This window comes from Cupressus sempervirens, chromosome 5 (genome assembly GCF_028749045.1).
Source record: "Cupressus sempervirens isolate cs-2001-9-10 chromosome 5, ASM2874904v1, whole genome shotgun sequence".
Classification (NCBI taxonomy): domain Eukaryota; kingdom Viridiplantae; phylum Streptophyta; class Pinopsida; order Cupressales; family Cupressaceae; genus Cupressus; species Cupressus sempervirens.
In genome coordinates, this window is record NC_143122.1 from 437,571,163 (window position 1) to 437,715,341 (window position 144,179).

General features: G+C 34.9%; 2 long non-coding RNA genes and 1 pseudogene across 2 annotated transcripts; 1 reads left to right on the forward strand and 2 right to left on the reverse strand.

Moving 5' to 3' along the window:
• Positions 1–11,096: 11,096 nt before the first annotated feature.
• Positions 11,097–11,615, reverse strand: LOC149556657 (uncharacterized). The gene is made up of 3 exons (XR_016352366.1): positions 11,554–11,615; positions 11,289–11,370; positions 11,097–11,183 (listed from the first exon to the last, which is right to left on the reverse strand). It is a non-coding gene; the product is annotated as an uncharacterized LOC149556657 (long non-coding RNA).
• An 8,579-nt stretch (positions 11,616–20,194) lies between these two features.
• Positions 20,195–93,489, forward strand: LOC149556658 (magnesium transporter MRS2-4-like; annotated as a pseudogene).
• A 39,839-nt stretch (positions 93,490–133,328) lies between these two features.
• On the reverse strand, positions 133,329–133,657 carry LOC149556659 (uncharacterized). Its single transcript, XR_016352367.1, has 2 exons — positions 133,600–133,657; positions 133,329–133,447 (listed from the first exon to the last, which is right to left on the reverse strand). It is a non-coding gene; the product is annotated as an uncharacterized LOC149556659 (long non-coding RNA).
• Between the last annotated feature and the right edge of the window lie 10,522 nt (positions 133,658–144,179).

Consider the following 144,179-nt stretch of genomic DNA (forward strand, 5'->3'; position numbering starts at 1 on the left):
TGGATCCATTCACTGCTGTGATTGGTGGGGAGGAGCAGAATATTGCTGTATGTGTCGAGAGGGCTTCCATTGGTAAAACCTTATTCCGCCTTAGGCATATAGTACACACATTTGTTAGAAGAGTCTCATCCCTTTCGGCGGGGTGGTCTTCTTGGGAAGTTTAGTTGGGCAGACTTTAGAAAATTGCATCCTAAATTGAGCTTGCAGATTGATTAAGGTATGGATAGAGACAATGCGATGAGCCTAGGGCTTGCCATAACACAATTTTTGTAATAATTTGAAGCTTGATTAAAAGGGCAGACCATCCAAGTAACATGTCAAACTGTGAGAAAGTGGAGGTTCAAGCTAGAAGGAATCACCAAATGTTTTGAATGGCCTGCAGGGGAAGTATAAGTGTGCCGCTTATAAACTTGAGGACTTGTTTGATCGCCTATATGTCATAATGCTCCAATTGAAGGCTTGGATGAAGATTGAATGGACAATTTTATTTGGCTTTTTTAAGGAAATGGTATTTGAACTCATAAGAAATTAGAGTGGTGATCTCTTATGAAGCGTTGGAGTTTATGAGTGTATCACAACCTATATGGAGAATTAACACACATTCGTGTGTTTTGGGGTAGGGTGGTTATTTGAGTATATATCTTATGTTTTTTTCTCCTCTTGTTTTCTCTTATGTCAACACTCTTCTTAATTTTTATAGATTTGGTTTTGTTGCATTATTATCTTCAACGGTCTAAGGAGGAGTTCATTATATTTTCTTCTAGTATCAATAAAGTAAATATCAAATGTCTTACATGAGGAAGTACAAAAAAATTAGATAAGTATTACTTTCAACTAGCCAAAAACTATTGTTATTGACACAAAATTTTCTTGTGCATTAACAAGTTATAAGTTTTTTTAATGTTGTGATGTTGCTATCAGGATTCAATTGTGTAGTTTTCGGTCAAACTCATTGGTCTATGTTTATGAGTAGTGTTTCACAATAACTTCTTTCTCATTAGAATGAATAGAACACTAAATACTCATTGCATCTAGGTTTGCTCACGGAGGTGAAGCATTGGGCTTTCTCGAGATGTTACCCACCCAAGCACCACTCCAACCCAAATGTTCTTAACCATGGAGTTTTTTAAAGGTTAATGTCATGCTCAAAAATCAAGGCTAAAGCACACAATTTTTTTTTTAAAAGGTAATAACAAGTATCTTATTGAGCTTCACTTTGTTTCAAGAATAGTTTAATATTCTCTACTAAACAGGGCCAACCACGTGAAGGTGGAAGCTCATTTGGCCCCACCCCCCTCCCCCTAACATCACTCTACATTCCCCGTTAACATCTAACATTCATTCATTCTTTCAACCATTAATAAAATGTAACATTCAATCAATATCACATGATAACGTTCATTAACACATTAGATTCGTTAACATGCAACATTCATCAATATTTTGCATTAACACATAATTCATGAACATTCATTAGCACATAATTAAATTCATTGAGACATAAAATACAGTCATTATCAATTAAGGTATGTAGTGACAATCATTTCTTTTTTTTCTTTCTATTTCTTTTTTCTATGTAAGCTCTAAGAGGAGCATCCGTGTCATCATCAATTCCCCCCTCATCAGTTGTTCTGTTCTCTATTCTTGATGATCTCAAATTCCTATGCTGTTGCAAAGGGGGGTCCTCTGCAATAACAAATAAAAGAGTTAAATTAAAAATAATTTATTATAATTGTTACAAGTATTTAATTTTTTTAAAATAACATAACTGTGTTTCTTTACCTGATCTGACCACATCATTTTGTCTGGACTCAACTTCAACACGGTCATGAACATTGACCCCTCGATCCTCTACAACTGCTATACAAAATGTTACATTAATCCAAACACCAATTGCAATTACATATAAAAAATTTAATAGGAAATGTATACCTCCACCACTGGGATGCACATCATGCGAACCTTCGACATCCACAGATTGTGTAGAAGGATTGTCAGGCTGCATTCCAACATCCTACGCATTGTTATCATTGCTTGCTTAAAACAGATATACTCACTTTATATTGGAACTTAACATCAAATAGACTAATTGGTAAAGTATTCAATTTGAAATAAATTTCATTTAGCTTATTTACCTATGGCTCAGATGCATCAGTATTAGAACCTTCCACACTAATTTCAGCTTGTAGCCATTCAGCCACGACTCTATAGCCTTGTTGGAAGCCAATTCTCTTATCGTCTTCTATGAGGCATCTCTTGAACTCTGAGCCCTGCATTTTTGTGTGGTATGGTGAATTTTACTTGCATTGTTTCATCAACCAATGGAGGGTAGTTAAAATATCAACAGCAAATCATCTATATCCATCAAAATATAATAGGAGAAAAATCAAGCAGTTTTGATGGAGCAATCTACTATATAAATGTTGTGTGTTTGTATGCTTTGCTTGTACCAACATATTTTCTCCAGATTCTTAAGTTGGGTAAGAGTTAGTTCAGCTCTTTGGAAATAAAAATGGCTGCAAGTGTTGCTGCATTCCCTCATTCTTTCAATCACTGCCTTTATTCTCAACTATTGGAGGAAAATTCAGTCAAGGGTGAGATTTTAAATAATGTCATATTAGTGAATCACAAGTTTTCTTCACTAATCTAGATTGCAGAGTCTTGACTTCAATTGTTGAATTGTTTATATTGAATATGAAAATCCACTACTGTTATTATATTCTATTGACCTTTTTATAATTGATGAGCTAAATAAGGGAGTCCTAGCATTTCCCTTCACATTATATAAAAAATTTGATACAATTTTTTATTTACTAATACTTACAACTCTTGCTTGAAGTTTTGAAAAACCACCAGAGCTGAGCTTGTGTGTCTCGTGCTTTTCTAGTCTTTCCTTTGTTTCCTTTGATGTGTCAGGCAATCTATGAAAATTTTGAAATATGTTAGATAGTATAAATATGGAGGTTAATTAGTACATAATTAGATTCTCAATAGTATCACATACCTTGTTGTACTCTCCATTGGTGTAATATTATTTTTTTTGTCAGCTTTATACTTTCCATCCAAAATCAGAGCCTGCCACTCAGCCTCAGGAACATAGGGTGGACGCTCGTACCTGGGGTTATCCCATAAATTTTTTCTGTACTGGTCCCTAATATACTTCAAACATAAACCAGCTTTTTCAAGGAGCTTGTTTCTCTCGAATGCACAAGGTCCAAAGAGTTGGGTCATGCTCTCTATAAGATCATCCTTCAATGGTTTGCATTGGTGATTCCACCTTTTAAGTAAAAAAAACATGTTAGACTCATAAATGAAGTGAAGCTACCTTTAATATAGTTCAAGAAATGGACGAAAAGGAAAACTATTATAGCAATGATATGAAATCAAAATATTTTGCAAACACTCATCACCAAGTTTTCTCCAAAAAAGATCATTCCCTACAAAACAATCATGGGATCATTAGTCAATGAAGAGTGATCAAAAACTAAATTACTATTATATCACTATAGAATAATAATAACTTTAAAGTACCTGGAACTTTGGCTACTTTTAATGGAATGCCTTCATCGTCGCTGATGATCAATGTGACATCCTTCACCGTTCCCATACTAGGAACATAGAAACATCCAGGAAATGATGTTGCAGGTCCTATTGCAAAAAGTTTCATAAGTTTCATAAGTCTTTGTCACGATCGAAGTATAAAAAAACAAATGATAATTGATGTTATAAAGTTGTAAAAAAGAAACTGTTTGTTGCTGTCATAAGAGAGAAAAAGAGGGATTTGTGTACCAGCAGATGGTGCAGAAGTCGATGCATGTAAGCTACGTGTTGTTGACTCAGCAGTCGGAAAGAGATTTGTGGTTGTCCTAGATGGAGGCGGTGTCATCGTAGGATTCAATTGATGTGAAGCTGAAGAATAAAATTGTTACAACATGCATAAATATAGAACACGTGGACTAGCATGGACAAGATTGTTAGAGCATTAAAAAAAAGGATTGTTCGAGCATGTATTGTCAATGATTATGATCATTCCTATATATATTTAGTGGAAAACAGAAGTGGGGAATGGAACATGCGATCTACCTAAACCACCTGAAACACCCTCATGATGGGAACGGAGCTCGAAATCAAGCAAAAAACTCTGTAAAGACAATGCATCCATATTTTAATTAATGCCATAAAAGAGCATAACATAAAAACCATTATTGAACTCTTGTTATAATTAAAAATTTCATTAATACTTACTTTTAAGGACTCAGAGGTGTGCAACAATTCAGATGCCCTATCTTTTATTTGTTGAGTCATAGGCTTTATGGTTGCCAAACGTAGAATTTCTTTGCTAATTTTATTTAAATTAATTTTAATCAAACTGATCGGGTCATCGATCTCTGCTAAATCGATATAGAAAGGGTCCTCCTTAGGGGGGGCCTACTGAGGGACTGCAGGTTCCTTTCCCTCCCTCCGACCACTAGCCCTCTGTGACAACAATAGTATTAGTATTATCAAAATTACTCCAAAACAATAAAGAAAACAACATTAAAAAAATAACATTTTGCTTCTATCTAGTTTGCACAATTACAAATGAGTTTTACCTGCTCATGTGTAGATGAGGTGGGAGCATCGTCAGCATCCCCTCCGGGCGGTTGCTCCATATTGTGCCCCTATGTCAAAGATGAAGTATAAAAATGTTAGCCAAAAATTTATTGACTAAATGGTATGTTGGAGTCATTGATTAGAAGTTGTTTTAATAGTATGTACCACCCCCATGATAGTAGCCTCGTTTGTATCTATGCGGTTCAAATTGTAATCAATAAGAAGCTCTTCCCCTGCACGTATTGATTTTATCACACATATGAATACACGATTTCCCTCGCGCGCCTCAAATATGCAATTGGGTTGCTTTATAGTTGACCCAGGTCGTGTACTATTTATAAAACCTGCAATATTCCCTGTTGCTTTTGGCCTTCCATCAATGTATATAGCCACACTTTTACTTTGATTATTGTCTTGTTGTTGTATATAATTTGCCGAGAGGGCATACCTACGCATACTTTTTTTATATTTAACAATATGCATCCAACTTTTGTAATCGTAACATGGTCCAACATACTCCATCAATTCAGAAACTTTTTTGTAAGACACCTTTATGCCGTCCATAGAAAATAGGCCCAAACCATGTAGTGATGATGGTGCTATGCGATATATCCTCTTGTTAACACAAAAATCAGTGTTTATTGGAGGAAGTTCCTTGGGTACCCAATGTTTCTGTAGATGTTGGTACCTCAAGGGCACCTTGATGTCGCCTTCCGTCTCATCATCATAAGAACATGACCCCCCCTTGAGCAAGGAAAAATTTCATGCGTTTATTGAATTTCCTTCTAGTCCTTTGACCTCTAGTTAATCTCCCTGTTCTAGATAAACTGGATGTCTCACTTTCCTCTTCTATTCCTATATTTCCCTCACTCAAGGAAGACACTTATGAAAAATACCTATTCGCTGGTACCTGCAAATGGGAGAGATCTTAGAAGACATCAATCTTACTATTGATAAGTGTATTAAATAGACTATCTATAAGGAGTATTGACTTATACCTGTCGATCCATGAGACTGTGCGGGATGCTCCTGAAAGGGGTTCAATTTTCTGCAAATGTAATTCAATTATTGTGAGCATAATCACATCCATCATTAGCATCACATAAAAATTAAAAACATTAAAAGGTACGCAGTAAAACACTTAAATCAGGCTCACATTATAAGCCTACTAGGGAAGTAGGCCTAGTGAAGGGCTAAAACTGGGTTTTTGTATCAGCTGATGAGTTGAGGGCTTAGTCACCTTGGGGACATGCTATTTGAAGTTGTTTGATGTGTGTGGAGGTGGAGGAAACACCTAGACTAAAGCCACTTGCATAACATTTTGAAATTCAGTTAGATATTTTATATTAATTAAGATAACTGTAATTTCTTCCAAAACCCATTATAATAATTTTAAAATGGATTACTGGTTTCTTTTTACTTACTGTGTAAATCCCATAGATCCAAATACATGTACTAAAATAAGTTTTCTAGTTTTAGTCTGTAAATCAACATACTGATACAATGTTATTCCTATTCTAAAATGAAATTTTAGAGATACTTGAATTATTAACCAACAAATTGGGTAAGCACTTATATTATGTTTTCCCTATGAATTTTATTCTAGGTACAACTCCCTTTTATAGATAATATTTAATGAATTCCCTTTTCTAAACTAAACACTTACAAATGCTTTTGACCTGAAAGAAAATAAGGCTTAGTACATTCACGCATCAATATGTGTTTTAAATAGTTTTATTTAATTAAGTTAGATTAATAGTTAATTTAGATTAGCAGTATTCTATTTGTAGTTGAAACTTGTAGCTATTAAATAGATAATGAATAAACTATGTAACCATATATATAAGACAAATATATTTCTATCAAGAAATGAATATTAAATAGATTAAGGATTGATGGCATACCTCTAAATTCCATCATCATCATCCTCGTCGTCGTCATCATCATCATCATCATCATTGTCGTTGTCGTCATCATCATCCTCCTCGCCATCATCGTCGTCGTCATCATCATCAACATCATCATCAACATCAACATCATCTACATCATCATCATCAATAGCAACATCATCGTCATCATCATCTTCTTCTTCTTCATGAAAATTTGTGTCAGGAACATCATCCCATAACTGTCGATCGTGATCACCATCTACATCATCTTCTACTTCTTCGGTATCTTCTTCTTCCATCGCATTATACTTTATTGGCCTTCCTCTCGGTTCATGTCTAACAACAAATGACCAACCCGGTTTATGTGGAACCTCTGAGTAAAATACCTGCTCACATTGGCTTGGAAGAACATAAGGCTCATCCCCAACTGGCTCAAACGACATTGTATTAACCATTGTAAATCCATTATCATGTTCAATAACAGTTCTATTAGGATCATTTGGATTAAGTCGTAGCCTGTACCATTTGACAATGAAGAGTACTAATTTGAAGGAACTAAAGTCACACTCAATTATCTCATCCAAAATGCCATACTATCGATTTTCAGACTCTTGAGGATGTAAGTCGTTTCTAGATGAAATATTAGTCACTTGAAAGACTGCAGTTATTCCTGAATCACAAGTTTTCTTCGTGTCATCCAACACTTTGATGCGAAATTTCTGACCATTACAGAACATAACCTTGTGGTGTTTAACCTACAATAATATGTGAAACATATCAAAATTATTGTATCGTGAGTTGATAAATATACGGGTGATTAATAAATTTGTACGTACCTAGAAATCTCTTGAACCACGTGCTAAATCTATTTCCCTTTGCGTAACATTGGAATCTCCATTACGATGAGCTTCTTTAACCAATGAAGATACACCTTCCCATGTTAATGTGTGACCAGAATGTTGACATCGTTCAATCCATACCATCATCCAATCAAGATTGTTTGCAATATACAAATGTAGTGCATCCCACTCTCAAGCACCTATACAAAAAAAAAATAGACAACTTACAACCGATTTATTTTGAAGATTAAGAAATAATTTATTACAATAACATCTTATAATTTATTACCTCTCACTTTCCTCAATGTACCTTTCCCCATCAAGTACTCCCCTTCTAATTTTTTAAAAGGCTCGAGATCCCAAATGCGATCTACATGGATATTTGATGCAAACTTCGGAAGATATTCAGTAATGTACACCATAGTCTAGTATACCATATACCCCTCTACCATATAACCCTTAGGATGTGCTCTTTGTCGAACCAAAGCTTTCAAAGATTTCAAATGCCTCTCAACCATCCACATTGACCTAGTGTGTACAAGTCCACACAATTCAATCTCCTCAACTAGGTGTATGAGGTAGTGTTCCTGTGCATTGAAAAAAGTTGGAGGTAGAGACTTTTGCATTTCACACAGTAAATGAGGAATTCTTCTCTTCCAATAGTTTATATCTTCTTTATGGATTTCTTTAGATGACAACCACCTACATTAAGAGATTCAAGTCACAAAAAATATATAGATATGAGACTTTAGAAAATAATATACAATAGATTACATAGCAAGAAAAACAAATCACGAATATAATAAATATATACAACAAATTGAATAGATATTACTACTTACCTCATATATTTTCCAAGATCGTATATCACTTGTTTGATGTTATTGTTGAAGTGCTTTGGGAGAGATAGAGGAAGCACGTACTGCAGTAATTATAAACCAATCATTTCATTGTTTTCTAACATAACATAACGAACAATTCACGTAGTTTATGAATATATTGTAAATACAGAAGAACATAACTTACCTTGACGAAAGTATGCCAATCATGCATTTTGAGCCCTTGCCCAAATTCACTTTTTTTTGATATGAGATTGTTTATGTTTGCAGAAAATCCTGTGGGAAATCAAATTTTTCGTATGACTTCTTTTATGGCATCACTTTGCTGCTCTGTTAATAACCATGGAAGGGCACTTATATTAATCTGATCTCTATTGCTATTTGAGTGAATGAAATTTTTCAATGCATGATTGGATTCATGTATGTCATTACAAATTTTGACAATTTTTTCTTTGTCACGCCTTCCATCCAATATTTTCCACAATGTCTCTGTTATATTCTTTCCAATATGCATAGTATCAAAAAAATGCACAATTTGTAAGTGCTCGTAGTAGGGCAACCTACTAAATTGTCTGGGATAGCTGTTTAGTCCCTTTGGAAGGTTGTCAGTATTGCCTTGATGACCTTCATGATCATCAATTACACAATTAGTCAACAAAAATCACAATAGAAATATATAAATTACAAACATAAACCATTAGGTGGAACGGTATTACCTCGACGATTAATTCTATTATATTCCAACTTCCATAGGCGAGGTGTCATTCTTCGTGGCTTTGATGTAGTCTCTTCTTTCCCATTGAAAAGATGTTTTTTCGTACTTCGATACTTATGATTCCTGTGGAGGAAGTGTCTACACTCATCAAACACCTACTTTCCTAAACTTTTTGAATGATGAGATTTCATTTTTGGACCACAAACTGGACATGCAAATTTTCCCTTTGTTTGAAGACCTACAAGATAATGATGTAATTGGATTATTAAATATGTTGATTTTTATAATTAGAATTATTGTGCGCAACTTGAATTCACTATAACATACCACAAAAATGTGTTAGCCCTGGGGCATCATGTATTGTCCATGCAAGTATTACATGGAATTGAAATTGTCTTTGTCGTATTGGTCTAGACACGTCATACATAGTGACACTGTTCCATAACTCCACCAACTCATCGATAAGAGGCTCAATATATACATTCATATCTTTTACTTGATATTTACCTACTTGAATGAACAGTAACATTACATAGTTATTGTGACCGTTTTATTGCAAGATTTGTAAGTACGTGTAAATTAATAACTATCAAATGATAAGATACCTAGAACAATCATTGCCAACATAATGTGCTCCCTCTTTATTGACATCCACGGAGGAATGTTATTGTTGATAACAAAAATAGACCACACCGAGTAAACAGATCTCATGTCTCCAAATGGATTGACACCGTCCGCTACCAATGAAAGCCTGAGATTACGAGGTTCTTCTTTGAAGTGTTGCCACTTTTCCTCTATGTGCATAAATGCTGAACCATCCACAGGGATTCGAATAATGTCATCTCGATTTCTATTGCATGCATGATAATCCATAAATTGAGCCAAGCTACTACACCTGAATAATTATCGCATCCATGGAATAATGGGGATGTAACAAAGAACCTTTTGAGGCACCTTTTTTGTTAGTCAATCTGTTCAATATCTACTCGTATGACATATAGGGCATTGTGTTACAAATTCATGTTCTTTATAATATATAATATGATCATTGGGACAAGCATGTATTGCTTCATACTCCATTCCAATATCTTTCATAACAGCAGTTAATTCTCGATATGAGCGAGGTAGAATATTTGATGATGGTAACAGAAACTCGCTTATCAATCTACAACAAAAAATATAAGTTGTTAATATAAACAATATTAGTGGTACATTATTCACCCTTTGCTAACTATAAAGACATATATGACATACCTTAACATACATGACATTGTTATGTTGGATAAACCATTCATAACCTTCAAGTTCAACAACAACAATACATCAGAGAGAAGAGTTGTTTGGGAGTCTTTGTATAGGGGCTCGTATGCCTTCTGAAGTAGAGGTACATCGAGGCTATCATCATCATCATGATTAGATACGCTTGGACTAGATGTGTCATGGATCAATGTATTTATACCATCCTCTTCAATTGTGTTTTTTGGCGCATGATCATCATCTTCCATGGGATCATTATCTTCACCTTGGATATTTGCACCTCCATGTTCCTCCACTTCGAAAACCATATTCTTCGGATTGTTGTGGTTCATATCATGTACTTCCCTGGGAAGATCAACCTATATAAAATTGATTAACATAAATAAACCATGATCATCAACTCATCATCAAGTGATTTCATATGTATATAAATTGTTAAAATGATATAATGAACGACTTACCAGTGGATGATAGTCATGCCCCCCTTCAATGTGACCATTCTCCCTACAATGTCTCTTAACTGTTTTGATTAGTAGTCTTCTATGGTTTAAGCCCTTACAAATATTGCAAGGACAATAACATTTTCCATCACCTTTTCTTTTCAAGTTAGACCACAATCTAGCGATTGTCTCCCTGTTTTGTTCTTCACTTATATTATTTGACATGATCGTTCTTTGCAGGAAGCAAAAATCGGGCTATGAAAACTTCGGTCTACAACTTTCAAAAACTAAGCAAAATTGTCAAAAGTACACAAATCTTCTTAGACCTAGCTAAATACTTTAATATTTTAAAAATACTTTCTTTGACTTTATTCCTAAGATTATTAGTAAAACTTTGACCAACCGCCTGAAGGTCTTATTTCAAGAGACCTTACAACATTAAGCCACTAAAAGAAATTTCAAAACATATAAGCTAAAAGTATAGTTAAAATATACATTAGAATTAAAAAAAAACAATTTTCATACCCGAGCGCGCGGCTATAACTCGTGCAACGGCCTTCTTGCTTAGCTGTAGAAGCTCTCCAGCAATCAAATTATACAAACTACAAGGCCTAACAAAAATTTCAAAACATATAAGCTACAAGTCTAGTTAAAATATAGATTAGATTAGATTCAACAATAGAAAGCAATATTATTCAGAATTAGATTCAACAAACCTTAGCAGTGTAAATAGCCATCTCCTCTAAACTGGACTCCAAACACGAGGGGGCATTCACATACTCTTCCCCTAAAGGTATCCTAAAGAACAAAAGCCACTATTCTTGAGTTTGTGAATTGCACCTCGAGATGAATGAAGCTTAAAAGGAATGAAAATTGTTTTCATACATTTAAATTAGGATGTCATATTTATTCATAAGTATATACCTTGCAAGCACTTAAAATTGTTGTTATATGTGTTGTGGGAAAAGAAGAATTTTATACTTATGTGTATAGACGCACTTCCTGTATGCGATCCAAAGCTTGAATGTTATCAAGTGTGTCCAATGATGGGGAGAGACCTCTGTGCAAGCAGAAGATCTACAATGAAACAAAAGAAAAGAAAATTGTCTTATAGTAAGAATAAGTTTGTTGTGCTGCATAGGGTACCAACAAAATAGTGTATAATATCTTTTTCTTTACCTAGCTTTCAATTCAGCATGAGAGCCTTTAATAGAAAAGTCAAGTTGATAACATATTTAACAAGAGCTACAGGGCAGCATAGTTCCTGCGTAAGTCCAAGAAAATGTGTCAGGATTGACATAGATTTGCGTAAGTCCAAGAAGATGTGTGAGCATTGACATAGATTTTGTGAACATTTTCTATGTAATGAAGATTTTACTGCAAATGGAATGAACCTAGGGGTGGATTGGTAAACTGATTATTTGTATCAAATGGTGTAAAATTGAAACTAAAACCATTTCAATTGGCCACGCCACTCATGGACTGTTCCTCCATATGTTATAATACTTTCATCATACATCACAAATATGAAATACAATATGTAGCACACTGAAATAAAGCATTAAAAGATAGTGTCTAAATGTAATTAAATATATGGAACTGGTTATAAGAATCTGTACAAATCAATCAGAATGGGTTGAAATCAATGCCCAACTTAAGAAGATCAACACTAATAATAGGTCAAATATTTATTGTTAATTTTTTCTCGTAGCTGTAGGGAAATTAGGTAAGCGAGCAACAAAAGAGCTAATAGTTTGTAAGAGTATACCATTTAAACTGTGTATGCTCATTTAACAAGAGAGCCCATAATTTGGCATGAAATACTCAAGACAATATATTTGATATGCATCTTACTTTAGCATTTCATGTAAACGTGCATATCAACTCCAAGTGTCAAATGTCAGCTGTAAGTGCAACAATGCAAGTTTCCATCTATGTAACTTGTTTTTCTACTACAGTCAATGCTGATACATCCTGCTTTAACATAAATAGATTCAAAAGGAAGCATTGTCAACTTAAGAAAAATAGTAAAAATATACAGATGGATAAATGATGCATTTATTTGGTATATTGTTAACTAGTTGAGCAATAACAGAAGCTACGCTGACTGCTTGAAACTTTTTGTATGGCTTTTCCTGCCCCTGTGAAGAAGATGAAAAAATGCCATAGATAGTAATCAAAAGGAATTAAGCCTACTAAAAACAGCATGATTTGCATTGACAGAAAAAACCACAAATCCATACATTTAAAGAATGACTTGAGTGATCTTTCAAACAATTTGAAAATGAGCTCTGAACAAATACTTTTAACCATATTTCCTTTTATTATGCTATGTCTCCCTGCAAGAAAAATAAATAGATCTACAAGAAAAATATTACACATGCTCATTTGCATGCCAAACTAAACATGCAATTAAACAAGTGTTACACCATTTGTAGAAATGGGAAGCTCAGGAGCACCCTCTGCAAGAATGATAGGCCCAACACTTTGGTACTTGCTCCCTCATGCCAAAACATGCCAGCAAGCACAGTAACCTTCTGCTCTCTAACATCTAGATGATAGATCATAGAGTGAGATCTGAAACATTGTGATTCAAAAAACATATACAATCTCTTCTAGAAACAACATCAAGTAAAATATTGGATAGAAGAAAAATTGTTATGTATAACAGAAAGTTGTTTTTAAATAAACTTAAGCAATTTTTAATTTACCAAAGTTTTTGCTAAGCCCACATTTGCCAATTGTGTAAGGAACTTCATATGATGCTACGAGGAATATGTTGATGAAGCCAAAAAATGTGATTTTTTGATTAATCACTAATTGCCAACGTTCATGATTATGTAATTCTAAAGGACATGTCTGAATTGTATCTCCTCTGATTTACAATCAATTTTCATCCTATCACTGTGAAAAATGGTTGAGAAATGTCAGGATAGAAAAAAAGTGAAAGCCCGACTTGGAAGGGAGACATAGTGGTGCATGTGAGGCTGAGCCCAATAACGATGGAGTGAGAGGTTGTTCTTAAAATTGGTTGATACTCTACCAGTTTTGGAGGCCGGTAAGAGTATTTTTGGGAGATTTAATATGCAGAAGCTGATGTGTAATGAGGGGAGAAACCCGATAGAGGGAGCTCGAGAATGGAAGAATGGAGAGTGGGTATGAAACCCGATAGTGGTAATTAGATAGTAGAAGGTAGTAGAAAAATTCAATAGCAGAGTGGGAGATTGTGGGAGCCCGCAAGCAAGGAGGAACCGAGACTTAGACTGAGGTAAAGAAAAACAAAGGAATATGTGTGATGAAAAATTTCCTTACTAGAATTTTGACATTTAAACTAGCATTTCCCATTTTCCCTCCAAAGGAAGAACAAAAAAAAGTAAAATGAACTTAAATTAGTCAATTTACAAGATCAAACTTGGGAAAGGAAAAAAAATTTAAAATTGCCATAAGGTGAATGTCTATTTGTTTGTTTTGCACCTTGTCGATGCGGTTCTATGCCCGGCCCTTTCAATGCGTCGAGTTCGCCTTGCTCAATGCCCCTCTTTTCCTTTCTGCTGAAGTGATCTCCCGCCTTTCCTTTCCGGAAGAACCTTGTGATCTCTTGGGCGATTTCTTTCAAATGAGGGTTTTCAGTTTTTTTTTTCTCTTATATCCCACGGCCATCGCAATTGCGATGCCTGATGTCGCAATTGCGATGACATCAGGCTAAAATTGAAAAAAAAAAAGCCAAAAACACATTACCTTTTCCAACCGTCGCAAATTGATGTCGCAAATTGACCTCTAATGTATTAGTGTTTTCCACAATTTTCTCCACAGATAAAGGACCAATAGATGCCGCATACTATTTTTCTAGGAATTCTAGGCCTATGTCTCCAATGGTTTCCAAATACAGCTTCATGAGTTCCTTCCATGCTTTGAAGTTATGTCGGTTCAACTTAGGAATTTCCCTTCTATAAGACATCTTAATCTTTAGCTTAGGTCCTTGAAACCTTATATGGAAGCACCAATATCTCTGATACCAATTGTTTGAAATGTAAAGGAGTAACCAAGAGGGGAGGGGTGAATCAATTACCATGAAAACAAATCCTAGTCCCTTAAGATGTCAACAAAAATTTAAACCAAATCTTTCTTGAAACTTGATTAATATTGGATTTATTACTATCACTTGGTTAACATAGAGATAATTAGATCTTAAGATATTTATTGTGTTTATCCTTTATTAACTTATTTGTAGAACTATAAAGGAAATAAAACAAACACATGGGACACCAAGATTTAACATAGAAACCCAATTTGGAAAAGCCACCGATTGCAACTAGTTACTCTTTTTCACTCTTCTAAAGTGAGCCCTGTTAGGAGCCAACTTTGTTAGAGGTTACAAAACACACTATTAGGTTTGACCCTATTAGAGGATTTAATTCACCCTATTAGGAATGACCTTGTTAGAGGTCTTCAGACACTTCAATCTAGAAATGCCACCCTATTAGAGGATTTGTTGAATAGTTGTTAGGCTATCTTTTATGAGATTTGATTCACTGCTACGAGTGTTAGAAAGTAACAATGACTTGAATTTATTGCTAATGCAACTAAGTTTATGGATTCAAATATCTATTCTTTCTTGATTACTTGATCCTCCTTGATCAGAATATTCTTTGTAGCTCAGTCAACTTGGATACTCTGCCTTTTACCAGATATCCTTCCAAATTTACTTCCTTAATTCATCTTCATAGTTCCACATTTCAATCCTCAATTTGACCTTTCATATATATGATTCACCTTGTCAAGCCAACTTGAATACTCTTTTAATAAACAATTATCATACCTTAATTTGGCTTATAGTAACCAATTAATTTATCAGACTTAGTATGCCAACAGTCAAGTTATATAGAATTGAGTACTTAGTTAACATAGAGGATCCCTTTGTTTGCCAACCAACTCGGGTAGAACTAGAGTTCTATGGTTAACCAAACCAAGTTAGTTAGTATAGACTTCATGCTGACTTTCTTTTGATAAACAACTTCAGTCAATACAATCTTACCTTCATTAACCAACTGAGCTCAATTAATATAGTCTCTAAACTTGGTTATAAATGAACACTTGGCACATATAGAAAATTATCTTCGATGACCAAGTGAGCTTCACTATCACTAATTGCTTGGTAAAGGCTTTACATTTTGTGTAAAATGAATCACAATATACAATTGAATAATTATTTTCAATAGGCTAATTATGTAATTAATGATCAACAAGGTCGTCAAGGCATCACTGACCACCTTCCAAAGGGACTAAAATGTTATCCTAGAGAATTTAGTAGGTTTCCCTACTACAACTAGATAAAAATTGTGCATTTGTTTGATACTAAGCATATTGGATAGAATGTAACATAGACACTGTAGAAAATATTGGAAGGAAGGTGTAACAAAGAAAAACTTGCAAAAAATTTTAGTGACATTCATAATTCCAATCATGCAATGGAAAATATCATTAAATCAAATAGAAATAGAGACCCAATTAATGCAAGTGCCTTTCCTTGGTTATTAATGGAGTAGAAAAGTAATGCCATAAAATAATTCATACAAAAAATTCAATATCCTACAAGATTTGATGAACATATAAGCAATCTCATATCAAAGAAAAGTGGATTTGGGCCAAAGCTAAAAATTCATGATTCACATACCTTCATCAAGGTAAGTCATGATCTTTTGTATTTAAAATATATTTGTGAAACTGCATTCAATTTTTATTGTATTACATTAGAAAAGAATGTAATGATCAGTTGACAATTATTGCAGCATGTGCTTACCCTATCGCTCCCAAACAACTTTGACAATAATATCAAACACGTGATATATGATCTTGGAAAATACATGAGGTAAACAATGTTATTTGTTTGATATATCAAACAAGTAATATATTGTAAAGTCTTGTATTTATATATTTATGTGCCTTGAAGTTGGTTTTCATCCAAAGAAATCCATAAAGGAGATATTAAATATTGGAAGAAAATAATTCATTGACTAATGTGTGAAATGCAAAAGTGTTTACCTTCAATTTTTTTCAATGTACAAGAACACTACCTCATACACCAAGTTGAGGAGATTGAATTGTGTGGACCTATACAACCTAGGTCAATGTGGATGTTTTAGAGACACTTAAATTTTTTGAAGGGTTTGGTTTGACAAAGAGCACATCCCAAGGATTCTATGGTTGAGGGATATATGGTATACCAGATGATGGTATACATTACTCAATATCTTTCTAATCTTACATCAAAGACACATATAGATTGCATTTGGGATTTGACTCCATTAAAAAATTTGAAGGGGAGTTATTGGTGGGGAATGGTAGATTTATGAAAGTGAAAGGTAATAAATTATGAGATGTTATTGTAGTTAATTAATTCTTAATCTTCAAAATAAATCTATTGTAAATCATCTATTTACTTTTGTGCAGTTGCTAAAGAGTGGGATGCAATACATTTGTTTATTGCAAATAATCAAGAATGGATGACAGTATGGATTGAATAATGTCAACATTTAGGTCATAGATTAAAATAGGAATTTTTGTCTTCATTCATTATAAAATCTCATTGTAATGGAGATCCCAATGTTACACAAAAGGAAATAGATTTAGCATATGGTTTAAGAGATCTCCATGTACTTATAAGTTTGTTAATCAATCATATGTTTTTGAATTCGTGATGCAATAATTTATACATGTTTGACATTATTGTAGGTGAAACACCACAAGGATATGTTATGCAAAGGTTATAAATTTTGCATCAAAATATTGGATGAAACAAAGAAAACTTTGATTTTGGGATAAGTGCAATCTTCCAGGTGACCAATATTTCATCTAGAAATGACCTACATCCTCGAGAGTCTCAAAATTGAAAAGGATTCATGATGAAAAAATTTATACATTGACATCAAACAAGTCTATTTACTTTAGTAGCTTCTTTAACTACTCACTCCTATGTTTTTCAAATCATTCTTGTCAAATTTGATGCCTTAGGTTACACTTATGGACATTAAAAAATTCAAAAAGATCAGTCAGAGAGGAAATATCCCTCTAATTTATAGAGAAGAGGTAACCCTTTTCCTTCTTCTGGTGATCACCATTGCATTTAGTCGATCAGCCGAACATTTCTATTAGAAGTGGAATATTGCAAATGGAGGTGCAACTTTTGTAAATTAATGTTTTTTACACTTGAAGAAGCTCCCTCAAAAAAGAGGGAAAATATGTACTTCTGAAGTTCATCAAAATTTCATTTCTGTAGTGATTGTTACCTAGGGATTGGAAACCCTAAATATTTCCCTCCCATTCAACTATGTGAAAAAATATAAAAGGTAAGCTTTTAAAGATAATTTATAGATTATTTTGCATTATATAGTATTTAATTCTTTAAAGAATTAAATATTCAAATATTCAAATGCAAAATAATCAAATACCAAATGAATTTAAATAAGTCTCTCAAATAATTAATTCTATAAGGATTAATTATTATTGTAATGCGAAAAGAGATAAGGGAGGTAAGATAAAAGTGAAAAAATAATTTAAAAGAATTAATTATTATTGTAACATGATGCAATTACGGAAAACCTGTATGAGGAGAGACTTTTGGGAGATGAGCTAGGTTGGAAAAGCAATAATTAATTCTTAATAGAATTAATTATTGTTGTAATGTGCCTAAGAGATAAAATATTTGTGATAGGAAGTTATAGGTAGTTGGGAAACTACTCGGGTAGGATATCTTTAAAAGTAGGAAATTCTATTGTAAAGGGGTTCTTCTCCCATTTCATAGGTCTGCACTTTTGAAGGAAAGGGAAGACAATTTTAGGTTTTCAATTTTGTAACGAGAAAGGGTTTGACCCTCTATAGATACAAAATTAGAACTACTTTTGTTTAAGTATTTATGCTTTAAACTTTGAACATATTTTTCAAAAGCTATGACAAAGTAATATAAAATTATGTAGTTTTATATGTTGAACTTTCTAGAGTAGACACTATTGTTTACTTTGTAGTGGTTCATGTTCTTGTGGATATCAATCACTTGTGAAAGTTTTGGCTTTTCTTTTGTTGCATATTGGAAACTTGTTTTTTGGAGTTTAAAGGTTTTGAGGGAGGAAGTTAAATTGTTCATTTACTCCTCATTTTAATATTCAGTCATGTTGATAAATGGATGTTAGTGTTCCTTCATTGCCTTTTGGGTTAAAGGCATATCGAAAAATTATTTATTTTGAATGAAAACGAGGGAGCTATACCTTTATTTCAAAATTTAGAGAGCACTTGAGAAGATAATTGCAAGTGACTCTATTGTTGGTTTCAGAGTTTGTCTTTCTTTTTTGGGTATTTGAGTCATTCATGAAGGTGTTTTTGAGAGGACAAACCTGCTCACTAACAAATTTTGGCGACTGCTGGGAAAATCAGAGTGCCTTGTGCAGTTGATTTCATAAATTTGAGGTACCTCCCCAAAGGATGGAGGTTGGTGGCTCTATTGAAGATAAATACTAGAAGTTATTTTAGAGATATCCAATAATCTTGAAGAATTGGATCCCTACCAAAAATGAAGATGATGTTGATATGTTTATTTTTATTCCTCCATTTAGAGAAAATCCAATCCAAGAAATCACAGAGGATTTGGCAAAGTGATTAGCTTTTTAAAAATATTTTTATGGTGCTATCCTCATCCAAAGAAAATCTCCTGTGAAAGAGCCAAAAAAAGAAGAGAAAATTTTTGAAGTAAAAGAAATTGGTGAAGTGATACATGAACAAGAAAATGCTCTTGAAAAGGAATCAAGGGACAATCAAGAAGAAGAAAAGAATTCATGTGTCTTTCAGCCCACTACAAATCTTTTCCATTATCTTCCTTTGGAGGAATCAATATAGCAGTTTATGGTGAAAAAATAACAAGAGCAATCAAAAGTTCAAGAAACTCAAGGTATGGAAATTTTTATTGGCATTTCATAAACCTTTGTGAAAGATGTTGATTTGAAAAATGTAGAAGGAAATTACAATTATGTTTTTATTTTCCCTCCCATGTGTATATCTTTCATAGATGAGATGAATTTTACTTTGGTCGTGTTACTTTCCCTTCAACCAAATATGCATTAATCTTTCCAAAAATTGATTTGAAAAGACTCATACTTTTCCTAGCCTATAAATGGTCACAATTAGTTTTTAGGTTTTTCCCCTCTCCATTGTAAATAACTACCTTTATTTTGCAATTTTCAGCTTGGTTTTTTTTTTTTTTTTGGTTTGTTGTTTCAATAAAGGCTTTGTCAGCTTTGAGCTTTCCCCCTTTCCTTGGGGTAATCCATACTCTGAGAAGTTTTAAAAAATAAAGGCCCTCCCATTAATTGGTCGTATCCCATGCTCATCCAGTTTCATTATCAAAGTTGTAAGCTTCATACCTTGTTTGAAATTCATTTTTATTTGTTGTGGGCCATATATGGAAACATAATGATAACATAGTGAAGGACACCTGACAATGTGAAAGTGCAAAGGTTCTGGATATTTTTGTACTTTTATTTCAAGAAGTTAGGGTTTTCAAAAAAAATTCATGGTGGATGGTCTTTAAAATGGAGATACATTTATCAACAACATTCAATGTTATGACATATGAATGGGGATTACACCCACAGTTCCATCTTCTACAACTGTGGCAAATAGTGGGTGGACATTTGTCAAATGTGTAGCAATTTGAATCTATTTTTTTTAGGGTATAAATTGACATAAAGAGCATTATGTGCATTTAAAGGTTTGGTCAAATTATCAATATTGGTACATATGCAAACTATTGGATACTAAGAAATATGAATGAGATCTCTTGTGAGGGTTGAATCATAGGTCTGTGTAAGAAAGGTCTGATGTTCAAGGAGAATCGAGATCTTCTCACTTGATCCATTGAACCAAGTTGTTCTTCAATTTGTGGATCAACTTAGGAAACAATTTTCTTGCAAAAAATCATCTAAAATTCAGAGAAGTAATCCCACCGGCATCAAAAAATCTCTGGTAGTCATGCTAAAGTAGTAGATGGGTTATAGTGTGAACTCCCATTTGAGTTCCATGTATTGGAAATAGCTTTGGATGTGGTTTGTACAAACATGGATACAAATGTTGCACTTCTTGAGCGCGAGGCTTACTCTGTATTGAAGGAACTACTTATGAAAGTCAGAAAGAATCTTGAGAGTGTAAGATTCCTAAAAAGCGATCTTACCCATCTCCTTGGATAGGTGCAGAAGGTAAGGGATGAGCTTGAACAAATTCTAGATGATGATGAAGATATAGCTAATTCATATTTAAAATAAAAGTATAATCAAACTCTACAACTAGAAGCTTCAGTACCAGCTGGTCATCCAAGTGGTTTAGCTATTACCAACAAAGTTTGTATGTGAATACATTAATGACACAGAAGATTTTGTGAACATTTAGTTGGATAACCATCACAATGAACTCATTCAATTTCAACTTAGTCTTGAAAATGGAAGCTTTGTGATAGTCATTGCTACTATGTTAGCAGGAATATTTGGGATGAATGTACATGTTTTGCTCTATGATATTCATGGCTTATTTTTCCCTTTGTGGGGATCTATTCCATTAGGGTGTGTCACACTATTTTTATAATTACAAAATTGGTTGCTCAAGCAGGCCCATAAACATGCAATAAAAGCATACAATCAAAGGGTCCATGTAGTAAGTATGATACCTACTCAAGCATGAAAACACTTCAGATGTAAAATAACTATTATCACATGTGGAACACAAAGAGTTCTGTTCCAAAACATGACATACATGCATGGAAAATATGGAAACTAGGTAAACCATCAAGATTGGTTGGTGAATAAATGAGATCATAACTGCAGGCCATTACAATGCATATAAATAGATTTGTGAGATCACTGGAAAAGGGATGTAGTTTGGTGCATTTTGAGATTGATGGTTTTGATACTCAATTACCAAAATCATGGGAATGAGCTATGTTGTCAGGTTAATGAAAGAGGAGAAATTATGCTTTGTGTGGTTGTGACATTGGAGCACCTGGAAGTAGTAAAATTGTTAGTGAAAATGAAGCCAGTTTAATGGAAATGATGATTTTCCTTGAGCAAAGATATGATTATGGGAGTTCTAAATTTTGGTTTGTGTTGCAACTAGTCATTCCATGCACAAACAATAATTTTGAAGAAAAGTCTTGTTGTTGAAGTGCATAGGATTATGTGCATGGTATGATCAATAATATGATCATTAACCGAGCACAAAGAGGTTCAATGCAGAATGGTAGTGCACCACAATTGATGGGTGAGTTTAAGGCAATTCATTTCAACCAAGCTACAAAAGGGAATGATATCTAGTTCGAGTGTTACATAGTTGGACATTTTGGTGGCATGATAGTGTTCATGATTGAAATTGTAGGACTGTGTATATTATCTATTGATAGTTACTCTAGAAGAAGATCATCACCTTCATGCTATTGATACTCTACATTTTTTCTCGATAGTTGCATAGTTGAGTCAACAAAAAATATGCAACTTTAGTAACATAGAGTAATCTGAAAAGGAAGATGCACTATTTTTATACAAAGTCTTGTGTCATGAGATGGAAGGATTCTTATTCTTGCATTGGGTCTAGCTTCAAGAGCTTCTATTAACCTTTGAAAAACATTGGGAAATGCATTAGGAGCTCCATAATATTCCCATTGTTACACACTACTTTGTTTAAAAGGCCATATAGATGATAGATAAATGATGAAGAATTGTCCAGAGAAGATCTTATCAGAAACACAAGGATTTGTTAAGTATCGACCCCATGGCCCAAAGGACAGACACTGGATTGTAGCAGATAGAGATTTTGGAGTTCTTTGCATCCTAACACAGAATGCAACCCTTAATTAGAGCCATTGTTACCTAGGGATTGGAAACCCTATAGATTTCCCTCCCATTCAACTATGTGGAAAAATATAAAAGGTAAGCTTTTAAAGATAATTTATAACTTATTCTGCATTATATAGTATTTAATTTTTTTAAAGAATTAAATATTCAAATATTCAAATGCAAAATAATCAAATACCAAATGAATTTAAATAAGTCTCTCAAATAATTAATTCTATAAGGATTAATTATTATTGTAATGGGAAAAGAGATAAGGGAGGTAAGATAAAAGTAAAAAAAGAATTTAAAAGAATTAATTATTATTGTAACACGATGCATTTGTGGAAAACCTATACAGGGAGAGACTTTTGGGAGATGGGCTAGGTTGGACAAGCAATAATTAATTCTTAATAGAATTAATTATTGTTGTAATGTGCCTAAGAGATAAAAGATTTGTGATAGGAAGTTATAGGTAGTTGGGAAACTACTCGAGTAGGATTTCTTTAAAAGTAGGAAATTCTATTGTAAAAAGGCTCTTCTCTCATTTCATAGGTCTACACTTCTAAAGGAAAGGGAAGGAAATTTTAAGTTTTCAATTTTCTAACGAGAAAGGGTTTGTCCCTCCATAAATACGAAATCATAATTACTTTTGTTTAAGTATTTATGCTTTAAACTTTGAACATGTTTTTTGAAAACTGTGACAAAGTAATATAAAATGTAGTTTTATATGTTGAACTTTCTGGAGTAGATACTATTGTTTACTCTGTAGTGGTTCACGTTCTTGTGGATATCAATCACTTGTGAAAGTTTTGGCTTTTCTTTTGTTGCATATTGGAAAATTGTTTTTTGGAGTTTAAAGGTTCCGAGGGAGGAAGTTAAGCTATTCATTTACTCCTCATTTTAATATTCAGTCATGTTGATAAATGGATTTTAGTGTTCCTTCATTTCCTTTTGGGTTAAAGGCATATCAAAAAAATTATTTATTTTGAATGAAAAGGAGGGATTTGTACCTTTATTTCAAAATTCATAGAGCACTTGACAAGATAATTGCAAGTGACTCTATTTTTGGTTTCAAAGTTTGTCTTTCTTTTTTGGGCATTCGAGAGTCATTCGTGAAGGTGTTTTTGAGAGGACAAACCTATTCACTAATAGTGATTTTAGGGATAAAATCTAGTGTTGAAACTCTTTGTTGAGTCATATTTCCTCCTCTAAACAGTTATAAGTCAATAATCTAACTAAAAATTTTACAGCCAGAATAAAACTACAAACTACATTAAGGGTTGTAATTCCAATTAAAAATTTAGCAAAGTCTATAAACAATATTGTAATGCCAATTAAAAATTTAGCAAAAGTCTACAAGCAATAGCAAAGATAGAAAGACATATTTCTTGTAGTCATTGATTTTATAGACCTTGTGGTATACAAATTGGCCATGGAGTTACACATCCACATATTATCTTTGATGAGTTCCAATTGCAAAGACCACATCAAAAGTTGAAGTACATGCATCAAACATTAATCCTTCAATAACTTTGAAGATGGAAATAAAATAACTAAGATGAAGGAAATCTAAATTTATAAAATATATTATCATGCTCGTGTAATTAGCATTTATTTTCTCATCACTGTCATTGTAGTGCATGTGATACTTTTTATACCTTCAAATCTATAGCAAATCATTTTAATATATCTTCAACAAATTTCACATAACATGATAGATTAAAGTTGGTAGAAAAATAATAACATTATAAAATTTCATCATAACTGAAAATATTTAAGGATACTGAGTCTTAGTCCTGCAATAACTATCCCATATTTTATATACAATAAGCTATCAATAGCCATGGCTATTGAAAAAGAAATAGAATATGAGAGCAAGAGTAACAAGGATGACATATATTACAATAGTAGAAGCAACATCTAGTATCAATAGAGATAGGGAACATCAATCTATTGTAACCCAAGAAATATTCTTGAGAAAAATCTTGAAGTTTCTTGTCAAAAATCAAACCTTTGAAAGGTCCGTAAAGCTCAATAGGACAATTATTTTATTCCAATATTAACACAAATAATGTAACCTTATTGTGAGTCTTGAGAAGCAATTAGTATAAATTATAATAGTCGATTAAAAGCATTTGTATAGTGAAGTTTACAATATAGTTATCATCATCTCCTCTTGTTGTGTTGGGCTTGCAGGTAAGGTTAGAAGTCCTTCTAATTCTCCTTCCTTCTTCTAATATCTAATATGTGTACTATTGAAAGTAGATCTAATGCACAACCTACTTGTTCATGGATTTTGACCTTATCCTGTGCTTTTTTGTCATGACACAAACGATTGAATTATGTAGTGGTGGTAATTTTATAGGTCATTACAATTTGAAAATAAGAAAAAATAAGATAAAAATAAAAGCTAATGGAATTATAAAAAAAGAATAAATGAGACTCCATGACATCTAATAGACCATCGATCTGTAAAACTAAGAATACAATTATTTTAAAAGTAGATGTTTTTTCACCATCTATGTAGTCCTTCTCATTATGTCCTCTACCATTCTCATGCATAGTGCAACATTGTAACCCACCTAGGTAATTTTAGGATGAGTGTTCAGAGCCTCTTTCATATTACTCTAGTTGAAAAAGAGGTTGAGATAGTCAGTACCATTGTCAAAACTGTAATAGGGAACAATTTTTCCAGTTATAGTTGGAAACTGGCAGTGACCAAAGAAAATTTAAAAATACTAACAAAAATTATCAAGCAACTTCCAAAAAATGTACAAAATTAGATGCTAATTTAATCTAACTATTCTAGTAAGAATTTGGTAGTCTCAATCCATTAACATGCAAAATGACCCTTTTACAACTTATCTGCAGTCACAAATTATGACTTTGCTCATTCACTTTTAAGAATTCCAACCTATGACCATACACAATCTTCTGAGAGGACTTAAATATGTCCACATGAATAGCCTCAACCATTACCATGTCAGTCATAAAATTGTTTACCCTTCATGGTGTACATGCCACTTTTTTCCAAAAGTTGCTCAAGTTGCAACATTGCAATGTTGACAGTATTTGAAAATTTTGACAACTCCATTACAAATTTTGACTTACTTGCCATGAATTGATGAAAAGTGATTCCAAAAGTTGTTTTTAGTCTCAATAGACCCAAATCAACCTATTTTGTTCCTTTGACCCATGCTTTGATTTTTTGACCAAGTTTTTCCCATTTGACCATTTCTTGCACTTCCTTGACAACAATTGGGCAATAATGTACCAAATGACTAAGAAATACATAAGGAATTCAATGTCACACACTCGGGTTATCATTGAACCCTTATTACACTCTTGACTCACTCTTGAATGTCCAAGCCAAAATGTGTAGTAGGATTTGAGTGCATCTTAGGGGTGCTCCTTCACCATTCTCCCCCAAAAGCAAAACAAATTGTCAAGGAACTCAGGGGTTGACAAACTAGGATGAATTCCTCTTTTCTTTAATTCTACTTTTGGTACCCATGTTGCTTCACTGGTAGGTTGACCCTTCAATTTGAGCTGATAATCCATGTAGGTCTTAGACCTAATCACCTTCCCTACCTTGGAGCTAAAAATATTCTCTTCTATAGAAGGAAAACTATTTGGTGGAGGCAATTTGTTAATGATTGCAGCAATGTCTATATCTATCTAAAGTTTGGGTATGGTAGGCTCTTTAGATAGTATCAAATATGCAACATTAAACACCAATGATAGTTCCACATGAGATGGTAAATCATAATTGTAGGCATTAGCTCCATATTTGGCCAATATGTTGCAAGGGCCAATAATTTTTATCTATAGTTTTTGTGGTTCAACTTTTTACAACCTATCTTTGTTTAGATGGACCATAGCCATATCTTCCACTCCACAAAATATAGGTATTGTATTACACATGAACAAAATATATAAGTATTGTATTGTAGACTTCTATGTCAGAATTGTTGGTCTCATATTGGTTTTGACAATTGAGTGTCAACACACTTAAGAAATTTCTAAGTTGATGCTAAGTATAATATAGATGCCAAGCTACAGTATGTATCGAGCTAGAAATGCAATGAGTGTTGAGTCACAATAGATGCCGAGTAGATAGACAATGCCGAGAAAGTTTCAAGTGCCGAGTGACAACTGATGCCAAGCCAGTATATGTGCCGAGAAAAGTATAGGTGTTAAGTGAGACAGAGTTACTATAAGAGCCTAGCAATATAGAAATCCTATATATGTCAAGCATCAGCAATTAGTAAGTGTTGAGTAACATAGAATTAGCATTTTGTGCCTTCACAAACTTAGATGTAAACTATTTTTGAGTTGACTCAAGATGAATCTCAAAGGATCTAAAAGATAAGATTGAACCTATTACACTCCCTATGTAATCAACATGCAACCAATCAGAAAAATGGAGAGAGCATGCAACCAATCAGGAAATATGGAAAGAATTGAGTAGGAAAAGATGGATGAATCTTCGATCGTAGATTCATACCTAACCCTAAGTCTCAAAATATTTTTAAGGACGTCGAAACCCCATAATTCTAATGTGTGTAAGAGGTCATGTGGATAGTATGGAATGCATGAGAGAATGCAAGCGAAGTTTTGAAGGAAGTTTTAAGGGGTGTAAAGACTTAAAAGAAGAATAACATTGCAGAATCAAGTTGTTCAAGACAGAGTATCAACACTACAAATAGAGTTATATCAGGTCAAGAAGGATTAGATTAGATTGGACAAAAGAAGGATATGAATTCAACAATTGAGGATTGTAAGTTATTAGGTCATCACATTCTACTATAATTTCTATCCATTGTATTAAGATAATGAAAATCCTATGAAGATAGGTTGGTTTAATAGCCATATTGTAAATCCTTTAATAGGGTGACATTCCAAGTGAATTTTTGTATATCCTTTAGATAGGTCACTTTTAACAGAGTGTTGAGCCTTTAATAGGGTAGGCCTTTCACAGGGTAGATCATTGATGATGGTCAAACTTTGTAACCTTGACAAGTTACATATTGTTGTAGTGATAAGTTGTGGGTGTCATCCCCACCCCAGTTTTACCTTCTCATTTTGGAGAGTTTTTGGGTGATCAAATCTTGTGTTATCTATTTTCATGCATGTCTTTACTTTCATATTTATTGGAAGATGTTTGATCCATGTGATTGATTTCAGTTAAATAGTTTAAGAGGATAAATTTTTTTACTTCTGATTCACCCCCCCCCCCCCCCCCCCCCCCCCCCCCTCTTAGAAGTAAATCTTCCCACTTCTGAATTCCAACAATTGGTATCAAAGCCTAGTTCTTACAAGGTGAAGCCTTATATCTTGAAGCAAAGATCTAGTAATGGAGGTCTAAAAGCTTGGGAAGATTATAGAGAATTAGGAGATCAAGATACATCTCATTTTACATTCTCTGGAAGTAGCTAGGGAAGAATTGAGGAAATCCCTAAAGAAAAGAAAAGAAATGACCATAGCTGAAAATGATACACAGTACAAGGAGACTGACACCTCAAAATTATTTTCCAATGGAGATTCTAAGGAATTTGATGCAGCAATTTCAGACCTGATGGAGAAAAATAGAGCTCAAGAAGAAGAGATTAGTACTCTCAAGATTGAACTAGAATCACAACCCATGATGCTTTGTGAAGTGACTAAATAGAAGAAGAGAGTTATTGAGGATAAAGCTATGATAGAAGATGACAAGAGAAACCTTGCCAATAGACTAGAGGAAAAGTTAACTGAGCTTGCAAGAATTTCCAACATGCAGCTAGACACCCTAAACCAAATGATGAATGCTCATCATGAGATGAATATCAAGGACATTGAGATCTCTACACTAAAGATGCAAAATGAACAACTACAAAATGACTTGAGAAGAGAGAAGGAAAATTTAGAGAGATTCAAAAAACCTAATGAAGCTATCAAGTACTCTGAATAGCTACTGAAATCATCAAGATCTAGCAATAACACTTTAGGACTAGGATACACTAGTACTGAAGGAGAGTCATCCAAGACTGCAAAAGAAAGAAATAAAAAACTTAAGAACACAAAACCCACTTGTCATTTTTGTGGTAAAAAGGGACATACCTCTAATGTGTAAAGGAGCAAGAATGCCAATTAGCATGACAAACCTAAAAACATGGGTCACTGCCACAAGTGCAATAAGAAAGGTCATCAAGCACATGAGTGTAGGACTAGAACTATGAGGACACCAAGATTTGAAGGTCACTACTACAATTGCAAAAAGTATGGACATAGAGCCTTTGAATTTAGATCAAAGTCTATGTGGACACCAAATCAACCAAAGACAAATAGTCATGGACATCACTACAATTGGGACTACAATACTAGGCATGGTTGTCACTACTGTCAAGAGTATGGACACATTCCAAAAAACTACATAAGAACACATTTTAATGGAAGCTACAATAGATGGTTGAGCAAAACCACTTGCTTTAGTTGTCTAAAGAATGGACACATCAAAAAAAATTGCCCAACTAGGTCAAAGGCACCAAATTCAGAGTTCAACAAAAGAAAATGTAAAGTTGATGCTAAACAAATCAGAGGAGAAATGAATAAAACATGGAAGAAGAAAGATGGAAGCAATACATCCAATGGAGAGATCACTTCACCTAAAAGGTCAAGTGGTCACTCTTCATCCAACTAAGAAAAAAAAGGTATGTGGAACTACTATACAATGCTTTATTATACATTAGTTCCTAGACAAGTAAGTACTAAAAATGATAGATCAACATGAATAGAGATGTAAAGTTAAAACTTCAAGTTTTCACAAGTGTTTTCAAGTAAGGAAAGTTGGGTTTAAATGCCGAGTAAAATCCTAGTACATGCCGAGTTGTCTGCCAAAGTTAGTAGAGGCTGAGTGATTAGTTGCATTTGAGTTAGTAGTGAATGTCAAACAAAGAGAAATTTGTATTGAAGCCAAGTAAGGGAAACTCCAGTGTATGTCAAGTGTTGGAAAGACAATGGAAGCCGAGTAAAGCAAAATTGCTTAAAGAGCCGAGTGGATAGCTGTAAATGCACTAAGCATTAAATGCTATGAAACAAGGGTATATGATCATATTTTGAATCATTTTTCACCATTGTGAGCAAAGAGAAAAAGATGAGAAGAGCGCAAAATGACTTCCAAGAAAAGTTTGAAGCATTTGAGCTGATTTCAACAAAGATTCAGCACAAATTCTTCGAATTCAAGGTATTTATACTTGTGTCAAGCTATGCAGTTTCAAAATTAATTTGTTGAAACCCTAGATTGCACAAATGGCCTCCAATTTTAGAAAACCTCAGGAAAAAGAGCCATTTGAAGTTTAGTTGGTATCAAATGAAGTTAAACAACCTAAATTTTGGCCTATCCCTAAAGTTGCGTATAAAAATGACCCTGTCAGAGTCTTATCCATAATTCCTCCTAAGGTTGTAATGGTTTAGGATGTTAGGAGATGCTATAATTGTAAGATTGGTGCTATAGGAGACATGGAAATCAAGGAAGCATATGAAAATTTGTGTGAGAATGGAGTCTTGAAAGAAGAGTTTTAAATCATTGAGAAGAAGGGATTAACTTGTGCCCTAGATTTCCCTACTATTTTAAAGAGTGAATGGATTAGAATTGTACTCAGTAGGATACATGATGGCAACTTGTGATTAGAAGATTGGCCAATTAAAATATCAAAAAGGATTATCCATAGGGTAACAGGGTATCCAACCCTAGATTGGCCTAAAACCCTCAGGAGTGACTCCAAAGAAGATATTGAGAAGAATATTGGAGCTAAGTAGAACAAGAAAGGCATGACAATTGACACCATCAAGGAACTTCTTGTGGAATTTGTTGTGAGAGTCATATCTCATAAATTTTACCAATCAAGCTAACTCAATAGTGTACCTTATATTGCAGTGGATGTTGGTTACAAAATTGTTAAGAAGGATCATTCTTATGATCTAGCTGAACTGCAACTATAACATATCAATGAAAATTTGGGAGCTATAAGAAGAACAAAGGGAGCTCAATGTAAGTTTGGAGCAATTTTGATATGCACATTCTTTTATGTACAAAATGAATTTCCTTCTTTTGGAAAGGTTAGCTGGAAGACAAATAGGTCCATAGTAGCCCAAGTGAATGAATACATTGAATAAATGGGAGCAAATTTTGAGACACTCATGACTAGTTACTTTGAAGATTTCAAGAAATCAATGAAATAGAGACTTAGAATTCAAGTCTCACTTGTGGAGAAGCATATAAATGGCACTTCTTTTCTTGTTGAAATTGACTATACCTACATCCATGTAGCCATACCAAGGGTAAGATGGCTTAGACCACTTGGGTATGAGATAAATATTGATGAAGCCTATGTAGTAATAACAACTCTACTTGTAGAAGAGGTAGACAAAAGTGCCCAAAACTTTGGCACATATGATGTTGACAGGTCCAAAGTGGATATGGAATTAAAGACTGCTTCAACACTTCAGAAAAAGGAAAAATTAGTGAAGAAGCTTAAGGCAAAATTTGGTGAAGGCTCAACAGAGTTAGAAGAAGAAGAAGAAGAAGAAGAAGAAGAAGAAGAAGAGGAATAGGGGCAAGGACCAGCAGTACTAACCCAAGGCATGGGTGAAGATGCTAAAGAAGAAGAAGGTGCCAAGGAAGTAGAGGAAGCACCTAAAGCAGAGCCTAAGAAGAGGAAAGCACAAAAACAACCTATTGCTCAGCCTAAAGGCAAAAAGAAAGCTAAGCCAAGCCCAACAAAACCTACCACTAGGGCAGATACAAGGGCTACAACAAAGGTGGCCAAAGAACAAGAAAAGACGAAAGCCAAAAAATAAGGAGGACCAGCAGAGAAAAATAGGAGAAACTATGTGGCACCTCTAGAATCAGATGAGGAGAGGATAGAGTCAGACGACAATGGATAATTTAGAGTGGTAAGTCACACCACTAAGTTTGATCTAGAGAGTATATGTGCAATATAAGAGATAATGCAGACTTGTCTAGATTGAAAAGTATTGACTTTAATAAGTTAAGTAGAGAAGAACAAAACATATTGGAAGAATCAGTATACACTATGATGGAAAAGTTCAAGAACACTCCACTTGAACTTGACAATACAATGTCTAAGGAGTTATATTCAATTATAGAAAATAAATGGCATTATTGCCTCAATATGGAAAAATAAATAAGAGAGTCAACATTGGATCATGTGATGCCTAACCTCACAAAAGGCCAAATAAGTAAGTCTCATAACAAGCATGAGAGAAAATTTGCACCCAAGTATAGAGCCTTCAACATTTTGCAAAATAAAATAGAGGATGTTGTGAAGAAGTCCACACAATTGTGGAAATTGATTTATGGGTTGAGTATGGTGAAAGAAGGAGAAGAATACCCCTTTGAGGGAAGGAATGATGAAGATAATGAAGAGGAAAATGATAAGGAAGAAGAAACAAAGAAAGAAAAGGAAGACGTTATAGTGGAAAAAGATACACAAGAGAGTGTAAAGGCAATTGTTGACGAGTAGCAATAGGAACAGAGTGTGCAAGACACACAAATGCCACCACCTAGTCCTCCACCTGTTACACCCACATCTATAGAGACAATAATTGTGAAGGATGTTCCTAACACCTTTGGTTAGAACATCAACCCATTGACTGTAGAGGATCTTAGAAATATCCTTCACCAAACTACTTTGCAATCATAGCTATGTACAAATCTAGTTTTGGTGAGTATGGAGGAACTATAAAAGGTAGTAGCTAAGATTACAAAGGAGAAGGTGCATCCATAAAAACCACTTTCATAAACTTCAACAGCTACAAGTAGACAACCACAAGAGCAAGCAGCTCAAGATGCATCTGGTAGGGTTGACACCACAGTCACAGTGACTTCAACTGCTAAGGAGCAAGAAAAGGAGAAAATAGGACAGAAGGATACCTCTACCATCACAGAACAAGGAAAAGGTGAACCTCCTCATATTTCAATCATTGATCAAGGTAGAGTTGAAGAGAACAAGGAAGAGATCCCTAAGGAGAAAGAACAAGAGGCAATTCAAACATTAATAAATTTTCCTAATACAGGGACTCCCACTGGAACACCATAGTAGCTAAGCACTGATATAGTACCACTAAAAATATCAGCACCAAGCTCAAGCTCTACTAAGGTAGCAAGGGTACTTCACTATGGAGACCCTGCACTTGATGAGGAGATAGTCATTCCAAGATATGACTATAAAATTATGAGTATCGATCAATTTAATGAAGTGCAAGAGGCACTAGAAAAAAAGAAGAAACAAGAGATACTCAAGAATGAGTATAGACAAAGGAAAGTTCTAATTGAAATCAAAGACATCTTTCTTGATGCATTCAACTTGCAAGTACCTTATGAGACAAAGCCCATAATGGAGCAATTATCCAACATAGTGGACTAGATACAAAATGAAGACCTAGACACCAATGCCAAATTGCTTGAATGATCTGAAAAGAAATTCCAGATGAAGGTAAATGAGAAAATATCTAGTGAGATAGCATTGTTATAGGTAGAGTTGGCAAAGAAGATAGAGAAGGTAAAAGTAGTACTCGAGAATATATTTTCATTGTACTCCAAATTGTGTGATTCCTCATACTTCACACAAGAGACCAACCAGAGGATATTGAGCTTGGAGAGGAATCTTAAAGTATCTAGCATGCAGCTACCTAAGGATCCAGCTCAAAGTGAGAAGTATTTTGTTACAACGCTTCACACAAAAAAACAAATTAGTTGTACTCATAGCAGATAAGGAAAACACCAAGGCCAAGCTAATACAGATCTAGTCTGCCATAACCCCTCACATGGAAGTTTTGCACAAAGAAATGGCCTATGTAGAGAGTGCCTTGAAGAAAGATCATAATCTTTCTACATTTGAAGGGCCTGGTACACCTTGCAGCAGAGACAACCATCCAGCTTAAAGCACTAGAAATTGCATTAGACAATTGGGATGCTACTCTGAAGATCATAACGAAGGTAAACAAATCCTTTTTGAATAAGTATTCAATTAATGCACGGAACCCTTTGACATAAGTGTCAAAAAGGGGGAGATAATACATTATTGAGATATAAGATACCCAAAGGGGGATATACCCAAAAGGGGGAGATATAATAATTTGGGGGAGAAAATCAAAATCAAATTTTGACTTTTGAGGAGATAATGAGATAAAGCCAAAAGGATACAAAAACTACAAGGGAAGATGTGTGAAAGAGGGAGTAGAAAATAGAGAAGAGTAGAATGATAAGGCAAAGCATAGAAACAACATGAGTCAAATCTAGAATATGGAGTTTTGAATACAAAAATGTCACATCAGCTCAAGGGGGAGTTGCAAGTTTTGAGTTAAGTGTTTTTGACACTCATGTCAAAGGGGGAGATTGTTAGTCTCAGATTGCTTTTGATAATTGAGTGTCAACATACTTAAGAAATTTCTAAGTTGATGTTGAGTATAAGCTATAGTATGTGCCAAGCCAGAAATGCAACAAGTCTTGAGTCACAACAGATGCTGAGTAGATAGACAGTGTCGAGCAAGTTTCAAGTGTCGAGTGATAATTGATGCTGAGCTAGTATATGTGCTAAGAAAAGTATAGGTGCCAAGAAAGAAAAAGTTACTATAGGAGCCAAGCAAGATAGAAATCCTATATCTGTTGTACATTAGCAATCAGCAAGTGTCAAGTAACATAGAATCAACATAAGAGTTTGTGCCTTCACAAACTCAGATGTAAACCATTTTAGAGTTGACTCAAGATGAATCTCAAAGGATCTAAAACATAAGATCAAATCTATTACACTCCCTATGTAATCAACATGCAACCAATCATAAAAATGGAAGAGCATGCAACCAATCAAAAAATATGGAAAGAATTGAGCAGAAAAAGATGGATGAATCTCGATCGTAGATTCATACCTAACCCTAAGTCTTGAATTTTTTTATAAGGAGGTTGAAACCCCATAATTCTAGTGTATGTTAGATTGTATAGAATGCATGAGAGAATGCTAGCAAATTTTTGAAGGAAGTTTTAAAGGGTGTAAAGACTTAGAGGAAGAACAACATTGTAGAATCAATTTGTTCAGGATAGAGTATCAGCACTACAAACAAAGTTATATCAGATCAAGAAGGATCAGATCAAATTGGACAGAAGAAGAGTCTAAAATTATTAATTTAAGATTGTAATTTATGAGGTCATCACGTTCTACTATACTTTATAGCCATTGTATTAGGAGAATGAAAATCCTATGAAGATGGGTTGGTTTAACACCTATATTGTAAATCCTTTAACAGGGTGACATTCCAAGTGAATTTTTGTAAATCCTTTAGATAGGTCACTTTTAATAGAGTGTTGAGCCTTTAACAAGGTAGGTCTTTCATAGGGTAGATCATTGATGATGGTCAAACTTTGTAACCTTGACAAGTTACATATTGTTGCAGTGGTAAGTTGTGGGTGTCATCCTCACCCCAGTTTTACCTTCTCATTTTGGAGGGTTTCTGGGTGATCAAATCTTGTGCTATCTATTTTCATGCATATTTTTACTTTCATATTTATTGGAAGATTTTTGATGCATGTGATTGATTTCAGTTAAATAGTTTAAGAAGATAAAGTTTGTTACTTCTGATTCACGCCCCCGCACGCCCCCCCCCCCAGAAGTAAATCTAAGCATAAAACTAAGGTGTTCTCTGCGTCTACATTTCTCATTATTTTAGGCTATGGAGTGACTATTGAAGAAAATTAAATTTAGTTTACATTTGATTATATTCATAGGATCTATCAATATGTATCTATATTATTTTTTCTTGGTTCTCTTTTAGCAATCTCCAATAGTTGACCAATTGATTTTGACCTAGCTTTCTATAGATTTGGGCTCAAAATAGTTCTTTTAAAATGCAATTCTCATGGTTTACAATAAATTTGACTAGTAATGTTGTTAATTATTTACACTTGTATTATTATTTTTGGAAGACCTGTAAATAAGATCTCTCTGTACATTACTCCCAAGTGCACATTTCAACTTTAAATATGAGGTGTAGATTTTGTTTTCTTATAGATTGTACTAATCACAAATTTGAAAATTATATGAAATTGTATTTTATTTTTAGTATTTTGTTACACAACTTCGAACTTATATTTTGTATCTACTATAGATTGTAATGGTCAATAGTTTAAATTTTTTGAAGGTTTTGAAGCAATTTGAGTCATGTTTGTTTGTGTAACATTAATGTTTATTGTAGAAAAAATTTCTAGAAAGAGTGGTCATATAATATTTCAAGGCAAGAAACATTCACCCTGTTAACAATGACATGCATATGATATTTTTAAGGAAAATTCTTCAAAGTATTTAAAACCTTGCAATGTTCTCAACAAGAAAGATTCATTTGTGAGACCTTGTTGGTTAATGGATGACCTTATCATAGTATTAGCTAGATGTCAAAAGAGATGAAAGAAAGGAAGAAAACCCATGGTACCAATAGTAGTATTAGAGTATGCTATAGATAGTATCCTATCAACCTAGAAGCATGTCCAAGTTATCATTTATGATCCAAAATATCATTAGACATAAATTAAAGTCACTCCTAGACTCTTAGTCAAACAACATAGTTTTTTTCTTGGAAATTCTAATGAATCAAATATGGCTAGCTTCTCACTTACTTTACCATCCTAATGTCACTTATATATTAGTGAAATGCTAAATCTTTTTATAAATTGGAAATAGAATAGAATAGGGAGACTGAGATAATTAGTTGTTGTCAACAACTAAGATAATTAGTTCTCTACCACTATCAAAACTCATCAAGGAAGTGAAAGGTCTATTACCTTTAATTAGTTCAATAATTCTACCACCTTCAAAACTATATGTGCAAATATAAACATTAAGTACAACATGTCCAATATTTTTGTACATATACACATTAATTACACCAATTTTTTCTTTCAAAACCATATGTGCAGATATAAACATGAAGTACAATATGTCCATTTTTTTTGTCGATATACACATTAAGTACACCAAAAAAATTCTTTCAAAACCATATGTGCAAATATAAACATTATGAACACCATGTCCAAAAAAAATGCAGGGTTTCCTCTTCAATGTCAATGGGTATGTTGAAATGGTTATCAATGATAGATCTAGCAAGTACAAACAATTCAATAAGGGTACAATAATAAGTTATTCCTGTGAAAAACAATCATGTCAAATAATATAAGGGAATTTAATCAAAATAGGGAGACAATTGCTAGATTATTGTCTAACTTTCAAAGAGAAGGTGATGACAAATGTTATTGTCCTTGCAAGAGTTGTAAAACCTTAAAGACAAGAAGAATCAAAATCAAAATAGTTAAGAGACATTGTAGGGAGAATGGTCACATTAAAGGGAGGTTTGATTATTATCCATTGGTAATTTGTTTGTTATATTGTTTTTGTAATTAATATACATATGAAGGAGGGTTTGATTATCATCATTTTTATATAGGTCAATCTCCCTAGGGTAGTACGTGATATGAACTACCACATCTCAAAGGAACATGGAGGTGTAAGTATTGAAGGAGAAGATCATGATCCCACGAAAGATGGCAATCATGTGCCAAAAAACACATTTAAAGATGATCATATGAATGCATTGATCCATGACACATTTGGTATTGGTGTTGTTGTTGATGATGATGATGATGATTATTATTATTATTATTATTATGAGGATGACATTGAACTCGTCCATGATATACCTCTACTTGAGAAGGAAACCATGGCCCTTTACGAAGGATCTCAATCAACTCTTCTCTCTATTGTATTGTTTTTGGTGAATTTGAAGGTTATGAATGGTTTATCAAACATAACAATGTCACGTATGCTAAGGTTTGTCATATACGTCATTATAGTCTATAAAAGGTGAAACATGTACCATTAAGATTATTTGTACTAACAACTTATATTTTGTTGTTGTAGATTGATAGGTAAATTTTTGTTACCACCATCAAATTTTCTCCCTCACTCGTACCGAGAATTATGCTCCACTATGAATCATATTGGAATTGAGTATCAAGAAATAGATGCTTATCCTAAAGATCATGTTATATATCATAAAAAACATGAATATGCAATAGAATGTCGTGAATGCCATATGAGAAGATATCGAGATGATCAAGCAAAAATAAAGGTGCCTCACAAGGTTCTTCATTACATCCTTGTTATTCCACGTCTTAAATAATTATTCAAGTGGTGTAGCTTGGCACAATTTTTGGATTATCATGCATGCAATAGAAGTTGAGATGACATTATTTGAATGCCTACAAATGGTTCAACACTTATGAACATAAAGGAAAAGTGGCCACACTTTAAAGAAGAACCTTGAAATCTTAGGCTTTCTCTAACAACTCACTGTGTCAATCTATTTGGAGAGATGAGATCTGTTTACTCAATCTGGCATGTTTTTATTATCAACAATAACCTTCCTCCATAGATGTCAATAAAGAGGGATCACATTATATTGTCAATGGTTGTTCCAAGTGTTTTATTATTTTATTTTTATCTACATGTAATTATAATTCTCTGAGTGAAATGACCACAATAATTATCTGATATTTTTTATCATTCAACTAGGTAAGTACCAAGTGAAAGATATGAATATATATATTGTGCCTCTTATCGATGAGTTGTTGTTGTTATGGAATGGTTTCACTATGTATGATATCTCTAGACCAATTGGAAAAAAATAATATCAATTCCATGCAATGCTTGTGTGGACAATTCATGATGCCCCAAGGTTGACACATTTTGTGGTATGTTATGCTGAAATCTAGTTGTATGTGATAATACGAATTCTAAAAATTAATATATTTAATCCAATTGTATTGTTATCTTGTAGGTCTTCAAACAAAGGGAAAATTTGCATGTCCAATTTGTTGTCCAAAGATGAAATCTCGTCATCCCAAAAGTGTAATAAAGCATGTGGTTGATGAGTATAGGAACTTAATCCATAGAAATCATAAGTATCAAAGTGTCGAAAAACATTTTTTCAATGGGAAAAAAGAGACTACATCAAAGCCACAAAGAGTGACACCTCACCTATGGCAGTTGGAGTATAATAGAATTTGAGGTAGTATGACTTCACCTAATGGTTTATGTTTGGAAATTGTATATTTTGATTGTGTTTTGTTGACTAATTATGTAATTAATGATTTTCAAGGTCATGAAGGCATCACTAACCACCTTCTGAAGGGACTAAAATGTTATCTAGATATTTTAGTAGGTTTCCTTACTATAACTAGCTACAAATTGTGCATTTGTTTGATACTATGTATATTGGAAAGAATTTAATAGAGACACTGTGGAAAATATTCGATGGAAGTTGTGACAAATAAAAACTTGCCAAATTTTGTAGTGACATTCATGATTCCAATCATGCAATGAAAAATACCATTGAATCAAATAGAAATAGTGATTTGATTAATGCAAGTGGCATTCCTTGGTTATTAATGGAGCATAAAAGTAATTCCATAAAATAATTCATACAAGAAAAATAATTTCCTATAGGATTTGCTGCAAATATAAGAAATCTCATATCGAAGAAAAGTGAATTTGAGCCAGGGCTAAAAATGCATGATTGGCATACCTTCATCAAGGAAAGTCACAGTCTTTTGTATTTGCAATATATTTGTGAAATTGCATTCAATTTTTATTGTATTATGTTAGAAAAGAATGAAATGATCAGTTGACAATTATTGTAGTATGTGCTACCCCTATCGCTCCCAGACAACTTCGACAATAATGTCAAACAAGTGATATGTGATCTTGGAAAATACATGAGGTAAGAAATGATATTTGTTCGATATATCAAGCAAGTAATATATTCTAAAGTCTCATATTTATATATTTTTGTTTCGTGAACCCCTTGTAGGTGGGTTTCATCTCAAGAAATCCATAAAGAAGATATAAAATATTGGAAGAAAAGAATTCGTCGACTAATGTGTGAAATGCAAAAGAAGACTACCTCATACACCAAGTTGAGGAGATTGAATTGTGTGGACTTGTACAACCTAGGTCAATGTGGATGTTTGAGAGACACTTGAAATTTTCAAAGGTTTTGGTTTGACAAAGAGCACATCCTGAGGGTTATATGGTTGAGTGATATATGGTATACTAGATGATGGTGTATGTTACTCAATATATTCCTAATCTTGTAGCAAAGACCCATATAGATTGCATTTGGGATCTTGACTCCATTAAAAAAATTGAAGGGGAGTAGTTGGTGGGGAATGGTAGATTTAGGAAAGTGAAAGGTAATAAATTATGAGATGTTATTGTAGTTAATTAATTCTTAATCTTCAAAATAAATTTTTTTTAAGTCATCTATTTACTTTTGTACGATTGTTAAAGAGTGGGATGCAATACATTTGTTTATTACAAATAATCAAGATTGGATGATGGTATGGATTGAACGCTGTTAACATTAAGGTCATAGATTATAATGGGATTTTGTGTCTTCATTGGATATAAAAGCTCATTGTAATGGAGATCCCAATGTTACACAAAAAGAAATAGATTTAGCAAATGGTTTAAGAGTTCTCTAGGTACTTATAAGTTTGTTAATCAACTGTATATTTTTGAATTCATGATGCAAAAATTTATAAATGTTTGACATTATTGTAGGTGAAACAAGGCTATGTTATGCAATGGCTATTAATTTTTCATCAAAAGTTTGGATGACACAAAGAGAATTTGTGGTTCTGGGATAAGTGGAGTATTCTAGGTGACCAATATTTCATCTAGAAATGACTTACATCCTCGAGAGTCTCAAAATTGATACTATGGAATTTTGGTTGGTATACTTGATAGTGACTTTAATTCCTTCAAATTAGTTCTCTTTATTGTCAAATGGTACATATGATGACTCAATCAAAGTGATCATTATAGAACTATTAACAAGAATGAGAATGGATTTCCAATGATTAATACAAGGTTGTTTGAGCCGATTGGGGATGAGCCATATATTCTTTGAAGACACTATGAGTAGGTATTTTACTTAGAGGTTCTACATAAACTAGGTTGGTCATTTGTTGTTTGATATGATTCAAGATGAAGGTAGATAAAGTATAATGTGATAGAAGAAGAAGATACTGAGTAAGAGGAAGAAGTGGATCATGATCGAGAGTTAGTTGATGATGGTCCTGATGCAAATGTTATTGCTACTGATCATGATGATGATGCTTCTACTTATCATGATGATGATGATGAGAAGGAGGAGGAGGATGATGATGGTGATTGTCATCGTGATGGTGGTGGTGGTGATGGTGATGGTGATGGTGATGGTGATGGTGATGGTGAAAGTGATGGTGGTGACATTGGTGATGATGATGATGATGATGATGATGATGATGATGATGATGATGATGATGATGACAATGACGATGATGACCGCCGCCACCATGATAGTAGTGGTGACAATTTTGATGATGACGATGATCCTGATGATGAGATGGATGAAGAATAATATCAATGATGGGGGGGTTTGATTACCTAACATTGAAGGGGCATTTGATTATCAATGACATGAATAAAATGTATAGTTATGTGATCAATTCCTATGCTATTCAATATTGAGTTCTTGATAGATCAATGATTACTTTAATTAAATTTTCATGTACCTTTTAATGTTTATAATTCATATGTGATGCTAATATTCGATGTAATTTTGAGTATATTTATCATGAATTCTTTAGCTCACATAAGACAATTGATTTTACATATACAAAAACTCAAAGCCCTTTCATGAGTATCTCACACAGTCTCATGGATCATCGGGTATAAGTTAGTACACCCCATAGAGATTAATGTCTTTAACCATTTATAAAATATCTCTCTTATTGTCACTTATCTCTCTTATTTCATGGACTGTAGGTACTAGCAAATAGGTATTTGCTAGATTTGACTTCCTCAAGTGTGGAAAATGTAGGAATGGAAGAACAAAGTGAGACATTTAGTATGTTTAAATCAAGGAGATCGACTCAACGTCAAAATATTAGAAAGAGATTTAATAAGCACATGAAATGTTTCCTTGCTCAAGGGGGTTCATGTTCTCATGATGATGAGAGTTAAGGTGACTTTGGTGTGTCCTTTAGGTACAAACATCTATAGAAACAATGGGTCCCTGATGAAATTTCTTCGATAAACATTGATTTTTGTGTTGGAGAGAGGATATATCAAATAGCATCATCCTCATTACATGGTTTGGGCCTACTTTCCATGGATGGCATAAAGGTCTCTTACAACAAGGTTGTTGAATTAATGGAATATGTTGGACCTTGCTATGATCATAGTAGTTGGATGTAGATTGTTAGATATAATAAAAGTATGTGTAGGTATGCACTAGTGAAAAATTATATACAACAAAAAGTTAGTAAACAAAGTAAAATAGTAGTTATATACATTGACAGAAGGCCAAAAACATTATGGAATATTTGACGTGTGTGAGGGAAATCATGTATTTGTATGTGCGATAAAATCAATACATGGAGGAAAAGAGCTTCTTACTGATTACAATTTGAATCACATAGATACAAACAAAGCCACTATTATGGGTGAGGTGGTATGTACTATGCACCTTTAAAATCAATTGCAGTCAATGAATCCAACACACCATTAATTTCTTTTTCTAACTTAGAATAATAACACCTTTGTTTTAACATGTCTCAATGATTTTTAATGAAATACATGGCTATAGTATGGATCAACAACCACACAATACACATGAAAATGATGGTTCTCATGGGACTTCTTCTTCCTGACAGGTAAGACTCATTGTTGTTGTACAAATTAGATATAAGAAATATATCATCTTAAAATGGAAGTACTCCCATGTTAAGAGTGTTTAGCCCTCCTAGTGGAGTTTTTGGGGTCATGTCAAGTGCCTTGAATGGATCCTTGGCTTAGATCTAGCCTTTTCCCCTAATTCTACCTCCTTTTCCACTTTCTTTGTACATTTTTATGGCATTTTGGACTGAAATCCTAATATTCTTGACTTTTGGGTCAAGGATGACTTTTGGGTCAAGGATGACCTTGACCCTGACCTAGGGCAGGTTCCACCTCAACCTTGAACCTAGGTCCAAATTTCAAGGTTCCATGATTTTTAGATGTCGAGTTTTGAATAGAATTGTTTTTTCGCTTTCGGGTTAGTTGTTTTGTTCTCCTAAATGGTAAACTCTAAAATTATATTTAATCTAGGTCCATTTCTCAAGGTTAAGGCTAATTGGGATTTAACGCTCCCATCTCAGCCTTCTCTAGGAGTTTATGCCCTACATCTCTATAAAAGGAAGCCTCCTCCTCTCATTTTCTCTAACCATAAGACAAGACAAGAAGATATAAGATGATCTATTATCAAGCATCCACTTTCATGACTGAGATCTCAAGTATAAGCAAGCATTCAAGCATTCAAACCTTCAAGAGTTCAAGAATTCAATTCATAAAGGAGATCCATTATTAGCCATTGAAGGATTCAATCTCTATGGAGCCCTCTTGTTGAAGATTCATCCATTTCCATTCAAGTCTCTTCCTAATCCAAGATTCATTCAAGATTGGTGTTGAAGATCTAATGCCATTCATTTGAGACATCCTATATTCATTTGGAGCATCCATACTTGTGGATTCAAGGATTTGAATCCTCTACAAGGATTTCAACATAAGCAAGGTGAATAGTTACATTTACTTTGTTTATACATATTGCAATTTCAATTATATTTCAAGGTTGATTCCAAACTAGGGTTTGACCAAGGCAAACCCCCCATCCAATGAAAAAACCATTTTTCTTGTAGGTACAAGTGTGGAACAATGAATTAAAGTGCAAATTTGGATACCCTTTTTGTCGAACTTATGAGAACTATGAACATAAATTTTGTTGGCGCAGTGCAGGTCAAGGTCGACTTTTTGGGGGCACAATTGTGCCTTGAGGTAAGATTGTGCCCCACTATCTTGGTCAAGGTCAACCTACCCTAAGAAAAGAAAAATATTTTTGGGTTTTGTAGATCTTGTAGTTTCGATTGAGGAACTAGAAAATCAACAATTTATGAGACTATTTGATAGGGTTTTTAGCTGATTCTTTTTCAAAGGTAAGTACCTTTTATTTTTTCATTTCAATATTAGCATTTCTAGATTTACATTCCATCCCCTTACAATTCAAATGTATGTGTAAAATATGGGTTTAGGGTCTCTTTCATGTGCATTATTATAAACCCTATTCATCCATATTTTATCTTATACATTATGTCTCATTCTTAACTACTATTTTGTATTGAATTTAAATATAGTGCTAATAATATTATTCTCACAAATGAGTGTTGATCAGGAAAATGGAAATGAACAAGTAGTCCATGAGGAGTCGCAGGATGAGCATGATGTATCCATTGTTGATTTTGCATCAGTCATTGATCTTGTGGTTGCATTGCAAAAGGTCTTTCATGCACTATCAAGACCATTAACTCAATTGGCATCAATTCAACCTTAGACTCCTCAAATATAAATGAGAGCAGATGAGTTGATGCACCCAGTTCAGACCTATATAGTTAGTATTAATGTAGTTTTTAATTATAAGAAAAGTTCAATAATGGTTTTTATAGTATACTCTTTTATTTATGTTATTAAATAAAATGCATTTGTTATCTTTACAGAGGGTGCAGAACAGTTTAAAGGGCCATGCCCCAGATGTAGATACTTTAGGTGGTTCAATTACATCACATGTTCTATCCTATACTTGTGTTTCGCTCAAACAATATTTTTTTTTAATAGCTCTAACAATCTTATTTTTTAGCACCTAACATTGATCTTGTTAGCATGAATGCTTATGATATTCCTTTGGGTGAGTGTCCTAAGAATTGCAGAGTATTGACATGTTGCATTCATGACTATGTTTTTCATTGATGTCAACATAGCAGTAAGTCTATGAAGAGTGGCAGAGTAGCAGATAGAGATCATAGTTGTATGGACAATGTTTTGATTGTCTAGTGGTATGTGATCATGGACATGTTCTATACTATGTCCTGATGTTGAGGTTCAATTTTTGATAAGTAATTAAAGACGTACGGAAATTATTCCTGATTTACAGAGAGTAGTGCAGAGACAGAGTAACTGTTAAGTAGTTTCTGGTGATTGTATTGTATCTTCTAGCAGAGATATAATTTGGAGATGCAAAATCAGTCAATGATAGTAGATATTCTGACAGTGACATCAATAAGTGTGCAAGCCCTAGTATCGCAGTGTGAGAAGTTGTATAGACTATGAGTAGACAGTGCTATTGTAATTACAAATTTATTAAATTATCTTATTATAATTAATTGGGAAAGCCTCAAGGCCGAATCAAGGAATTATTTTGAAGATATAATATAAAGGAAACATGTTTTCCTTGTTTGTAAAGTGTATTAAGTATATTTTTTATCCAAAGTGTAAAAAGGAGAAGAGTGTTAGGTGAGTGTGAGTAAGCAATCCAATGGATTATTGGATGAAAGATTTTTTATTTGGTTATAAGATCAGGAGTAGAAGTTTAGTTGATAGGATAGAGAAAGAGGAAGGATAAATACTATTCATTTCTATTATTCTACAAGGAATAATATAGAGATCATTTGGATAGTGGGTCCATTGGTATTTCCCCTGAAGTTATTTGGACAATGGGTCCATCTACATTCTACAACTCTTAACAGGGTTGGAATCTCCTAACAGGGATTTAAAGCCTCCTAATAGGGATTGATATGTACTGAATGTTGTTATAAACTCTTAACACGGTCCATCCTCTAACAAGGAATATTTGTATTAGTACATCATCTTATGGGTACCATCCCCACCGGGGGGTTTCCCTAGTAAACATATCTGGTGTTATTATGCATGAGTATCTTGTTGTGGTTTCTAATTATATTGTTGATATTTGTGATAATATTTGGATAATTGATTCACCTCCCCTCCCCCCCCCACCTCAATTATATTGGTGGACTATATATTCTAACAATTGGTATCAGAGCATCAGGTCCTTGAAGAAAAACCTTAACAACTTTGGGAGATCAATGGAAAATCTTTTCAAACAGGATAGTCCTAGATTTGATGGCATCAACTATGATAGTTGGAAGGAGAATATGAAGAATCATCTGTTGTATATGGGTCCAAGTTATTGGCTTTTGACAAAAAGTGAAAAGGAAATTGTAAAAGAAGAGAAACTTGAAGAATGCAGTGAAGTAGAGAAGAGCCAGAGAAGCTTTATTATTAGCTCTTCTAGAGAATGAATGCAGTCAGGTAAAGTCACTTTTAAGATCTCATGAGATTTGGAAAGCATTAGAATCTATCTTTGAAGGTGATACACATATAAAGATGATAAGATTGCAGAATTGGATATGCTCATTTCAAGATGCTAAAATGATGGAAGATGAATCTATAAGAAACTATATTGGTAGGATATTAGAGATTTCTGTAGGAATTAAATCTTATGGTGGAACTAAGGAAGAAGATGAAGTTGTGTGGAAGATCCTAAAAACTTTGACACTACCATTCAAGCAAGTAGCTTAGATGATTAAACTACTAATACCCTCACTGAGAAGTTTACCAGGGAAACTTTTCTTGGAATATTGGAAGCAATAGAAGCAAGTCTGAAATAATCTGGAGAATTGACAAGAGTGGAGACAACCTTCACTGCCTTATGTGTTTGGCCAAGTTTGTCTAGGAGTGCAAGCACTCATGGAGATTTTGCTAGTAGCAGTAGAACCAAATCTAATGAAGATAGGAGGATTGAAAAAGGTATAACCCTTCTTGTGAGAAGAGAACTAGATGGTTAGAATATTTTTAAATGTTGGACTTGTAATGAGTTTGGGAATTATGCAGCTAAATATTTTAAAATAGAGAAAAAGTATAGGGAAATTTTAAGCCTAGGAGACCTAGGAATTGTTTGTATGCAAATGAAGAAGAGGAATCTAATGAAAGAGTTCAGAGTGAAAGTGTTGATGATGTTAGAAAGGCCAAGATTGTTATTACACCAAAAGATCAACCTGTTAATGTTTGATACAACCAATAATCTTATAGAACCACAAGAGGTAGTTAAGCCATGTCATGAATCCTGCAAGGGACACTGACCCACTACCAACATATGAGCTAGGATTTGTAGCTATTAAAGAAGATGATCTTGACAAAGAAATTAGAGAAGAAAAAGCTATAGTTTCCCAAGTTGAAAATAAATCTGATTGGGTAATAGACAATGGATGTTCAAATCACATGAATGGTGATATAAATAAGTTTTTCAAATTCAATAATCATGATGGAGGGATTGTTAGAGTTGGTAACAATGCAGCCTATCACATTACAGGGACAGGATCCATTACTTTAGATGGAAAGACTAACACTAATGATGTTTATTTTGTTGATGAATTAAAGCATAACGTGTTGAGTGTTAGATAGTTGGTGGATAAAGGGTATCAGTTACAATTCACAAAAAAGACTTGCACTATCAAGGATAAAGATGGTAAGATGATTGGAATTGGAACAAGGTCCAGAGGTAATGTATTTCTAGTAAATCCTACTAAAATGACATGTTTGGTTGCAAAAGTGGATAAAAATTGGTTATGGCATAGGAGATTTTTTCTTATAAACTTTAATAACATTGTGAAAGTTAGTAGTACATTTGTAGTTAGAGACTTACCTAAGATAAAAAAAGCCTACTAATGTTGTTTTTAAGGAATGTATTTTGGATAAGAATAAGAAGGTATCATTTCCTAGTAAGAAGTTCACTACAACAAAGTAGCTAGAAATTGTTCACATAGATTTGAGTGGTCCTACTAGAACAAGAGGATTCTATGGAGAAAGGTATTTCATGATTTTTGTTGATGATTTTACTAGAATGATGTGAGTAGCATTTCCTAAAGAAAAATCTAAAGCATTTGAGAAGTTAAAGATATTTAAGAATAGAGTTGAGAATGAATCTGGTGTTTAGATAAATGTTTGAGATCTGATAGAGGAGGAGAGTTCATCTCTAGAGAGTTTAACATGTTTTGTGAAGAGAATGAATTAAGAGATAATTATCTTTACCTAAGACTCTTGAGAAGGATGAGATTTTTGAGAGAAGAAATAGATCAGTTTCAGAAGAAACACGAGCTATGTTGTTTGCGAATGATGTATCCAAAAAAATTTGGAGAGAAGCAGTCAATACAACAATGTACACTATGAATAGAGTACAGATCAAAAAAGGTATGAAAAAGACCTCCTATGAATTATGGTTTGGTCCTTCACCATTAGTTAAATATTTTAAAATATTTGGAAGAAAGTGTTACATTAAGAGAGATGATTATATTGGCAAGATTGATCCAAGAAGTGATGAAGGTATGTTTCTTGGTTATTCATTGAAAAGAAAAGCATACAAATGTTTTAATCATAGAACCAAGACAATAGTGAAATGCACAAATGTAAAAATTGATGAAATGTTTGAAACTAAGGAAAAGATGTTAGATTACAATTCTGATGAAGAAGAAGATAATACTGAAATTGTTGGAAAGAATGTTGAAGTTTTCTTTGATAGAAAGAATGATCTACAAAATGATGTACACATTATTGAGAAAAGAGGATCAAGTTCTTAGCCAAGAGAAGAAGTAAGAATTGAGATAGAAACTCCTACCTCTAACAAGAACATGACAAAGAATCACAGACCAGAATAGATAATTGGAAGAAAAGACAAAGGTGTGATGACAAGAAATAGAGTTAATGAGGAATTATGTATGATTTCTCAAGTTGAACCTAAAAGTACAAATGAAGCATGTAAAGATGGTCATTGGATTCAATCAATGAAGGAAGAATTGGATCAGATTGTAAAGAATGACACATGGGAGTTATTTCCTAGACCTAAAGACAAGAATGTTATAGGAACCAAATGATACAAGATGTATGAACAAGGTGAATTTGTAAGAAACAAGGCCAGAATTGTGTGCAAAGGATATTCATAGCAAGAAGGAATAGATTATGAGGAGACAAATGCCCCTCTAGCTAGAATGGAAGCAATGAGAATGTTCTTGGCTTATGCAGCAAATAAGAAGTTCAAAGTATATTAGATGGATGTTAAATCAACATTCTTAAATGGAGAACTTGAAGAAGAAGTATACATTGAGTAGCCTAAAGGATTCCCTATGATAGAAGGAAAATATATGGTATGCAAACTAAAGAAAGCTCTATATGGTTTGAAGCAAGCACCTAGAACCTAGTATGCAAGGATAGATAAGTATTTGGCAAAACTTAGATTTTCTAAAGGTATGGCAGATAGTAACTTGTACTTGAAACAAATTGAGAATGGTTTGCTAATAATAGAAATATTTTTTGATGACATAATATTTGGAGGTACTGATGAAGCAAGTGATAAGTTTGCTGAAGAAATAATGAATGAGTTTGAAATAAGTATGATAGGAGAGATGAATTTTTTCCTAGGTTTGTAGATTGTGCAAAATAGTGATGGCATTTTCATTTCACAAGCTAAGCACTTAAAAGATTTGTTGAAAATATTTAGATTGGAAAGTTGTAATCATGTAGGTACACCAATGATAATTGATCACAATTTATCTAGCAAATATGAGACACCTATATTTGATCAAAACAAGTATAGATTCATGATTGAAAGATTACAATATCTGACTCACACCAAACTAGATATAGAAAATGTAGTTGAGATTGTAGCTAAATTTCAAGTTGATCCTAAGGAGTATCATTATGCAAGAGTAAAGAGAATATTCAAATATTTGAAGGGAACATAAGATAATGGAATATGGTATGATAGATCAAGTGATTTCACTTTATGTTCTTCTACTGATGCAGATTGGGCAGATAATATAGATGACAAAAAGAGCACCAGTGGTGGAGCATTTTTTCTAGGAGGAAGATTGATTTCTTGGCTAAGAAAGAAACAAGATTGTATCTCACAAAGTACAACTAAGGAAAAGTATGTAGCAGCAACAAATAGTTGTAATAAATTTATGTGGATGAAGTGGATGTTGAAGGATATTGGGATAGAATTTTTAGATCTTGTTATCATATACTATGATAACACAAGTACATGAGTATGTCTAAGAATCATGTAGTGCATTCTAAGACTAAGAACATATATATTAAGTATCATGTTTTGAGAGAAAAGGTAGTAGAAAAAGAGATTGGATTGGAATATGTGAGTACTAAAGATCAGATTGCAAACATCTTTATGAAGTCCTTACCTAAAGATACATTTGAGTACTTGAGATGTATGATTTGGGTTATGCCCCTGCCTACTTTAGAGTAGATGATGTAGAGATTACATCAGTCTAGTGGTATAGAGCACTATTGTTAGACTGGACTAAATGTTGATGCTTCCTATATGGGGGAGTATATATGATGAGCTAAGTCATTAAGGACTCTTCATATTTGGTATTGAATAGTGTCTTTGGACACTTGAGCTAGTTGTAAATTGAACAAGTAAATTAATATAATGAGACCTTTTTCATTGGTGTCAATGGGGGAGAAGAGAGCATGAAAAACATCTCCTAAGTATGTAATGGAGGAGAAGAGTACATCCCCTAAGTGTGTATTGGGAGAAGAGTGCATGAAAATCTCTTTATTAGGGAGATTTAGAAAGATTCATGTAAGAAAGAAGGAGGAATATCTCTATGGGGGAGATATGCATCATGAAGAATTATGATGCATGGTGAGTTGTTTAATGTGAAAAACTGTTACCAATCCTAAATAATATGAAAAATAGAGCAATGTTCCAGAGGATTTGAGAAAATGAGAACAACAACAACAATATAATACTATTTGGTATTCTTGGAACTTAGATGTTTTTCATCTATGTTGACATCAATGCCAAAGGGGGAGATTGTCAGCATGAATGCTAATGATATTCCTTTGGGGGAGTATCCTAAGCATTGGAGAGTATTGACATATTGCACTCATGATTGTGTTTGTCATTGATGCCAACATAGCAGTAAGTCTATGAAGACTGGCAAAGTAGCAGACATAGATCACAGTTGTATGGACAATGTTTTGATTGTCTAGTGATATATGGTCATGGATATGTTCTATATTGTGTCCTAATGTTGAGGTTCAATGTGTGATAAGTAAGTCAAAGATGTACAGAAGTTATTCTTGATTTATAGAGAGTGGTGTAGAAACAGAGTAATTGTTAAGTAGTTTTTGGTGATTGTATTATATCTTCTATCAGAGATATAATCAGGAGATGCACAATCAATTAGTGACAATAGATATTCTGATAGTGATGTCAGTGAGTGCATAAGCCCTAGTATCACACGTGTGAGAAGTTGTATAGACTATGAGTTAACTGTGCTATTGTAATTAAAAATTAATTAAATTATCTTATCATAATTAATTGGGAAAGCCTCAAGGCCAAGTCAAGGAAATATTTTGAAGATATGGTATAAAGGAAAGATGTTTTCCTTGTTTTTAAAGTGTATCAAGTATATGTTCTATGAAAAGTGTGAAAAGGAGCAAAGTATTAGGTGAATGCGAGTAAGCAATCCAAGGGATTATTAGATGCAATTTTTTTTATTTGGTTACAAGATCAGAAGGAGCAGAAGTCTAGTTGACAGGACAGAGAAAGAGGATGGAGTGGAACTATTCATTTCTATTATGCGGGAAGGAATAATAAATAGATCATTTGGACAATGGGTTCATTGGTCTTTCCCCTAAAGTTGTTTGGACAGTGGGTCCATCTACCTTCTACAGCTCCTAAAAGGGTTGGCACAACTCCTAACATGGTTGGAAACTCCTAAAAGGGATTCAAAGTCTCCTAACAGGGACTGATATGTACTGAATGTTGTTATAGACTCCTAACACAGTCCATCCTCTAAAAAAGAATATTTATATTAGTATATCATATTGTGGGTACCATCTCCACTGAGGTTTTCTCTCTGATTAAGGGTTTCCGTAGTTGACATATCTAGTGTTATTGTGCATGAGTATCTTGTTTTCATTTCTGATTACATTTTTCATATGGTTAAAATTTATTAAAGTTGATATTTGTGATAATAGTTGGATAACTAATTCACCCCCCCCCCCCCCCCACTCAATTATATTGGTGGACTGTATATTCTAACAAATCCTATGTTTAGTACACTGCCTACTATGAGGAACATAACCGTAGAGGTAATGTCGGTTACAATATGGGCAACATGTAGCATGGACACAAATGCCATGGAAATGCCTATTGCTAAGTATATTCCTCTTTTTCTCTCTCATTTGTCATGTATTTATTTCACTTGAACTATTATTTCTTAGGGGGTATTTTGTAAAATTGGATTCATTTTATGCAAGAGGCAATTAGGACATTCTTGGATGTACCCGTGTTAATGACTTACCTGGAGATCCTTGCAACAAGGATTCAATTCAAGCCGAGATTAAAAAAAAATTACAAGTATCAATGCACATGACAACATCATATAAGGATCACAAAGATCGCAACAGAAGACTTCACCAACAATCCTGACAACCAATGAATCTCCAAACACCACTACCAAACTGACCAATACCAATAGAAAGATGAAAACCAAGAACAAAATTAGAATACAAAATCACCAAACTACATAAACAAGGAACCACTAGCAAACCTAAAGGGTACTCAAAAGTCCAAATTGCATTCTTCAAAAAAATAGCAGAGATACCCCCTCTTTTTCACTCGAGGAAACATAATTGACAGAATCTCGCACGAGGAAGTACCTCTTCACCTGAGAAAGTACAACTTGTCACACGAGGAAACACCCTCTCACATGATGAAATGTCAGTCTAGTAGCCAAAAGGCAGTAAACTAGTACTAGGGTTCACACGAGGAAGTGTAATAAGCCACGTGAAGAAATGGAGCACACCACTCAAAATTTTGCACTCTTGTGTGCAAGAAAGTACAATCTCACATGAGGATTCACAATAAAACACCAGAAAAGCACAAGGTAAAAAGATAAGGGATGAATTTTGTCCCCACCAAGGAGTACTAGATCCATAGATCGAGGCAAAGACACTTGAACAAATAACTGATAGACAAAAGCTGAATCTAACCATCTAAACATAGTAGTGAAGGAAATAAACTGAAAGCAACATTGCAGTGTACATAAGCAACATCGCAATGAACAATAATAACCAAGCTCATGCACGGTTCCTCCCAACCATAATAGCATCATGAGACCTCAAAGGTCCTAGCCATCCCCCATGCATAACATCCCAAAGTGTCAACCAGATTGTCGGAGTTGTCTTATGAGGATGTCACTACTAAAATGTACTACATCATAAGAATAAGGAAATCTAATATGCTAAAAAGTAAAGCATTAGATATTTCAATTAATCAAACTCATCATCTAATCATATGCTAAACAACATGATAATACGAAATCTAACATGCTAAACCAATAAGCAATAGATATTCCAACTAAGCAAATCACATCATCTAATCACATGCTAAACATCATAATATAGGAATGCATCAAATAAACTAACATAAATCACAAGAAAGCATACTCTGGAACATAAATAAACTAACATAAATCACAAGAAAGCATACTCTGGAACCCGAAGTATCAAGTGAAAACATCCAACAACGGTTGCACTGGGACAATAGACTATCTTTGTACACTGGTCCCCAACAATGCTATAGGTAGCTATGCCTCCCAACCACATGAAAATTGTAGGTCCACACCCATTGTGCTGGTGGAGGTAATGAACCAACCAAAAATACACAAAAAGCACAATGTCCATGGCTAACACTCAGGCTAGACATTATGATGACTGAAACCAAGATCAAAGCCAATGCATAACTATAGGTCTTGGTCAGACACTCAATGGGCTACTAAGTAGGGGCTGGCATTATGGAGAGTCACTTGGAATCAACAAGCCCAAGATCAGATCATACAGATCAACTCCTCAACAAAGGCTCTCACACATACATTTTATTATCTTAAGTTTTATTACCACTCACACATTTTCTTTAGTTATCACTTAAGTAAAACTTTTGCATGCCAACCCTTAGAAAATAGACATCGGGCTATGGAAAAGAAGCCCCCTCCATCTGCTACCCTACCCTACCCATGCTCATCCAACAATGAGTGCCCGTAGGCATGCATATTCCCAACCCAACCCCAATGATCATAACTTTTAAAAGTACCATGGAAGATCAGGCCTCACAAGTCACCTGACAAAGTATGCACATGTACTCATGTGTGGAGCACCACCATCATGAAGATCTTAACATAAGGACTAGATGAGAACAAAAGAGAAATATCACCTAACCAAAAATAAGCTTGGGAGGATAGATTCTACATGAATCCCAATAAACAATAAAACCATACATCATGAACTCACTCAACTGGCCTTAATCTAGGAGTGTGGATTCTACACGAATCCCAATGATGCAACAAAATCAAACATCATGAACTCAATCAATTGATCTCAATCTAGAAGTATGGATTCTACATGAATCCCAATGTCCAAGAAATAAAAACAAGAGTCCAAAGGAAACAATAACTCTAGGTATAAAATCACTCAACCGAACACAAAGTTGGGAGTATGGATGCAGGACGCATCCTAATGCAAACATAAAAGTGCAACAATGGTTTGACAGACATCCTATAGATAATCCAAGTCCATGATCAACATCATGCTAAGAAAACTCGAGAAAATTGGGTGGCATGCAAATCAAGGAAAAAACCCCAAAAACTAAAAAAATCAAAATTAAAATCCATTTGGTCTTAGGGCACAAAGCCATGAAAATCTAATAAAATCTGGGTTTGGAGTAGGTATGCAAAAAAAACCACCATAACGATGTAAAACCCCAAGACCTCATCCCAGAAAATAGGGTAATGCTCGTACCCGCCCAATCGGATAGAGCTAGCATACAGAAACGGAGGGGAACACTGGTTCTTAGCCTCATAATAAATGACTACCAAAAATAGAAGTAGAAACAAAGCTGAAACAATAAAATGGGAGAGCCCTATCTCACAGCCAAAACGGAAAAATGGGAATCTGAATAATAAAATAAAAATCTCGTAGAAGTAGTTGAAAATCATGGTAATCCAAGGTCTCCCCAAGCTGGATCTAATGAGATCGATCCCGCGACGATCTCGTTCCCATAGCTCCTACAACGAACAAAAAAAAAAATTCCTCACGAAGAGGATTTTGGGTTTTACTCTCAAACTTTCTAATTCAAAAGTGAGAAGTGAGGAATTAAATTCTTCATTGGATACTATTCACTTTTCAAGTGAACAATCGATTAGGGTAAATAACCAACCGACCTAGTTAGACCCCAAATTGACCCAAATGAAAAAAAACTATTCCTAGTAATAGGAATTCATCTATGGAAAAGCTGCCAAAAATTAAATTCAATAAAATATAAAGATTGAAAACCCAAAATCATAGCAATTTTCTTAACAACCTTCGAGACAACACGAACCTCTAAATGCATAGACATGCTTACTAGTCTAATCACATAATGCAAATGAGTCTAGATTTATCAAATCACTAGAAGCTTTAATTTAAACATTTAAATAAGATAAATCAACCATAGAGGGACAACATTGGTAAAATATGAATAGTTGAATCACTAACTCCATATACCACTACTAGGGATATAAATTATGCATACTAAACAAAATGATCAAGTGCAATTGCATATAATAACATCGTCGAAGCAATAAATGCATTAAATACTTAATTTAACCATTTATTCAATTATACTGAAATAATCTATCTACATCTCTCGTGTTCACATATAGAATAATGAAACAAGAATGAAGTAAATAATCATAGCATAAAATCCATCACATAACATAATTAGAGAAATTTCCAAAAACCAGATAACTAGATATCATCATAAAACATACTATCATCTCAAAATGACATCATCATGCAATTATGATCAACTAAACAACATAGGAGTCTAACATCTATGATACTTAAATCAAAGTATAACATCTGACCCTCGAGTCATCTCAACATGTAGCAATAACATGAGTAATAAGTATCTCTCGGATCAAAATATAACAAGGTAAATATCTGCATCACATAACCAAAGAATCCAACATGGAAAAATCTATTTCTAATTATTTAAGCATTTAATAATGGTTGTTTAATCAACATGAAAAGGCACTTTGAACACATAAACGACCACAGTCATATACATGACTAACCACTGTTACAAGAACTTAGTCCAGTGTAGCATGGTAATAGTACACAGTGCAATCTCTGCACACATCTCAGGGTAATCATGACACAACATCATGACACCACATCGATCCTAGTAACCACTGGCATGAACCTCAATGAAACCATCTAACACATCACAATCTCACAAATTAGCCATAAGCATAATTAAAGCAATTGATACAGTAACATAAATCAAATCACCTCAAGGGTGTAGACCACTCATGGTCCCAAACATGATCACTCACCAAGAAAGATCATTGAGGTTGCATCCATTAGGATGACTTACATAAATCAAATGGGAGAGGCACTACATACGGGAACAATAAATAATTGTGATCAATTGCTCATGAGCAACGAAGATGGACTTCCCCTGAGAGTAGGCAAACTTCTGGTACTTTAAAGATTGATCCTTTATTTTACTATAAAATCATATACTCATAATCAAATGCACTAACCTCCCATGTACTCCCTTGCAATAACTACTAATCCCATTATTATTTTGTAGGGAATGATCTATTTTATGAAAAACTTAATGATGAATGCTTGCGCATATTTGGGCTGACCATACACACAAGGTATCATATTTTAATTTCATTGCTAGATCATATTTCCTTTGATCCATTTCTTCAAGTAAACTAAAAGGTAGCTTCAATTCATTTATGAATCTAACATTATTTTTTCTTAAAAGGTGGAATTTACAAACTAAAGAGTTAAAGGATAAACTCATTGATGCTATGACAAAACTTTTTGGACCCAATGCCTTTCAAAAACTTAGGATCCTTGAGAAAGAGGGCCAAGATTTGAACTATATTAGGTACAACTACAGGACCCAAATGAAACATAACCCTTCTTATCAGTGGCCCCCCTATATTCCTATTATTGAGTGGGAGAATCTTAAAAAGGATGCCAAAGAGAAAAGTGCAAGACATGGTGGAGAAATAGTACCAACCGAGGAAAGAAGGTATGTCATAATATTAAGAATAAAATTATGTACTAATTACTCTTAATACTTATGTGATCTAACATATTTCAAACTTCACTTAGGTTTCCTTACACATGAAAGGAAACCAAAGAAAGAAACTAGAAGCACGAGCAACACAAGCTCGGCTTGGGTGGATATTCAAAACTTGCTTCACAAATTATAAGTATAAGTAAATGAAAAACCATATGCAAATCTTTATAAATTGTAAATAATATGGTATTGATGAAATTCACTACAAAAAAAATTCATCATACCAATAAAAAATATAGGCCTTGGAGTTTTAAAAAATAATTTTTGAAGAGGACAAGAAAATAGCCTACAAACAAGGCTATACAGTCATGGCTGAATGACTTCGAGTAATCAGTGAGAAAGGTTCTTCTACTAGATCTATCAATTAGGTAAATAATTCAATTGATTTTTATTTCAAATTGAATACTTTAGTAATTACTGTATTTGATATTAAGTTCCAAAAATACATTTTTTAGTATTTGTTTTAAGGAAACAATGATTATATATGTTAGCCCTAGTTTTGAGTCACCATGGTTTTCTTTTATTTCCATCATTCTCTTTGAAAATCTACATCAGTAAGTTGTTCGTATTTCCCTTTGCCTGAATGTCATTCTGTCTTACCTTCAAAAGTTAAGCCTTGTGGTGCAATCCTTGTGTAAATCTCGTTGAACCTCTTTGAACTTTGGTTTGAAGTAGTTCAACCAAAGGTTTAAGACTGACTTTGATCTTGTAGGTGGAACCCCTCAAGTATTTTGTTGGTTTTCTTTTGAACCACTTTGAACCTCTTTGAACTCCGATTTGAAATAGTTCAAAGTAGTTCTGATACTAGAGATTTTCATTTGGGAGCATTGTTAACATTTGGAAAGGCAGTTGTTCCTGAGGTCTCAAAGGTGATGTCCAAATGATGATGTAAAAATCTCATTTGATTTTTCATTAGCACATATGAGTAATGAATTGGCAACACAAGTGAAAAAAAGCAAATCTCTTGTTTGGGAGCTAATTCATGTTGTCAAGAGAATATTGATGATTGCAAGAACAATTTTTTTCTAAAGTAGGCATTTAATATATAAGTATCATAATCCTTTGAAGCATGTGTACTAGCTATGGTGTTCTCTCCATAAATGCCTCATTATTAGGTAGTACTTTCTTTAGTATGATAGTTCCCCTTTTTAATCCCAAGTTAAAATCCATTTGTTTTATTCTACTTTGAAGTAATTCGAAGGCTCAACAGTGGGAGAAGGGAGGTATTCTAGTTTTTAGTAGATTAGAGGTAGTACTTTGACAAATAAGAAGAAGAAAGAAGTAGTGTCCCTAGATCGACTGATAGCTCCAAGAACTAGGTCTAAGACCAAGTCTACTACACCTACTCAGGGAACAGTTCAAATAATTGACATCATGGACAAGGAGCAACAGAAAGGTGAAGAGCTTACTCTGTCAAGGACTTAGGAAATGGACATTGAGGTGATAAAAACTTTGAATATATTTCAATCTAGTTTTATGACACCTTCCAGAAATAGTCAAGGAGAGATGATGACTAATACTATCTCGTCCTAGTTATTTAATTCCATGAGTAAGAAATGTAGTCTACAGCCAATGTTAATGTTAGTCAAGGATATAGTTACCAAATTTGTTGCACATACCCCAAAGATCAAAAAGGTGAAGAATGATGCACATCTGGTTAAGGAACCTATCACAGGGAAGGTGATAGTTGAAGTTACCACATACAGATAGAAGGAAGGTTCAAGTGAAGTAGAAGCTAAGGACTTTAAGGTCACCATTTTCGACTTGGGAGTTCTTACCAAAGACACTGAAAACCATATTTTTAAGTTCTTGGTTGATCATATGTTAACTCAATCAGAAAAGAGAGAACTCAAAAGGTTTATCGTCACCATGGAAGAATACATAGATTCCTTAATGAATGTTGGTGCCCTCCCTTTGATACAAGTGCCTCAATCTTTTGATCCCAGTTCTTTTGACAGTCAGCAATTGGTTAAGTAGATGTAGAGGGAAAGACTACTTTTAGAGGTAATGAATGAATGGGTAGGATCTTTTGTGAAAGAGGGAAGCAAGTTTATTCTATACTTCACTGCCATGTATGTAGAAGGGGAAGTGTTATTGGGAAAATTTCAAACTCTTGTTCCTACATGGGAGACAGATCAAAGTCAGTGTCAAGCGGTCATCTTTCAAGTGCATGAAGCAAAAAAATATGGTGTAGTGAAATTCCTGAGCGAAAACCCTATTAAGATCGTAGATCCTCGTATGCTCTTCATTTTGAAGAGTAATATGGATTGGAAAGAGTCCCTTTACAAAGTGGCCATAGAGGAGATGCATGCAGTTGAACGTGAAGTCACCAAAATGCATAAGGAAATACTAAAGGATATGCAAATAATAAACCCTACTAGCATCTTATAGTTCAATGACAAGAACACAAATTCAAAGACTTTGACTAAAAACTTTCAAGATATGTTGTTTAAAATTAGAGAAGTGAGGATTCTACTTCACGGTATTTCACAACAATGACCAATATCGAATTGATGCTATATCTAAATAAGGAGCTCATGCCTAGGCAAAGCAGAAGGGTCAAAGAATTGAGGTGGCAAAAGGATGCATGTAGGTTGAAGTTTCTCAGATTAAAGAACCCTCACTCTCACACGGTTCATGAATTTATGAGCACCTTCGAGAGATGGAAATTGGTGAAATAAACTATAACAGATGATGACAAGACCAACGATGATATTTAGTTAGAAGCAGTTGTCTGTTATTTCCTATTTAAAAATCTATTTTTAACTATTGTTTTGGGTAACCATTTGTAACCAAAATGTCTGGGTTTTGATGAAGGCCTTTCAGATTTTGAAAAAAACTATATATGTTGGGGGATAGAATTAGAAGGGAGAAATTTTAGAAATAGAGAAAAACATTCATAGCAGTAGTATCTTTTTAGAAGCTTTTTTCTAAAATAGTAATAGATAGAAAGTGGTAGTATATGCGAGTGTTATTTCTTTTAAGACTTTGTTCTTAAGAAGTTTACACTAGTATATCTATCACGTATTTTTCATGTTTCAAAACTTGGAGTTTGAACTTAATCAGTCACAGTTACTTTGAGAACTGTTATGTTGATTGTGGATGATATTTATTTTTGTTTTAAAATTGTTGCACTTGATCCTTTCTTAGTTTGATTCAATTTCACGTAGTTGAAGAATCTGAATTGTTTCATAATTTCTGTTCTATTATGGGAAGACTATGTGCTTTTCAATCATGTTTTGATTTTTGAAATCTGTGAACTTTACCTTCATACCTAAGAGTACGTGAGAGATCCTTAAGCACTTTCAAGCAAAAGTGTGCATTTATGTTTATTATTTGGTTAATCTAAATTCATTAATAATCAATTGAAAAGGGAGTTGTATCTGTAAAATTTCAGAGGGAAATGATTAACATAACATTTATCCAACCATTGTGAACATTGTTGATTTCCTACCTTGGGCATAGATTAAATTATTAAATTTCATAAGGAAAGACAATTTGTTCACCAACAATATATTTGTTTAAAACTTTAAAAAGAATATATTTATATGTATTAAAATAAATGATTAATATTTCTCAGTATTTATCTTGTATTTATATGTATATATTGTTGATAAATGCACTAATTATTTACATTGGATTGTAGCCTGCCGATCCTGATACACCATCCAAGCACCATGGAGGTGTCAATTTGAATGTGCATTGTAGTACTCAAGATATATATTTTCTATTCAAATTTTGATTTCTAAATTATTAATACAAGTAAACATTTCAAATTGAATATGGTATAATAATAAAAATTTAACTATAATATGTGTTGGGATTAAGAAAACATCTTGTATTGTAGTTGTAGGGGATGTAGAGGTTGTTCCTAATGAGCATGTTGAGGTTCAAGTTGTTGGGAAAGATGATGTGGTTGGACAAGGTAAAGAGTGCTACATTTATGTTCTTTAAAGTCTCAATTTTTTTTAAATTTAACCCTTTTATTTGTTATTGTAGAGGACCCACCTTTGAAAAGGACAGTGAGATCATGTCCATAGGTGAGAAGAAATGTCGATGATGACATGGATATGCCTCTGCAACAATATAGGGAAGGAGAAAAAAAGAAAAAGACAAAAAAGAAATGATTCTCATTTATGTAATTTATTTGATAATGAATGATGTTTATGTCTCAATGTTTTAATTATGTTCTATTGAATATTCATTTGAATGTTCTAATAAATCTTATGTTTTAATGTTCATGTGAATGTTCTAATGAATCTTATGTGTTAATGAATGTTATCATGTGATAATTCATGAATGTTGCATTTTATCAATAGATGAATGAATGAATGAATTTTAGATGTTAATGGGGAATTTAGATGTTGGGGGCGTGGGGTGGGACCAAATGAGCTTCCACCTTCATGTGGTTGGCCCTGATTAGTAGAGAATATTAAACTATTCTTGAAACCAATTGAAGCTCAACATTAACCTATGATTGCATGACAACTAACTGTGTCAATCTCTTGGTTTCAGGCAATGTAGGAGGCCATAGTTCAATATGCACTCTCAATTTATATGCATAGGACATCAAGTGGAGCTAAAAATTTCAATAGGTTTACATTTTTGTTAGAGGTATTTAATTAGATATTTTAATTTATAGACCATCACAAACATTGTAACTTTAACTCTTATAGGAAAGGGTAATGTCCTCAATATGCAAGCAAATCAAGACTTTCTATGTGCTGGCTTATTGAGGACATTCTCTCGGCCATAGTAGCTAGAGCTCTAACGTTCATGATGGTCTATAATTTTAAAAACTTAATAGACCTATTAAATAAATGTAAACATGGTGTGTTTTTTCAGCTCCACCAATTGTCTATGCATATAGAACGCAACTACACAAACATTCTTGATTCAAAGAGGTAGAATCTAATTTTGAATGCGAGGGAAAAATGACATTCACTAGTAGATGGGAAAATGATGTCATTTTTGGAAGTCTGGAACCTTTTTTTGTTATATTTTGTCACACGTATCCACATGAATATGAATATTTTGTCACACATATCTTTTAAGAACATTGTTTTCTTCATATTTCAGATTGAAATAGGTGTATTTTTTTCATTGATCACCATATAGTCCCTAGATGACTGAGATAGCCCACTTCACCAAAGGACATGTGTTACAAGGTAAATGCTCTAGAGTATTTTTTTTTCATGGATATATGTTTTCATTAATTACATTAATTTTATAAAAGTAGGGATATCCAACCTAGATGATCTTTGTTGTCAATGAATATGTATCCATTACTTGTTTAGTAATAAAAAAGAGACTCTTTGAATGTTGTAAATGGATGAATACATGCATGGATTTTTTTTGTGCACCATTTTTGAATAAAAGAATAAAATATTGATTGGATGGAATGGCAATCGAAGAATGAATGGACATATATCATTCCTTCTTTATCCTTTTTGAAGAGAAAGAACAATTGCCTACTTTAGATGATATTATCTCTAAACAAATAGTTGTATCTATTTTTTTTTTTGTGTGTTCATGGTGTGATTGATTTTTGGCTATTCTAATATGTCGCTTGTAGAGAAGGTTGGGAATGGTGAATGAATTTTTCTACGTTTATTTTAATAAGGCTAACATAGGTGGGGGTAGAACATGGCTATCATTGAATAAGTGGGTATATATGCATTATTTCACCTTGCACATTTTTAAATGTCAAATAATAGTCTTGTTTCCTTTTAATTTTCCCTTGCATGTGTGAATATATATAGCCATTATGGTAACTATAATAATATCAATTGGATGCATGAGAGAGGTTTATGACAAGGGTTTAAAACTTGTAATTATCAAATAGAATATAATATACAATCAAAGTGTTCATATGATAGCAATCATGGAATGTTGAAGATATCAAAAGCGTTTAGCATAATGAGCATAGAAATGACATGGATTATAAAAAAATAAATCATAAAAGAATTTAGAAAAGGAAAAAATGATAAACCAAAGTGGTAAGTTAGAATGCAAACAACCATAAGAATTGGAGGGGTACAAAAAAGAACAGATGACAACCTAGTATGACAATAGATAACATAATGAAGATGTCCTTAGCGTGGAGAATCTAAGAGTAGACCATGATATAAAACATGCATAATAAGAACAAGAAAGATGTTAGACAAGAATGATGTAGGAATTCTTAGAGATGTATCCTCTAGAAGAACCAACTTATCAATGTTGTATTATTTGGTTTCTTTATGGGAAAGACAAACAATCTCTAGATACACATCATTTATTTTCATAATTTTAAAATAATTAAGTCGAGAAGTGGATCTGTGGGTGTGTTTAATGTCTATCTTTCCTTTGTTTATAAGATCTTAAAATAGATGCTTAAAATGTAATGCAACTATTTCTATGATGGTAAGAACAAAAATACTTAGCCTTGTGTGGTGTAAGCTTAGTGTGATCCATTGATTTGACAAGAGGTTAGGGAACAATATAAATATTTTTGAAGTCTTTTAATATCATATTTGGATGTTTTAAATCATATTTTGACATCTCGAACCTTTATTTATGGAGTGGAAACCTTATGAAAAATACAACTGGATAATTGTTATTGTCAACTATATATCTTTGATTTTGAGCCTTCATTTGTATGTCTCTGATATTGAACCACTAACCTTCAGACCAAAGAATATATCATTGAAGCACTGGAAAAATCATTTCGTCATGCTCACATAATCTTAGGAATACATACATATCTTTCACTATTTTAGAGCCTTGAATACATGCATGTCTTCTATTTTTTGTAGTACTAACATGTTCAACACAAAACCTTACTTCTTTTGGAACAACTTCCTTCTTTTAAACAAATAAATATACATCATCATGTGACCAACAAATACTTTCAGACTGTAGTGTTTGAGTAAACATGAATACCTTTGGACCATATTGTTTGGCATTAATGACAACTAGAGAATCACAACCAAACATATATTTCCAACAACAAGAACAAGAATACCTATTGTGATGTGGAGCATAATTAGGCTCAGAGGTTTATTCTGCACAATTTTTTTCCCATATTATCTCTACGGTGGTTTGGGGGTAGCAAACCCAAGACAAGGTCAAGGGGCAGCGCCCCAGGTGCGCTTCTTGTCACAGTACAGGGTGGGGTTGAGGGACAACTCCCTCGAAGCCAAAAATGACCTTATATTGTAAAAGGCATCAACTGCTATTTTTCCTATTGGACGACTTATTCTAGCCCTAATTTTGTAAGTGGAAAAGCCTTGTATAAAAAGGCTTAGGGTTAGGGATTTCATAATGAAATGGTGATATTGTAGCTTCTTGTGGCAGTATTGAGCTATAAGGGATTGTGGATTGTAATTACTGGATAATAATAATATTAGACTTGTTGTTGGATGTAGCCCAAGGATTAGGTGAACCATGTTAAATTTTGGTGTCTTGTGTTCTCTTCTGTGTGATCTGTTATTTTTTGATATTGGTTATATTTGCATGTGACTATTATCTCTATCTGAGGTTAATCCTAACAAGTGGTATTAGAGCCAGACGGTCATCTTTTTTTTATTTTTTTTAGTGATCCTTTGCAAGAAGGTCTCACAATTGAGTGGGAGTCTCACAGTTGAGTGGGAGGGATGGCAGATGAGGGTAAGCTAAAGGTGGAGAAGTTTAATGGGCAAAAATTTTAGTTATGAAAGATGCAAATGGAGGGCTATCTTTATTAGAAGGACTTATGGAAGCTGTTGGAAGGAAAATCCAAGAAACAAGGAACTACGACAGATGAGGAGTGGGAGATTTTAGATAGAAAGGCACTTGGAAGCATTCAATTATGCTTGGTACCATCAGTGACATTTAATATTACAAAAGAGAAGATGATAGAAGAGCTGATGCAAACCTTAGCGAAATTGTATGAAAATCCCTCCACTTCAAATAAGGTATTTCTTATGAAGCGTTTATTTAATATGAAAATGACAAAAGGTGGATCTATTGTGGATAATTTAAATGAGTTATACTATTACTAGTCAATTATCTTCTGTGGGTATTAATTTTGATAAAGAAATTAGGGCTCTCTTGATTTTGTGTTCTTTGCCTGAAAGCTAGAATGGCTTGGTAATGGCTACAAGTAATTATATTTTTTGAATCTAATACCCTAAAATTTGATGATGTGATCGGTGTTATTCTAAGTGAGGAAACTCGTAGGAAAACCTTAGGTGGATCTACATTAGGAAGTGATTTGAACGCAGAAAGAAAAGGCAGAATGACTAAGAGAGGAAATAATTTTGGAAATCATGAGAAATCGAGAGGAAAGTCAAAGGGGAAGAGATCTCAATCTAGAGGACCAAGAGATTGTTGGTACTATGGTAAACCAAGGCATAAGAAGAAAGATTGTTGGACTTGAAAGCACAATGAAGGAGATAAACTAGAAAGGAACAAGGAGGTAAATGTGGTAAGTAATAAATTCAAAGAGGATGCTTTGCTTCTATCTTTAGAAAGTGTTGATGATTCATGGGTTTTAGATTCTAGCGCTTCATTTCATGTTACACCCCATAGAGTTTATTTTATTGATTATGTCCAAGGAGATTTTGGGCTTGTTTATTTGGGGGATAATGAACCATGTTAGATTGTTGGAAAGAGAAAAGTTAAGATTAAGTTGCAAAATGGGAATCATTGGCTACTACATGAGGTAAGACATGTTCCAAGGCTGGGTAAGAATTTAATTTCAACAGAACAACTCGGTGATGAGGGTTGTGTAGTTACTTTTAATGATAAAAATTGGATGGTTTCAAAAAGTTTCCTTGTAGTAGCAAAAGGTGTGAAAGTAGGCACCTTATATATTTGTATAGGTCATACTATTCCTTCTACTTTGATTATTTCAGAGAAAAATGAATGTTGAGGAACAGTTTCTATAGTTGAGTAGGAAGAATAAATAGTTGTTGTAGATTCTGATGCAATGCTATGGCACCACAGACTTGGGCACATGAGTGAGAAAGGTATGAAAGTACTTCATTCAAAGAAAGCTTTACTAGGTTTGGAATGTGTTAATATGGATTTTTGTAAAAGTTGTGTGTATAGAAAACAAAAGAGAGTGAGTTTTTGGAAGAATAGGGAGGAAAAGAAAAGTGAGAGATTAGAGCTCATGCATACAGATGTATAGAGAGAAGCTCAAGTATCTTCCTTTGGTGGCTCTAATTATTATGTTACATTTATTGATGATGCAACTAGAAAATTATGGGTTTATTTCCTTAGACAAAAATCTGATGTATTTCAAACTTTTAAGAAATGGAAATGCTTGGTTGAAAATGAGATTGGTAAGAAATTAAAATTTCTCAAATCCGATAATGGTGGTGAGTATTGTAGTCATGAATTTGAAGATTATTGCTCCACTAATGGTATTCATAGAAAAAAAAATGTTCCAAAGATTCCACAAAAAAATGGAGTGGTTGAACACATGAACAAGACTATAATGGAGCATGCAAGAAGCATGAGGTTGCATGTAGGGTTGCACTTAAACATGTGGGTGAAGGTTGTCAATACTATTGTATATTTTATTAATAAAGGTCCCTCTACTCCTTTGGGTTGTGGTATTCCAGAGGAAACATGGGTTGGTAAGAAAGTGAGTTATTCTTTTCTCAAAACTTTTAGTTGTAAAGCATTTTCTCATATAGATTCTGAAAATAGACCCAAGTTGGAAGCTAAGTCAAAGAAATGTGTATTTGATGGATATGACATTAATGAATTCGGTTATAGGCTTTGAGATTTTGAAAATCATAAAATTGTAAGAAGTAGAGATGTCATATTCAATGAGAAAGTATTCTACAAAGATCTGTTGCAGCAACATGAGAAGAAAGAAAATGATTATGTAGTACTAGATGATATTACAACAATTCCTCATGGTGTGCAACAATTGCAACAACAAATACCACACACCCCAATGAATGTTAGACGATCAATAAGGCTAAATAGACCTCCAGAAAGATTTTCTCCTTCCTTGTATTTTATGTTACTTACTGATGCTGGTGAACCTAAATGTTATGATGAAGTTGTGCAGGTGGATACAAAGATTATGTGGGAATCTATAATGAAAGAAAAAATTGACTCTTTGTTGAAAAATAAAACATAGGATTTATGCAAATTGTTTACAGGTAAAAGGGCTTTACAGAATAAATGGGTTTATAGGTTAAAACAAGAGGATGGAGGTAAGAAAAGATTTAAAGATAAGTTAGTTGTAAAAGGATTTGCACAGAAAAAAGGCATTGATTTTGATGAGATATTCTCTTTTGTTGTTAAAATGACTTCTATTCACATTATTTTAAGTATTGTGGCTATTGAAGATTTGCATTTGGAGTAGCTTGATGTTAAAATAGCCTTCCTTCATGGTAATTTGGATGAAGAGATATATATGGCATAGCCACAAGGATTTGAGGTCAAAGGTAAGGAGAAGTTAGTGTGCAGATTGAAGAAAAGTTTATATGGCTTGAAGCAAGCACTTCGGCAATGGTATTTGAAATTTGACAATTTTATGCATGAGCATGGATATAGTAGGTGTCATTCAAATAATTGTGTTTATTCTAAGAGGTTGGATGATGACAACTATATTATTTTATGTTTATATGTCGATGATATGCTTGTAGCTAGGTCTAACATGGATTACATCAAGGGGTTGAAATGCTAGCTAGCACATGCATTTGCTATGAAGGATTTGTAGGTAGCAAACCAGATTCTTGGTATGAAGATTTCTGGAGATAGAAAGAATAAGAAATTGACACTATCTTAGGCTGATTATATTGCAAAGGTGTTGCCATGTTTCTCTATGGAGAATGCTAAAGTTGTCAGCACACCTTTACCTAGTCATTTGAAGTTAACTAAGGAGATGTAACCAAAGACACAGGAAGAGGAGGACAAGATGTCCAAGGTACTTTATGATTTAGCTATAGGAAGCTTGATGTATGTTATGGTATGTACTAGGTCAGATATTGCACATGTAGTGGGATTTGTTAGCAGGTATATGAGTCATCCAAGAATTGAGCATTGGAATGCAGTTAAATGGATTCTCAAATATTTGAGAGGAACATCTAGTAAATGTCTACATTTTGGGGGCTCTACTACTAATTTATAGGGCTACATTGACTCAGATTTGGTAGGAGATATTGATACCAAGCATAGTACTACATGTTATGTATTTACTATTGGTGGAGCAGCAGTGCGTTGGGTTTCTAGGTTGCAGAAGGTTAATGTTTTATCCACTACAGAGGCAAAGTATGTTGCTGCTATAGAGGTAGCCAAGGAGATGATATGGCTTTAGTTCTTCTTGCAAGAATTGGGACACCCTCAGAAGGATAATTATTTGTTTACAGATAGCCAGAGTGTCATTCATCTTGCAAATAATTCGGCTCTACATTCAAAGACAAAACACATACAGTTGCAATAACATTTCATTTGGTCAGTTCTGGATGATGGAAACTTAAAGTTGGATAAGATACATATAGATGATAATCCAGTAGATATGTTTACCAAGCTCATAACAAGGGAGAAGCTGAACTCCACTTCAACTTCGGTTGGTCTTCTAGACTAAACATAATAAAAGAACAACAAAGTCTAGGGTGGTTTGATATTCCAGTGGGAGCTACAGGTTTAGTAGTGTTGTGACCAGTCTCCAAGTGGGAGGTTATTGTTGTGGAGTCTAATCAGTCTCCAAGCAGGAGATTGTTGTGATGTGGAGCATAATCAGACTCAAATGTTTATTTGGCATGGTTTTCTCCCCATATTATTTCTATAGGGGTTTGGGGGCAGCGTCCCCAAGACGAGGCCAAGGGAAGCACCCCAAGTGCACTCCCTGTTATAGTATAGGGTGGGGTCGAGGGGCAATGCCCTTGCAAGGGCTTACGAGGGCAGCACCCCCAAAGCCAAAAATGACCTTATATTGTAAAAGGTGTTGGCTGCTATTTTTCCTATTGGATGACTTATTCTAGCCCTAATGTTGTAAGTGGAAAAAGCTTGTATAAAGAGGCTTAGAGTTAGGGATTTCATAATGAAATGGTGATATTGCATCTTCTTGTGGATTTATTGAGATGTAAGGGATTTCCAATTGTAATCACTGGATAATAATAATATTGGACTTCTTGTTGGTGGGCTTAGGCCAAGGATTGGGTGAACCACATTAAATCTTGGTGTCTTGTGTTCTCTTCCGTGTGATCTATTATTTTTTGATATTGGTTATAGTTGCATGTAACTATTATTTTTGTCTGAGGTTAATCCTAACAATACCAATATAAATTTCCCAATTACAATCAATGGCAATTCTATTAGTGTTCATGGTCACTACTATGTTTAACAAACCAACAAACAAAATAACCCAATAGGTCTTACTTGTAATGACAACAATATTTGACCTAGCAACCTACACTCATGCTTAACATGTTATCTCAATCGAAATACATCAAACTAAATCAAAAAATGTCTTGTCACACATAACCAAAGAGCACAAAAATTGACTTCCTAACTTGCACCCATCCCTAAAAACAAACATGTTATAGGACTATTCTAATGAGTCCACCTAGAATTCAATGTATGTGGAAGAAATCAATGACATCCACCTTTACTCGTGAAAGAATTTGCATATATTCATCTAATGGTAAACCAATATACATGTCACTTACAATGTACATCATAAATAGATCCAACCACATGTTTCTGTGATGATAGTTACTCCCTTTCTAAAGAGGTTGGCTAACAAAAATTACTATTATGAGCCTAATTTTGACCTTGTAGGGATGTTAACGAATATTTTTACCTCATCCAAGATATTAAATAGTGACAAATCAGGCATGCAAAGTTCTTCCTATAGATGTGGTTGTCAAATATGGACAAATTAGACACTGTTGATTTGAGTTTTCCTAGGAGGCTAGGTGAATTCTATGTCAATGTTTTTTGTTTTCTTAATCAAGTTATAACTTTTTATGTCATTTGTGCAAGTAACCTTCTCTGAGCCAGAGGCGGGAAGGAGAGCATGTGTAGATCCAACAATTGTGAATGTTTTTGAGACTGATTTTAGTATGTCAATCTCATTGGTTGTGATGAATTGATGCATCTTTCTTTTTCCTCTATCTTCTTTTACTCATTACATCATTATTTTAACTTGTTAACCTACCCCAATTTTGGAAACAAATGAATAAATCAAATACCAACAACAATATACAAAATACAACAAAAGTATTTTATTTTCTAAAAGAGAAAACTCTATTCATTAGAGAAAAATATTAAAATTTTATTGTAGCAGCGTGCATTATAAATCAAATTCATTACATCATTATTTTAACTTGCTAACCTACCCTAGTTTTGGCAATAATGTAAACATGAAGTTGAGTTCCACAGTAGAGAAGGAAAGGAAACTTATTTTGAAAATAGTTTAATGTTATTTAAATAAAATGTAAAGAGCAATGATGATGCTTACTATAATTACAATCCATGCATCATATAAATTTAACTACCAATAATTTTAAACCATGCATTGTGCAAATTTAGGAACTTATAAACTATTGGTGAACTAAAATGTGTGGTAAAATTGGAGTGAACAAACTATTGCAAGTTGAATCGTTGTTGGTGAAATGGATGTGAATGACATCATTCTTCACTTGTGAGATTCAGGTCTTTAACCAAGTCTCTAATATGATATATTTTTGGAAACCATATATATACTTAGTTAGTTGCACATAATAAATAAGCATTTAATAGAGCTTCCAATAAATATTGGATAGATTTAATTGTCTAGACATTCTACGTGATCAAGGCAGCTAGAAGTACACATGCATTGTCTCATTCTTTATGTATAAATACAATCAACAACCATATAGCCAAACAAAAAACACATTGAACTGATACCTGACATCTTTTCCACTTGCAAGGTTGAATTCAATTTTTTGTGAGAGTGAAATGATGTTGAAATTTAAAGATGTTGGGAACAACTGAATACATTTGTGCATCTTGAGTACATCTTATTTTTTCTAAAGAAGTTTAATGGTGGGACTCGTACTAAACAATCAAAATGGGTAGAATCCTAACCTCATTCAAATGAATTGAATGTCTATCTAAAACACAATCCCATCATGTTTGGGGGTGCTTATCATGTCCTCTAGTTTTTGGAGGCAAAACAAAGAATAATGTAAAACAAGATCCTATAAATGGTCGCCCAACCAAGAAGAGATGCTAGGCTTACCCATTTACTCATTTTATTTGTACTAGTTGAAAAGCTAGTTAAAACATCATAGCAATACAACATACAAAATACCTTGTCCTCGTTGTAGTTGTAGTTGTAGCATGCATCTCCTAAATATGCATTCATGATCATACCTTCATAGGAATACTTGATTGTGGAAGTATAGTGCATATATTGCCAATATGATGGAATACTCTCTTGTGGAATGAAGAAACAATAGAAGAGAAAGAATATGGCAGTGAAGCCAATAACTACAACATATCTAAGGATATAATTTGGCACCGCTAAACTCACAAATGCAACAAAAGAACTGATGGTAATAAGAGAGACAAAGAGGAGAAGCATAAAGTAGTAGACGCAACTAGTGCTAAGTGTACCATGTTAGAAGTCTTTAGAATAACTGAGAGGGGGGGGGGGGGGGGGGGGTGAATCAATTATCCAAGGTCCAAATGCCCTAATAATACTTTTTCACAACTTATAATGAGCCCATAAAATTTTCATTCATCCAACTTAAATTAAGCATCCTAGCAAATTACAGTAAATCAATATACATGAATAAAACATGCAAGATCAACACATGACAAAGTGATTTACGTGGAAACCCAATTTGCAAAAAACCAACAGTAACATGCTACTTGATTTTCACTCTTCTTGTTAAATGTGACCTTGTTAGAGGATTTCACCATACTGTTAGAATTGGGCCTAATCAAAGGACTTTAGAACATTCACTTGGAATGTCACCCTGTTAAAGGATTTACAACATGGCTATTAAACCAACCTAAGTCCATAGGATTTAAACTATCTGTTACAATTGCTAGAGAGTAACAATAATGGCTTTTTGATCTGATACAACTTACAACATATCTTGTAGATTTCAGATCACACTTCAGCTCAATCCTTTGCTTGGCTTTAATCACTTCAGCTCTGACAGCTTGTCATTTCAAGCTTCATCTCCTTGAGTCTTCTTACTCATCATACCAATGCAATCATATCTGTGGTCATTTTTTGAAGCAGAGTAACTGTGCTTTCTTACTCCTTAACACCTCTCTTCTCACTTTGCTTCGTAGCCTTATTACTCCGTAAATAGAAATTTGGATTGCCTTTGCCACTCGATTCTTCCTCTCCAATTTTAGGGTTTCAAATAGATTAGGTAAGATACAATGTATCTACCCCATATCTTGCTCTTATCTAGAAAACTTCATCTAGAGTCCAGTTGTATTCTCCACAAATGTTCTACATGGTGTCCTGTGCCACCAGCTCACCATTTTTATCTTCTATTTAATTCACAGAATTCAAGATAACAACCTTGTCGGCTTAATTCTGGCGAATCTTCAATTTTTGAAATAATGCAGCAACTCGGCACTATTGGTTTACTGATGCTTGGCATCTCTGTGTTACTCGGCACTTGATTCTTGCTCGGCACTTGATTTTGCTTGGCACTTGATTCTGCTCGGCACTTGTTTCTGCTTGGCACTTGATTCTGCTCGGCACTTGTTTCTGCTTGGCACTTGATTCTGCTCGGCACTTGTTTCTGCTTGGCACTTGATTCTGCTCGGCACTTGTTTATGCTCGGCACTTGATTCTACTTAGCACTTGTTTCTACTTGGCACTTGATTCTGCTCGGCACTTGTTTCTGCTCGACACTTGATTCTGAAGTTGAACTTGCTTGGCTTCAACTAGGAATCTGTTCGGCACCTACTAGCTTGCTCGGCTCCCTCTCTCTAATGAACTTAGTTAGTCTTTACAAATGACTTAGCTAAAACCTTACATCTTTGATATGTTTCAGTGTACCCATTCTCTGTGTCTTAGAGTATGACATCAATACACTTTTTCATCAATGGCTTAACTGATCCTTCTACTTCATTACACAATCATAACTTCAACCTTTCTCTAGGTGTTCTAGTTGCATCTTATTGATTGCCTCCTCCTTGTCAATCAACCAATTGATAGTATTTGGATCACTAAAGCAATTGTCATTCCTGCAAGTAGCAAGTTTGTCATCAATGACAAAACAATGATTGAGAACATTCTTTACTAGTTCCATATGATCATTCCAACAATCTTCCTCATGATTTTTTCAATCATTTCCAATAATCTCCTTCTTTGGCATTGATGGCAAAACTAAACTGATCAATTGATCAACTTAGTTACCACCAAGATTGTATATGTTGTCTGCTATTTTTCTTGGCTGCTGCATCCTTACTACTAATCTCATATATCTCCCTCCTTCATATATATCTCCCTCTTGCTTTGTATTGATCAGTTTTCTATATATTTCTCTCTCTTTGACACAAATTCAAAAGATGTGGCATCTTTAACATGCGAAGTATAAGCTTTGCATCTTATGTTTTCTCCCTCTGTCACCATGCTTGTGACTGATTTGGAGTTTCTGCTCTTGTTGTCTTCCTCTGCATCATTTTTTTGATATTTCAATGATTTGTTCCAATTAATGCAGGGCAGCATCCTTGTTATTTTATACTGCTTGAGTTAGGGGTATTACCCCCAGCTTGCCTCTAAGATATTCATAAGCATCCTTGGGCAATGGTTTGGTTAAGATATCTGCAGTTTGTTCCTTTGTATGAATGTACTCCAACTTCACTTGTTTGTCTTCTACCAATTCTCTGACATAGTGATACTTAATTGCAATATGCTTGGTTTTTGCATGCATCAGTAGATTTTTGGATATGTTTATAGCAATTGTGTTATCACAATACAATATCACAAGTTTAGTTACCTCTTCTTTCATTCCTTTCAATAGATGTGTGAGGCACACAATGTTTGTGCAATTGACTGCTGCTGCCAGATATTCTAATTCCACAGTTGACTGAGATGTGCATGTTTGTTTCTTACTAGTCCAAGTAACTAGCCTTTTACCTAAAAATAATGCACCTCCACTTGTGCTTTTTCTGTCATCAATGTTGCCTCCCCAATCTGCATCTGTATATGCATTCAGTTCAAACTTCTCATTCTTTTTGTAATATAGACCAAAGTTATTAGTTCCTTTGAGATACATCATTATTCTTTTTACTGCTATGAGATGATTTTTTTTGGGATTAGCAAAGAATCTAGCCACTATTCCAACTGCTAATGCTATGTCTGGTTTGCTATATACAACATATTGTAGTTTTCCAATCATGGATCTGTACATTGTTGGATTGACTTCAGCTGATTCATCATTTTTGGATAGCTTATTTCCTATTGCCATTGGTGTGCTGACTGGTTTGGACTCCTCCAACCCAAACGTTTTAAGTATCTCTTTGATGTACTTTGATTGTGTCACAAATATACCATGTTTTAGTTGATGTACTTGCAATCCAACAAAAAATTTGATCTCTCCAAACATAGACATCTCAAATTCATGTTTCATTTTGTCAACAAAGCCTCTACAAAGCACTTCCTTTCCTCCAAAAACTATGTCATCCACAAAGATCTCGGATACAATAATATCCTTACCTTCTTCTGATTTGATGTACATGTTGTTGTTATCATCAGTTCTTTCAAATCCTATTTGCACTAGATACTTGTGAAGTCTCTCATACCCTACTTGTTTCAGACCATAAAGTGCTTTATGTAATTTACAAACCATATCCTTGTTGTTCTCATCAAAAAATCCCTCTGGTTGTTCAATGTAGACTTCTTCTTCTAGTATACCATTTTTAAAAATAGACTTTACATCCATCTGATAGACTTTAAAACTTTTATATGCAGCATATGCAAGTAAAGTTCTTACTCCTTCCATTCTAGCAACAGGGGCGAATGTTTCCCCATAGTCTAGTCCTTCTTCTTGAGCATAACCCTTGCATACTAGTCTAGCTTTGTTTCTAGTAATCTCACCATTCTCATCTAGCTTGTTTCTGAATACCCACTTGGTGCCAATCATATTTTTGTCAACTGGTCTGGGAACCAAACTCCAGGTTTTGTTCTTCTTTATTTGATCAATCTCTTCTTCCATAGCTTTATACCATTCATCATCTTGTAATGCGCCATATACTGTTTTAGGTTCAGATTTTCTAATCAAACATGATTCATGTCTTAGTTTGTTCCTTGTCATTGGTCTTGCATCTTTGTCACCAATTATTTGTTCAATAGGGTGATGTCTTTTTACATATTTGGATAATCTTGGTTCTGTCCTTGTTTCCATGTTTGATCTTTCAGATTCAGGATCACTATGCACTTCGTTATCATATTGTTCTTCATCTATTTCATGTGTACTGATTTCAGGATCAGATTGTGCATTTTCTTCATTCTGTAACTCAGCTTCTGAATGTAACTTGGCATTAACTGGTTGTGACTAGGCTGAAACTAAAATTTTTTGTTGACTTTTAATTTGATTGACAGCATCCTCGTCAACAGTTATTCCTTCATAAGAATACACAAAGGTTCTGTATTCATTCATTCTTTTTGGTTCTTCAGCTTGGACTTTTGTATGCTCATCAAAGTTTACATTTGCACTTTTCACAATTTTGTTAGTGTTAGTATTCAAACACTTGTATGCCTTACTTCTAGTGGAGTAACCAAGAAATATGCCTTCATCACTCTTTGCATCAAATTTTCCATTTCTAGCATCTTTAAGGATAAATCATTTGCAACCAAATACTTTGAAATGTTTTACATTGAGTGAGTGACCATACCATAATTCAAAAGGTGTTGTGTTTGTACCTTTCTTGACTTGTACTCGGTTTAGTGTATGAACAGCTACACTTACAGCTTCTCTCCAGTATTTTAGAGCAACAGTCTTTTCCATCATTAATGTTCTGGCACAGTCAATCACAGATCTATTTCTTCTTTCAGCAATTCCATTCTGTGGGAGAGTTCTAGGAGCTGACGTTTGTCTTTTGATTCCTTTGTTATTACAAAATATCTCGAATTCATTTGATGTGAATTCACCACCTCTGTCTGATCTCAAGCATTTCAAACTCTAGCCACATACCACTTAAACATTTGAAAAGCATCAGATTTTTGTTTTAGGAACATAATAGTCATCATCCTGGAATAGTCATCAACAAACAATATTATGTATTTATCTCCTCTATAGCTTTGTACCTCCATTGGACCACATAAGTCAGTATGCACTAACTCAAGTACTTCTTTAGATGTATAGTTCTTACTTTTGAAACTTGACTTTGTCATCTTTCCTAGCTGACATTGTTTGCACATGATATTATCAGGCTTTTTCAATTTTGGTAAACCTCTGACTTTTTTCATTTTACTGATATTGACCAGATTGTCAAAGTTGACATGACATAGCCTTTTGTGCCATAACCATTCATTATCAAATTTTGCAACAAAACAAGAGACATCATCCATATCAAGGTAAAACAGATTACTTCTTGTTTGATCTTATTTTCCTATCAATTTACCATTGGTACCATAGATTTTTGCAATTTTGTTTCCAAATTCTACTTTGCATCCTATATTGCCTAACTATGAGACACTCAGCAAATTGTAGTTTAATCCTTCAACATAGTATGCATTATCACATGAAATTTGTTCAGTGACCTTAATGGAACCTTTTCCTTTTATTTGACATGGAGCATCATTACCAAATCTAACACTATTTCCATCATACTGAGTAAAGTTAACAAACTTACTTTTGTCTCCTATCATGTGATGTGAGCATCCACTGTCTATGATCCACCTGTCATTTTTGTTCATGCATGTTACCAATGTTGTAGGTTCTTCTTCATCAGATTGGTCCTTCATGGCTACATAAACAACTTCATCATCATTGTCATCAGAATTTTCTTCAGCAATATAACACTTCTTGCCTTTGTCTTTGTAATCTCTCTTATCATCTTCTCTTCTATATTTGTATTTGTTGCCTTCCTTGTAATCATTTTTCTGTGTACACCTTGTAGCAATATGTCCTACTTCATTGTAATTGAAACAAATGATAGGCATCTTACCTTTGAATTTTCCTTTGCCTCTGTGAAATCTTCCAATTGTTCCACATCTTCCTCATCAGTGCTACTGTCACTGGATACATATTTCATTTTTCTTCCTTTCTTTGATTTCACCTATTCAGCATCTTTCAGTGAGAGCTTGGCCTTGAAAGCAGATTCAACATTCTCAAGTCTGTAGTTGTCAAAGTTAGATAACTCAAATGCAGTGAGTCTATCCACTATTCCTTCAAAACTTAGATTGTTTCTTGGTACACATCTTAGTTCTTGTATTGCTGATACTCTAATAGCATAAATAGGGAGCAAGGTTCTTAAGAACTAACTATTAACAGTATCTTCATCCAATTGACCACTAAAACATCTTATTGCACTTACCACTTCCTTTATTCTTGCACCATACTGAGCAACATTCTCATTTTCCTCCATTTTCATATCATCAAACTTTCCTCTGAGGCTTCCTCTTTTTGCTCTTTGGACATTCTGATCTCCTCCATAGATGTCTGATAGGGCTTTCCACATTTTGAATGCAGTGTCACATCCTTTGATATCATCAAATTTAGCATAATTGAGTGCAGAAGCAATTTCCAGCATTGTCTGATTGTGTTTCTGTTTATTTTTCAAATCTTCTGCAGTAAGAGTACCAATTAGATCAACATGTTTGGTAACAATTGAATTTTGGGCATAATCTCCTATGGCTCCAAGATGTAGCTTCATCAAACTTTGCCATGCAACAAAGTTGTCTTTGTTGAGCTTGGGGACTTCTCTCTTAGGCATTTTGATCTTTCCTGCTTATAGTCCCTTTAAACTGAATCAACAATTTGGCTTTAATACCAATTGTTAGAAGTCTTTAGAATAACTGAGAGGGGGGGTGGGGGGGGGGGGGGGGGGGGGGGGGGGGGGGGGGGGGGGGGGGGTGGAATTAGTTATCCAAGGTCCAAATGCCCTAATAATACTTTTTCACAACTTATAATGAGCCCATAAACTTTTCATTCATCCAACTTAAATTAATCATCCTAGCAAATTACAATAAATCAATACGCAGGAATAAAACATGCAAGATCAACACATGACACAGTGATTTATGTGGAAACCCAATTTGGAAAAAACCACCAGTAACATGCTACTTGATTTTCACTCTTCTAAAGTGATGCTCTGTTAAAAGCATGCCCTATTAAAGGCTTACAACACACTGTTAAATGTGACCTTGTTAGAGGATTTCACCATACTGTTAGGAATGGGCCTGATCAAAGGACTTTAGAACATTCACTTGGAATGTCACCCTATTAAAGGATTTACAACATGGCTATTAAACCAACCTAAGTCCATAGGATTTAAACTATTTGTTACAATTGCTGGAGAGTAACAATAATGGTTTTTTGATCTGATACAACTTACAAAATATCTTGTAGATTTTAGATCACACTTCAACTCAATCCATTGCTTGGCTTTAATCACTTCAGCTCTGACAGCTTGTCATCTCAAGCTTCATCTACTTGAGTCTTCTTACTCATCATACCAATGCAATCATATCTATGGTCATCTATTGAAGCAGAGTAATTGTGCTTTCTTACTCCTTAGCACCTCTCTTCTCACTTTGCTTCGTAGCCTTATTACTCCTTAAATAGAAATCTGGATTGCCTTTGTCGCTCGATTCTCCCTCTCCAATTTTAGGGTTTCAAATGGATTAGGTAAGATATAATGTATCTACCCCATATCTTGCTCTTATCTAGAAAACTTCATCTAGAGTCCAGTTGTATTCTCCAAAAACGTTTTACATGGTGTTCTGTGCCACCAGCTCATCATTTTTATCTTCTATTTAATTCATAGAATTCAAGATAACCACCTTGTCGGCTTAGTTTTGGCGAATCTTTGGTTTTTGAAATAATGCAGCAACTCGGCACTATTGGTTTACTAATGTTCGGCATCTCTGTGTTACTCGGCACTTGATTCTTGCTCAGCACTTGATTCTGCTTGGCACTTGATTCTACTCGGCACTTGTTTCTGCTCGGCACTTGATTCTGCTCGGCACTTGTTTCTGCTCGGCACTTGATTGTGAAGTTGAACTTTCTCGGCTTCAACTAGGAATCTGTTCAGCACCTACTAACTTGCTTGGCTCTCTCTTCTAATGAACTTAGTTAGTCTTTACGAATGACTTAGCTAAAACGTTACATCTTTGATATGTTTCAGTGTGCCCATTCTCTGTGTCATAGAGTATATCATCAATACACTTTTTCATCAATGGCTTAACTGATCCTTCTACTTCATTACACAATCATAACTTCAACCTTTCTCTAGGTGTTCTAGTTACATCTTATTGATTGCCTCCTTGTCAATCAACCAATTGATAGTATTTGGATCACTAAAGCAATTGTCATTCCTGCAAATAGCAAGTTTGTCATTAATGACAAAACAATGATTGAGAACATTCTTTACCAATTCCATATGATCATTCCAACAATCTTCCTCATGATCTTTTCAATCATTTCCAACATACCATTCGTCACTTTTGGTAACTTTTCTTCTTTTTAGCTTGAGTACAACTTGAAAATATATATGTGATGCACTGCAAGGCAAGAGAATCCCCAAAGGAGATGTCCTAGCCCCCAGCAAATAACTACACAACAAAAAAACAACACAAGATATAAGATCTTATACCAATTCACAACACTTTATTCATAAAATAACTAATTACATGCAATGTGTCAGGTTGTAAGGCCTTCTCGGTTATGACCAAATACAAAGCAAGTAATAGTTTTGCAAAATCCTCAAGATCCACCCCAAACCCTAGCTAGTCTAGATCCACACTCTAGTAGAAATCTCCAAGGAATATCTAAACTTGTACTTGCAAGCCACCAAGAAATCTTCTTATTTTCCAAGCCTCAGCTACTAGCTTGTCTCGAACTTTACCCAAGATCCAAGTTTAAACTACCTCACATTCGATGCTCTGTCCACACACTTAGGAAAACTTTGCTCACTCAGCTTCTCCATCTTCTAAATGTTGGATCCCACACTGAATAATGAATCAAGACTCCACAAGACCCCCTACTTATACCCAACTAAGCCACAAGTTGGCCTAAAAAGTTAGAAATTAAATAAACACTTAAATTAAATACATATTTAAGCCACAAGTTAGCTTGCAACAACCATTAAATACATATAACCAAATTAAATGCAAAAGTAAGCTCAAACTAGAAACTGATCACAGAAAATTCAGTCAGAGAAGAAACTCAGCATCAACAAACATCAGGCTCAGTCGACACATGAAGGAACACTTGACCAACATTGGATAGCTTGGCAAAAACTGGAACTCAATAGCAACTACAACTCGGCAGCAACTAGAACTCTGTAGTAACTTGCACTTGGCAATAACTAGTAGAATGAATAAAAATAAGCAAGATAACAAGGTAACCCATGATGCTCTTGCATTAGACTCCAAGGGTACAAAGAAAAGTGTGTCCCACACTTTGTTTCTCCATGAAAACTAGACTTCCACTTCATCTTCACCCAAGGCTTGTCAATCCATAAAGCCAAGAAAATGAACATGTCCATCAACCAATTCCTCCTTTGCAAATCCTCAAATAACCAATCAACATATTTGCCCACAAGAATAAACTGAACAACAATCTAACCCACAAATAGGGTCTGCAACTTATCACCAAAATCGATCTCAGTGACAAAAACATCAAACTCCACATCCACAACACCAACATGTAGATTCAAAACCAAATCCACATCAACATTACCAACACATGCCAAAATCTCATCATCACCAATCTTATTGCCCACAACAAGATCAAATTTCCATCTTCGCAACATTTAAACCATCTGCAAGTCCTCTGGAATTGTAAGTTAGAACCACGATCTGCCACCTCACAACTAAGAGATCTAGGACTCCAGAAAGATCAATCTACCAATAGTTCAAGATCTTCTCATATCTACTTCTCTCAACACAAGGTCCCAGTGAAAACTACCTCAACTTTGGCAATTTGTCTACACACTCAGGAACAACTATGCTCTAATACCGCCCGATGCAGTGCAAGGTAGGAGCATCCCCAAAAGAGATGTCCTATCCCCTAGCAAATAACTACACAATAGAAACATAATACAAGATATAAGATCTAATACCAATCCACAACACTATATTCATAAAATAATTGATTACATGCAATGTTGGGCTGTAAGGCCTTCGCAATTATGACCAGATACAAAGAAAGCAATAGTTATGCAAGATCCTCAAGATCCAACCCAAACCCTAGCTAGTCCAGATCCACACTCTGGTATAAATCTCCAAGGAAGATCTAAACTTGTACTTATAAGCCACTAAGAAATCTCCTTGTTTTCCAAGCCTCAATTACTAGCTCTTCTAAAACTTTACCCAAGATCCTAGTGTAAACTACCTCACATTTGGCGCTCTATCCACGCACTTAGGAAAAATTCCTCACTCAACTACTCCATCTTCTAAATGCTAGATCCCATGCTGAATAATGACTTGAGACTCCATAGGACCCCCTACTTATACCCAACTAAGCCACAAGTCGACCTAACAAGCTACAAATTAAATAAAACCTTACATTAAATACATATTTAAGCCACAAGTCAGCTTGCAACAACCATTAAATACATATAACCAAATTAAATCTAAAGGTCGGCTCAAACTAGAAACTAATCATAGACAACTCGATCAAAGAAGGAATTGAGCATCAACAAATATCAGGCTCACTTGACACATTAAGGAACACTTAGCCAACAGTAGACAATTCGACAGAAACTGGAACTCGATAGCAGCTAGAACTCGACAATAAATAGAACTTGGCAATAACTGGCACTCGACAATAACTAGCACTCAACAATAACTGGCAAAATGAAGAAAAAAAAGTAGGATAACAAGGCAACTTAGAATGCTCTTGCATCAATTTGTGATGTGGTCCAGATATTTTCCATAGCAAGTTAAATTATGATGCTACTATTATGATTCATTTGGGCAGTTTTTGAGTCAAATTCATTGATTTGTGTTTTATTAGCATTAATTTGCGAGAACTCGAATTTTATGAGAATGGATGGTACACTTAAGATTCATAGCATCTACACAACGTGCACAAAGGTGCAACATTGGGTCTTTTGAGAGGCCAAGCATCCCACTACACTTGGGGCTTGAGTTCTAGACTAATATTGAGATGAGAGGCCTTTGAGAAAGGATGAATGCATTAGCTTTGTGAATATTATATAGATAAGAAGAATTCTAAGTGTACCATTCATTCTTATGAAATATAATTTATTTTGAATTGCTACTTATCAAACATATATCAATAAGCTTAATCAAAAACTATGTAGTTAAATCTTCATTGCAATATGATATATTCATGTAACTTTTATGCCCTTACCCGAATGAATAAAAAGGGAAGGTAGGTTATGAGGCCTGATATGACATATGAGGGCACTCTATATGCATTGTATGAAGACTCCCTTATGAACATGAAGCGCTCCTAGATGAAGGTTGGCACTACATCATTGGAAGAGAAGAAGAAGAGGGAAACTGTGGATATGAAGAAAGAGAGTACATTGGTCATGTCTTGCACATCTTTTTTTGGCTTTAAAAACATGGTGGCCATCATCAATCCCATCATTGTCAACACTATCTGCGTTGACAAAAATAACTCTGGTGTTCTTTTGATGTTGAGAAAGTTTCTCTTTATCAAGACTAGAACTTCTTTTGGAAAAGAGTTTGGAAACTTTGGACCCAAATCAATGTGATGAGGAGACATTAAGGGGGGTTCTTTTAGGATAGATCCTTTAGAACTGGTCAGTAGAAATCTATGAACATACCTTGCAAACAATGTTGACCAAAATGTTTGCAATAATTTTTTTTTTAATAATTCAACTAGTCATCGCAATTATGATGGACCTCCCTTGAAAGTAATGATCAGTTCTGACGGATATCCATCCTTTGCATAGCACAGTTTTCATATTAGTGTTGTAACTACTATGATAATTTCCAATGGATAACCATCGCTTCTACAACGCAGTTGTCGCAATTGCAATGACAAAGTCAAAGTTCCAACCATTGTAATTACGATGGAGTGTTGTTGCAATTGAGATCGTGAACATGAACTTTTGTCCCTCCCTTCTTCCAAGTTACTACTGTGTCTATCATCTCCATTACAATGGATTCCCTCACCACCATAATTTGCAACCACAAAATTCTAAAGGGAGCTGACAAGCGAGTTTGTTGCTAGGGCGACGATTGGACATCACAATTGTGATGGTTTGCCATCACAAAATAACCTCAAACGTTGTAGTTTCAAGTGCTCTACTCTGATGGCTCTTGTTACTACTTTTTCCTCTATATTTTTTCCTAATCATCAATATACTGACTTATCTAAACCTTTGTCTAAGGTGATGACTAAGTTGATTCATGCTCATGTTCTTAATTGTCCTCCTAGTCATCCTATTGATCCTAGCACCTAAAGCTTTCTATCAATATCATCGTCAACCAGGTCATGATACTCAAAGTATTATGGTTTGAAGAACGTTATTCAAGACCTTATTGATTCTAATGCTATTTTAGTTGATTCTCAAGTTAATCATATGAATAATTCTATTGGGCCACCTAATCAGAATTTGCATATTTACATTGATCCTTTGCCTTCACACTTAGTGAATTTCATTAATCAACCTTCTTCTAATTTCCATATTTCTTATGATGAGTCACGTGGTTAATCATGTTGAGTTAGAGTCTCAATCTATGATTTCTTCTCCACCTAATCCTCAACAAAAACCTCATATTATTAGCTTTAGTTAGTCAGATATATTTAAGGCACCCAATGGTCCTCTTTACATCACTACTAGAGTGTCTCGTATTCCTTCTCATGGTACTTTGGTTGATCCTTCCTTTATTATGAATGTTATCACCAAAGAATACCTTTTTAATAAAGGGTTGCATAGAGATACTTATGATTCAACTCCTATACGGATTCAAACTTGTAATGGTTTTCTTTACCAGTCTCAAGGTTCTATCACTTTATATGTTACTAATTTAGAGAGAACTATTTTTACTACCTTTTTTATTATTCCTACTTCTGATCAATTTCAAGTTAAGCTTGATATTCTATGGCTTTTTGTCATGCGAGTTATTGCTTCTCCTATTCATAAATGTATTAAATTCCCTTGTGATGGATTCATTGTTACTGTTAAGCATTCTCTTTCTAAACCATCACATCTTAGAGATTATGTTGAGATTGATTTTTATTGGCCATCTCATCCTAAAAACTCACCTACTCATCATGGTCATCTTTGTAGAAACTATCAATGACAAAAAGTAGCTAAGATTATGGATCTTAGTCTTCCTAAGGGTAGTTTACCTCTTCCTGTCTTGCCTACTTCATCTGCACCTTCTACTTCTGCACCTATTTTATCTTCTACATCTATTCCTTCTAATATTGTATCTCAACCCATAGATGTTCTTCAATGGAACCTATGGTTGTTGATCCTAATCTTTTTGCTATCCCTCATAAAATTTTTCATAATCAACATTCTCATCAACGTCGCAAGAACTATCAAGCTAGAGCTAAGGCTCAGGCTCGTTCTCTTTCTTATCAACCTACGTCTTCATCTCAACCTTTACCTTCCTTTAATCACACCCTACGAGTGTCTTTCGAGGATGTTCAACAAGGTAATACTATGCATTTGGATAAACATGATGATTTTGTTCATATTTTAGATTCTATTAATCTAGATATGGAAGATATTTTAGATGATAACAGTGATGATGATTTAATTAGTATGGATAGTGATTTTCCTAACATTTTTTCTATGTAGCTTACAACCACTCCTAGTAATGAGCATAGTGACTCTCAAAGTCCTTTCGTAGAACTCATTGTGATTTTCATTATTTTGGATATGGTTCCTCTCACAAGTCGAATGACGTGAACTCCATCCATAATTGTAGTTTTTAGTGTTCTCGTGTTGTGTTTCTCTCATGTTGTGCTTCTATTTTCTTTTTTATTTTACTTTAGACGATCCTTATTGCTTTGTTGAGCACAAGGGGATAAAGTGATCATCATATTGTGTACATTCTTCTATTTGTATATCTCTTCTTCTATATATCTTTCTATGTCATGTTGTGCATGTGCTATTGTTCATACCAGTGGCCTTGTTTAGTCATCTTAGTTTCTTATGATATGGTAGCATTGATTCTTTTTGGTCTCCATGTTATTGGCCCAAAATGACTCTCCTTCATCTCACTTTTGTGTATTTTTCTCCATTGTGTCCTAGTTCTACTTCCTTTGGGGAATGAAGACATTTTCATACTTGACATAACACTACATGTTATCATATGATCTTATTGTCCCCTTAGTTAGTAGATCCCTTTTTGTGCTCTATATTTTGTCATGTGCTTGCTCATTTCCCTTGATATGTTTCTCCTCTTGGGGGCATCTCATAGTGGATATTTTCTTTCTTGGATGCATGTACGCTTCCGTTAAAGTTATTGCTTCTATTAAGGCATTTGAAATCACTTTAACATGGGAGCATACACTCCACTCATACTCTTTCCATGAAATACAAATACAGATTTTGTGTGTGGCTTGGTATGATTTTTGAGGTATACCCAAATCTATGCATTGTTATTTCATGCCTTTTATCCTCTCCTTTTGCATTTTCCTTTTTAGTTTAATGGAATTCTAGATAGTTCTTGGGAGCTTGGTCTCTTTTTTGATCTTTCTCTAAACTTTGATAGTTTGGGAGGCATGATCCTTGTTTTTTACCCTTCTTTTGACTCCTAATAGTCTGGGAAGCACAATCTTGATCCCATAAGAACACACACATCCTTATGCCCGGATTGCCTTTTGATATCTTCTTTTTGGGACATGGAGTTCCCTTGAAGTAGAATCCCTTAATGGACTCACTAGCATGCCACACACACTTGCTAGACCATTTGGTTCATCTTTGATTGGTTGACTAGCATGTCAGACACACTTACTAGGCTATTCAATGCCATCCCCTTTTGTAGAGAAATTTCCCCTAGTTCTTCCCTTGTTCCTTTTCCTTGTTTGGTTCACAATAAGGTACACAAACCTTATTGGGCAAGAAAATATATCCCTTTGTTTTGTAGTGCTTGTCTCTCTTATTTTGAATCAAGACGTGATAAGATTCAAGTCTGTTGGGGGCTTGATGATTTCTTTCCTCGTTAGTCATAATAAAATTTCCTCTTTTTCTCTTGATCTACTTTATTATGAGTTTGAGGAAACTCATACTCCTGCTAAAGTGGGGGCTTAATGTACCATTTTAAAATGGATGCACTTGCCTTTTAAGACTATTAAGATTCCACCTCTTAATGATTCCCTCTTCAAACTAATGATATGCTCATGCTTGCTCTTTATTTCCTCCTTTTTCTCCTCTCTTCCATATTCACACATTATCTCTTTGGCATCTACCTTGGCTCTCTGTGGCACCCAAGACCTATCCTCCTAGACTAGGTCGACCTAGGTCCATCTAGTCTTCCCAAGTCGACATAGTCCCGGACTAGGTCAACCCAAGTTGACCTAGTCCCCGACAGGTTTTGATCGGGGCCCGAAAGTATTCGAGGGTTTTATTAGTTAATGAATGTTATCCAGTTGGCTTGTATTGTTTTCTAGCTCGAAAACTCATATATAAGGTGACTTGGAGGTTTCATTTTCATATCTCATCCATATCTCGTCAAGAAATTCATTAATGCACTCAAGCTCTGCTCTTTAGTGAAGATTTTTCAGCCTTTTGCATTCACAAAGTTCAAGTATTCAAGCATTAAAATAGAAATCTAGTGGAACATCACAAAGTTACTCATCTTTGTTGACTCTTAACTCATAATCAAATTGTTTGGGTGGAAATGTGAATCAAGAAAATTAAACCTAAGTTCATCACATAACCAAACACATCTCAAAGGAGGAGTCAAGGAAATTGATCCTTTTAATCCCAATTCTAAAATGACTATATCTAGAAAGATTAATGCTAACCAAGTGGTAAAGGAGCACTAATGCAAACTAAAATCTAGTGGTTTTACAATAAGGGAAAATATGCAAAAGTCCTTGAAGCCCTAGTGTAATAAGAGCTAGGAAATGAAATTAAGACATTAGATATAAAAAATAGATATGCTAAAATAAAGAAGGAAATTAGAAGACTTGCCTTAGAAGTAAATAATCTGATTTTCTACTTGATATGCTTCTCCAAATCAACAAACAACATCAGATATGGGTCTAAAACTATGAAAACTCTTAAACCCAAAAATCATTTAGAATTAACTTTATCCCATAGACCAACTTACCTTACAGTTAACACTCTAAAACAATCCAGATACATGACTCGGGAAGTGGACCCAAAATAGGGCCTAGAAAGGGACATTCTACATCCCTGATTGGCCTAGTAGGGATGCACTATGTTCCTAATAGGTCTGGGATGCACCGCATCCTTGCTAACATGGGCCCAAAACCCTTGGGATTCTCTCAAGGTCTTGAAATAAGTCTTGGATACCAGAAATCAAGTGGAGAATTCAAGATATGACTATTACGATGCGGAAAATAGATTTTGAGTGATTGAATAAGGGAAAGGGAATACCTAGGTGGTTAGATCCTACCTTGAGCTTTACGCTATGAAAATAGAAGCTTTAAAGAGGATTTATTAGGTCATGCCCTAATTCTACCTAGTAAAAAAGAGAAGAAAAATGGAGGAATGCAAAAGAATGGCGAAATCACATTAAATGGGTATTTAGCTATCATTAAATTGAGGTGCTTCTAATTTAAAATAGTACATTTAGCCTCCACTTTAGCAAGAGTGTTGGTTAACCCGCACTCATAGTAAAAGAAGAGAAGAATTTGATGTATCACAATGAGATAGAACTATATAATTTTTAAAAAATTAGTTTATATTTGTGTTTAGATATATTAAATAATAATTTTTTAAGAGTATTATTAATCTCTATTAATATTTTACAGTTATATAGTTAGGTTTAATGGTTATTTAATTATATTGAAATATCTTAATTATATTATAATATTATAATTGGAAGTTCAAAATCAAAAAATATATATATATATATCTTTATATTTAGTTGTTTTTAACGTGAATTGATTTTAATTGACTATTTTAAAAATTCATTAATTGTATTAGTATTTCATTATTTTATATAAATTAATTTTATTTTTTATAAATTTAAAATTTTGTTTTGATTATGATTGTTGTTTTCTAAAATCATATATGAGAATTATATAGTACATTTAATAGAATGAATTTTATTTTTAATAGTACACTTGGTTCTACAAATGAGTGTTTTTAACAAACACATTTATCCCTCACCTTTTCTAGTGATTGCATGATTTGCATGGTTGTCACCCTCATTAAAATAAATGAGAATGAACTTTTTTAGGTTTACAATTTCAAAAAATATACAAAATCTATAAACTTTTTTTTAAAATATGATACAAAATTAATATACGAGATTTATAATTTGTTATTTCTATTATGATTGATATAGCCTAGATAATAAATTAAAAAATACAATCAAATTTCATGAGAAGCTAAGGAGTTAAAATTAGGCCAGTTGTATGTATTTTGCATATAGTCAACTCTAAAGTCTTCATTGCATAATTGTAAATCATATTGTAACTTGTAACTTTGTAAGTGATTTCTCATATTTCTAGTATTTCAAAGATACTTAAAAATACATATTTTCTTCTATAAAACACCACATAAAATTTAAGATTACCTAGATATGACTATTAAAAAAGGCTTTTGAAAGAAGACTAAATAAAAATCCCTAAGGCCTTGTTTGTTTGCTGGAATAGGAATAGGAAATGTTTTCTTTGTTTGGTACCCTAAATCGGAATAGGGAATAGGCAAATATATTCCAATTTGGCCCCTAAAATGAGCATATGTCCATTCCACAAAATAGTTGTTATTGGAATGGGCCATTCCTATTCCCAATTTGATTTTTTTTTTTTTTTAAATTTTTTTTTTTTAATTTGGTTAAAACTTCTTCTTCTTCTTTTTAATTTTTCAATTTTTTTTTTCAATTTTTAAAATTTTTAAAACATTTTTTTTTATTATATCTATTTTTAAAAATACAAAACTTCACCTTATTCCTATTTCATTTTTGTACAACCAAACAAAAGAGTAACATATTCCCAATCAAATACCAGGGTAACCAAACAAGAATGGGATTGCTCTTTTCCATTCCCATTCCACATTTCCATTCCTATTCTAATTTTCTATTCCTATGCCGACAAACAAACGGACCCTTTCCTTTAGGGCCTATTTGGCTGCGAGAATAGAAATATGGGAATAGGAATATCTATTCTAGAATAGAAAATGGGGGTACATATTCCTATTCTCTGTTTAGTTCAACCATAATTTGATGGGGAATTTACAAACCCAAAAAATTATGTTTTCTAAAATAAATAAAATTGGAATAGGAATACGTATTCCAATTCCACCTATTTAGGTGAAATTACAAAAGCTCTTTTTTTGGCCCAAATTGGAATATGTATTCCTATTTCATTTCCTATTCCAATTTCGATTTGGTGCATCCAAATACAGAATTCAAAATTTTAAGAATTTACATATGCCTATTCCACTTGTATTCCCTAAATGTATTCATAAGCATTTAAAGAAGCATACCTCGAGACTCCTTAAAAACTCGTGATAAATAGTCTCAGTGACAAAGGACATGTGAAAATTTTATTTTTTTTCTAGAATAGAACAAGAACATGAATATACATCAAAATCATAGATCATGCCAAAGAAATATGTAGAATTTATTCTTTAATTATTAATATAGTTGATTTCTCATTAAATAAGTATAAATAGATTAAACTTCGATTTTATAGGAAAATAATACTTTTCTATAAAATAGAAATTTTCAGAATAAAACGACTTTTTTTAAAGATGACTTATAATTTATTAAAAAATACAATTTTTATAATTCTTGTGAATGGATTTGAAAAAATTGTACATCTATCAATCATAATTGATATTGGACTTATGTTATAGATATAACAATTTTTTTTATTAGACAATTGTAATATTTATACTTGAAATTGTTTCTTTTACTTTTACAATTTTTTCAAAATTAAATCAATATAAATTTATTCAAAATAATAATATTCTAGTCAACTAACCTGTATTTATTTACTTAAAGTTGGTTTGCCAATTAATTGTTCTTAGATACCATATAATACAGAACCAAAGTGTATTGTTAAAAATAAAATTCATTCTATTTAAACAAAAACAATCATAATCAAAATAAAAATAATTTTTTTATAAAATATATAATTAATTTATATAAATATTTATATATAAAATAATTATACACTAGTATATATATTTTATTTACTCTTGTGGTTTCAGGTTCATGTAAAACTTGGTTTTTTGATGTTTTATGGTGAACTTAAGATTTCAGGTCCTTGTAAAATGTGGTGATGCTTTTTATTTATCTTTCACTTTTGTAAGGGGTTTCGAGTCCCCTCAAAACTTGTTTTTGCGTTACTCTAAAAATAATGAATTAAAAATAGTTAATAAAAATTAATTCATACTTTAAAAACTAAATATAAAGATACTTATTTTAATTTTGAACTTCCAATTATAATATTATAATATAATTAAGATATTATACTATAATTGAATTATAATTTAAACTAACTATATAACTATTAAATATTAATACAGATTTTTAAAAATCATTATTTACTATATCTAAATATAAATATAAATTAATAAATAAAAAAATTCATTTATAATAATACTTATCCTATACTGTATTTCTTAATAATAAAAAATAAAAAATATATACCTGAATATTTAATTGCACAATTGCCAAAAATATTACTATTTAGGGGAGGTCTTCTCTATTCGACTGCTAAGCTTAATTTGGTTAGCAGTCACTGCTCCACATTTTAAAGAATATTCCATGGAGTAGGTGTCCCCATGAAATTATTAATTCTGCTTATTTTATTGCTTATAATTTTCAAACATGTTTTCTTTTTATCTAATTGAATATATGCACATAGGTTTGGAGAGACATATATTATTTCTTAATAACGGGAAGAAAAACTATGAAGACACTTAGCCTCTTATTCAATATACAACAGCTACTTAACTTTAGCCCCCCATTTTTTCAACAGCCTATTTTCAATTGTTAAGCAACTACTACACCACAATAATAGGAGAAGATTCTTAAATTTTCTTTTGTGCTAATTAAAAAATTGCATGGGAACAATTTAATGCTTATTTTAAAGCACAAACAAAGTTTAGAAATTGCATGAGGACATGGGGTTACTGATAGACTAAGTACTAGTGTATGGACACTTCCACAATAGGACAAGAGTGCATGTACAATGGATGGAAGTGACATATGTTACATACATGCTACCATTACGTTTTAGTTTAGAGTTGAAACAATGTATTGTGGTCCCCTTTGTGGAAAAAAGAACCATTCATGTATAGATATCATATTCCAAATGAAGTAAACCAAAGGAAAAGGCTTACCAAGTACGAATATAGACGTGTATTTTTAGAAGAGAAGATTTGTCACAGCTATCTGATTTGATTGATGCAGATAGATTTTTAATTTTATTTTTAATCTTTGTGCATTCAAATTTTTATTGATTTTTTTTTTTTTTCAATCTTTTCTTTCATTAAATTTTTGTAATGTGATTCAAAAGAGCTATGGAGTAACATTGTCTGTCAAGATGGAGGAAAGATCTTCCAATGATAAGCCATTTTACCTGATGGCAAAAACACATGTTTTTGTTTAGTTAATAATGTCACAGAAACAACAAAAATGTTACTAAATAGCGCTATCAAGTACCATTGCCTATCGGGATGGAACAAGGATTTTCCAATGATAAGTCATTTTACATGATGACAAAAACACAATGTTTTCACCTACCTAAGAATGTCAAAGAAACAACAAAAGTGTTACTCAATAAAGTTTTCAAGTAACATTATCCATTGGTATCAACCAAAAATCTTTGAATGATAAGCCATTTTGCCCTAAGGTAAAAACACAAATTTTTTTCACCCACCTAAGAATATCAAAGAAACAATAAAAATGTTATTTGATAGAGCCATCGAGTGAAGTTGTTTGTTGGGATGGACCAAACGAGAAGCCATTTTTACCCGATGGTGAAAACACAATGTTTTTGCCCACTTGAAAAAATGCAAAAAAACACTATGCACTTCTTGTGCCGACAAAAAATATAACTTAGCTCATGAAAGACATCTCTAATCGATTATATGTAATTTTACTCATTAGAGCTATCAAGTAAAATTCTTTGTCAAGATGGACCAAAGATATTCCAACGAAATGACATTTTACCCGATGGTGAAAACACAATGTTTTCTCTCGCTTGAGAAAATGCAGAAAACACAGATAACTTCTTGTGCTGACAACAAATTGACTCATGAAAGGTGTCTCTGATCGATTATATGTAATGGACTAAGGCTTCTCTCTAAAATTCATCCATTGTCATTTCTTGAAGGTGTTCATCTTTTAACATAGTTTTCACATCCTTTCATTTCCTTTCAATCTTCAGACTCAATATTGTATTTAGGATAGCACATTCACATCTCACAATCTTGAGAAAACTAACAACCCCTTTGGGTGAGCTTGTTGAGCTTCTTGAGGTTGTGTAAGGATTCTTATAAATTAGTTCAATACATTTATTAAAAAACAAGTAGTTAGTTCTTTTTCTTTTTCTTTTTGGATTAAGGGTTCAAACCTGTGAGGCACGAAGCCTACGAGCTACCAACCAACAAAGATCACCACAGAGACAAAAGATGAATTAGGGATCCAATATGGATCCACTCGTGCCTGAAACCTCTTCAATTTAGAGTCAAGCACTGAGGGGCATCCACACCATCAAAATCACCCAAGGCACAATCACAGCCTCATCCCTCATCCCTTATGATGTCGTAGCCTTACACTCAACAAGACATGATTCGTTGTGGACTCTTTGTGAGCCATTCAACTTTGGCACTAGCTAAATAGTCAAAAATTTGTACCTCAGCTAGTGCCCCACATTTGACCTGCCTTGCCCGTGTGCTGCCCATCCGTCCGCTTTGACAACACAAACATTTCGCTTTCCTATGTGTGTACAACGATGTGGCAATATATATATATAAGTATAAGTTAAAATGATAAAAGTTTGTTGTAAATTATTGTATATTCATATTGAATCTTGATATATGCTTGGTTATGTGTGCTCCGGATCAGGTCTCCACATAGATAGTACCGCTACAGGTACAGTTGCCTCTCGAGAGTGGGAATAATAAAGGCGGACAGAAGGCCATTGACATTAGTTCTGATATCGTTTAAATAAAGCAGAAGCAGTTGATGGGCGATACACCTAGACAGGATCAAGTTAATTTGATTGGAATTGCCTTTGGATGAGCAATATACCTAGACAGGATCAAGGTTTCTTTTTCTTTTCCTTTCCTTTTCTTGTATCTCTGTTTATACTTCGCATTCTTTTTTAATTCCTAGTTATATGTTGCTTGAAATTTTGTTATGCATTACTTCAGTATGCTTTACGTTTCAGTAGCGTGCGATCAAAACGTGGATGAGAAATGCCATCAAGCTATTTGGGGGACACTGCTTCCCCTGAGACACAGATGCTTCGTGATAATCTTACCTGCTGCCATGACACGCTGTTATCTATTTGTTTTGCCTCTGTCATCCACCGCCATGACGAGAAACTGCGATAAGACACATTAATGGGAATTCTCGGAAAGCCATTATTTCTAGTCTTTACATGGCAAAGCTTTACAAGCGATGCAAACCCTAACGAATCTGAAGCTCGAGATGGAGGCGATTGGCTGTCAAGATCTTTTCAGAAGCGTGCATGATCTTCGCTGTGTTTATACCAGAATTTGAAGCGGCCTGGGGAGCTCTGTTTCGCGTGACAGGCTATGAATTTTGCCATATTACAACTATGTCGACGGTTTTGTGTTTGAAGGTCTTCATGGCTATGTAAATTCTAAACTTTCAAATAATATTGACTTTGTTTGCGGTTTGCATGGTACATGGTAATTTAGTATTCAAACTCTTTTGTACAAAATAAAACAATATAAAATTTCTACAATAAATCATTTAAGTTCTTAAAATATTTTAAAATATCTTGAATAGTCTGATGATGGATTACGTAGTGTGATTCAAAACGTTGATGATAAAAATTATTCACACAATCAAATCCAGAAACTGAATGTATATATCTTTTGAAAAGCTTCAAACATAAAGCTTTCCTGCTTCAAGAGCAGAACATACACCTCAAAGAAATGCACATCTCATGGAATGTCGTGGTTGCAACATGTGGAAACCCTTAAAAGCATGGTCTATAAAACTTATTTTGAAGGCGGATTTGAAGATTTCAAATGATGTGTAAATGTAAAGTGTTTGGACAGTTTTCCTCTTGAGTGAATATAGCAAAAAGGCCCTAACAACTTTCACGTGGCTGTAATTAGTAAGAGTAAATTGGATCGACAGTTGGTTTTTGTTCAAAAAGTTTGGTGGCTGCTAATAGTGGTCAGACATTCAATAAACTTTCATTTAGTTTTTCGATGTCACCAATATTTACTGGGTGCAAAAGTACATTCTAGGGTTTGTCTAGCAAAATGATAAACCTTATCAGTCTCCAGAGTGACTATTACAAAAGGTTCATTGTTTGGGTTATGGGAATACCTATGGCAAAGAGTTGAGCGTTAAGGAATTTCCTCATTTTTCATTACCAATTCAACCATTTCTCACTGATTTCATGGGATAAGTTTGCTAGTGTATGCTGCTTTAGTGCACAACGGATATAAAAAGTCTTCTAATTATTGTTTTATACCTTCAAAGTAGAATTCAAATTTTGTCTGCAATTTTTCTTTTCTCAAAAAAATGCAGTAACTTTGTTCCAATGAAATATCCAAGTGGAAATTCTACAAGATTGGGAATTTATCGTACATGCTCATTTTGCCATGGTTTGCCATGTTTTTACTAAGATTATAGCTCTGGTGTATACAACTCTGCAATGGGAAAGAAAAGACTCTCTTCATTGGATGAAGGCGGCAAGGGAAAAACATAAGTCCAAATTAATGTTGATGACCCCGACTGCCCCTTATGCATGGACAGAGGAGAATGGGCTCTCTGGAAAACATTCCACTTCTTGTGTTTATTTGGAGCAACTTCAACCACAACAACCTCTAGGGACAGCGACAACTTCTGATAGTTCCATACACTCTTGTGTTGTTCGTCATGTAGAAGCACATTTAGAGAGCTCAAAGGATGCACCTAAGGATTCAAATGTGTAGCCATGGATAGTTCCAAAAGAATACTACATCACTGAATTGAAAATTGGAAAGAAATAGAGGATATTCCAGACAGAACTGCATGTTGCTCATATTGTGAATGAAAATTAATAGTGGTCTTCCATCTTTAGGATGATTTAACAAGTCATATCTTGTATCAAATACCTGGGAGACTTCGAGCTGTAGCATTTAATTCTTTTGTTCTGTTTTTAGTTTCCCCATCATTTATTTTACTCATGTGCACACTTAGCTTAATGTGTCCTGTTCTTGACTTTTCCTTGCACAGAGGATGCTAATTCATTTGCCCCATGAGTGATAGGGCTAAAAAATCCACCTTCAATATTCTTAGGGCCCGTTTGGTGAGTGGAATAGGAATACATATTCTGGAATACGTATTCAAAAAATTTTGAATTCCTTGTTTGGATGCATCAAAATGGGATTGAAATAAAGTAAAATAGGAATACGTATTCCAATTTTGACCCAAAAATGGGGTTTTGTAATTCCACCCAAATAGGTGTTATTGGAATACGTATTCCTAATCCATTTTTTTAATTTTAGAAAACATAAATTTTCGGGTCCGCGAATTCCCGTCAAATATTGGCTGAACCAAACGGAAAACAGGAATACATTCTATTCCAAAATACGTATTCCAGAATATGTATTCCTATTACGCTCACCGAACAGACCCTTATATTCCAAGTCTTTCACACAAAGTGGAGATCTAATGAGTCTTTTCAAGACCCACAACAAAAATTTCATCTGAGTTAATGCTCACACCATACACCACCAAATTGGAGAAGCCCCAAGAAAAGCACCATTTGAAAGTGCTTCACAATATGAGCAACATGTAGTTCTGTAAAACAATCAAGATTTCAGAGCAACTTGAAAATCAAAATTACATTCCTACCACTCTACCCTGCTGCTTGGGGTTGCCTATTTTCTGTATCTGTCTTTGACATTTGAGATTGGATTATCAATAATGAAAAGTGTTCTTTATTTAATTAAATTAATTATGTACATATATATTTTGAGTTTAGAGTATACTTGTTTATTTTAAATTATCCTATAATATTCATTTTGAGGAACACTATTATCATACTCATTTCTCTCATAGTCGAATCACTCTTTTTACCACCAAATTGTAGGTTTGCAATATTCGTGTTGTTGGATTTAGCCCAGAAATTAAGGTAAACAACAATAAGGAATACGACACACAAAATTACCTTGGGAGAACCCTTATGAAAGTTGAAGAGAAAAACCAGCCACACAACAAACAATCACTTTATTGATAATAAAATATTCAATTGTACAATGCTTTTCACTTGATGTAATATATATATCAAAATAGAGAGACTCTTCACATTACAACTGAAGGTCTCTTTAATTTCCCAAAACATAACTCTTTGTATTTCCATATGCATGTCTCAATGCATGTCATAAGATACATGTCTCGATATTTAATATTACAATCATTATCATATTTGTCCTTTTCAGTTGAATGTGACCATAACCATATTTCTAAAGATAATGATCTCTGTCGCAAGTACAATTTCCAACACTCCTTCTTAGCAAGGAAGAGATCTTTAGCTAAATAGTCACACTAGGCTACAATAAAAAAATGTCAATGATAAATTCTGGTCACAAAGATCCAAAACAGAGTTCATGGAATCAGTCAACATGAAAACCGTGCAAAAATCACTTTCAATTTTCATCACAGACTCACTCAACTTGATGCTGTCATGGAATCTCTCAACATGACAATCCTGCAAAAAATCACAATCAATTTTCATCATAGACTCACTCAACGTGATGTTGTCAATCAATTTTCATCATACTCACTCAACGTGATGTTGTCATAGAATCTCTCAACATGACAAACCTGTAAAAAAATCACAATCAACTTTCATCACGGACTTACTCAACATGAGGATGTCATGGGATCTCTCAACATGACAAACCTTCAAGAATTACAATCAACTTTCGTCACGAACTCCCTCAATGTGATGATATCATGAAATTTCTCAACATAACGAGTTAGTGAGATTTACAACCAAAATTTTATCACGGATTCTCCCAACATGATACAATCATGGACTCTCTTAACATGACTTTTAGCTCCCATCACAGAATCTCTCAATGTGATGACATCATGGACTCTCTCTACATGATGCTCACTACAAGTGAAAGTGTTAGCATGCTGACCTTATAACTATCATTAAATTCACGTGAATAAGAACTCATAATCAACACGGAAAATCACAACTGAGACTTGTTCCCAACAAGAGTCTCAAAACCATAAACATTAGAAGCATGTATAAAGGCAGAGATACTATAAAGACTCTCTTTCAACCAAGAACAACTCCTTATGAAGTTGAACATCTCCCTTTAAAGATCATCATTGTTGCATCTTGCAACCAATAGAGATTAAATTAGCATCAACTTATCATATAGATCAATAAAGGACTATTTTGATCAATGAAATATGATTCTGAAGATCAACATCTCCCTCTCAACATTTCCCTCTAAATATATGATTCTTATATTGTTACATCCTGCAAGCAAGAGATATATTAATGACTTATTATATCAACTCTAAAATATCAATATTAAACTGGTGCACTATTCCTAGTAAAATGATCACAAAATATTTATCTCTTTCACAGACACTTATGAAAGCTCATCAACAATGATGCCAAGATAAATTGCCAATAAATAGTAATCATGAATCTTGTAGATCAAGAACATATTTCTTCTATTATATATCTTGAAAAGACTTTCCCGCTACCCAAGTCAATCCGCGCTGGCCATACTTTTCCACCCCTGTAGCTTGCACCATCAAGGCACCATCTGTGCATGCAAAAGATATTGTGATCAAGGTGTATCTGGTTCTGTGCATTCCCAAGTAAACAACAGGCCTACACTTATCAACTTTTGAACATATCTATATTTTCTCTCCTCCTCAGAGTCCTCAAATGTCGTCAAATTTTGTAGATACAAAAGAAATCACACTTTACACTCCCTATTGTTGTCCATATTGGCCATCGAGTTTTTCCCTTCAGATAACTTTGAGAGCTTTCCTTTGCCGCCAGTATCACACAGACTAATCATAACTCCTCTATCATGAAACCCACATTGAAAAAACACCTAATTGACATAGTAGATCCAGCAGTTACAGAAAAGACAAAAAAGAGAGAAAGAACGTGAGAATTGATTCTAGTTAGGCAAACTCCCAATATCACAACTGAAAGCAACAACGCAGACTAGGCTACACGATGCCCTCAAGTGCGAAGCTCACTGATGATAATCAAAAAAGAGAATTCTCTTGGACGATTTCAAAACCAACTCTTTTCTTTACTTGCTCAGGAACAATTTCTACCTAATGCCAATAAATTGCACTTCTGATGATCAATACAAAAGGTCGAAAGCTAAGCACAGAAAGACCATCTTCATTCACATCGCGTGAGAGGAGTCACGATATGCCAAAAAAACTTATCTTTAACAAGATGATCTCGACACATGGAAATAAAACAAGATTCCCCTTTATATTTTTGTTGTGTAGGGAGCAAAGGCCATTATTGGGCATCCATCTTGTGTCTCAAACCTGGGCCTACATAGGAGCTTTATGGCTCAAGTCTGCATGCAGGCCCACTACAACTTGAGAAGATTGCCCTCCTTGATTTAACGGTTTACATGGAGTTGATTCACCTTCCACTGTGGCAGAAGTGGCAACAAGGATTTTGCCGCTCCAAACACAGGCACTAGAGTTGAGTCACCATGGATGACCTCTTGTGCTAAGAGCAAACCCAACGAGAGTATTCAACATTAGATAACACCCTCAACAAGGATACCATGACAGTTGACATCTTTCCCTAGGAATGCAACTAAGTCAACCAATTGAATTCTTAGCAATGCAAGAAGACATCGAACATGACTCTCCACCATTGGTGATCTTATCCTCGTCGTGAAGACTCACTTAGAGATACCCCGTCATGAAGATGAATAACTTCAAAAGATGTCATAAATCCTGAGATAACAGTCAACCTGAAACAGACGACAAAAATGTCGGAATGGAAGAATAGATATTACAAAATAGAAGGAATCTTTGTCATAATGCTGATCCTGCTCATGCTCGAGCACATGCTCTACTATTTTCCGCTTCATGGATCATCATGTGAGAGAAACCAAAACATGGTATCCATTTAAAATAGAGCCACTAACAAGAAAGATTGCACACTTTACAAGCAAGATTGCAAATGCAAACAAAAAGGAGAATTTGAGAATGCTCCTACAGAGACATGAATAAATTCTCTCTGTATAAATTCTCTCACAGCTATCGTATCAATCATATAATATCCTTATTGATGTTATCAAACTAGCCTCTGATACCATGTTGGATTTAGTCCGGAAATTAAAATAAACAAAAAGAAATACCCAAAGTAAGTACAAAAGACACAAAATTATTGTGGGAAAACTCTTATGAAAGTTTAAGGGAAAAACTCAGTCACACAACAAAAGATCACTTTATTGATAATAAAATATTCAAGCGTGCAGAGTCTCTCACTTGATGCAATATATGTAACAAAATAGAGACTCTTTACATTGCAGCCAAAGATCTCTTTAATTTCTCAAAACACGACTCTTCGTATTTCCATATGCATGCCTCAATGCATGTCATAAGACTCATGTCTCGATATTAATATTACAATCATTATCATAAATGTCCTCTTCAGCTGAAAGTGACCATAACAATAATAACACCCATATTTCTAGTGATAAAGATCTCTATCACAGCTAAAATCTCCAACACATATTGTATCTTCCAAGTTGTTTTCGATCAGGTCATTATTCCTTTTCCCTTTCAGTACCATCTAAGGGCTTTCTAGAACTTGAATTGGTCATCGCAAAACCACACAAAATAAAAAAGTTTCCTTTCAGGATTCTAACAAAGGTTGTGGAATTTGGCATTATAGTTTACACCTACCAATGGCTTCTAACGTAAATGTCATTCGATGAGATGAACATTTCTGATTCAATATGTTAAATAGATGCTTTCATGTCATGCCTTGTCTATGCTTCCACATTACATACTTGGGCACTTACAAATGCATTTATATGCTTCCAGATTTTGCATACACATTTGTCGGGAGAGTTGCACATGTTTTGTCTATACTTCCACATTCACATTCATGGGCAACTTAAGCCAACAGTCTCCCTTCCACAATGCTTTGATGGCTATTCACACCTGGTCTCAAAGCTCCCATTTATCCAAATTGGAATCTAATGTGGAATTGAATTAAATGAATTGATCGACAAACTTGTGCCCACTCAACTTTTCAAGATTCGAAAACGAGGAGTACAGTAAGCTAAATAACTTGAAATCGGCGTTACCCTTCCGCCCGACAAGTGCAAGTGCTAGTTATATATTTGACAACTACAGTATCCTTGAAAAGCAGATTGTTCGTTTCATCATATTTGACCAAGAAGTCAGCTATGTATATTCACTTATCTCAAAAACATTTTGATACCCAAAAACAAACACAACAATACATTTATTTGGAGACAAATTCATTACTCAATAGGTATTGCCTAGCCTACAAAATATTACATATGAAGGCAACAACCAAGACAAATCAAAAATCATCTTCACAATACTTCACCTTACAATAAAAGGTCACTTCACCCTTAACCAAAACAGTGTCAATGATCAATGGATCCTAAAAAGTAGCAAATGTAACACTCAGCAAAAACAAAACTACTTACACTTCGGATATTTCTACTCACTATCTTGTTTGATACAATACTAATTCCTTGACAACAGTCATAATATAAATTTGCAAACAAAACAATCATAATATAAATTTGCATGCAACAAATCACACTAAAGGAAGAATCGTGGATATGTTTTTTGGACCACTACTAACTATGTCAAATAAGTTCACTGCAAGCATACTATTTCAATTCAAAAATTTTATGGGACCAATTACAAACTTGATTTGTCTATTTGCTTCTCATCGTCTGCTCAAACTGCTATACACAAAGTTATTTACTTAACCATTTTTCTACTTTGAATCGAATGGTTTCTAACAAATATTTATTGATTAACAATATTCATTTAATGTGGGATAAATTTCTTATCGTCTTCTTTCTATTATAATTTTGGTTGGTTGTAATTTTTTTATTAAGAAGATCACTGGTACCTTTTTAATCATGTCCTACAATACCCACTGGCATTCCTAGCTTCACCTAAAATGCTTCCTAGTTTCGATTTCTTTTCATCCTCGTTGTTTAAAAATAAAAAATGTAACCAGCACTAATTTCCATGCTTCTGTCAATGTCTTTCTTCCAAGTTTGCCAAAACTAGTCCTAAGATATTGAAAGCTCCCCATTTTGAAAAATCAGAGGAAAAGCATCGCCATTTTCTGTGTAAGATCTATGGTCTGTTCATTGAGATGTCATGTTTGATTGCAAACTAAATGATCATTTTGTTGTTAATTATTTCTCATCATTTTGGTATCGGCAATTTCAACCCTGGGCTTCACAACCTCAAAATTCAAAATCAAAACTACTTCTAGGAGTCAATATATTCAACTTTCCCCTACACCATATGGAAAATGTGCTGACATAACTCAAATGATGAAGTGCTATCAAGGTTCCGCAGATCACCAATTATATTTAGAAATCCAATTGATTGTTATTATACAGAAAACACATTATCAAATGTACTAGTAACAGTATACATATAGTTCCCACCACGTTTCACTATGCAATTATTTTGAGGTGAAAGGCATAAGTAGTGTACTATGTAGAATTTATGAATATGCAGAAATAATCGATACAATTTACTTCAAATTTAAGCACCCCTAATAGGTAAGTCTTTACAATCGCATTGTACCTATCAGCATCCCACCATGTCCTTAAGAAAACTCAATGTTACTATTTTTCTATTTCATATCCAAAAATAGCTTTATAAGGATACCTAGGTTTAATATGGAAGTTTTACAGGGGTTTTGAAAGAGTCGAGGTGGAAAAAGAATCAATGTTCAAAGTCTGAAGTTATATCCTTTCCTTGTGAAAAGATATAAAAGAGCTTAAAATCCAAAATCCATGCCTTTGGAATTCTTTGTTATCGGCTTCATTATCAGGCAATTTAGTTGCATTTCCGGCTACAAGCGGATTTGGTATTTTGCTCATATCTTCTTCACTACTTGTCCGACGCTTATGCCGCTTTGAGAGAATGATATTACGAAGGTAGTGGACTGATTGAAAGACAAAGTACTGTAGCAGCAAGTTCGAAAGCATGTGCTGGAGTATTATGTCAATAATGCTGAAGTAATTAGTGAGTTGATAAATCTGCCATATATTTGGTTTTATGAATTCTGAAAATAACATTTATTTGGCTGTAGTTCATTTCCACTTTTGCATATTATTGTAGTTTCTTTCTTATTTATGTTATATGATACCAATTCCATGCACAAACACAACAAACAAATAAATGTTTGATTTCTGGAGTTATAAGGGGTTTAAAACATTAAACGGAGAAATAAGAGGTTGAATGCAAACTGTTTGACATAATTCCTTTCAGCAATTTGGTTTAGTTTTTGGGACATTCAGGGGTGCCCATTACAGTGGTATCAGAGCTATTAAGTCCTGCCATCCTGTGGAGGTCTTATAGGGAATTTGGAACAGCCGGATAGAGGAAAAAAGTGTTTGACGAAATGTCAAAACACTAAAATCAAAAATAAATAAAAAACACAAGCTAAGCATTTATGTTTGAGCATGCGACAGGGGTCTTATAATTTCCGCAATACTAGAGCAAGACAAAATAGGATTTCAGACTTGCAAAGCAAACAGTCTAGTACATCCGTGCAGGTGGACGTTGAATCCAACCATACAGACACAGAGGAGATATTCTGTGATCAGGACAATAATATGGGTGATCGAGATGACAGGAATACAAGATTAGGCGGAGGCGGGAATGTTGGTCCAGATCAGGGGGAGGTACTGTTCAGACAGTTACTGGATACATTAGAGCAGGGGCAGCATATGCAGCAGGAGCAGAATAGGCGAATGAACATGATGTTGCAGCTCATGGCTAGACAGATAGGTGTCAATATTAATCCAGGTGATGCCAACAACAGAAACAATAACAACGAGGGAAACAATAACAACGGGGGAAACAATAACCATGGAGGCCAAGGCAACAACAATGGTCCTGAGAATAACATTAATGGTAATAATGGACACGGCAACAATGAGAATGAGGCTGATAACTTTAGACACGTTGCATGCCCAGCACGAACTGCAAGCTCGAGACCTCTTCTACCCACTTTCCCACCCAGAGATCCGGTTCAACCAGTAAACGAACCGCAGATTACCAAGTTACAAGATCAGTTCAGGAGGGACTGGGAGGCTAGTGGACCGGAGTTTCAGGCGGATATTTCCCTTAGAGATTATATGGACTGGAGGATGAGACACATGCCTAAAGCAGGAGGGAGGAATCAAAACTTTGAGCTGAGGAAGAAAGTTGGAAAACTTTTTTTACCTTATTATGATGCTTCAGGGAAGATGATTGCACGAGCTTGGGTGCAGAAGGTAGATACATACTTGCAGCTAAATCCTATGCCTGAGGAGGAGGCTATCAAGTATGCGGCTATGCACTTGGATGGCATTGCACATGAATGGTGGCATCATGGCATGGTGACTTTGGGGCATAATCAGATTACATCCTATGAGGAATTCACCGAAACATTGATTGAGAGATTTGACACTAAGGATCCTGAGTTACATTTCAAAGAGCTAGCACACACAGTTAAAACAGTCAGGTTCTGTGGATGCTTACATTGCCGAGTTTCAACGCTTGTCTGTACTTGTTACTGATATCTCTCTTAGGAGATTGGTGGTGTTATTTTGTGATGGTCTTACTGATCCATTACGAGGTTGGGTGAAGGGACATGATCCACTCACCTTAGCTGAAGCAACTAAAAAGGCATGAGATTTAGCCCCTTTGGTATACAAAGGAAAAAACCATTCAACAGATTCTTCCTACCGCAAGGACAAAGACAAAAAATCGTTTCAGAAAGAGTATAGCAAACCCAAAGAAGGATCAAAGGGACTAGACAATGAAACCTTGAATGAACTTCGAAAGAAGAAGCTGTGCTTCCATTGTAGAGAGCCTTGGGACTTATCTCATAAATGTTCTCTCAAGGCTAAGGCAAATCAAATGGAGTATTTTTCAGCAGAAGAGTTAGAGTCAGAAGGGGAGGATCAGCACTCCGATTCAGATGAGGGTAACACTATAGAGGAGAGCAACATTCCTAAGGATGATAGATCGTTGGCACGCTTGACAGGGGCCCAAAAGGCAATCACATTTAAGGTCAAGGGTACTATCCAGGGGCAGAAAGTGATATCTCTTATTGACACTGGGGCTACACATAACTTCATAGATGCACAGTTGGTAGCCAGGAGAGGGTTACAGAAGGAGCATGATAGGTTTAGAGTCATGGTGGCTAACGGTGATAAGTTATTATGCACTCGGAAGATATCTAATCTTCGCATCAGGTTTGGAGATGGCTACAAGTTGGAGGATGAGTTCTATGTTGTGGACATGGGAGATTATGATGTCATCCTCGACATGACATGGATGGCTTCATTAGTTGAGTTCACACTCAATCTAGCGAAATTGGAGATGAGATTCCAGCATGAGGGCAGAACTGTGGTACTTAGAGGACTTTCAGATGGAGGTTGCAGAGTAGTGTCCTTGAGGAGAATGCAGAGATTTTTTCGTCATGATGACATAGAGTGGGCGGCAGAGTCTTACATTATGCCAACTTCACTAGAGCCACAAGAAAAGAGTCATCCACCAAATATCCAAAAGATACTTGATAGACACATTAAAGTATTTAGCGATATTCCTCATGGGGTTCCTCCTGACAGAGGGATGGAACATGTTATTGAGCTCGAGGAGGGAGCCAAACCAGTTATGATTACTCCCTATCGTCATCCTAAGAAACAAAAGGATGAGATAAAGAAGGCGATTAAGGATTTGTTGGAGATGGGGCATATCAGGCCCAGTAAGAGCCCCTTTGCTTCAGCAGTAGTATTGGTAAAGAAGAAGGATGGGACGATGCGCATGTGCATCAATTACAGGGCACTGAATAAGAAAACAATTAAAAACAGGGATCCCATTCCTAGGATTGATGAGCTGATTGATGAGTTGCATGGAGCATTCTTCTTCACCAAAATTGATTTGCGATCCGGATACCATCAGATCAAGAGGAGAGCAAAGGACATTGAGAAAACAGCCTTCCGATGTCACTATGGCCACTTTGAGTTCATGGTTATGCCATTTGGTCTAACCAATGCACCTGCTACATTTCAAAGTTGTATGAACCAGGTATTCAGGAAGCAGCTGAGGAGATTTGTCTTGATCTTCTTTGATGACATCTTGGTCTTCAGTAAGACCTGGGAGGAGCACTTACATCATCTGGAGGAGGTGTTATTGTATGCCAAGGACTCTAAATGTGAGTTTGGCATGACCGAGCTCCTTTACCTGGGGCATATCATTAGTGCAAATGGCGTTCGGGTTGATCCCGAAAAGATTAGAGCTATTGTAGAGTGGCCTACTCCCACAAACCTTACACAGCTTAAGGGATTCTTTGGTTTATGTGGTTTTTATAGGAAGTTTGTTAAGGGATTCTCACAGATTGCTACACCCTTGACAGATCTTACCAGGAAAGGAGCCTTCGTGTGGACAGGGGCATCACAGAGGTGTTTTGAGCATTTCAAGCAGGTAATGTCTTCATGTCCAGTTCTAGCTCTACCGGATTTCACGAAGCCTTTTGAGCTTCATTGTGATGCATCAGGTGATGGGATTGGAGCAGTATTGATGCAGGAGAAGCATCCCATTGCATTCGAGAGTAGGAAGCTCCAAGGAGTTGAGAAAAGTTATTCTGTCTATGATCGGGAGATGTTGGCCATAATGCATGCATTGGCCAAATTTCGATCATATTTGGTAGGTGGACGTTTTGTGATCAAGACTGATCACAACAGTATTAAATACTTCATGAGCCAACGTGATCTTAATGACCGGCAACAAAAATGGGTGACTAAATTGCAGGCTTATGACTTTGACATAGAGTTTGTCAAAGGTAAGAAAAATGTGGTGGCTGATGCCTTATCTCGGAGACCTCACTTATGTGCTCTGGCAAAGATTTCAGGAGATTGGAGAGATCGAATTATAGCAGAGTATGTCGGAGATGCTTGGGCTTCTGGATTGATTTCAGGTACCATACAGGATGATCGCTATGAGGTCATAGATGGATTGATCAGAGTTCAGGACAGGGTTTATTTGATTCCGTCATCACATTTGAGAGAGGCGATACTGAAGGCATTTCATGATGCACCCACAGCTGGACATCCGAGGGTCTTCAAGACCTACAGGCAGATCCGAGAGCAGTTTTCGTGGAAAGGGCTCAAGGATGATGTTCAAAGGTATGTCAGGGAGTGTGTGGTTTGTCAACAGAATAAGGGAGAGCACACATTTCTTGCAGGTTTATTACAGCCCTTGCCCATTCCTGATAGGAAATGGGAAAGTATTTCGATGGACTTCATCACTGGTTTACCACGAGTGCAGGGAAGAGATTGCATCTATGTGGTGGTGGATCGCTTGACGAAGTTTGCTCACTTCTTTGCTATTCCGTCCACTTACACAGCAGCACAGGTGGCAGATCTTTTCTTTAGAGAGATATTCAGGTTACATGGGCTGCCCAGATTCATTGTCAGCAACCGAGATAGTAAGTTTATGAGTGTTTTTTGGCAAGAGTTGTTTAGGTTGTGTGGTACAGATCTTACACCTAGCACTAGTTATCATCCGCAAACAGATGGGCAAACAGAGATTGTGAATAAATGGGCAAAAGGATATTTGAGGAACTATGTAACTACACAACAAAAGGCTTGGATGAGATGGTTGCATATGGGAGAGTATTGTTATAACACCACTTATCATATGTCCATCAAGATGACTCCTTTCATGGCACTCTATGGTTATGAAGCACCTAGCTTCATGGATTTAGTTTTGGGGGACAGTAGAGTGCCCAAAGCCAAAAACTTATTGCAGGATAGTCAGGACATCCTGAAAGTGCTCAAAGAGAATATACAACAGGCCCAGAATCAACAGAAATTGTATGTTGATCAGCACCAAATAGAGCGTAGCTTCGAGGTAGGGGATATGGTTTACTTGAGGCTACAACCATATAGACAGTCGTCGCTCAAGAAGAGCAGAGCTGAAAAGTTGAAACCTAGATTTTATGGTCCCTACAGGGTGATTCGCAAAGTGGGCAAAGTCGCCTATGAGCTTGAGCTTCCAGAGGGCAATCGAGTGCACAATGTGTTTCATGTGTCTAGGCTTAAGAAAGCCATTGGTCAGAGTGTAGTGCCTTTTGTAGATTTACCCCCTTTGGATGAGGAGGGGAAGCTTGTGTTAGTACCCGAGGCTATTCTGGATACCAGAGAGAGGAAGCTTAGAAACAGGATAGTGAAGGAGTATTTGGTCAGATGGAAAGACCTGCCGGAAGAAGATTCTACATGGGAGAGTGAGCAGGTTATTCAACAGGCTGGACTGAGATTGCTTGAGGACAAGCAATTTCAAGGGGGGCGGACTGTAATGTCCCCATTTTAGTAGTTGATCAAGTGTGTGTGCGTTAGCCTTGTTCTACATGGTCCCGAGGGCTAACGAAGGGTTTAAAGGGATCCTGGAGTGTTTTGGCCTAGTCATTTCCAGTTTGGGCCAAAACGAAGTTGATTTATTCAGTTTCAGGCATACTTACTATTTTTAGTAAGTCGGCAGAACACAGTGCAAGTCAATTTTGGTGATTGGATTCGATACTCCTCGGTGAGAGCTTTCCGATGAGCTATCACTCGCATTATTCAGAGTCCGATTGCTAATACATTTTAATGCCTGAAGTTTTATTAAAGTAATGTCTAATTTAATTGTAAAATATTAAAGTGTTACTTTAATATTTATTTTATGGTGATGTGTACCCAAGGGAGACATAAGGGGTATTTTAATATATGTTTTATATATTACATATCTTTTATCCCACATTGCCCATATGAGTTGAGCGGACCCTTGGAAATAGAATAAAAGGAAGCATTTGTGGCTTCATTAGGAAGGTTGAATATGAGAAGAAATTGGTGTGTGAGTTGCAACTCCGTTCTTGGCATTTGAGGACGTTTATCCTCTCTTGTAACATTCTAGACGTCATTCCCTTGGGGTTTGGCTTTTGGAATTCTTTGTTATCGGCTTCATTATCAGGCAGTTTAGTTGCATTTCCGGCTATAGGCGGATTTGGTATTTTGCTCATATCTTCTTCACTACTTGTCCGACACTTATGCCGCTTTGAGAGAATGATATTACGAAGGTAGTGGACTGATTGAAGGACAAAGTACTATAGCAGCAAGTTCGAAAGCATGTGCTAGAGTATTATGTCAATAATGCTGAAGTAATTAGTGAGTTGATAAATCTGCCATATATTTGGTTTTATGAATTCTGAAAATAACATTTATTCAGCTGTAGTTCATTTCCACTTTTGCATATTATTGTAGTTTCTTTCTTGTTTATGTTGTATGATACCAATTCCATGCACAAACACAACAAACAAATAAATGTTTGATTTCTGAAGTTATAAGGGGTTTAAAACATTAAACGGAGAAATAAGAGGTTGAATGCAAACTGTTTGACATAATTCCTTTCAGCAATTTGGTTTAGTTTTTGGGACATTCAGGGGTGCCCATTACACCTAAAGAAGCAGTATGGCATACCTATGTGTAGGAGATCTAATAAAATCTTATAAGGAATATCCCAGAAAGGTGTAGGATTAGTTTATGACGAATAGCTTGGTGCTGCTTGACAAAAGTTTCAAGTCCATTTCTCTACAGATTTGTAGTAAATGAATGGTTGTTTCAAAGCTTAGAGGTAGTGGGTTCTATAATTCTTGTCAATTCTAATCTTTCTTTGGTCCTACCTCAAGCAGATACGTTCAATCCTGGTTGTGTGGGCATCGCTCTAAATCATGGCCTCTCTATGAACATATCATTGGTTTTCACTTTTCAGTATACAAAACCAATGCAGACTGGCAAACTATATGGTAACTGTAGAATGCGTTGAACAATACATGTTGAAAAAAGCAATAATGTTAGAGACACTGCTATAATGTTGGGAGATGGTCATATGTATCAATGGAAACAATGACCATGAAGGTTATTCAATAAAGTCAGTGATTCAAGGTTAAAGATCAGTAAACTACTATTGCGAAATATGAATGAAGTGAGTATTATGCATTTAATTTGTCAGGAATAATGCATCAATGGAGTGGTCAAAAATGAATTGACAGTTTCAGTCATGATGTTCACTCGAAAAGGACAATACAATCACCCATTAGCTTATATAGAGCTTGAACCATGATGAAGACAATATAGTCTGGAGATGCAAGATCATGAAAAGGAAAGTGCTTTTTGTCTGTACAAGGCAGTGATCAAATGCACGAATGAAGGACAGAAAGGTCATACATATCAATACCAGTGATTTTATAACTGCTCATGAAGGGATGTTCTTAATGTCTTAAAGGGATGTTTTCATTGTTACACCGTTCTCAAAGGAACAACTCTACTATTCATGAATATTGATAGTAAGAACAAAAGTTAAAAGATGAGATCGACAATCGAGACAAATAAAGCTCAAAGACAAAAGTATTGTGAAAGCAACAGTTAGAGATTCATATTATGCAAATTAGTACGGGCAACTATGCTATCAGTGCAAGAGTAGTTGAAGGCCTAAAAAGGGGAATTTGGTGATACATCTGGTAGTTTTAAGGCTAGTTCAAGACCCCATGTGATTGTAACACCAATAAGGGAAAGTTTTGAGACTAGAAATAGCAAGTTTTCTTCAGTTTTGCTTCCTGATTTTGCGGCTTTTCAGAGGTGCTCGACCCAAAGGAAATCAACATCAACTCTTGCAGACTTCAAGGAGATCCTTCAGTTCTTTCTTTTAGGCAGGACTGGGCCTTCTTTCTCTAAAGTAACATTGTACTCTCTTTTCCTTAGTTCTTTCCTTCTGGTTCTTTTGCACACAATAAAAAGAAGAAAGCATTGTAGCTCTTTGGAAGCATTTTTAGTTTGTAACAACAATTGTTTCCTTTCAATGAAAGAGTCGCAGTTTTCCTTCACAAGTTTCTTTTGTATTGGTGTTAGGGATGAATGGTTTGATACATTTACTCTGTTTTCCTCTAAATATGTCTCATTCATGCATTACAAAGGCAAGAGATTTAACGATAACGTGGGCTATATGATGTGTTCAATCGTTAAAAGTAAGTTCAAGGTTGTGAAACCTTGTTTTGCTTCATACAAAAACTGTACACAAGCCTTCTTATGAAATATTAATGCATTTCATCATTTGAATTGAGCTGTGATGAACAAAGATCTTATTGAAATGCACTGTGAGTTAGTACGACTGTTTGGATTGTTGCGAGATGCGTGCCCTTGGTCTCCTTGTGATATGCAGCACAATGCTTGGGTTCACGACATGACTTAACTACCTTCCTTGTTCTATAAGTCTAGCGGTTCTATAAAGCATCAACAGGTCGAGCTTTTGGTGCAACAACAACCAACAGATTTAAATCCCATGCTAGAAAAGTGTGTGCCTTTGGTCTCCTTGTGATATGCAACACGACACTTGTGTTTGCGATATGGCTTAACCTCCTCTCATATTCTACAAGTCTAGTGGTTGTATCAGGCATTAAACAAGTCGATCTTTTAGTGCAACGACAACCAACGCAAGTTTCTCGTAAACTTGGTGCATCACCCCTAGAGATCAATAGCTTTCAATTTCAAGGCTTTCTTTCTATACTTATTCCAGTCGGAAGCAATAGTTTAGGTGATCCATCAAAAGGAACCAGCCCTCTCTAGAGGTTCATCATCACCATAGGCAACCCACATGGTCAAGGTTGATCCTATTTTTCACTGAATGGTTGAGTTGGATTCGACAAGGGTACAGATTCTAGTGACAACACTAAGGTTGTATTACAATTCATAAGGTAGATGGAAAAGTAATCTTATATAATTAGGAGAATTCATTGGTCACTGAAACTAATGTAGGGATCAGAGCAGTCAATAACATTCTAGAAGTCACAATAGAACATAGATTCTTCATTACACTAGATATGCAACCCCAACACATAATAAGTTTGTTTTAAAATTTACGTGTGAAGGAGGTTAAACTGATCTTTGATATCTGAAGCATCACTTCCAAAAAAATTCTTTGCATTCAAGTCTCATAATAAAGGTAGATTTGCATTTGAGCCCTAGGCCTCACACTAGCTCTCAGCCTTAGTAGTGGCTCAGCAATGGTTTTACAATCTTCGCATGACCAACAAACATAAAATACTTAACTTGTAACTGTATGCTTACAATAAATAAGATTAACAACCAATTTCATTGATCTAGTTTTTTAATAGCATACAATTAAGACAAGCATCTTCTATTGCAAAAACAAATTGAACCAAAAGCCAAACCAATTTGAAATTCATTGCTCTCACTTATGTCCAAAGTCTTCTGAAACGTATTTGTGTATACAATAAATAATTTACTCCTGAAAGGAATAATTTAAAGCATTACATTCAACATGTAGCTTGCAGATTTCTGTTTTTCTGTTATTGCATTCTACGAAGTTGAAAAGCTTGCATTTCTGGCGACAATGTTTCTCTTGCATTTCCTTGCACCCCTAAAAAGACACAAAAGATGTAACTTATATGGACTGTTATTAGAAGCGACACTACTTTCAATATAAACCTATGTTAGTACAAATTTATTATTTTTGTTTAAAAACAGTTGTAAGAAAAAAAGAAAAAGGAAATTCCATTCATACCGAAAAAAGCTTAATATATAAGTAACCAACTCATGGTCCTCATTTCGATCAGACAGTCTCTTATCCAAAAACAAATATCTATAATGAATTAGACTGCAAAATTAAAAAATAGTATACACATTTTCTGCTCAAATTGCAAATCCATTGAAAAACAACAATGTCTAAAATGTGAAGTTACCAGTTTGGGTTCAGGGATGGGTTCCAGTTTGAGAACCTAGTTTGTGGGTTTGAGGAAAAAATTCATTATGGTTCATAGGGTTTTGTGTGTGTGTGTATGCAATATATATACCAAAAAAAGAAGAGAAATATACAATACTTTAAAACTAAATCATTTCATAGTATAGCAAAATCGCTTTATAATATGATGCTTGATCATTTATCAATGCCAAATGCCACAAATAAACATTAAACCATGATTATATATCATTCTGATGAAAATAATTGAATTGCATTACTGAATTAAAGTATAGTTCATGAAAGATTGAAAATTGAAACATGATTCAAAGTTTAATGTGCATCAATCATCAAACGAACTATCAAAAAAATCACTTGGATTTGATTTTCCACATTTGCTAGTAGATCCTCATTGTCAACCAAACCGGTTCCACCAATACTAAATCCACCAAGTGCCATGTCACCATCATCATCCACATCAAGCAGAGTGGCTCTAGCATAATCCTAAATGGTCATATCCGAGTCAACAAACTTGGGTGCTATGACCCACAACTTCTTTGCCCCCTTTTTGTATTTTGGATCCTTTTGTGCCACGAAACGGAAATTGGTGTTAAGAAACACCAAGTCCTCGCTCTTTTTTGACAGCAAACTAGTTGCACTTAAGTGGATAAAGGAACTCCAATTCAGCCCAATGGCAAAAGAGCTAGGAACTTGGAGAGTAAACAAACAAAAAAAAGTAACATAAAATCAGTAATATAAGTATTAAATTCTACAATACAAGCAATAGAGGAAAAGAATTGAAATCTTACTTGCGAGAGGATCTTAATGACAAGAGATTGCAGGTACACATAATCTTGACCATGAAGGTACAACGATGCAATCACTTCCATTCTACTTTGGTCATTTATAGTAGGGGGGGAATATCTTTTCCTAAGATGAATAATCCTAATTTTCTCCTAACAACTTCCCCCACCTCCGGTTCACTAGAGATCTTGCTAAGTGCCCTCTTGCACCCACTAGCAACCTTAGCATCTCTGTATGGTGTTACTCTACAAGGAATAGTGAGCACCTCTGCACTATAGTATCTGGGAGAGAGCATAGGCATGGAGTTAAAGAGGTGTGATCATTTTGTTTCAGCAATAGAGAAGAATTGCTTCCACCTTTTTAAAAAGTTGTCCTCAAGATCACTCTCTTCTTTATATCACCTGGGATATCAAATGATGTTCATGTAAGTTATGATATAAGCTATGTCAGTAAAAAAACCAGATATCATCGAAATGCCCTTGGTCTACTGGTGAAGTTGAATGACTCACAAAGAGCCCACCAAGGATCAAATCTTGCTGAGTGCAAGGCTCGACACCATAAGGGATGAGATCGGGATCATGCCTCGGGTGATTTTGACAGCGTGGATGCCCCTCAAGCCTTTGCCCTAAGATGAAGAGGTGCATGTGTGGGCCCGAATCAAATTCCTAACCCCTCGTACGAGAAAAAAAACTCTCAATAACAATGACAGAGGAATGTATTATAAACTAAAATTTATAACTTACCACTTTTATCCTCTCCAACATGGTGTCCCTACATCACAAACATCTCTGAGGCATGTTTCATCAATGTCAGTAAAGCGAGGCATGGCTATGATTGTCTCGATGAATTCCAATACATACTTTATATGACCCCACTAGTCATCATCTAATATCATTATTTTCAATTTTTGGGACTATATTGTTGAAGATTATAGTTGTGATAGAGATCTTTCTCTATGACTTTAAGAAATAGAAATATGACTGTTATGGCCATTTGCAACTAAAAAAGCTATTTATGGTAATATTTGAGATAATATTATATGAAGAGAAATGTGTCATGTGGAGAGACATGCATTTGGAAATATAAAGAGACTTTCTTTTTTTGGAAATCAAAGGGACTTTTAGTTGTGATATAAAGAGTCTCTTCAATATATATATATATATATATATTTGGAAATATAAGGAGACTTTCTTTTTTTGGAAATCAAAGGGACTTTTAGTTGTGATATAAAGAGTCTCTTCAATCTATATATATATATATATATATATATATATATATATATATATATATATATATATATATATATATATATATATGAGATTGCTTTGTGTAAATATATTGTATCGAGTAAGCATATCAATAAAAGAGATTTTTATAGTGTGGTTGGGTTTTTTCCCTTCTAACTGAAGGGTTTTTGCAGGATAAATTATTGTCTTATTGTACGTATTTGACTCCATTTTTCTTCATTCTTGTTCATCTTTATCTATGGGCAAAACATTAACGTGATATTAGAGCTAGGTTTTGATAATAGTAATATAGGAATGTTGAAAATATGGTAGCAACAATAGAGATCTTCTACCTCTCATAGTTGATGTGATCTCCAAATTTGATCTTTTCTTCATTCCTTAACATTTTTGGTCTGCCTCTTCAAGCATTTTGTATGATCCTCATTTCTCCTCAATTCTATTTGGATGCTCATTTCTCACCTTTTATGATTGTGAATGGATGCCCCTATTATGTTCGATCTTACCGGTAGCTTTTTTTTTTTCAAATCTTTTTCTCTTTTGGCCCTGTGTCTCAACAGTTAAGTGAATTTATCATTTGCATCGAAGAGTATTTAATCTTTTTTTTGGGTTATATTGTTTTTTGCTTGAATCCCGTCGTCTATTTGAAAGTGTCATTTGTTATCATTATGTATCAATGAGTGTTTGTAACACCTTATTTCTCCATTCTTGTATTGCTGCAATGGTGGTTTCTACTGCGGGGGATATTTTGGTTCAAAATAAGGTTAGGCACTTGGGCTAGGGAAGCTCTTGTCTTTTGGTGGGTAGTAGATTGCAATAGCTCTAAAGGAGGATTGTAAGCTTAGAAGAAGTTCATTTATGCGTGTTGATGCATGGAAGCAATATATGAAAGAATGAAAGGGAGATATTGTTGCAATTCTTAGAAACAATCATGAATGTGTAAGAATTCAAGCAATGCTTTCTTAGAGGCTACGTTGTTGCAAGCATTAAAGATTCTTTGCATCCATTTTTATGAAGCTTTCGATCTATGTTTGATTGGAGGAAGAAGGGAAAAGTTTTAGTTTTTGCTTGAGCAGTTTTGAGCCGATGTCAGAGATATCTTGAAGAGAACAAGTGTTTTCATCTAGCAATCGGTGGAAAACAAAAAGAGGACCTACAATTCCATTGGATGAGTGATCGCTTCAATTTTTCAAGTCACGAGAGAATGCTCTAGCACAATAATGGAACACTACAATCTGTTTGATATGATATTGTGGAATTAATTTCAAGCAAAGTACAACCTGCAATCTCCTTTAACTTATCCAGAGTTTCTGTGTACTTGTTAAAAGCTAATGCAATAAAAAAATTCAATCAAAATCCTTTTGATTTGCTATTTGTATATCACTATCATTTGTTTGTGGTTGAATTTTATTTATCAATTGCTTCGGTGGAACTAGGAGAAAAGGTCATGTTTTTCGCCTTTGATTTATCATGGCCAAAATCAAACCTGTGACCTTTCGGAGGAGAGGTCTTACTCTTAATGTTGGAAATGATTGAAAAGATCATACATAAAAAAGTAATGGAACTGGTAAAGAAAGTTCTCAATCATTGTTTTGTCATTGATGTCAAACTTGCTACTTGCAGGAATGACAATTGCTTTAGTGATCGAAATACTATCAATTGGTTGATTGACAAGGAGGAGGCAATCAATAAGATGCAACTAGAACACCTAGAGAAAGGTTGAAGTTATGATGTTTTAATGAAGTACAAGGATCAGCTAAGCCATTGATGAAATAGTGTACTGATGACATACTCTAGGACACAGAGGATGGGCACACTAAAACACATCAAAGAAGTAAGGTTTTAGCTAAGTCATTTGTAAAGCCTAACTAAGATCATTAGAGAGAGCCGAGCAAGTTAGTTAGTGCCGAACAAATTCCTAGTTGAAGCCGAGCAAGTTCAACTTCAGTGTGTGCCGAGTGATCTTCAAGTGCTGAGTCAAGAAACAAGTATCGAGTAATCTTCAAGTGTCGAGTCAAAAAACAAGTACCAAGTAATCTTCAAGTGTCGAGTAAAGATAAGGTGGCGAGTGAAGATCAGATGCCGAGCAGGATACAAGTGTCGAGTAACATAGAAGGTGTCGAGCATCAGTAAATCAATAATGCCGAGTTGCTGCATTATTTCGAAGATCGGAGATTCGCCAGATCTGAGCCGACAAAGTTGTTATCTAGAATTCTGTGAATCAAATAAAAGATAAGAGTGATGAGCTGGTGGCACAGAACACCATGTAGAACATTTTTGGAGAATACAACTGGACTCTATACGAAGTTTCTAGATAAGAGCAAGATATGGGGTAGATACATTGTATTCTACCTAATCTATTTGAAACCCTAAAGTTGGAGAGGGAGAATCAAGCGGGAAAGGCAATCCAGATTTCTATTTAAGGAGTCATAAGGCTACGAAGCAAGAGAGGAGGAGGTCAAGCATAAAAGCATAAAGTGTTGAAGAAGGTGCTAAGGAGAAAGAGAGCACAGTTACTCTGCTTCAATAGATGACCACAAATATGGTTGCATTGGTATGATGAGTAAGAAGACTCAAGGAGACGAAGCTTGAGATGACAAGCTGTCAGCGCTGAAGTGATTAAAGCCAAGCAAAAGGATTGAACTGAAGTGTGATCTAAAATCTACAAGATATATTGTAAGTTGTATCAGATCAAAAAGTCATTATTGTTATTCTCTAGCAATTGTAACAGTTAGTTTAAACCCTATGGACTTAGGTTGGTTTAATAGCCATGTTGTAAATCCTTTAACACGGTGACATTCCAAGTGAATGTTTCAAAGTCCTTTTACCAGGCCCATTCCTAACAATATGGTGAAATCTTCTAACAAGGTCACATTTAACAGTGTGTTGTAAGCCTTTAACAAGGCAGGCTTTTAACAGGGCATCACTTTAGAAGAGTGAGAATTAAGTAAGCATGTTACTGGTGGTTTTTCCCAAATTGGGTTTCCACGTAAATCACTGTGTCATGTGTTGATCTTGCATGTTTTATCCCTGCATATTGATTTGTTGTAACTTGCTAAGATGATTGATTTAAGCTTGGATGGATGAAAAGCTTATGGGCTCACTATAATTGGAGAAAAAGTATTATTAGAGCATTTAGACCTTGAATAACTGATTCACCCCTCCCCTCTCAGTTATTCTAAAAAGAATTCTAACAATTGGTATCAGAGCCTTGCTGTTGATTAAGTTTAAAGGAACTGGAAGCAAAAAAGATCAAAATGCCTAAGAGAGAAGTTCCCAAGCTCAACAAAGACAACTTTGTTGCATGGCAAAGTTTGATGAAGCTACATCTTGGATCCATAAGAGATTATGCACAAAATTCAATTGTTACTGAACATGTTGATCCAACTGGTACTCTTACTGCAGAAGATTTGAAAAACAAACAGGAACACAATCAAACAATGTTGGAGAGTGCTTTTGCACTCAACTATGCTGAATTCGATTATATCAAAGGGTGTGATACTGCATTCAAGATGTGGAAAGCCCTGTCAGACATTTATAGAGGAGCTCTGAATGTCCAAAGAGCAAAAAGAGAAAGCCTCAGAGGAAAGTTTGATGATATGAAAATGGAGGAAAGTGAGAATGCTGCCCAGTATGGCGCTAGAATAAAGGAAGTGGTAAGTGCAATAAGATGTTTTAGTGGTCAATTGGACGAAGATACTGTTAATAGTAAGTTCTTAAGAACCTTGCTCCCTATCTATGCTATTAGAGTATCAACAATACAAGAGCTAAGATGTATACCAAGAAACAATTTAAGTTTTGAAGGTATAATGGGTAGACTGACTGCATTTGAGTTATCTAACTTTGACAACTACAGACCTGAGAATGCTAAATCTGCTTTCAAGGCCAAGCTATCACTAAAAGACGCTGAACAGGTTAAATCAAAGAAAGGAAGAAAAATGAAATATGTATCCAGTGACAGTAGCACTGATGAAGAAGATGTGGAACAATTGGAAGCATTACTAGCTAAAGGATTTCACAGAGGCAAAGGAAAATTCAAAGGTAAAATGCCTATCATTTGTTTCAATTGCAATGAAGTAGGACATATTGCTGCAAGGTGTACACAGAAAAAGGATTACAAGAAAGGCAACAAGTACAAATATAGAAGAGAAGATGATAAGAGAGATTACAAAGACAAAGGCAAGAAGTGTTATATTGTTGAAGAGAATTCTGATGATAATGATGATGAAGTTGTTTATGTAGCCATGAAAGACCAATCTGATGAAGAAGAACCTACAGCACTGGTAACATGTATGAACAAGAATGACAGATGGATCATAGATAGTGGATGCTCACATCACATGACAGGAGACAAAAGTAAGTTTGTTAACTTTACTCAGTATGATGGAAATAGTGTTAGATTTGGTAATGATGCTCCATGTCAAATAAAAGGAAAAAGGCTCCATTAAGCTTACATAGCAAATTTCATGTGATAATGCATACTATGTTGAAGGACTAAACTACAATTTGTTGAGTGTCTCACAGTTAGGCAATGTAGGATACAAAGTAGAATTTGGAAACAAAACTGCAAAAATCTATGATACTGATGGTAAATTGATAGGAAAAGGAGATTAAACAAGAAGTAATCTGTTTTACCTTGATATGGATGATGTTTCTTATTTTGTTGCAAAATTTGATGATGAGTGGTTATGGCATTGAAGGCTATGTCATGTCAACTTTGACAATCTAGTCAATATCAGTAAAATGAAGAAAGTCAGAGGTTTACCTAAACTGAAGAAGCCTGACAATATCATGTGCAAGCAATGTCAGCTAGGAAAGATGACAAAATCAAGTTTCAAAAGTAAAAACTATACATCTAAAGAAGTACTTGAGTTAGTCCATACTGACTTATGTAGTCCAACGGAAGTACAAAGCTACAAAGCAGATAAATATATAATGTTGTTTGTTGATGACTATTCCAAGATGATGACTGTTATGTTCTTAAAGCAAAAATCTGATGCTTTTCAAATGTTTAAGTGGTATGTGGCTAGAGTTGAAAAGAAAACAAGAAAGAGTTTGAAATGCCTGAGATCAGACAAAGGTGATGAATTCACATTAAATAAATTTGAGATATTTTGTAATGACAAAGGAATCAGGAGACAAACGTCAGCCCCTAGAACTCCCCCACAGAATGGAATTGCTAAAAGAAGAAATAGATCTGTGATTGACTGTGCCAGAACATTAATGATAGAAAAGACTGTTGCTCTAAAATACTGAAGAGAAGTTGTAAGTGTAGCTGTTCATACACTGAATCGAGTACAAGTCAAGAAAGGTACTAATGCAACACCTTTTGAATTATGGTATGGTCACTCACCCAATGTAAAACATTTCAAAGTATTTGGTTGCAAATGCTTTATCTTTAAAGATGTTAGAAATGGGAAATTTGATGCAAAAAGTGATGAAGGCATATTTTTTGGTTACTCCACTAGAAGTAAAGCATATAAGTGTTTGAATACTAACACTAACAAAATTGTGGAAAGTGCAAATGTAAACTTATATGAGCATACAGAAGTCCAAGTTGAAGAACCAAAGAGAATGGATGAATACATAACCTTTGTATATTCTTATGAAGGAATGCCTGTTGACGAGGATGTTGTCAATCAAATTGGAATTCAACAACGAGTTTCAGTCTCAGCCGAGTCACAACCAGTGAATGCCGAGTTACATTCAGAAGTTGAGTTGCAGAATGAAGAAAGTGCACATTCTGATCCTGAAGACAGTACACATGAAAGAGATGAAGAACAACCTATCAACGAAGTGCATAGTGACCCTGAATTTGAAAGATCAAACATGGAAACAAGGACAGAACCAAGATTATCCAAATATGTAAAAAGACATCACCCTACTGAACATAGAATTGGTGACAAAAATGCAAGACCAATGACACGGAATAGACTAAGACATGAATCATGTCTGATCAGCAAATCTGAACCTAAAACAGTATATGGTGCATTACAAGATGATGACTGGTATAAAGCTATGGAAGAAGAGATTGATCAAATAAAGAAGAACAAAACCTGGAGTTTGGTTCCCAGACCAGTTGACAAGAATGTGATTGGCACCAAGTGGGTATTCAGAAATAAGTTAGATGAGAAAGGAGAGATTACTATAAACAAAGCTAAACTAGTATGCAAGAGTTATGCTCAAGAAGAAAGATTAGACTATGGGGAAACATTCGCCCCTGTTGCTAGAATGGAAGGAGTAAGAACTTTACTTGCATATGCTACATATAAAAGTTTTAAAGTCTATCAGATGGATGTAAAGTCTGATTTTTTAAATGGTATATTGGAAGAGGAAGTCTATATTGAACAAACAAAGGGATTTGTTGATGAGAACAACAGGGATATGGTTTGTAAATTACACAAAGCACTCTATGATCTGAAACAAGCACCCAGAGAATGGTATGAGAGACTTCACAAGTATCTAGTGCAAATAGGATTTGAAAGAACTGATGACAATAGCAATATGTACATCAAATCAGAAGAAAGTAAAGATATTATTGTATCTGAAATCTTTGTGGATGAAATTGTTTTTGGAGGAAAGGAAGTGCTTTGCAAAGGCTTTGCTAACAAAATGAAACATGAGTTTGAAATGTCCATCTTTGGAGAGATCAAATTTTTTGTTGGTTTGCAAGTACATCAACTAAAACATGGTATATTTGTGACATAATCAAAGTACATCAAAGAGATACTTAAAACGTTTGGATTAGAGGAATCCAAATCAATCAACACACCAATAGCAACAGGAAATAAGCTATCCAAAAATGATGAATCAGCTGAAGTCAATCAAACAATGTATAGATCCATGATTGGAAAACTACAATATGTTGTACATAGTAAACCAGACATAGCATTAGCAGTTGGAATAGTAGCTAGAATCTCTACTAATCCCAAAAAAAATCATCTCATAGCAGTAAAAAGAATAATGAGGTATCTCAAAGGAACTGATAACTTTGGTCTATATTACAAAAAGAATGAGAAGTTTGAGCTCAATGCATATACATATGCAAATTGGGGAGGCAACATTGATGACAGAAAAAGCACAAGTGGAGGTGCATTATTTTTAGGTTAAAGGATAGTTACTTGGACTAGCAAAAAACAAACATGCACATCCCAATCCACTGCAGAATCAAAATATGTGGCAGCAGCAATCAATTGCACAAACATTTTGTGGCTCACGCATCTATTGAAAGGAATGAAAGAAGAGGTAACCAAACCTGTGATATTGTATTGTGATAATATAAGTGCTATAAACATATCCAAGAATCCAATAATGCATGCAAAAACCAAACATATTGCAATCAAGTATCACTATGTCAGAGAATTGGTAGAAGACAAAAAAGTGAAGTTGGAGTACATTCACACAAAAGAACAAACTACAGATATCTTCACCAAACCATTGCCCAAGGATGCTTATGAATATCTTAGAGGCAAGTTGGGGGTAATGCCCCTAACTCAAACAATTTAAAGCAACAAAGAAGCTACCCTGCACCAACAGAAACAAATTATTGAAATATCTAAAGAATGATACAAAGGATGACAACAGGAGTAGAAACTCCAAATCAGTCACAAGTAGGGTGACAAAGGGAGAAAACATGAGATGCAAAGCTTATATTTCGCATGTTAAAGATGCTACATCTTTGGCATTTATGTCAAAGAGGGAGATATATGCAGAAAGTTGATCAATGCAAAGTAAGAGAAAGATATATATGAAAAAGGGAGATATATGAGACCAGTAGTAAGAATGTAGTAGTCAAGAAAGAAGCAGAAAATGTATATAATTTTGGTGGTAACTAAGTTGATCAATTGATTAGTTTGGTTTTGCATCAATGCCAAAGAGGGAGATTGTTGGAAATGATTGAAAAAATCATACATAAAAAGTAATGGAACTAGTAAAGAATGTTCTCAATCATTGTTTTGTCATTGATGTCAAACTTGCTACTTGTAGGAATGACAATTGCTTTAGTGATTCAAATACTATCAATTGGTTGATTGACAAGGAGGAGGCAATCAATAAGATGTAACTAGAACACCTAGAGAAAGGTTGAAGTTATGATGTTGTAATGAAGTACGAGGATCAGCTAAGTCATTGATGAAATAGTGTATTGATGACATACTCTAAGACGGAGGTTAGGCACACTAAAACACATCAAAGATGTAAGGTTTTCGCTAAGTCATTTGTAAAGCCTAACTAAGATCATTAGAGAGAGCCGGGCAAGTTAGTTAGTGCCGAACAAATTCCTAGTTGAAGCCGAGCAAGTTCAACTTCAGTGTGTACTGAGTCAAGAAACAAGTACCGAGTAATCTTCAAGTGCCGAGTCAAGAAACAAGTACCGAGTAATCTTCAAGTGCCGAGTGAAGATCAGGTGGCGAGTGAAAATCAGATGCCGAACAAGATACAAGTGCCGAGTAACACAGAAAGTGTCGAGCATCAGTAAATCAATAATGTCGAGTTGCTGCATTATTTCGAAGATCAGAGATTTGCTAGATTTGAGCTGACAAAGTTATCTAGAATTCTGTGAATCAAATAAAAGATAAGAGTGATGAGCTGGTGGCACAGAACACCATGTAGAACGTTTTTGGAGAATGCAACTGGACTCTAGACGAAGTTTCTAGATAAGAGCAAGATATGGGGTAGATACATTGTATACTACCTAATCTATTTGAAACCCTAAAGTTGGAGAGGGAGAATCAAGCGGGAAAGGCAATCTAGATTTCTATGTAAGGAGTCATAATGCTACGAAGCAAGAGAGGAGGAGGTCAAGCATGAAAGCATAAAGTGCTAAGGAGAAAGAGAGCACAACTACTCTGCTTCAACAGATGACCACATATATGGTTGCATTGGTATGATGAGTAAGAAGACTCAAGGAGACGAAGCTTGAGATGACAAGCTGTCAGAGCTGAAGTGATTAAAGCCAAGCAAAAAGATTGAATTGAAGTGTGATCTGAAATCTACAAGATATGTTGTAAGTTGTATAAGATCAAAAAGCCATTATTGTTACTCTCTAGCAATTGTAACAGTTAGTTTAAACCCTATGGACTTAGGTTGGTTTAATAGCCATGTTGTAAATCCTTTAACACGGTGACATTCCAAGTGAATGTTTCAAAGTCCTTTTACTAAGCCCATTCCTAACAGTATGGTGAAATCCTCTAACAAGGTCACATTTAACAGTGTGTTGTAAGCCTTTAACAGGGCATCACTTCAGAAGAATGAGAATTAAGTAGCATGTTACTGGTGGTTTTTCCCAAATTGGGTTTCCACGTAAATCACTCTGTCATGTGTTGATCTTGCATGTTTTATCCCTGCATATTGATTTGCTATAACTTGCTAAGATGATTGATTTAAGCTTGGATGGATGATAAGTTTATGGGCTCACTATAATTGGAGAAAAACTATTATTAGGGCATTTAGACCTTGAATAACTGATTCACCCCTCCCCTCTCAGTTATTCTAAAAAGAATTCTAACACTTAACCCCTGACCTTCAAAAGGTCAAAAGGAACAAGTAAAAGGATTGAAGGTTGTGGTCCAAAATTGCTTCAAAGTTGGCAACAATGAATTGAGTAGTTTATGTTTGCAAAGATTCAATGTGTGTCTCATTCAAGCTATGAGGATTTTTGGTGGAGGAATTAAAGAGAGGATGGTGCTTCGTGAAGGGTGTTTTGTCTTTAGAGAGGAGGAACCCAAGTGGCAATTCAATCAACATTTGAAAGGCAAAAGTCTTTTAAGAGGTGCCTTTCAGCGTTATCAAGTAAAGCTTATTAACGGCTGGAATAGAAATTGGACATTTTCGAAGGGACACAGAGACATGAAATTACATTGTTTGAGATTTGTTGTAATAACACTAATTTAATTTAGTAAAAACATTATTCGATTTGTTGACTGTTGGTGAAGGTGAAAGTTTATCTCAATTTGGTAAACTTGGAGGTGTTGTACAAGTTTGGAAAGACATAAGATCATAAGCATGTAGTCGTTTCTGATATGTAACACTCCTGCTAAATCACTGCTGCTATGGGGGCATTGTTAGAAGATTGGTTGCAAGCATGAATGCTGATGATATTCCTATGGGGGAGTATTGTAGAGATGTTACTATGATGATATGTTACATTCATGACTGAGTTTGTCATTGATGTCAACATAGTAATTTTTTGTGGTATCTGACAGAAGAACAGTGGAAAGATCAAATTGGTATGGATGGCTAGTTGAGTATTTACACTATCCAAGGTTATAGGAGATACTTATGAGCATCTAGTTTATGCAGTTAACATCAGAAGATGAAATGATAAGTCTGGAAGAAGTTATGTAAGTTTTGGTGATGTCTGTTCTGAGATAGAGTTTATAGAGGCATGTTCTGGTAAACTTGTTATATCTCTTAGCAAAGTTGTTATTTTGAGAATCGAGGTTGAGGATGTGAAGAAGACATGTTGGTGATGACATGGCTAATTTCGCTCATCATAATGATGAGGAAGTAAGTGTTATATCAAAAGAGATGATGATATTGGTAAGTTTGATGCTAGAAGTGATGAAGGTATGTTTCTTGGTTATTCATTGAAAGCAAGGCTTATAGATGTTATAATCAGAGAACTAAGACTATTATGGAAAGTGCAAATGTAAGATTTGATGAGAAATTCAGCATAGAAGAGATAATAGTTGATTACAATTCAGATGATGATGTTGTTGGTAAGCCAAGGAATGATGAAATATTTCTTGAGACTAACAATGATTTGTAGAGCGAAGGAGAGCCAAGGCAGGAACTAAGCTCGAAACCTTCAACAGAGCCAAGAGTTGAGATAACAACTCCTACTTTGGGAAAAAACATGATAAAGAATCACCCATCCGAGCAGATCATCAGAAGCAAAGATAAAGGTGTGATGATAAGAAGTAAAGTCAATGAAGAACAATGTTTGATATCTCAAGTTGAACCAAAGAATGTAGATGAAGCATGTAAAGATCATTATTGGAAACAAGGTATGAAAGAGGAATTGGATCAGATAGTAAACAATGAGACATGGGAATTGGTTCCCAGACCAATAAATAAGAATGTGATAGGAACTAAATGTGTATTAAAAATAAGATGAATGAACAAGGAGAAGTTGTAAGGAACAAAGCAAGATTGGTATCTAAAAATTACTCACAACAAGAAGGAATAGACTATGATGAGACCTATGCTCCAGTGGCTAAAATAGAAGCAGTAAGATTATTCTTAACCTATGCAGCACAGAAAAAATTCAAAGTGTATCAGATGTATGTCAAGTCAGCATTTCTGAATGGAGAACTTGAAAAAGAGGTATACATTGAACAACCTAAAGGATGTCCTTCGACAGATGACAAGGACATAGTATGCAAACTTAGCAAAGCATTGTATGGCTTGAGGCAAACATCACGAACCTAGCATGCGAGGTTGGACAAGCATTTGACAAAGCTTGGATATAGCAAAGGTATAGTAGACAATAATTTATATTGGAAAGAAATTGATGATGGTTTGATGATTTTGGTAATATTTGTTGATGATATCATATTTGGAGGAAATGATAAGGAAAGTGAGAAGTTTGCAGAAGAGATGAAGAAAGAATTTGAGATGAGTATGATAGGAGAAATGAAATATTTTTGTAAGATTGCAGATTGTACAGAACGAAGAAAGAATCTTTATTTCTCAGACTAAGTACTTGAAGGATTTACTGAAAAGGTTTGGTTTGGAAACATGTAAACCCATTGGAACACCTATGGTAACTGGACACAAGTTATCTTCAAAGGATGAGACACCTATTGTTGAGCAGAAGAAGTACAGATCTATGATTGGAGGATTGCAATATCTAACTCACACAAGGTTGGATATAGAAAATGCAACTGGAATTGTTGCAAGACTCCAAGCTGATCACAAAGAAGCACATTATGTAGCAGTTAAAAGGATATTTAGATATCTGAAGGGAACATCTGAGTTCGGATTGTGGTATGTCAGATCTAATGATTTTACTCTAAGTGCTCATACCGATGCTGATTGCATAGGCAATATGGATGACAGAAAGAGCACCAGTGGTGGAGCCTTCTTTCTTGGAGGAAGATTGGTTTTTTGGTTAAGCAAGAAGTAGGATTGTACATCACAAAGTACAACAAAAGAAAAATATGTTGTAGCAGCAAACAATTGCAATCAAGTTGTTTGGATGAAGCAAATGCTGAAGGGTATAAGGATAGAAATCAGTGAACCTATTGTTATATATTGTGACAACACAAGCACAGTAAATATGTCTAAGAATCCAGTGTTGCATTCAAAGACAACACATTTCTATTAAGTGTCACATGTTGAGGGAGAAAGTTGCAAATAAGGAAATCAGATTGGAGTATGCGAGCATTGAAGAGCAAATTGCAGATAAGAAAATCAAATTGGAGTATGTGAGCACTAAAGAGAAAATTGCAGATATATTCATTAAGCCTCTTCCCAAAGAGACTTTTGAGTATTTGTCAGGTATGCTAGGGATTATGCCCCTCTCTACTTCAAAGTAGATGATGCAAGAGTGCATCACTCCAATGTAACAGAGCATCATTGTTGTCTGGATTGAATGTTGATGCTTCCTGTATGGGGAGTATCTGTGATGGACAGAGTCATCTAGGACTTTTGTTGATGCTGTTTTGAATAATATCTTTGGACACTTGAGCTAGCAAGAATCAGTTGTTGCAGAGTTTGATGTGGAGATGTTGGTTGCTAAAACCTTTGACATTGATGTCAATGGGGGAGAAGCTCAGCATGAAAAACATCATGAAGAAAAAAATCATGGGGGAGAAGCAAGCAAGAAAAAGTACAGCATGTTCAGTAGAACAAAATAGTTGGGGAGAATGATTGATGAAGAGGATTTGAAAAGAAAGATTAACTGTCTTTTGTTGGTATTCTTGGAACTAAATGTTTTCCATCTATGTTGCCATCAATGCCAAAGGGAGCGATTGTTAGAAGATTGGTTGCAAGCATGAATGCTAATGATATTTCTATGGGGGAGTATTGTAGAGATGTTACTATGATGATATGTTACATTCATGACTGAGTTTGTCATTGATGTCAACATAGCAGTTTTCTGTGGTATCTGATAGAAGAACAACAGAAAGATCAAGTTGGTACGGACGACTAGTTGAGTATTTACACTATCTAAGGTTATGGGAGATACTTTTGAGTATCTAGTATATGTAGTTAATGTCGGAAGATGAATTGATAAGTCTGGAAAAAGTTGTGTAAGTTTTGGTGATGTCTATTCCGAGATAGAGTTTACCAAGGCATGTTCTGGTAAACTTGTTATATCTCTTAGTAGAGTTGTTATTCTAAGAATTTAGGTTGAGGATGTGTAGAAGACATGTTGATGATGACGTGCGTAAACTCGCTCGTCATGATATCACGTGTACGAAAAGCTATTCAAGTTGCAAGATGGGAGATTAATGTTATCGCTAAGTGTAATGTGTTCTTAAGGTGGTCCTATAATAATTAATTGAGAAGGTTTAACAACTGACTCAGGGAATTGTATTATGAACTCAGTATAAAGGAAGGACATTTTCCTTTATCATGATATGTATGGAATTGATGTGGATGATTTTTGTAAGTAGCAGATAGTGCAGAATGCTAAGTTGAGCAGAGCAATGCGAAAGTGAAGGAAACTTCATTGACGAGATTTTGTTGAGTGATCCAAGGTTTGATATTTGGATCCGAGGTTCATGACCTGGTCTACAAGTTTTGACAGTGATTAGTTCGGTTGACAGAATAGAGAAAAGAAGAAAATAACAGTAAATTACTTGTTTGAGTAGTGAGCTCTTCTTGTAGTTGAAATTGCATGTTTGGCCAGTGGGCTCTTCTTGCATACATTGTACTACAACTCCTAACAAGGTTGGCACAACTCCTAATAGGGTTGGAATCTCTTAATAGGGATTCAAAGTCTCCTAATAGTGACTCATTGTACTAAATGTTGCAACAGACTCCTAATAGGGTCCATCCTCTAACAAGGAATATTTACATTAGCATATCATCTTGTGGGCATCATTCCCACTGGGGTTTTCTCTCTGATCAAGGGTTTCCTTAGTCAATATATCTGGTGTAATTGTCTATGTGCATCTTATTATGGTTGTTGTTTACTTTGGGTGAATGGTTAAGTTTATTTAAAGAAGGTATATGTTTTAATTGTTTTAATTGTTTGGAGAGATCATACATCAATATGTTTGTTCTCAGTATGGTTTAGCAATTGGTGCTAAAGTGGCACTTGTGGTTCATGGGCTTGTTTGTATTTGTTTTCTAGTTGCATGACCAATATGTAAGCTCTTGAACTTGTTGTTGGGTGAAGGACATGTTGCTCTCTTTTGCAAAGTTGAGTTGAACACATTGGTGAATTTGCATGGAAAAAATTCAGTGTGATAGGTATAAGTATCCTATGATTATAACTAGAATTTTGAATTTTCGTTACAACAATGGGAATAGTTTTTTCTTTGAGCATTAATCTCTCTATATAGATCTTAATGATAGATTAGTATTAGTCTCTTCATTGCAGGACACATCAATGAAATGATAAGAGATTCTTGAACATTTGAGTATGTTACATGTAGCATGTAGTCATGGGTCTAATTGATAATACAAAAAATTCAACATTAGTATATTTTGTTTCAGAGGGAGGTTACATGACAGAGGAAGATGTCTAACCTTTACAAGTTTATGTGATGGTAAAACAATTGGAATCGCCTATCTTATTTTGGTGATCAAAGTTGTCTCTACTGAGAGGGAGTTTGTTGAGAGAATCTCAACTATTCTTACACGCATTGTTAATGAGTTCTTTGTGAGAGCAGTTCAAGGTGCAATCCCTTGTTAACAAGTTCTTCTTTACAAGGGAAATTCAAGGTGAAATCCTTTGTTCCATCCTCTACGAGTAGGCATGGTGGACCACACCCTGCAAGTAGGCATGGTGGAAATGCATTTTCCTCTAGGAGAAGTTTGAGGTGAAAGCCTTTGTTCCACCCTCTGAGTAAGTCTGGTGGACCACCCTCTGCAAATAGGCATAGTGGAAATGTGTTATACTTTAGGAGAAGTCGAGGGTGAAAGCTCTCATTCCACTGTTTGTGAGTAGGTATGGTGGAAGCCATGTGAAACTCCGTGGCTTTAATTTTATGTGCTTATGAAGTAACTATGATAAATTATGTTACATATGATGAGATAACATGTTTTATGTCATGAGAATTTATCATTGACATCTTTGGTTGCAACTATGTGTACCTGCTATACTCAAGATCTCTCTCTTGCTAAGAGGGAGTGTTGATTATAGCTATGATATAGATCTTTATCTCTGGTTTTATGAAATGGAAATGTGACTATTATGATCATCTTCAACTAAAAAAGATATTTATGATAATATTTGAGATAATATTAAATGAAGAGAAATGTGTGTCATGTGAAGAGGCATACATTTGGAAATATGAAGAGACTTGTTTTTTTTTTGGAACTCAAATGGACCTTTAGTTATGATATGAAGAGTCTCAATTCTATATATACATGAGATTGCTTTGTTGTAAATAAATTGTATAGAATAAAAGCATTGTACTTGAACATTTTCATATATCAATAAAACATATATTTTTCTGGTGTGTCTAGGTTTTTCCCCCTTCTAGCTAAAGGGTTTTCCCAAGATAAGTTATTGTGTCTTATTGTGCCTATTTTTGACTCTATTTTTCTTCATTTCTATTTATCTTTATTTCTAGGCAAAACATTAAAATTTATTGTATTGGATTGCTTCAAAAAGCCACATTGGTCGCTAATGACCATTTGTGACAATGTTTCTTTTATTTTCACAAGTTGTCTTAAGACAACTATGTGAGATGAAAAATGAGTGTCAACTACCTAAGAAAATAAGAATAGTAAGTAACACATTTAATATATGTAAACAACACAATTTATTTTATTCAATTATTCAAAACATGACATAAAATGATAAATGAACAAAAAAATTCTAAAATCTACCTTCAATAGTTCTAATTTGGAGAAATTTCTGAAAATTGCTTGTGACGGTGATTTGTCACAAACATCTGAATCTCCTAACCCTCATAAATCTTTTCACCCAACCTTCCTAGTTGCCAATTGCTTGCATTACCAAATTAAGTGAATATATCATTTATGGTGTCCAATAGCCTCTACCAAAGCACGTACAAGCCTACAAACTTTTGCATTATTCATAATTACTTGGATAACATTATCACTGCCCACCACCTCTATGGAATCAATGAGAATATGGGAAACTAACTATACATCTTTTACTTGCACCTCATAGTCAACCACCTTAAACAATAATTCCTCCTTGGAGAATTCGTCAATAGCATTGATCGTGGGACGATTTTTGCAATCTTTACATCCATTAGAGATAATAGAGACACCTATTTGAACCCAAGAATATCTAATTAGTTTTAATTGGGCCTCTACATCTTTACTTTCTTTATGCAATAAGGTGGTGTGCATATTTTCAAATCCAGGACCTTGGTAACAAAAGGTGTATTATTTATTGTTGTCACCATCTACCTCCAATAGGCTGACCTTGGTAAGTTGAATGGAAGACCATTTGGGTAGAGACAATGTGCAATTTTGTCACCAACAATATCTCTTGCCTTATTTTGAAATGCTTGATCTAGTGGGTCTCTCTTGTGGGTGGTGACTTGTGGTTCATCTACATCTTCATCCTCCTCCTTAGAAGGCATAGACTAGAAGGGATGTCTAGAAGTTGGTTGAGTAGATGGCGGTGTTGGTTTTTTTCCCTGGAACTATAACCTCTTTGTTTTCCCTTTGCAACTAACTTATCTACATTTTCTTATTCTTTAATGAATGCTTCTATTTGTCCATGTGGAAGCCCCTTCTTATATCCCCCTATTGGACCCTCACATATATAATCTTTTTATCCCCAAAACCCATCAAATGAAGTTTTACTCAAAGTAGGAGCTTTAAATGTTGTGTTGCAAAAATTACATATCCATACGAACCCCCCAACTCTAGAAAATTGAAAAATTATTGTATTGTACTTCCATAGAGGAGACCCTTCATCAATTTTAAAAATTTGAGACCCAACCACTAAGCTTTGACTACTCATTCTTGCAATCTATAACAAAAATGGAAAAAAAAACTTCAAAACTTCTACAAAAACTTAAAACTTTTTAAAAACTTGAAACAATTTGTCAAAAAACAAAAGAATGTGGTTGAAATGCATACCTTAAACACTTAAATCAGTTCTATGAAAGGTATTTGCAACTCCACAACTGATCTCCTTCAAATACAATAACCTTACTTCAAACTTGCAAGATGGAGAGCAAAATGAGAGAGCAAATGTGTAATGAAACGTGTTCGTAACCTCCTTATTAGGGTCATTTTAGAGTTAGGGGGGAAAAAATAAAAAATAAAAAATGTTTAAATATCTTTGGGCCCACATTTCTTCTTTATTGTCGTGAGTCCTAGCAGTTCACGCGAGGTCCACTCATGTTTGAATAGGATCCCTTGAGTCCGCGCAGGGTGTGTACAAGGTCCATGTTTGGACCTATGAGTTTGTGATGGTCCATACCTAGAGGGACCCACAAGGCCCAACATGGACCTTGTGAGGACCTAGCACAAACCATTACATTAACTTGGGTCAATTTTGCACTCGAACCTGATTTGAGAGTACGTAACATTGGTAAAACATTGTAAAATATATTAAAAATAATATGATATTATAATAAATCTATTAAATTTTGAAAAGTCGTATATTAATATTAAAATGTTCTATTTTGAACATATTTAAATTAAAAATCTATTACAATATTTTAGAATATGAAGTTTAATATTATTTAATTAAAATAAAATTGAAAAATTCATGTATTAATGGTGTACTTTTTTTGCCTACAATTAAAATTGTTTGCTCATTGAATAAATTTTATAATTTTGTTAATGTAGATTCAAAGAAGCTCAATTGAAGCACATTAAACTCTCATCACATTACTAGAGGAAAGGGACCTAATGGTTGGCAATGTTCAAATAGATATCCCTTAAATTTGAAAAATAATAAATCGTACAACTAACAAAATATAACTTGATGTAGAGATATTGATCTCACTTTTTCTTTTAGACTTTTCTCATTGGCTACCTCTACAATAGTAAATACACATTGATATAACATCATATTTAATGATTTAGATAATTTCAAATGCCTTACGCCTCATCCTAGCCATTAGGGATTTCCAATATGCATGACGATGCAAACACAGCAATCTAGACTTTATATTCACGTCCCATCCCTATAACAATCTAAAATTTCCATGTCCATTATCGAAACAACCTTTCCTAACCGTGATCAGACAGCCAAAAATAAATAAATAATAAGTAGTATTGAAGACGGATTAAACTGATATCAAGAAAATTTAATTTGGAAATTGTTGATTTGCAAAATCCATGTAATAACCCGCAAATCACTAAACAATTAAATCAGTAAGAATTAAAACAGTCGCACACTTAAGAAATTTACTCGCTGGAAGTTGACAACCCATTAAAGAGGAAGATGGCCAACAGCAACCATTTTCACTAGGGCGAATAATTAATCTCCCTCGAGAGATGATATTTTTAGACGCTGGTTAATAGCAAATCAGAGTATATAAATAGAAAAACAAGAGTAGTTCTAATCACAGGGAGTACCCAAAACGTGGGGGTAGGGTTAGTGCTTTCACTTCTGGTCACGATATCTCTGCTGACAATCGACAATGTAAATTTTTAGAGAGAACAGAATCGGCGCAATCCATTTTAATCAAAAGCAGTCCATCGCTGTGTAGAATATTGTGCGTGAAAATTTAATTATAGTATTCAATTCATTACCGAGAAAATTCAAATCCATTAAAATATCAGACATCAGAGATTATATCAATCTAATAAGAAAAATACTCATGTTAACGTCAGTGTCAGACGACGGATTTAAAAACACAGTGAACTATACCAAACCTTCCCTTCAATAAAGAAAACCCAAGTGAATTAGAATTCAGATATCAGAGTATGTCAATCGAATACAACAAGACAAGAAATTTCCATCTCAGTTGAAGCCAATGTATAAACGATAGCCTAAGAAGCCCAAACTGAAGCAATCGAAACCACTAAACTTCTAATATTTATTATATCTAAAATGATTGAACATGAAAACCCCACAGTAGGAGAGAGATTGTACCAATCTGATAGGGCATCATAAGATCTCCTGTCTTGATTACGTTGAAGCAAACATGATTACAAAGATTACGGACTGTCATTGAACTAAAAAACCGACCACCCACATAATTAAGGTAAAGAGAAGTCTGAACTTCGACATATCACAGCTCATGCCAATGTAAAGGACACTGTTAGAAAACCGCACCTCAGTTATTTGGCAGACTAAGGAACCCCAGAAAGCAGGCTATATCAAACCTCAAAAACCGCCAAAATCTGCTTCAACCAAGCCAACTGAAAGCGCAGCGAGCTGCAGTAAACGGCGTACCACACGCATGCATACACATCCTGGTCTACTCGTGGACGGCTGGGGAGCGTGGGAATATCCATGGTCGGGTGGATAGCCCTGGTTGTGCGGATTGTAGGCATAGGAGGGAAGATAGCCAAGGTTGTAGTGATTAAAAGCATGGGAGACAGGGGGAACAAATTGGTTGGAAGGGGCTGAATAGGGGTTCGAGGGGTAAGTCTGGTTGCACGGAGTGTAGGCACCTTGGGTATAGGGAGGCAAATGGCCAGGGACTGTAATGTAACCAGTATTAGGCTGTGGCGGAGTATACCGGTAGGCCGAGTATGTGGGCACCGGCTCATGGTTCCTTTCATTACATTCTAGAGCTCTGCCTACTGTGTAGTCCGAGCCATCAACTATATTCTTGACAGAGATGCTAAGCATTACCTTGGCCTCACCAGAATCCTTGCCGCGTAACTCATAGCTTCCGGAATATTCGTTGCAGATCAATTCCTCCACGGGGATCAAAACCTCGCCTATCTTCTTCTTGCCGGGCAATTCCTCCACGGGGCTGAACAGGTCGCCTGACTTCTTCTAGTCGAGGGATTCCTTCGCCCAGATGTCCACATTCAACTTAAGAGATCCCAAATTCAGCGAGTTCTCGTCCACTAGGAAGTAAATGCCCTCGTCGCAGCTAGGGAAAGGGAGCTGTATCAGATATCAGAGTATGTCAATCGAATACAACAAGACAAGAAATTTCCATCTCAGTTAAAGCCAATGTATAAACGACAGCCTAAGAAGCTCAAACTGAAGCAATCGAAACCACATAACTTCTAATATTTATCATATCTTAAAATGATTGAACATGAAAACCCCACAGTAGGAGAGAGATTGTACCAATCTGATAGGGCATCATAAGATCTCCTGTCTTGATTACGTTGAAGCAAACATGATTACAAAGATTAAGAACTGTCATTGAACTAAAAAACCGACCACCCACATAATTAAGGTAAAGAAAAGTCTGAACTTCGACATATTGCTCATGCCAATGTAAAGGACACGGTTAGAAAACCCCACCTCAGTTGTTTGGCAGACTAAGGAACCCCAGAAAGCAGGCTATATTAATCCTCAAAAACCGTCAAAATCTGCTCCACCCAAGCCAACTGAAAGCGTAGCAAGCTGCAGCAAAACGCTTACCACACGCAGCATGCATACACATCCTGGTCTACTCGTGGACTGCTGGGGAGCGTGGGAATATCCGTGGTCGGGAGGATAGCCCTGGTTGTGCGGACTGTAGGCATAGGAGAGAGGATAGCCCTGGCGGTAGGCCGTAGGATAGCCCTGGTTGTGATTATAAGCATGGGAGAAAGGGGGAACAAATTGGTTGGAAGGGGCTGAATAGGGGTTCGATGGGTAAGTCTGGTTGTACGGAGTGTAGGCACCTCGGGGATAGGTAGGTAAATGGCCAGGGAACAGAATGTAACCAGTATTAGGCTGTGGCGGAGTATACCGGTAGGCCGGGTATGTGTAGTCCGAGTCATCAACTATTTTCTTGACAGAGATACTCAGCATTACCTTGGCCTCCCGAGAATCCTTGCCGCGTAACTTATGGCTTTCGGAATATTCATTGCGGATCAATTCCTCCACGGGGATCAAAACCTCGGCTATCTTCTTCTTGCCGGGCAATTCCTTCATGGGGTTCAACAGGTCGCGTGACTTCTTCTCGTCGAGGGATTCCCTCGCCCAGATCTCCATATTCAACTTAAGAGATCCCAGCATCAGCGAGTTCTCGTCCGCTAGGAAGTAAATGCCCTCGTCACAGCTAGGGACAGGGAGCTGCACATTCCATACGTCCTTGAACAAGTCGCCTTCCATACGCAGCACCGCCCGGATCTCGAAATCCCGTATCGCAGTGACTGACATCGAAGTCACTTCTACGACCACTATCTCCATTGTTGGCAAATGCTAGAATTTGGTAAAGATTTTGGAGGGATCAAAATGCACTTTGCCAGATGGGAAGAGGTGCAGAACGAAAAGCCCATATTGCTTCATATTGCTTCATATAGGGAAAGCTCTTTGGTCAGAGTTCACATTATCTGTTCGACCCAAAGAAGAGAGATGTTTTAATTTGACCAGGAAACTGTGTTGGTTTTTTTCTGTGTGTGTAGAAATCGGCTGGAGGGCGGTCCCCCGCACATTTTGCCTTTTGGCTACATTCATTGTAGAGTGTTCTGGAATTTGCCTTTTGGCTACATTCCCTGTACAGTGCTCTTGAATAAGGATGAAAAGAAATGATATGTGGTAGGAAGGTGGGAAGGAATGACAGCATGTCAAGGTATGTGTTGCATGTGAAGCTATTCTAGGTCAATACCAAGATGGTCTATAGAGGAACTTTTTATTCATGTGAATGAATGAATGAAGAAAGATTTAATAATAACAATAAGTCCTTTGCCTTAAGATGAAGAGATGCATGTGTGGGCCCAAACCAGATTCCTAGCCCCTCGTACGTGAAAAAAAATCTTTCAAAAACAATGACAGAAGAATGTATTATAAACTAAAATTTATAACTTACCACTTTTATCCTCTCCAACATGATGTCCCTACATCACAAACATTTCTGCTCAGCATGTTTCATCAATGTCAGTAAAGCAGGGCATAGCTATGATTGTCTCAGTGAATTCTAATACATACTTTATATGACCCCACCAATCATCATCTAATATCATTATTTTCACATTTTGGACCCGTATTGTTGAAGATTATAGTTGCTATAGAGATCTTTCTCTATGACTTTAAGAAATAGAATTATGACTGTTATGGCTATCTCCAGCAAAAAAGCTATTTATGATAATATTATATGAAGAGAAATGTGTCACCGGGAGAGGCGTGCATTTGGAAATATAAAGAGACTTATTCTTTTTTGTTTTTTGGAAATGAAGGGAACTTTTAGTTGTGATATAAAGAGTCCCTTAATTCTATATATATACATGAGATTGCTTTGTGTAAATATATTGTATTGAGTAAGCATACCAATAAAAGAGATATTTTTATATTGTGGCTGGATTTTTCCCCTTCTAACTGAAGGGTTTTTGTAGGATAAATTATTGTCTTATTGTGCCTATTTGACTTTATTTTTCTTCATTGTTGTTCATCTTTATCTATGGCAAAACATTAATATGATATTAGAGCCAAGTTTCGATAACAGTAATATAGGAATGTTGAAAATATGGTAGCAGCAATAGAGATCTTCTACCTGTCATAATTGATGTGATCTCCAAATTTGATCTTTTGTTCATTCCTTAACATTTTTGCTCTCCCCCTTCAAGCATTTTGTATGGTCCTCATTTCTCCTCAATTCTATTTGGATGCTCATTTCTCACCTTTTATGATTGTGAATGGATGCCCCTGTTATGTTCAATCTTACCGGTAGCTTCTTCTTTTTTTAAAATCTTTTTCTCTTCTGACCCTGTGTCTCAGCAGTTAAGTGAATTTATCATTTGCATCGAAGAGTATTTAATCTTTTTTTGGGTTATATTGTTTTTGGCTTTAATCCCGTCGTCTATTTGAAAGTGTCATTTCTTATCATCATGTATCAATGAATGTCTGTAATACCTTATTTTTCCATTCTTGTATTGCCGCAATGGTGGTTTCTACCGCGGGGTATATTTTGGTTCAAAATAAAGTTGGGCACTTGGGGCAGAGAAGCTCTTGTCTTTTGGTGGGTAGTAGGTCGCAATAGCTCTAAAGGAGGATTGTAAGCTTGGAAGAAGTTCATTTATGCGTGTTGGTGCATGGAAGCAAACATATGAGGATTTTTGGTGAAGGAATTAAAGAAAGGATGGTGCTTTGTGAAGGGTGTTTTGTCTTTGGAGAGGAGGAACCCAAGTGGCAATTCATTCAACATTTGAAGGGCAAAAGCCTTTTAAGAGGTGCCTTTCAGTGTTATCAAGTAAAGCTTATTAACGGCTGGAATAGAAATTGGACATTTTAGAATGGACACAGAGACATGAAATTACATTGTTTGAGATTTGTTGTAATAGCGTTAATTTAATTTGGTGAAAACATTGTTCGATTTGTTGACTGTCGGTGAAGATGAAAATTTAACTCAGTTTGGTAAACTAAGAGGTGTTGTACAGGTTTGGAAAGACACCAGATCATAAGCACGCAATCGTTTCTGATATGTAACACTCCTGCTATGGGGGCACTTCCTATTTTCTTGGATGGCTTTAGTGTCACTGCGAGGTGCTATTTTAATATTTGTTACTATGATACTCTTATTTGGAAAGATCATACATCAATATGTTTGTTCTCAGTATGGTTTAACAATTGGTGCTAAAGTCGCACTTGTGGTTCATGGGCTTGTTTTAATATGTTTTCTAGTTGCATTGAACTTGTTGTTGGGTGAAGGATATGTTGCTCTCTTTTGCAGAGTTGAGTTGGAACACATTGGTGAATTTGCATGAAAACGATTTAATGTGATAGATATAAGTATCCTATGATTATAACTAGAATTTTGAATTTTTGTTACAACAATGGGAATAGTGTTTTCTTTGAGCATTAGATATCTCTATATAGATCTTAACGATAGATTAGTATTAGTCTCTACATTGCAAGACACATCAATGATGATAAGAGATTCTTGAACATGAGTATGTTACCTGTAGCACGTAGTCATGGGTCTAATTGATGATACAAAAAATTCAACAATAGTATATTTATCTTCAAAGGGAGGTTACATGACAGAGGAAGATGTCTAACCTTTGCAAGTTTATGCGCTAGTAAAACAATTGGAATCACCTATCTTATTTTGGTGATCAAAGTTGTCCCTGCTGAGAGGGAGTTTGTTGAGAGAGAATCTCAACTATTCTTACACGCATTGGTATGAGTTCTTCTTTGTAAGAGAAGTTCAAGGTGCAATCCCTTGTTGACGAGTTCTTCTCTACGAGGGAAATTCAAGGTGAAATCCTTTGTTCCATCCTCTACGAGCAGGCATGGTGGACCACACCTTGCGAGTAGGCATGGTGGAAGTGCATTTTCCTCCAGGAGAAGTTTGAGGTGAAAGTCCTCGTTCCACCCTCTACGAGTAGGTATAATGGACCACCCTTTGCAAATAGGCATAGTGGAAATGCATTCATCTTTACGAGAAGTCAAGGGTGAAAGCTCTCATTCCACTGTCTGTGAGTAGGTATAGTGGAAGCCATGTGAGACTCCATGACTTTAATTTTATGTACTTATGAGGTAACTATGGTAAATTATGTTACATATGATGAGATAACATGTTTTACGTCATGACAATTTATCATTGACATCTTTGGTTGCAACTATGTGTACTTGCTATACTCAAGATCTCTCTCTTACTAAGAGGGAGTGTTGAAGATTATAGCTACGATAGAGATCTTTATCTCTGATTTTATGAAATGGAAATGTGACTACTATGATCATCTTCAACTAAAGAAGATGTTTCTGATAATATTATATGAAGAGAAATGTGTGTCATGCGAAGAGAAATGCATTTGGAAATTTGAAGAGACTTGTTTGTTTTGGAAATCAAATGGACCTTTAGCTATGATATGAAGAGTCTCTCAATTCTATATATACATGAGATTGCTTTGTTATAAATATATTGTATTGAGTAAAAGCATTGTACTTGAACATTTTCACATATCAATAAAACTTTTTTTTTTTTTGGTGTCTCTAGGTTTTTCCCCCTTCTAGCTAAAGGGTTTTCCCAAGATAAGTTAGTGTCTTATTGTGCCCATTTTTTACTGTATTTTTCTTCATTTCTATTTATCTTTATTTCTAGGCAAAACATTATAATTTACTATATTAGATTGCTTCAAGAAGCCACATTGGTTGCTAATGACCATTTGTGACAACGTTTCTTTTACCTTCACAAGTTGTCTTAAGATGACTGTGAGATGAAAAATGAGTGTCAACTACCTAAGAAAATACTAATAGTAAATAACACATTTTTTATATGTAAACAACATAATTTATTTTATTCAATTATGCAAAACATGACATAAAATGATAAATGAATAAAAAAATTCTAAAATCTACCTTCAATAGTTCTAATTTGGAGAAATTTCTGAAAATTGCTTGTGATATTTGGTGATTTGTTGCAAACATCTAAATCTCCTCAACCTCATAAATCTTTTCACCCAACCTTCTTCGGTGCCAATTGCTTGCATCACCAAATTAAGTGAATATATAGTTTATGGTGTCCAAAAGATGTGAACACATCTAGCCTCTACCAAAGCATGTACAAGCCTGCAAACTTTTGTATTATTCGTAATTACTTGGATAACATTATCACTACCCACCACGTCTATGGAATTAAGGAGAATCTGGGAAACTAAATATGCATCTTTTACTTGCCCCTCATAGTCAACCGCCTTAAACAATAATTCCTCCTTGGAGAATTTGTCAATAGCATTGATCATGGGATGATTTTTGCAATCTTTACATCCATCAGAGATAACAGAGACACCTATTTGAACCTAAGAATATCTAATTGGTTTTAATTGTGCCTTTACATCTTTACTCTATGCAATAAGGTGGTCTGCACCTTTTCAAATCCAAGACCTTGGTAACAGAAGTGTATTATTTATTGTTGTCACCATCTAACTCCAATAGGGTGACATTAGTAAGTTGAATGGAAGACCATTTGGGTAGAGGCAATGTGCAATTTTGTCACCAACAATATCTTGTGCCTTATTTTGAAATGTTTGATCTAGTGGGCCTCTCTTGTGGGTGGTGACTTGTGGTTCATCTACATCTTCATCCTCCTCCCTAGAAGGCATAGACTAGAAGGGATGTCTAGAGGTTGGTTGAGTAGCTGGTGGTGTTGGTTTTTTTTCCCTGGAACTATAATCACTTTGTTTTCCCTTTGCAACTAACTTATCTACATTTTCTTGTTCCTTAATGAATGCTTCTATTTGTCCATGTGGAAGCCCCTTCTTATATCCCCCTATTGGACCCTCACATATATTAATCTTTTTATCCCCAGAGCCCATAAAATGAAGTTTTACTTGTAGTAGGAGCTATAAATGTTGAGTTGCGAAAATTGCATATCCATACAAACCCCCCAACTCTAGAACATTGGAAAATTATTGTATTGTACTTCCATAAAGAAGACCCACCATCAATTTTAAATTTTTGAGACCCAACTACTAAGCTTTAACTACTCATTCTTGCAAGCTATAAAAAAAAAGAAAAAAAAAACTTGAAAACTTCTACAAAAACTTAAAACTTTTCAAAAACTTGAGACAATTTGTCAAAAAACAAAAGAATGTGGTTGAAATGCATACCTTAAACACTTAAATCAGTTCTATGGAAGGTATTTGCAACTCCGCAATCGATCTCCTTTAAATACAATAATCTCACTTCAAACTTGCAAGATGGAGAGCAAAATGAGAGAGCAAACGTGTAATGAAATGTGTTCGTAACCTCCTTATTAGGGTCATTTTAGAGTTAGGAGGGAAAAAATATAAATAAAAAATGTTTAAATATTTTTGGGCCCTCATTTCTTCTTTATTGTTGTGGGTCCCTAGCAGTGCACGCGAGGTCCACTCAAGTCTGAATAGGATACCCCTGTGTTCGCGCAAAGTGTGTACAAGGTCCATGTTTGGACCTATAAGTTTGTGATGGTTCGTACTTAGAGGGACTTGCAAGGCCCAACATGGACCTTGTGAGGACCTAGCACAATCCATTAAACGAACCTAGGTCAATTTTGCACCTAAACCCGATTTGAGGGTGCTAGGTAAAATATTGTAGAATATATTAAAAATAATATAATATTATAATAAATCTATTAAATTTTGAAAAGTCGTATATTAATATTAGAATGTTTGATTTTGAACATATTTAAATGAAAAATCTATTGCAATATTTTAGAATATGAAGTTTAGTATTATATAATTAAAATAAAATTTAATAATTCATGTATTAATGGTGTACTTTTTTTGCCTACAATTAAAATTGTTTGCTCATTGAATAAATTTTATAATTTTGTTAGTGTAGATTCAAAGAAGCTCAATTGAAGCACATTAAACTCTCATCACATCACTAGAGGAGAGGTACCCAATGGTTGGCAATGTTCAAATAGTTATTGTACACTTACAATTGAATGAAATATATCCCTTCACTTTGAAAACACAGTGAACTATACCAAACCTTCCCTTCAATAAAGAAAACCCAAGTGAATTAGAACTCAGATATCAGAGTATGTCAATCGAATACAACAAGACAAGAAATTTCCATCTCAGTTGAAGCCAATGTATAAACGATAGCCTAAGAAGCCCAAACTGAAGCAATCGAAACCACTAAACTTCTAATATTTATTATATCTAAAATGATTGAACATGAAAACCCCACAGTAGGAGAGAGATTGTACCAATCTGATAGGGCATCATAAGATCTCCTGTCTTGATTACGTTGAAGCAAACATGATTACAAAGATTACGGACTGTCATTGAACTAAAAAACCGACCACCCACATAATTAAGGTAAAGAGAAGTCTGAACTTCGACATATCACAGCTCATGCCAATGTAAAGGACACTGTTAGAAAACCGCACCTCAGTTATTTGGCAGACTAAGGAACCCCAGAAAGCAGGCTATATCAAACCTCAAAAACCGCCAAAATCTGCTTCAACCAAGCCAACTGAAAGCGTAGCAAGCTGCAGTAAACCGCGTACCACACGCATGCATACACATCCTGGTCTACTCGTGGACGGCTGGTGAGCGTGGGAATATCCATGGTCGGGTGGATAGCCCTGGTTGTGCGGATTGTAGGCATAGGAGGGAAGATAGCCAAGGTTGTAGTGATTAAAAGCATGGGAGACAGGGGGAACAAACTGGTTGGAAGGGGCTGAATAGGGGTTCGAGGGGTAAGTCTGGTTGTACAGAGTGTAGGCACCTTGGGTATAGGGAGGCAAATGGCCAGGGACTGCAATGTAACCAGTATTAGGCTGTGGCGGAGTATACCGGTAGGCCGAGTATGTGGGCACCGGCTCATGGTTCCTTTCATTACATTCTAGAGCTCTGCCTACTGTGTAGTCCGAGCCATCAACTATATTCTTGACAGAGATGCTAAGCATTACCTTGGCCTCAACAGAATCCTTGCCGCGTAACTCATAGCTTCCGGAATATTCGTTGCAGATAAATTCCTCCACGGGGATCAAAACCTCGCCTATCTTCTTCTTCCCGGGCAATTCATTCACGGGGCTGAACAGGTCGCCTGACTTCTTCTAGTCGAGGGATTCCTTCGCCCAGATGTCCACATTCAACTTAAAAAAGGAAGGAAAGGAGGTTTTATAGTCCACGACACTATGCCATAGTTTTTGGGTTTACGCATGGTGACAGTGATATGGGACTACCTCGTACTCTTTTTCGAGAGGCGCTTGGCGCTACAAACGAGACGTACATATCCTACCCCCCAGTGAGATTTGAACTTGTGACCTCTCTTTCAAGAGTACAAGAGATCCCAGCTTCAGCGAGTTCTCGTCCACTAGGAAGTAAATGCCCTCGCCGCAGCTAGGGAAAGGGAGCTGTACCTTCCGTACCTCCTTGAACAAGTCGCCTTCCATACGCAGCACCGCGTGGATCTCGAAATCCCGTATCGCAGTTACTGACATCGAAGTCACTTCTACGACCACTATCTCCATTGTCTTCTATGGAGTGACACAGAGATTTCTCGCGATTACACTAGCACACCCAAAAGCAATAGGTACTTTTGCAGCTCATCCAGAGATTTTTCTAGATTTTCCAAAGATTAGAGAGTTTTCTAGATTTTGTTGGTACATTCCAGCTGGATGGGAAACCTTACTAATAAATTGAAATGAATTGGATAACGTGGCGCACAACTAATTTTTACTAATATTTTCTAATAAATTCTATTTTTTTCCTTACCTTTGTCATCCACAGCCAATAGAAAATTAGATAAGTAACTTTTTTACGATTTTAAATCTATGAACTATAGATAAATCGTAATGTTTGAAAATTCTTGTATACTATTGGCTAAATTAATTATGAATATGCATCAATTACCTGCCGAACTAATAAGAAAGGGGATTGGTGGCCGTAATAAAGATGAACCGCCAATCGGAAACTACCAAAAAGTATATATCCATGCCTCGATAAATGATGGAAGTTTCTAGTTTGAATGCCCAATTGAATTGGAGCGAGCATTCAACTAAACACGTTCCTTCCAAATGATCGTCGATGTGTTTTGACTTTCAAGCTTTTGATTCGACATGTTTGGATGGGTCCTGGCTTCATTTGAATTGGAGGCTTTGGAAGTCTCGTTGAATAGAAAACTAAACTAGTTGTACAATTATAAAATTTTACTTTTGGGAAAGAGATTAGCAAAGAGAAGAGTCTACAAAGTGTCCAATGAACTTAAGTTTTTAATTGTCATTTATCAATTAGTTTATGTATTTTTTATGTAAAATAAGTTGAGAGATATCTTTTTGAGGAGTCTATTGTACTAGACAATTTATG